The following is a 144,179-nucleotide window of genomic DNA, read 5'->3' on the forward strand; positions in this document are numbered from 1 at the left end:
TCAAAAAATATTTTGGAAAGGTCTGACAAATAACAAGATAAAATGTATTGAGAAGAAATGTAAAGGTTCAAAAACTAAACTGTACAAATACAAAAGAGAAGACTCTGGTTTAATAGTAGCTCATATATAAAATACCTAAACAAGACTTCCAAAGGTCCTGTCAATGATGGAAAACGAGCAAGATTACTAGCTTTTTTCCCCATTAATTTTCAAGAAACTATACAGGTAAACATAGACCCAAGTAACTAATTTTAAGAAATTCCTGAAAACCCCTTGTGAAGGTGTGACAAGAGGCTGAAGTCTGGTGCAAAGGTTAGCTGGAGGCAGCAATGAGGGGAACGGTTAGGAAAAGAAAAGGTTTATGTTCCGGTTTTGTCTCTAGTCTGCATCTCCTTGAAATACGCATGACATAGAGCTAGCCAAATAAAATGAGAGGTTTAAAAAAATCATTATAAAGAAATATTTATCCTATGAATACAAAGTTGAGTCAACATCAGAAAATCTGTTAATATAAATCTTTGTATAATAGACTATTGGATTAAATTACAATTGATGCAGAAATATATTTGGTAAGGTTCCACATCTATTTATGATTATTTTTAAAAGTCATGAAAGCTGGTTACTTGATAAATGTTCAAAAACTTATAGAAAATATTATACTTAATGGAATAACATTAGTTATATTTCCATTAAAACCAAAATGAGTACAAAGCTGCCAGCTATCACTGCAGTTTAACATATTATTGCAGGTTCTGGACAATGTTATAAAAAATACATAAAATATAAAGAAGTTTAAAGATTAGAAGGAAAACCTTAAAACTATTATTTGAAAATTATATGATCGTTTGCATAGAAGAATGTGTAGAATTAGCAAATCATTAAAACTATGAACAGTTAAGCAAGACTTCCAGATACAAAATCAATAGCATTTTCCCATGCCAGCAACAACCAATTAATAGAATTTAAAATATAATATTCACAATTGTATCAAAATTAAAAAATATCTTAGGCATTACATTAATCAGGAAGGCCTAATACCTTTATGGAGAAAATTATTAACTATAATATAGGAAATATAGGTGGTATTGGAGAAGACTTTTGAGAGTCACTTGGACTGAGAGAAGATCCAACCAGTCCATTTTAAAGATCAGTTTTGAGTGTTCATTGGAAGGACTGACGTTGAAGCTGAAACTCCAGTACTTTGGCCACCTGATGCGAGGAGCTGACTCATTTGAAAAGACCCTGATGCTGGGAAAGATTGAGGGCAGGAGAAGAAGGGGACAACACAGGATGAGATGGTTGGATGGCATCACCGATTTGATGGACATGGGTTTGGGTGGACTCCGGGAGTTGGTGATGGACAGGGAGGCCTGGCGTGCTGTGGTTCATGGGGTCACAAAGAGTCGGACACGACTGAGCGACTGAACTGAACTGAACTGAACATAGGAAACAGCTGAGCTGAATAGAGATATATTCCATGCTCTTGAATGGGAAGACTTATTATAAATATATCAATTGTCTCCACATTAATATTTAAATTCAATGTAATCTCAACCAAAATTTCAGCTGATTTTTAAAGAAAGTAAATAAATGTACACAGTGTAATAAAAGCCCACAAATTGTTATGCCAACCTTAAGATAGATGAAGAGCCATAATAACATTTTTACTTTTTAAAAAAGTGATCTTTTTGCAACAAATACTTATCCCATTTCTTAAAGCCTTACCTCTCCAAGATTACAATTTATCATCTCCAAATTGTCCTTTCTTCTCTCTTTTCTCTCTCCACCTCTCAAAAATGCTCTTTAAAAAATAGAAATGGCTTTCTTTTAACTATTACTTAACTCTATATTTTCATAAAATTGAAGACTTAATAACTACATAAGAATTTTACAGAAAATAATGAAAAACTTTTGACTGTGAGTTTATAGATTGGAGCCATGGGGCTTCCCTGGTGGTTCAGTGGCAAAAAAATTGCCTGGCAACATAGGAGACACAGGCTTGATCCTGGGTTGGAAAGATCCCCTGGAGAAGGAAATGGCAACACTCCTTCAATAATTTTGCGTGGACAATTCCATGGACAGAGGAACCTGGTGGGCTATAATAGTACATGGGGTTGCAAAGTGTCAGACATGACTTAGCAACTAAACAACTGATATAAATCTTACCAACTAATTTTCAAATAATATCAAAAGTACCTAGAAACAAGCACAGAAAATAGTGAAAATTTTCTTGCTACTTTATAATTTGTTTTAAAAAATACTTTTGATTAACATTTTCATAGGCCAAAATTACCAGAGCTTCTGAGTAATATTAATGATTTATCTGCAACAGAACCATAAACATAAAAGCATTATATTTAAGCTAATGTGAAATATTCTAAAACACAGAGAAAAGATTTCAGAGTTAACTGCTTTAGAAATAAACTGTTTTAAGCAAAAGAGACACAGATGTATAGAACAGGCTTTTGGACTCTGTGGGAGAGGGAGACGGTGGGATGATTTAGGAGAATGGCACTGAAACATGTATAATAGCATATATGAAAAAAACAATAAAAATAGTTGAAAATTTGAAAAAAATATATAAAACTTAATGAAATACATTGTTTTCTACATAGAATATTTTACAAATCTATGGGATATATCAATTTTCTCCATGAAAATATAGCATACAATCATTCAAAATAATTATTTTTTTAAAGAAATATGACTGTCAGAGCCAACTAGCAGAAATGAATAGTCAATGACAAATGTAGTACTGAGAGGTAAATTTCAAAAATTAAACTTGCAAAATATGAGCATGAAAAACAATTAAATTTTAATAGGTGGCAACCTCATTGACATCAGTTTTAGCAATGTTTTTGCAGATCTGACTCAAGGGAAACAAAAGCAAAAATAAACAAATGAGACTACATCAAACTAAAAAGCTTTCACACAACAAAGGAAATCATAATCAAAATAAAATGGCAATCTCCTGACTGGGGAAGATATTTGTAAATCACATATCTGATAAAGGGTTAATATTCAAAATAAATACAGAACACATACAACTCAACAGTAACAACAATAAAAAAAAACTGATTAAAAATGTGCAGAGGATCTAAATAGACATTTTTCCAAAGACATACAGATAACCAACAAGTACATGAAAAGATGTTCAACATCACTAATTATTAGGGAACTGCATATCAAAACCAAAATGAGATATCACCTGCCTGTAAGAATGGCTATTATTTAAAAGACAAAAAATAATAAGTGTTGGCAAGGATGTGGAGAAAAGGGAACCCTTGTACACTGTTGGTGGAGTAGTGAATTGATAGAGCCTCTATGGAAAACAGCAGAGAAATTCCTCAAAAAATTAAGACTAGAACTACCATATGACCCAGCTATTCCACTTCTGGGTATTTATCTAAAGAACACAAAACACTAATTTAAAAAAATATATGCACCCCTATGTTAACTGCAGCATTATTTACAATAATCAAGATATGGAAATAAACTAAGCATCCATTGATGGATGACTAAAACTATGGTTTATATACACAATAAAATTTACTCAGCCATAAAAAAGAATGAAATTCTGCCATTTACACAAGGATGGACCTTGAAGGTATTATGCCAAGTGAAATCTAAAAGAAAATAAAACAAAAACAAACTGATAGATTCCAAGATCAGATTAGCGGTTTATCAGAGGGTAAGGGGGTAGGGGAAAGGCAATATAGCTGAAGTGGGTAAACTGTATAGTGATGGATGGTAACCAGCTTTGTGGTGGTGACCACTTTGTAGTATATGTATACATGTTGAACTATAATGCTGTATACCTGAAACTTTTATAATGAAAAAGAATAATAGCCCTAGCGTATAATTTCAATTACTACTTTATAAATTATACAACATTGCTTTGTATTTCTCTGCATTAGAAGTGACTGAGGTATCTAAACAAAGTTACAGAAAATTCAACTTGCTAACTGAAAAATCTATTTTTTTTTCATGTATTTACACATGTACATAATACATTTCTTATTTATTTAGGTAGCTACTTGATGCATACTAATGGAGCACAGTAAAAATAAATTTATTTCTAACTTTGAATGACAGGAAGCACAGAGAGTCCTTTACAGGATTAAGATGACATCATTTTCTAAAGATATCCAAAGAAACCATTTTTTTAAAAGAAAACATTGCCTACTAAAAATATCATGATGTACAGAAAATCTGGACTAAACTTACTTTGAATATCCTCTCAAAGTCTATTTTTCCATACTAGGGAACATAGACACAAGTTATCAAATGCCTACAGAAAATGGATGCTGTGATGTTAAGAGAAGAGGTAGAAAGGGGAAAAAAAGAAATCTCAGCCTTTAATTTTTGTGTTCAACTTTATACACAGTTTGCATCGGTAATATACATTTAGTGTTCCATTTATTTTTAAATGCATCAGAAAATCAATCATGATAGATCTGTGACCAATACAAACATTTCTGAATTCAAAAAATTCAGTTAGAAAAGTCAATAAACTAGCACTTCTGTAAAGATAATTATTAAACAATGGTAATGTATATTTACTCCTTATTTCAGTTCTAACATATCCAACATCACTTCTTTCTTGTGCCATATAGGAATAAAATTTAGCAGGAAGTAAGCTATCTACTGTATGTTTTAGGGCCTAATAAAATATTTTAGTTTGCTTACTTAACGTTCTTCAAAACACAAATCCAATTCAAATAATGATAATCATTCCTTATTCAATAACTGGTGAAGTAAATATATAATAACCATAAAAACTATTTTGAATAAATTTTACACTTACTCAAAAACTACTAAAAGGAATACATCAGAGACTTGGTATAATGTTTGCTTGGGGACTATGCTGTGAAACTGCCAGAGAAGCATTCCTTTTGCACTCAGTAAATAAAACTGCCATGGTATGGACTTCAGATAGACCCATCTTAAATGGAACTTTGCTTTACAATAAAGAATGTTACAGAGGTTCTGGTGTATTTTTTCTTTAAAGTAATAATTAATTGACAAGTAAGTGAAATGCAATAAGGAAATGACCTATAATTTCACTAATATTTCAATGATACAAAACATGAAAATACTTGTAAAATAATTAACATCTAGATTAATTAACAAGAGGAATTCTACAGCATGATAACTATGAAAGCAGTATGAATGATTGCTGTAGCTTTTTAATGATCACTTTATTTGTAACACTGTCAAATTTTTACATTAAAAACTAATAACTAAGGTACATATTTGTAATTTCTTACTTTATTACCCAAGTTTTCACTAAAGAGAGATTTTTGTCAATGACTTTTTTTAGATCCAACTAAAAAATAACTAATTAGCTCAAATATTTAAAGTAATAAATTATCAATAATTTAATTTTTAAAACTTTTAGTCATAAAAAGCTTTAATTCTTTAAAAGCTCCGATTTGACCCTCAGGGAATGTGAAGAACACATCTGTATCCTAAAGCCAAAACTTAATTATATGGCTTCATGACAACAGATCAAAAAAAGTAGAGTTGCTCTTAAACCAATCCTTATTATATCATTTGGCACAATAGCTTTTACCTTTTTTATATATCATTGAAACACCCAGGCCAACATTTCTAGTAAGTTGCATCCATATTAAGAGGTAACAAGTGCAAATAATCACATACTTAAGATATGATACTTGCTTGACTACTACAAAAGTAATTATACTTAAGTTTTTCTATAGGAAACTGAGTTATTCATTACAGTAATGTTTTTGAAAAATTCCTGCACTACTAAAAATGTAAATTTATCCATCTTTAAATTAAACAAGGGCTTTATATAATAGTATGCTAATGAAAAGATTTATAGAGTGGTCTGTATTTATTTCATCATGTTAATTGAGGATCAGTTAAGATTTACAGGATCCACAAATGGACATATTTTCTAATAAAAACCTACTCCTCAGCTGCTGCGCTCTGAATCTGAATATAACCAAAGGCAGCATACTGATGTAGTAACGTTCCTGAAAGTCAAGACATAAACCCAAACTTTGGCAGTTTTATCAAAATTTCCTTGATAATTAAATACTCTGCTAGTTTTCAAAAACCTTACTGTTTTGTGTAACATTTTCAATACAGAAATAAAATACTCTTCAAATAATACATTTCAAAAGATGATTAAGTTTTGCAAAATTAAATAGTATAAATTAAGCATATTAACATCGTTTTTCTGACAACATGAAATAACCAGTTTAAGAAAACTGCAATGGACTAAATAAAAAACACAAATGTCACAATGTGAGGCACATTTATCCTCACATATTACTGAAGTTACAAAATCTACTAAAATATTTTCAAATTCCATTATTACATTTAAAAAACTGCAAAAATGCTTAAGACTATAGGAGAGTCATGAATTACACAGGCACTTCACATGTAAACAATCTACAGTACAACTGAAAATATTTTGGCACCAACCTATAATACTAAAAGAATTCAATATAAAGCCAGAGTTCTGTAATTTCTACTCACTTTTTTCTATAAAACTAAGACCAAAGACTGAAGAAATTATGTATAAACTAGAATCACAAGTATATTAAATAACTCAAATATAGAATTAGTTTTAAATTGGTAAAAAAATGATTACCTTATCCAGATGTTTACCAGTATGCTATGATAAAAAAATTAAACCTAATGTGATTATTATATTGAAATCACATTTTAAACTTAGTATTAATCTGATTATTGAAAAATAATCAAGATTATTAGCTAACTTAGTAAAAAGAGAATTTGAATTTATCAAAAACTCTTATTAAGTGGATCTAGTTTTCCCTCAAAAGAAGTTTGGGCAATTCAAAATTGAATTTTGATGTTTTAACATGATTTTTCTTAAATCTAAAGCTTGAATAATAAAATTATTTTTGACTAGACATCCTTATTCATAAATTTGAGATATCTGAAATCACTTCAAATAAATGAAACTAGACATTTAGGATTTTTTAATGTTATGTCAAGCCGTAGAAAGCTGAGATGCCTTGGTTGTAGGTAATTCAAGAAGAGCCTGAACTGTGACACCAACTTTCACAAGACCTCTTTCTTCCAAAATATGATGAGGCAAACAGAGTCTTTCCTGAAAAAACAACAAAAAAATGATATCTAAACATGTGCTTTTTAATAGTACAGCAAAACCTCAGTAAGTCAGAACTGAGTTTTTATAAAACTCCAGGTAAAAATTAAACCATTCTAATGAAATAAACTTTTAAGATGTCTGCTTCAGTAGATTTTTATGGTATGGAATTCTATTTTATGGGCTGTATTTTTATCTGAGGTTGATCTGATCTACACAATAAGAAAATATTTTTAAGTGAGACGGCGGTGTTAGCTGTTCCCTAAGCCCTTGTGCTAGAGCAGAAAGAGCACTATATTTCCAGCCAAGAGATCTAAGGGTCATATGGAGTACTAAAGGTACTAAAATTCCCTGAGATACTGTTTTTTCATCCTGAAAATGGAACTGTATGAGAAACAAATAGAAGAATCTATATATGGAAGCATTTTAAACATTTTGTAACCTGCTCAGTCCTATACAAAACTAGCCACTCTGGTTCCTTCTACCAGTTCTTAGGTTCCATGGTCTGTGATGTACATAGCACTTCAGTACTTTTTTTGTCATAAGATGACTTCCCTCCAGCTTCTAGTGATGTTGTGTTGCTTCTTAGTTCAAATAGTCTAGAATTTGATAAATAACAACTGTCTTCTCTTCTAAGTCATTATATATGTCATTTCTTCACAATTCTATGAGAAAGAAGGTTTAGAGACAACTTTGCATTAGGTTTCATTAGCCTTCAGTGATCCTCTTTTAACATTCTTAATGTTTCCAAGGGTTCTGTCTTCACCCTCTTCTCTTTCTATACTGTATTCTCTCCTTGGTATTCTCAAAGCCTCATCAAAATCACAAGGATTTTAATTGAAGATATGCATGAATGTGCACAGCATCAAATAAATTTGGTAGCATTTTTTGAAGAAATGATACAGTCTACTGCTTCAGTTGGAACACTCACTAATCTCAGGAAAATAAGCTAGTAGTGGATAGAGTAGACGGCAAACAGACCATTTATAGGTCCCATATGGTCCATGATTTGGTTTAGGTGACTAGCATAGTGTTTTACAACATTACTTTTTTTAATCCAGTGTTTCTTGAAACACTGGAAACTTTGGCAAGATAAGGCCCCTAATCCCAATGAGTAACAACTATATCTTCCATCCTGATAATTTTCAAATCTTTATTTCCTGCCAAGATCTCTCTACTGAGCTCCAGATATAAACGTCAACTTGATACAGCCAAATGGATGTCCAACAGACATATCAAAATCAGTATGTCCACAACAAAACTACTTCCTTACTAAATTAACTTTTCTGTCTGTGTTCTATACCTCAGTCAGTAATACACTATTCAGTCTCTCTCAACATAAACCTGGGAATCATAATCGTGTTTCTTCCTTATTCCCCTGACTCAGTCATCATATACTACTGATACTATCTCATTTATCAAAGTAGTTCTCAAAAACTATCTTCTCACTCCAATTTCACTGCAACATTTATTGCCCTCCTAATATTTCTCTTGTTTATTCAAATAATCACCAACATATATCAGAAACTAAAAAAGGTTTCAAATCAATGGCATCAGCTCCCACCTCAGAAACTAGAAAAAGAAGAGCAAATTAAACCAATGGTAAGCAGAAAGAAGGAAATAATCAAGGTGAGAGAGGAAACCAATAAAATTAAAAAACAAAATATTAGTGAAAAAAATCAATAAAACCAAATGTTAGTTAACTGAGAATTTTTTTTTTAATTCACAAAATCCCTAGCTAGATTAATCAGGAAAAAAATAGAACAATACACGAATTAACAATATCAGGAATAAAAGAAGTGATGCCACAGGAGAGTCTACAAATACTAAAATGATAAAAAGGGGGACATTATAAACAACATTATAGCAACACGTTTGACAAACTAGATGAAAAGGACAAATTCTTTGAAAGACACCATATATCAAAGCTCATACAAGAAGAAATAGAAAATTAGAATAGCCCTATATTCATTAAAGAAATTGAAACTGTAGTTAAAAAATTTCCTACAAAGAAAACCCCCTGCCTAGGTGGATTCAAAGTTCAATAATGACTGTGACTAAATATTTAATGAGTAAATAATATTAATTCTATCCATAATATTCCATAAAAGTGAAGAGTGGGGAATACTTCCTAACATGTTCCATGAGGTCAGCATTACCTTGACACCAAAACCAGACAAAAACTTTAAAAGAAAGAAAACTAACGAACAATAACCCTATTGATATAGATGCAAAAGGGCTAAACAAAATTTTAACAAATTGAATCCAACAACATAAAAAAAGCAACAACAACAAAATCCATCATGACCAAGTGGGGTTGATCCCAGGAGTCCAGGTTTGAGTTAATATCTGAAAACCCACCAATGTAATTAACAATGCTGTGAAAGAAAAAAATGTTAACTCAGTAGATGTAGAAAAAGCACTTGACAAAATTCAACATTCATTCCTGGTAAGAACTCTCAGCAAACTAGAATCATGTATCTCACAAGGAACTTGTATCTGGAATATATAAAGAAATAATAAAAGGTGACTAATTCAATTAACAAATGAGCACAGGATTTGAAAAGACATTTCTCCAAAGAATATATACAAATAGTTAACAGGCACACAAAAAGATGACCAACATCATTAGCCATTAAGGAAAAGCTAATCAACATTTAAATTGAAAAATAAATAAATAATTTAAAAAACCACACACAATGAGACCACTTCAGACCTCCTACTAGGATGACTAGAATCAAAAAGGTAGACAAGAATAATCGGTGAGGATGCAGAGAAATTAGAACCCACATACATTGCTTCTGTGAATGTAAACTGGAAAATAATTTAGTAGTTCCTCAAAAAGATAAACAGAGAGCAGATATAACAGATATAACCCAGCACAGAGCAACCATTTAACCTACCACATAACCTTGTTAACTAAGAGAATTAAAACAAGCATTCAAACAAAAACATGTTCATGAATGTTCACAGTAGCATTATTCATAATAAACAATGAGTGGAAACAGCCCAAATATCCATCAACTGACGAATGGTGAACAAAATGTGTTACATACATACAATGGACTATTACTCAACCCCAAAAAATGAAGTACAGTCATGCCTCAGAGATAGTGAGACTCCAGTTCTAGACCACCAAAATAAAGCAAATATTGCAATAAAGTAAGTCACATGAATTTTTGTTTCCCAATGTATATAAAAGTTATATTTACATTATACTCTAGTCTCTTAGTGTGCAATAACATTACATCTTTTTAAAAAAACTTAATTAAAAAATATTACTAAAAAATACTAATCATCATCTGACAGTGCAGGGTTGCCACAAACCTTGAATTCATAAAAAATGCTGCATTTATGGTGCACAATAAAGTGAAGTGCAATAAACCTGAGTATGTCTGTACTGCTTTATGCTACAACATGGATAAACCTTGACAGCATTATGCTAAATGAAAGAAGCCACACACAAGACTCCATATCATATGACATTATTAATATGTAATGTCAAGAATAGGCAAATTCATACAGATAAAAAAGAGGAGGGACTGCTAACAGCTAAGAGGTTTCTTTTGGGGTGATAAAAATATTCTACCCTTATTAATAGTTTGCTGTCCAACTCTGTGACTATACTAAAAACCATTGAATTATACACTTTAAATGGGTGAATTTTATGATATATTAAATATTTTTTAAAATAAAAAAACAATGTGTGTGCCCAGGCCTAAAAAAAAGATAACTTCAATCCATACCTTTCAACATATATAAAAATTAACTAAAATTTGATTATAGACCTAAATGTAAAAATTAAGACCATAAAAATTCTAGAAATAAATATAGGAGAAAATCTTTGTGACCTTAATTTATGCAAAGATTTCTTTGGTTTGACACCAAAAGTACAATCACTTTTTTAAAATGACAAATTACAAAAAATTTAAAATTTCTGCTCTTTGAAAGATACTATAATGAGAATGAAAAGACAAGGCAAAGACTGGGATACAGTATTTGTAAATCATATATTGTATCTGATAAAGGACTTGATCCACACATCCAATAAAGGACGTTATCTACAATTTATAAAGAATCTCAAACTCAGTAAGAAAACAACTCAAAAGATAGACAAAAGATTGGAACAAACACTTCATAAAAGTCATACAAATGGAAAATAAGACCTTGAAAAAATGATCAACATCATTAGTCTTCAGACAAATGGAAACTAAAACCACACTGACAAACTGTACATACGTATTAAAATGAATAAATTTAAAAAGACACTGACCATATTGAATATTACTGAGGATGTAGAGGAACTGGAACTCTCCTACGCTGCTGATGGGAATGTAAAATTATATAACCACTTTGGAAAAGTTTTATACCCAATGTTAAGCATATACCTCCTGTATGTTCTAGCCATTCCACTTTCATGTGCCTACCCAAAATTAAAGAATGTATATATCCAAAGACTGGTACATAAATATTCATAGCAGCCTTATTTATAGTAGTCCCTAAAACTGCAAACAATCCAAATGGCCATCAACAAACGGGTCAATGGACTGACAAATTGTGATATATTCATATAATAAAATACTACACAATAATAAAAAGGAATGACCTTTTTATACATGCAATATTATGAGTCTTAGAATAGCTACACTGAGCAAAAGAAGCCAGAAAAAAAATTGTACATATTTTATCATTCCAGTTATATATAACTCCAGATGGAAAATGCAAACTAAACTATAATAACAGAAAACAGCTTTTAGTGGTTGACTAGAGGATTGCAAAGTGATATAAGGAAACTTTTGAGGGTAATGGACATGTTCATTATCCTGACTATGGTAATGATTTCATGGTATATGCATATGTCAAAATTCATCAAACTGTATACTTATATGAACTTTATTGTACGTCAATTATACTTCAATAAAACTGTTAAAAATACAAAAATATCCTAAAAAGTTAAATTTAAAAACTGACTATATATGATCATTTTCAAGCCAGGGAAAAACAAATTGAAGCTAAAAATAAAATCTCTCCTTTTGTTACCAATACCTAGAGAGTTTTGAAAATGAAAGCTGATGAGCCACCTTTATGGTGAGGATGGGTGAGTCACTAACTCTGTCATAGAACAAATAGGAGAAAGAAGATGAGAGCATGCTAAGTAGAATGGTTTTCATAAGACCTTTCCTGTCATTCTCCTTGCCTAATGTATAAAGAAAGTGTCAGGAGTAAGTTAGATTGTCTTTCAATTCATGTAAAAGAACAGAAATAGAGAATATCCAAGTTAGAGGGTGGGTTCTGGAATTAGATCACTGGGGTTCATAGTTTGCTTCCACGTTTACTAAAGTTTTAGTAAAAGTAAAGTTTAGCAAACTTGGATAAGTTTTCTAAGCTCTCTGTGCCTCAGTTTCTTCATCTGTAAAATGTCATTCATTTAATAAATGTTGACTGAGAACCCCTCATCAAAAAACTCTTAAAAACTGACAAAACAGGAAAATATACACAACGCAATAACAAACTTGAAAAATAACCATTTTTCTTTCTCACTAAGAGATTAAGAGTGAGTATATAAAGAAAGAACTAACATAAAGATGCTTAGGAATTAAAATTTCAAAACATCATGTCAAGCATAGACAAGAAGTAACTAGCTTGCATATAGCTTCCAAATTAAACAGTAATTCAACTGATTCTCTCTATATAAATTATATTTATTCACTTGTAGGAAGAGGTCACAGTAGAATTTGTAAACCAGATTATTATGACACTATTGAAAAGAGAACTTAATAATCACAATATTTAAGTGTATCAGAACAACACATGGTACACCTTAAACTTACAAAATGTTATGTCAATGATATCTCAATAAAATATACTTTAAAAAATAAAAGGAAAAAAGTACAACTACATTGTGATCTGCTAACAATTCCAAGTCCTCTCAACAGTTCATCATGTTGTTAAGTTTATAATGTTATCAAAAAAGCAATTTTTTGATTTTTCATTTTCATTATATATTTATAATATTGCTTTGTTAATTTAATACTATTACAATTATTACATAAAACATAAGCTAATTTCTACAAATGTCAGAAAAAGTTTATCCAGTGAGGTATTATCATAATGTTACTAAGATTTCCAAATTGACATTTTAAATAAAGTTTTAAATGTTGTTCACACTGAATGCAAATCTTCCAATCAGAGTCTATTCTTAGATTAAAGGAATCCAAATATCCTCTATCAGGAAAAATAAGAGTAGCAACAGCATCACAATCAACCTGTCATATGACCAGTAAGTTATGTTTATTCGATGATGTGCATGGTTAGTAAATTTTTCTACATATGTAGCTATTTTACAATTACTTTAAAAGCAGCTTAAAAATCATTCAATAGGCAGCTTTTATGTTGTGGGGAGGAAGGTGGGAGGGGGGTTCATGTTTGGGAACGTATGTAAGAATTAAAGATTTTAAAATTTAAAAAATAAAAAACTAAAACAATTAAAAGAAAAAAAATAGGCAGCTTTTACATTTAAATATGGAATTCAGTAGAAGGTGAAAAGGAAGGTATTCATTTTCATGTTCAAAAAGCATTATTCATGCCTACTGTGAAGAAGCCAGTTTGTATGTAATAAATTCATATTTAAAAGATCATTTTGTTAGAAAAATAATTACCTGTGAGACACCCAACTTTTTACAAGCGTCAAGAAAATTTTCTACATTTCTTCGACATTTCGCCATGCTAAGTTTAGGCTGCAAAGTAAGAAAAATAGTATATTTTCAGGTATATTTGTACAAAACTTATAAAAGCTGAAAATTATATTTATTGAAGAATATTATTTAAAGATTGTTTCAAGCAGCTTTATCTTCCTTTAGAGAACTAACAAACTGTAGCCAAAACTTACCACTGCTGGTGATGGCACATGAATACTAGCTACAGAGCGTGGCCTTATATGATTGGCTAAATGGCAAAGAACAACCCCATCCATCAGTGCAGCTCCTATGTCATCAGGCAAAATTACTTTTAACCTGGATTCAAGATTCTGTAAAAGAAACGGGTATAAATCACAGACATTCTATTTAAATATATATGTATATAACTAATCATTACATAATCTAAAATTTTAAAGAGTACTGAAAATAATATATTCTTTTTTAATTTTCCAAGTTAAACCCATTTCTATAAAGCAGACCTGAAAGGTCAATGTGACTTACATTGCGAAGCTGTCGTATTTGTTCTCGCTCTTCCCGTAGATGTTCCATCTTTCTTCTCATTGTAAAACCTGGATCTGCTGCCCCATATTCCTGGCGAGATGAGCGGCTGAAAGCTATAAAAACAGAAATTTCCTAGCTTATTATAAAGCTAATCAGAAGGATCAACCATCGGCAGGGAAAGAGGCATGATACAAAGAACTAGAACAAAATGACATAAAGCACTTTCATTATTAATGAATTCTAATATTTTTTTACAGAATATAATTGAAATTTACTTATCTGCATAATTGAAAACAACAGGGAAGACAAGTGTAACAACTGCTACCACCTATAGATGTTCTTACTTAAACATATGTTATTAGAAACATGATCCAGGTTAAGAAATCAGCCTTTATTATCTTTAAAGAAATAGGAAATTATTCTTGAAGGTCAATACAGTTATTCAGGAATAAAAACTATAATTCAATACCTTGCCAAGTAACATGGATCCATTTTCTTTTGGGCTTGCCAAATGCGAAAAGATCCCTTTTTAAAACCACAATATAATGGAGTGCTATAATTTCAAACAGTGTTTGGTCTGCTGGCAGAGTGGTCATTCTAATAGCAGTCACAGTAGAGTAGAAATAAGACTGCAGTATATCTAAGGCAAAAAGCTGAGGTTTCAGGAGCTTGAAGGTAAAGAGGAAGAAAGAAATGGGGAATGGGAATTGGAAAGACAAATAAGGTTAAGAGAAAATTACTTTTAGGAGAGGGGAAAGAATGAATCTACGTGTACTTAAAACTAAGGAATCAATCCCATTTAAGCTGAGAAACTAGTTTTGTATATAACCAATAGATTGTATTTGCAGAATATATATTTACCTGATCTAGGCTTCAAGCCAAAGGGACCATGTGAAAAAACATCAGTTCTATCATACTCCTAAAAACAAAAAACAAATAAAATCTTTTTTCTTTCAAAATAAAGTAGTTATATTCATGCCAATTTTGAGAAGTATTTTTTTTCCATAATTAGTGGAGTAGAGAAAGGTAAACTGCAGTTTAATTCAAACAGATAATGTTTCATTTTTAAAAGGGCTACAAATATTTGCTAATTAACTTCTCTCTTAGTATAAGGGAAATGAAAGTTATTGAAGTGAATCAAATAAACATATACTCTTTTTTCTAATGAAGAACCAGATTAAAGTCTCCTGAAAAATGGAAAAAAGTTTTAATGAAAAGATAAGTGAAATTAGTGACATTTACTTACTATCTACTATGGACTTGACCCTTAGTGGATAATCTGAGGCAAATATACACATTCAAACTAACAGTGGCTGCAGAGTGATAGAGAATAAAGCATTATTTCTTCTATCTGAATTCACATTATTTCAAAGTGCTTTCAAACAGTAGTGTACTGTGAAAAGAAACGTGGTATATTTAAAAAATCTGAACTTAGAGTCAGAAAGTTTAGACTAAGTTTTAAGCAAAACATTTAATTTTTCTGTAACTATCCTTTCACCTTTAAATAGGCTGCTGTAAAAATTAACTGAGATAACTAAAAGAAAGCACTTTGTAAATTATAAAATGGAAAGATAATGCAATTTTAACAGCATCTTATTTAATCTGTACAACAACTATGAAGTTGTTAGAGTTTGGGCTTCAGTCACTCCTCTACCATTTATTGACTGAAGTCTTTAGGAAAACTTATCACTCTTGAGCTGCAAAAGGATGAGGATAATACCCAGCTAGTGGGACTGCTCTTAGGTTTAAATGTACAGGCAAGCACTTTGTTAATAGTAAAGCACTATACTAATTGTTTTTACCATTTTCCTTTCACTGATGAAACTGAAACAATCAGCATTCTGGTGACTGTCTTAATTTTCTGATTAACATGGGATAAGCAATTCAAGTTGAACATCAGCTGAGCTACCAAAACACATGCTCACCACCTATCTATCCACAAGCCTGTTTGTCTTGATTATTTCAGTTCAAGTACTATGAATTTCCAGACAAAAATTTAATTTATCCAAATGTAAGGAAAATGTGTTACAAAAGCAATATAATTTGAGAAAATTGGCACTGATCCTCTTCTCATTGAGCATAGATCATAAAATCACAAAAAATCTAAGAAAATAAGTTATCACCTACATTTGTTATAACTGAAAATAAAAGAAAGGATTTACAAAAGCATGTGACAGAGATGAATTTTAGCATATCCTAATTTAAACTGTTTTGAAAAAAAGAATGTAAACCAGTTTACCTGCCATATAAGTAATTTAGAAACATGTTTAGAAAACTAATGTCCAAGTCCATCTTAAAGTTTTATAATGCAACTGACCCAAAACAATACACAAACAATTCTGGCTTTAAAAAAATCTAATACCACCTATATAAAATGAAATACTGTCTAATTAACCAAAATTATATTGTGATTTTGGATTATCCAAATATTTAGACAAAGTCCTGAATTCACCAAATAAATAAAAAATCATCTATTTACTAATGCCAGTACAGTTTTAGAATACTAAGTAATCTGAAGTAAAAGAGCTATTGTTTAGAATTTTTAAAATTTATCTCATAACATATTAAAAGCAACAAGTTTAACTAAATTAGAAGAGTCAATCATTCAAACCAAAAGAATATTTGGTTGAGATCTCAGAAACTCTTAACTTTCATCTACCCCTTTTCCCCATGGCCCCTCCTTAGGTCTAAGATGCTAGGAAAAGTGTACCCTCTTGTCGATAGGAACAACCCACTACAGGGATGTTTCTCGTGGAAAAAGGAAGTTTTTCTTGCATTGCTTTCAGACCTAATTGGTTATGAGAAAAACCAAAGGCCATTGCACAATGCTGAAGTATTTTTTTCAAATTTAAAATCTGAAAGCTACTCTTGTCATTTATTTCAAAATATGGATGAATTATAAAACATAAAAAATTTATAAAGTGAATTATTTCATGTGATCTATAGGCATTTTTCAATAAGTAATTTAAGTGATATTCATTATGAATATTTGTACCAAAACATGGTGTTCTTAGAAGTTTTTGTAGGCTAGTTTTGTACAAATTAACCTACTATGGATTTTTAAATATGGGCGAATAAACTACATTTACAAAAGAAAGATGAGGTTAGAGAGAAGTGACAAAGAAAACCTATGTAAACACATTTAAAAAACAGAACTTGTACCTCAGATGATACTGGCGATTGTGGTGACATATTAGCATTATCACTGTCTTGCTAAAATATAAAAATAAAAACATGAAACATGAAATTAAAATATGAATGATGATTCAGACATGTAAAAGGAAAACCGAAACTACTAAAGAAGGATCTGGAAAATACCATCCACCACCTTGCCAAAATGTGGTCTGTAGACCAGTAGCATCAGCATCTTCTGGAAGCTTGTTAGAAATGCAGAATCTCAGGCCCCACCCAAGACCTACTGAATCAGAATCTGTATTTCAGTAAAATCCCCAGGTGATTCATAAGCAATTTAGAGTTTATAAGTAGTGTCTACTTACATCAAATATTTTCTTACAAGTTTATTTCCTTTAAATATTACTAATGAAAAACCTTTCTATATTTCTTAGAAAATAGCCACAATTTAAGATTAATTCCTGATAAGAAATGGCAGCAATATATTCTAGTGTGAGACAGACACATGGACGCATGCAAAAATTCCATCACCCCAAATAATAACATTTACCTGGAAAATTACGTTTATCTAATATAAGCTTAGAAATAATGACAAAGAACTGAACTGCATAAAATACTACTAAATGGTTCATGTTTTTTCTCAATGACTACTACTAAACAAATACAAAAATCTTAACATTTAACCTTGAATATACATACAAGATAAAGTATACATTCATCATCAACAAATGATTACTGACTGTCTACTATATGTCAGACACTGGTGCTAGACCCTGGGAATATTGAAACTTAGTAAAATATCATTCACTCAAGGATCTCTCAGTCTAGGGGGGAAAATAGATTCATTTACAGAAGTAATACAAACTTCTCAGAACAATAATAGAGCTATGCATGACATATTATTAGGCACAGATAAGGGATACTTGGGGAAATGGTGGGGCTGATAAGTAAAGGCAAGTTTCCTGAGAAACTAAAAACTGAGTAGATGTTTAACAATATTCCAAGATGAGAGGACAACAAGGACAAAGGCACAGAAACAATAAATGCAAGGATGAGTGCAGAAAACCTTGTGCTGTGCTCTGTTTAGTAGAAAACCTTGTAGTTCTGTATTTTTGAAGAGTATGGTGAAAGGAAGGTAAATCGTGAATTGAGGCTGATGTGGGAAGCCGAAGCTTGATCAAGAAGAACCCTAAATTTACCTTTTAAGTGATGAGGAGACAGAGAAGGTTTCTAAGCAAGGGAATGGCCTGATCATATTTGCGTTCTTTGAAACAATCATTGGCAGCAGAGAGGAAAATGGATTGGAGAAAGGGAGATTAAGTATGCTACTGCAGTAGTACAGGCCAGAAATGATAAGGGCTTGTGCCAGAGCAGAAATGCAGGTGGGGAATGTATTCAAAATATTTCTGTATCCAGAAAAAAAGAGAGTAGGTTTTGGTAACTGATTAGATATTGAAGCATGCAGGACCAAAGTGGATTAAACATAAAAAGGAACAAAGAAATCATCCAAGCTGAACCTCAAACCTACAGTACAACACACACTTTTTGGGTGATTCCATATCTTAAAATTAAAAGAGTTTTCAGAAGTCCTCTCAAGTATTCAACATCAAATTAATTACCAATCTGTCCAAACTAAAGTACATAGAGTTACTTAAGTATTTATAGTGATGAGACTGTATCATTTCAAAAATGCCAGGCTGATGTACAAGTTAAAATGATGAGGTAGAAAAATTTATAGTAATGCTCAAACTGTAGAAATCTAATTTTAAATGTTAAAATAGTATACAGAGTTGTGAAAAGAGATTAGTAAGTTTCAAAGGAAAAATCTCAATTGACCACCATGCTGATTTAAGAAGATAAAATATGCAAGAATTTTAGTTAGTTTTAATATGAATGTTAATAAAATTCTAAGACCAAACTACTAAGAACATGTGGAAATTATATAATCAAATTAATACCAGTCTAATCATGCTAATTTTTGTATTATTGGAGAAAATCCACACATTAAATCAATAACAAGATGGATTATATTTTACCCTGATTGAGCCAATTACATATGAAAATAAATGTTTTAAATAATTGTTAATATTACCCTCTTTTCTCACCTCATTGTTTTCATTGCCACTTGAACTCTTCCTTGATGATTTATACTGAAAAATATTTAAAACACATATTTTATTTTTCCTTAGATGCGAATTTTCTAACTAGTAAATTATATATAAGGTTTATTCACATTTTGATACTTTTAAATTATCTAAATTACATGTAAATTTAAATTGTATGTAAATATCTTTAAACTGTTTAATTTCATAACCATTTTAAACAGTCCTACTACTATAATAGCTAACACAAGTAATACTTTCTACATGCAAGGCATTGTTCTAAGTACGTACATCAAGTAACATTTATTTCCTAAACCAATCTATTTCCCATTCATTCAGGTTTGCTTAGTCTTGTCTTAAATCCTCCTTTTTCTTAATCCACTATATACAAAACATCAGGTCAGTTCTTTCTGAAAAGTCTCTCAGACTTCTGAATTCTCTCAACTATTAAACTATTAGTCTATTCTAGGCCTTATTACCTCATGCTTAGTCTGCAATCTTACCATTCAAAAATGTCATTCACTTTTAAGAAACCTATTGATTTTAGGTTAAGAAATACTACATTACATGTATATATTGACTATACAATAATAGTAACAGTGATAATAGCTAACACTTATACTAGTGCTTACTATTAACATATACTTTGCACTGACTGAAGTGTCTTGTATGTATGGACCCACTTAATCTTAACAACTCTGAGGTAAATACTGTTATCTCCATTTTATACAAGGAACAGAGGTAATATGCTTAATATCACAAATGCTGGAATGTAAAAAGTGCTTTTACTAGGATCAATAATCAAGGAAATACAGTTTTGACACAAGGAATCTGGTCTCATCACTTCATGGGAAATAGATGGGGAAACAGTGGAAACAGTGTCAGACTTTATTTTGGGGGGCTCCAAAATCACTGCAGATGGTGATTGCAGCCATGAAATTAACAGACGCTTACTCCTTGGAAGAAAAGTTAAAAAAAGAGAGCATACTGAAAAGCAGAGATATTACTTTGCCAACAAAGGTCCATCTAGTCAAGGCTATGGTTTTTCCAGTGGTCATGTATGGATGTGAAAGTTGGACTGTGAAGAAAGCTGAGCACCAAAGAATTGATGCTTTTGAACTGTGGTGTTGGAGAAGACTCTTGAGAGTCCCGTGGACTGCAAGGAGATCCAACCAGTCCATTCTAAAGGAAATTAGTCCTGGGTGTTCATTGGAAGGACTGATGCTGAAGCTGAAACTCTAATACTTTGACCACTTCATGCAAAGAGCTGACTCATTGGAAAAGACTCTGATGCTGGGAGGGATTGAGGGCAGGAGGAGAAGGGGACAACAGAGAATGAGATGGCTGGATGGCATCACTGACCCGATGGACGTGAGTTTGAGTGAACTCCGGGAGATGGTGATGGACAGGGAGGCCTCGTGTGCTGCAATTCAGGGGGTCGCAAAGAGTTGGACACGACTGAGTGACTGAACTGAACTGAACTGAACTGAAAGTTCTTCTGATTCTGCCATCACAAAAATTTTCCTGCAAATCAGTGGTAGATTGACCTTTTTCAAAACACTAACTTTTCTACTGAAAAAAAAACTAACTTTCCAATTATGTCCAGATTTCTCTGCTGGCATTCAAGGTTCTATTTAATGCCCCCTTTACTTATGCAGAATTATCTTCCAAAACTGTTCGAAAAACAGCTAACCTACCTGGTAACTCATCCACAAACTGGAGGATGAACAGTATCAGGGATTATAAACATAAGACCTAAATTCCTCTACTGTCTCTCCTGTGGCTTACAAAAACTATCAGTAATCTACCAAGGTGTTCTTGGCAGCCAATCCCAGACAAAGCCTCAATACACTTTCAACCCAGTGTTCCAGATAGCCATCAAACAGAGCTGGCATGTGTGAATAAACCTATTTTCCACCCTTAAGCATGTCACTGATGGCACTTGTTCTATTTCAATAACAGAGTGACACCTGGAGAGTGAACACCAGGACCCCAAGAAAGCATCAGTCATAATACTGAAGGAGAAGAAACTCATGGATGTCAAAACAGGGGCACTGCCCAAGCTTGTTACTGCTGCAAGATTTCACCTCTAAAGGCACTGTTGAAGAGTTTCAAAAAGGTTTTCAAAAAGGTATTACAAAAAGGTTTTCAAAAAGGTTTTACAAGCATGTCACTGGAGTTTCTATGCTTACATGCTTTTCAACTACTGCCTTTCTTAAAAGGAACTCAAACATGAGCAGTTATACAAGTACCCACTGAAGAGGACACAGTCTGCATTCCTGACCATGACTACCTTTGCCCAAAAGCCCTGATCTTTACTGAATCCTTTCATATTTTAATTGAGAATTAACACCTGATAAAAGATGACTAGTAGAAAAACAAACCAAACACAAAAGAATGACATTTTAGTAAATAATAAGCTAATTAAGTCTGGAGAAATACATACAGAAATTTGTATGCAGGTCAAGAAGCAACAGTTAGAACTGGACATGGAACAACAGACTGGTTCCAAATCAGGAAAAGAGTACGTCAAGGCTGTATATTGTCACCCTGTTTATTTAACTTATATGCAGAGTACATCATGTGAAATGTCAGGCTGCATGAAGCACAAGCTGGAATCAAGATTGCCAGGAGAAATATCAATAACCTCAAATATGGAGATGACACCACCCTTATGGCAGAAAGAGAAGAACTAAAGAGTCTCTTGATGAAAGTGTAAGAGAAGAGTGAAAAAGTTGGCTTAAAGCTCAACATTCAGAAAACTAAGATCATGGCATCTGGTCCCATCACTTCATGGCAAATAGATGGGGAAACAATGGAAACAGTGACAGACTTTATTTTCTTGGGCTCCAAAATCACTACAGATGGTGACTGCTGCCATGAAATTAAAAGATGCTTGTTCCTTGGAAGAAAAGCTATGACCAACCTAGACAGCATATTAAAAACCAGAGACATTACTTTGCCAACAAAGGTCCGTCTAGTTAAAGCTATGGTTTTTCCAGTAGTCATGTATGGATGTGAGAGATGGATCATAAAGCTGAGCACTGAAGAATTGATGTTTTTGAACTGGGGTATTGGAGAAGACTCTTGAGAGTCCCTTGGACCGCAAGGAGATCCAACCAGTCAATCCTAAAGGAAATCAGTCCTGAATATTCATTGGAAGGACTGATGCTGAAGCTGAAACTCTGATACTTGGGCCATCTCATGCGAAGAAGTGACTCATTGGAAAAGACCCTGATGCTGAGAAAGATTGAAGGCAGGAGAAGGGGACGCCAGAGGATGAGATGGTTGGATGACATCACTGACTCGATGGAAATGAGTTTGAGTAAGCTCCAGGAGTTTGGTGATGGACAGGGAAGCCTGGCAAGCTGCAGTCCATGGGGTCGCAAAGAGTTGGACCCAACTGAGCGACTGGACTGAACTGAACTGAAGTCTGGAGAAGGGTATGGCAATCCACTCCAGTTCTTGTCTGGAGAATCCCATGGACAGAGGAGTCTGGTGGGCTATAGTCCATGGGGTCGCAAAGAGTTGGACACGACTGAGTGAATAACACACACACACACACACACACAAATTAATTCAGTAGCTACAATAATCCTGTGAAGGAAGATACCAAAAGAGTCATTTGAAGAAAAAATAAAAATAATAAGCTCAGAAAGATTAGGTAATTTACCAAATTTACCAAATCATTCAATTAGATATCTAAGTGAGAACTGGAACCAGAGTGGTTTGATTTCTGAGGACAAGGCTCTTAACCACTGTGCTATACTCTCATCCCTAAATCCTAAATGATTAGTAGGGATTTTTCAGGAATAAGAAAATGAGCATGCTCAGAAGGAGAGCACAAAGGACAAAAAGTTCAGCCTAGGAAAAAGTCAAAGAGTTACTAATGAGACTGTGTCAGGTAACAGAACTTAGGTAAAGATGGACATGATGCTTTCAAAAAGTCCATATTTTGTTATTGCTAATGAGGAGCCAATAAAGAATTTTAAGCCAGGGATTTCTCTACAACCTGCGAAACTAGAGAAAGTGGAACCATGAAGAAGTTATTATTAACACAACTGCCAATAAAAGAAAGAATATGGGTTCCAACACAAGCAAGGGCAGTAGATATGGAGAAGAGGTAATGAACTGGAGAAAGATGTATAGTTAGCATTCTGGTGAATAAGTAGGTGAGGAGAAAGAAAGAGAGCAAGATCAAGGAAGACTGAGGTACAGAGCTTAGAAAACTGGGTGGGTAATACTGCTATTAACTAAAATAAAGAACAGAGAGGAGGAGCAAGTTCCATGGTGGTGGGATGGGACAGGGAGACACGATGAATATGAAAAACATGGTATCCAGACAATTAGAAACACAGGTACAGAGACAAGTGAAAAAAAGTTATGAGATGTAAATTTAGACCCAGGAGAATATGAGACATCTGAAATCATAAAAGCTTCAGAGAGAGTAAGGAAAGAGGATGAGACCCTAAAAGCAAGTAGGAGAAAAATCAGAAGAAAAGTTAGCCAGGAGTATCAAAAAGAAAAAAGAAGAATCGGGGAAGGAAAATGAGGAAGAAACCAAGCAAGGGGTTTTGAGAAGAAAGAGGTCTCATCACTGTCAAACGCTAAACTGAATTTTGCCATTAGTAGGTATGTTACGCTCCAGTGAGGCTATTTCGGAGAAGGCAATGGCACCCCACTCCAGTACTCTTGCCTGGAAAATCCCATGGACGGAGGAGCCTGGTAGGCTGCAGTCCATGGAGTTGCTGAGAGTTGGATAGGACACGACTGAGCAACTTCACTTTCACTTTTCACTTTCATGCATTGGAGAAGGAAATGGCAACCCACTCCAGTGTTCTTGCCTGGAGAATCCCAGGGACAGGGGAGCTTGGTGGGCCGCTGTCTATCGGGTCGCACAGAGTCAGACATGACTGAAGCAACTTAGCAGCAGCAGCAGTAGTGAGACTATTTTAATGGAGAAATGGAAGTAAAAGCTGCACTGCAGTGAGTTAAGTGAAGTGAAAGTCGCTCAGTTGTGTCCGACTCTTTGAAACCCCATGGACTGTAGCCTGCCAGGGTCCTCTGTCCATGGAATTCTCCAGGCAAGAATACTGAAGTGGGTTGCCATTCCCTTCTCTAGGGGATCTTCCCAACCTAGGGATTGAACCCAGGTCTCCTGAATGGCAGGCAGATTCTTTATCGTCTGAGCCACCAGGGAAGTCCAAGAATAATGGAGTAGGTAGCCCATCCCTTCTCCAGGAGATCTTCGCAACCCAGGGATCAAACCAGGGTCTTCTGCATTGCAGGTGGATTCTTTACCAGCTGAGCTACCAGGAAAGCCCACAGTGAGTTAAGGAGTGATTAAAAACTGCAGATCTAGCAAAGGTAAGTTTGGTCTGCAGATCCAGCAAAGGTAAGTTTGGTCCCAGAAGAAAGCAAAGAAACAAGGCAACAGCTGTTCGGGAATCAGGGATAACGGTAGAGGTCTGAGCACATTTATAAGATGGAAGGTAAAGAGACAGGACATAGAAGAGTGAGCAGATAATTGATAAAGGAAAGAAACAGAGGATGATGCAGTCAAAAACTTGATGAGACTTGTATTATTGTTACTCGAGTACTATTCTAATTTAAAATATCCATTATACACAGAAACTTAGAAAGATACTTGTTTTGCATTACTGTACATATTTAAATATCCTAAAACTCAAATCTGAATATATACATAGATTTAAAATATTCTGTAAGTCCAAATTGTTACTAATTCACCTCAGCTGTCCTCAATTAATATTAGTTTGAAAAACTGAAGTTTCATTAATTCTAAATTCAAATACTATACAATAAAGGCCTATTTAGGAGACAAAGATTAGTTCGTTCATCTCTGAAGCTCATATTAACTTAACAGGAAAGACAGTACTTGTGCACAAACTGACTCAGAACAAATCAATTCACTTCACAAGCCCAGTTGGCTTCCCTATTCTGGTATACAGTTAAACATGGTCAGAGAAAATACACCGAAAATATTTTCCTTCATGTTAAGCCTAATTAAAATATCATACTATGTTTACAAATTAAATAGGTATTCTAAGAGTCATAATGCTTTATCACAAAAGTAACGAGATACATTTGAAGACAAATATATTTGGCATTTAAATAAATCAAATAATCCTTCATGTTGATGTATGGCAAAACCAATACAATATTGTAAAGTAATTAGCCTCTAATTAAAATAAATTTATATTAAAATAAATAAATAAAATTATGTTAAAAAACTAATTTAGCATAGTTATCTAGTGTTTTTAACTTTATTTAGAAAAGAATCATCAAATGCATTTAGAAATTTGTATTGTCATTCCTACAAGAAATGAAAGCTACTAATTTACATTGAACATTATCAAAAAAAGGTTAAATTTTCATACTTTGTTTATATACTAATACATTTCTCTAAGATTTTCTTTTTTAAGGTAATGTGTTTTCTGGAATATCCTTACTTTGAGAAATGCAGTGATTTTATTTCAGTAACAATGACGTTAAATTTTATTTACTAGAATTGTAATCTGAACAAGGGTGGCCAAGAGTCTAAAAGAGTTAACATAACTCTCCAACAATGATCTACTTACTCATATAGTTTGACCTAAATTATCTTCTTAATCACATCATCTGGCCCATTATGTTGAAACATTTTTTAATTTCATTTCAGGGGCTTACCTGAAAAACATACCTCCCCAAACCAGTCCCAGCAACTAAGAAACCAGAGAGCTAGAGTTTACACACACACATTTTCAATGAATCTCCTAAATAACAGCATCATGAATAATTTATCATGGGACACAAACAAAGAAATCCTGTGGTTCAGTCATTTATATGTGCTGGGGTAAAGGTGCACAAAAGCTCTATGTTTCACAACAAAGCAAAGTTAAAGGAGCCATCACTGAGTGAGTTTAGTGAAAATTTGATATGTATCTCTACAGTCAAGGTGAAGTCGCTCAGTCGTGTCCGACTCTTTGCAACCCTGTGGACTGTAGCCTACCAGGCTCCTCTGTCCATGGGATTCTCCAGGCAAGAATACTGGAGTGGGTTGCCATTTCCTTCTCCAGGGGATCTTTCCGACCCAGGGATCGAACCCAGGTCTCTCGCATTGGAGGCAGACGCTTTAACCTCTGAGCCACCAGGGAAGCCATCTCTATAGTAGAATACATTAAAGGCTTACTCATAAGATATAATATTGAACTTAATTTAGATATATAGTTAATCTCTATAGTAGTATACATTAACTATATATCTAAATTAAGTTCAATATTATATCTTATGAGTAAGCCTTTTGATTCCTGAGGGATAAGTGATTAAAAGAAATTTTCTTTTTGAAAGAAAGAAACTTCACAGAAATCGATGATATTTTAATCATGAAAACATTGGCTAATCTGAATAACACTTTTGACTTCACTTAGTAGTATCTCAATTTTACAGTTTTTTTAACATCTTAGGAAAAAATTGTTGACATTCAATTTTTTACACTGTCCTAACACTGACATCTTCTGACTATTGAGGAGAACTACATAATTGCTTAAAACATTTCCCAGTAATTGAAGCTTATCTTTGCACCTACTTTATTAACTATAGTAGAAATTCACATTTGTTGAATGATGATTATGGACTCTTCAAATATTATCTTATTTGATCCCTTAGCAACTTATAAAATGGTAATATTGTGGAAGGTATACTTAAGCCATAGAAAACAAAATATTAAACAAAAATTATTCTAATTAAATCAAACAACTATTTTTTAAGGTTCACTGAGGCTTCCATTAAGACTTTTATTGAGAGTTTTACTTGAGTTACAATAAATTAAAAACACAAAAGTGTTCATCCACAGTAGATCAACAGGCAGCACAGCATAGGCTGTGGGTTCAATGAACTCAGACGTTTGTTATCCTAAGTGACCTGGAGGATATTACTTAGCCTCTCTGTGCCTTAATTTGCCCATCTATAAAGTAAACATGGTAATAAACGTACTTACTCATAGGGTTGTTATAAAGATTAAATGAGTTGATATTTGTAAAGTAAGTACTTAGAACAGTGCCTGGCACTTACTAACTGCCATATATAAGTATTTTGACAAACAGAATCTGTATGCTTTTACTATACTAATGATCAAATAAATATCAAATCTCTTTTATTAGTTAAAAATATTAAAATTTATACCACATCATCAGTTATTCATCAAGTTTTATCTGTTAACAAATTTCCTTTAGTGCCTTTATTCAAGTTCCATAAACAAAAAGAGGGGACTTTAAATTAATAAATGCCAAAATGTAAATATAACTACAGATTTGTAAAGGGTATTGACCAGGGTTCTATCTAGAATGTCTTTCCCTTTTTCCTTGTGTCTTTTATTTCTTCATTATCTCTCATATTGACCAGGTAACATGAGGCTCATTAAAAGGATCCAGCAGTTATTTGTTGACAGCATAAACTTACACAGACTAAGACATATAACATTTTTGTTTTGGGCATATGATACTACTTCCAAATATATGTTACACATCCATAAAAAGAAAACTGATCAATGTGCATAGAGATTCACTTTTATCAAACTGATAACAGCATGAAATAAGAACTACGTACTTATATATGTATTTATTATTAGACAAAATTAGGTTTGGGGAAACAGAAAAAGTTCACAAAGACAACAAAATTTGCTGAATAGAGCAGGAACTTCTTTTCACTGTTCATTTGAATCAGAAATCCCAAAAACAAATTCAAGAGTACTCCAATTCTAATGACTGGTCACTACAATACAGCAGACCTGAATCTCAAATAGACAAAAAATATTACAATGTTTACGAAGGTGTATGCAATGAAATTTCATTAAAATTCTGCTAACTAGAAATTTGAGATAATTCAGATGGCCCGAGCCTTTAATTGAGCCAAGACGAAACATCATCCTAAGAAATATATTAAGGTAATAAGAAAATGGGGGAGAGGCTTTTTAGGATAATATAAATAGCATTTATTTACATTGAAACAGTTAAACGCTAATTGTGAAAATGTGTCAACTCTTCATTGAAACAAACTGAATGAAAGACCTTTTTTAGGCAATTCTTTTAAAACATTATTAGATATTGCTACAACAATCAGTGTAGTAAACATTCATATTTCTTGTAAAGTATCTGGCAAATCACAATTCACTCTGATCTACTCTTAATTATTTTGAATTGCTGAAATTTTATGGAAATAACTGGATCATATAATTATACCACATGCATGTAGGAAATCAAGATAACACATTTACTATATGTAACTGGAGAGTTATATTCTGTCATATTAATGTAAAACAAAATGGATAAAATCAAAGCTAATAATTACAAAGTACATTTTATAACTGAATAAAGTACCTTAAAATATTCTTTTCTAATCTGTTTGCTCCGCCTCCTTTCTTCACTCTGCCAGATTATCGGGTGGGATTCTGGCCATTGCTGCTCGTCTGTTTGATCCTTTTGATTTTCTAAGGGCTGTAAAAAGATAATTTCTTTTAATGAGATAAATGATAAAAAAATATTAGATATAACAGCAATTTAATTTCTTACCTGCCATATGAGGGGTGATAATGGTGAATTAACTTCATCTGCTGAGACACTGAAAAATTAAAAATGCCTTAATATTTAAAATATTTAGAATGTATACCTTAAGTATACATTATTAACATTATAAACTTATCAGTTTTTTCTTTTTACCAGAAATCTAAAGAATTTACCCATGCCTATGCTTTGAACTAATAACATAAAACTTTCACAAAATGTATTCAATTCCGAATAACTTATGCTCCTTTAAAAACCATCAAAATGCATTTATTATTTAATCACACCCTATGCATAGAGCATTTCAGCTCTTTTGGGCTCAAAAGTAATGCCGTATCTAGAGACATATAGTCAAAATATATTATAGGATATTTATAATATTAATTCATTAAAGTGAAAGTGAAGTCGCTCAGTCATGTCCGACTCTTTCCGACCACATGGACTGTAGCCTATCAGGCTATTCCGTCCATGGGATTTTCCAGGAAAAAGTGCTGGAATGGATTGCCATTTCCTTCTCCAGGGGATCTTCCCGACCCAGGAATCGAACCCATGTCTCCCACACTGCAGGCAGATGCTTTACCATCTGAGCCACCAGGGAAGCTCCCAAATCTCTCCTATTAATTCATTACCAAAAACTAAAAAAAATAATAATAATACAATTTCTTTAGATGATCTGCATGAAACTTCAAGTGACCTAATATAATTGGAGTTCAAAAGAACTCCAGTTGAGCCCAAAAGAAATGTAGTATCTAGAGACATATAGTCAAAAAATATTATAGGATATTTATTATATTAATTCATTACCAAAAACTAAAAAAAAAAATGCAATTTCTTTAGATGATCTGCATGAAACTTCAAGTGACCTAATATAACTGGAGTTCCAAAATAATATATGCTATGTGATAGGAAAGATGAAGATAAATAAAGACTTCAAATTTTCAAATTTCATGAAAACAATGAACACACAAATTTGAGAAGCACTATGAACTCCAAGCAAAAAAAAAAGAAAATGAAGAATACTACAATAAGATACATCACAATTAAATTAAAAGCAAATGATAAAGATAAAATCTAAAAAACAGCCAGAGAAAAAAATACACATTAGGTTCAGTGAACTGACAAGAGAGTTCTCACAGGAAACAGCGCAATCCAGAAGATAGGAGAAAAACCTCTTTAACGTACCAAAAGAAAATGAAATTAACAAATGAGAATTTTATACTAGCAAAGATATTTCAAAAATGAAAGTGAAATACTTTTTTTTTGGCCACACCACGTGGCTTATGGGATCTTAATTCCCTGACCAGGGGTTGAACCCAGCACCGCAGCAGTGAAAGCACCAAGTTCTAACCACTGGACCACCAGGGAATTTCCAAGACTTTTTAAAACATTACAGAAACTGAAGGATTCAACATCAGCAGACCAGCAGGAAAAGTAATGTGATAATAGTTCTTTCAGATAGAAGGAAAATGATATACATGGAAATACGGAGCTACACAAAGGAACAAAGGCTACTGGAGATGGTAACTAAAGGGGTAAAGATAGAAGACATTATTCTGATTAAATCTCTTTAAAGAAACAATTGACTATTTAAAGCAAGAATAATAACCACGTAATATCCCACATCTGAGGTCAGGGGTGGCGGCCGAGAGGAGATACCCTGTGTCCAAGGTCAGGGGCGATGGCCATGCGTGCCAGGCTGCGACGGCACAGGAGTGGCCAAGAAGAGCTACGCGTGTCTGAGGTCAGGGGCAGCGGCCGGGAAGAGCTACCTCCTGCCCGAGGCCAGGGGCAGCAGCCAAGAAGAGCTACACCATGCCAAAAGTCAGGGGCGGTGGCCAAGAGGAGCAACCCTACGTCCAAGGAGCAGTGGCTGCGCAGGCGTAGGAGGGCCGAGGAGCTACTCCACGTTCAAGGTCAGGAGGGGCAGCGGTGAGGAGATACCCCTCGCCCAAGGTAAGGAGCAGTGGCTGCACTTTGCTGGAGCAGCAGTGAAGAGATACCCCACGTCCAAGGTAAGAGAAACCCAAGTAAGTCGGTAGGTGTTGCAAGAGGGCATCAGAGGGCAGACACACTGAAACCATACTCACAGAAAACTAGTCAATCTGATCACACTAGGACCACAGCCTTGTCTAACTCAATGAAACTAAGCCATGCCCTGGGGGGCCACTCAAGATGGGCGGGTCATGGTGGAGAGGTCTGACAGAATGTGGTCCACTGGAGAAGGGAATGGCAAACCACTTCAGTATTCTTGCCTTGAGAACCCCATGAACGGAATGAAAAGGCAAAATGATAGGATACTGAAAGAGGAATTCCCCAGGTCAGTAGGTGTCCAATATGCTACTGGAGATCAGTGGAGAAATAACTCCAGAAAGAATGAAGGGATGGAGCCAAAACAAAAACAATACCCAGTTGTGGATGTGACTGGTGAGAGAAGCAAGGTCTGATGCTGTAAAGAGCAATATTGCATAGGAATCTGGAATGACAGGTCCATGAATCAAGGCAAATTGGAAGCGGTCAAACAGGAGATGGCAAGAGAAAACATCGACATTCTAGGAATCAGTGAACTAAAATGGACGGGAAAGGTGAATTTAACTCAGATGACCATTATATCTACTACTCTGGGCAGGAATCCCTCAGAAGAAATGGAGTAGCCATCATGGTCAACAAAAGAGTCCGAAATGCAGTACTTGGATGCAATCTCAAAAACAACAGAATGATCTCTGTTCATTTCCAAGGCAAACCATTCAATATCATGGTAATCCAAGTCTATGCCCCAATCAGTAATGCTGAAGAAACTGAAGTTGAACGGTTCTATGAAGACCTACAAGACCTTTTAGAACTAACACCCAAAAAAGATGTCCTTTTCATTATAGGGGACTGGAATGCAAAGTAGGAAGTCAAGAAACACCTGGAGTAACAGGCAAATTTGGTCCTGGAATATGGAATGAAGCAGGGCAAGGCTAATAGAGTTTTCCCAAGAGAACGCACTGGTCATAGCAAACACCCTCTTCCAACAACACAAGACAAGACTCTGCACATGGACATCACCAGATGGTCAACACCAAAATAAGACTGATTATATTCTTTGCAGCCAAAGATGGAGAGGCTCTATACAGTCAGCAAAAACAAGACCAGGAGCTGACTGTGGCTCAGATCATGAACTCCTTATTGCCAAATTCAGACTTAAATTGAAGCACGTAGGGAAAACCACTAGACCATTCAGGTATGACCTAAATCAAATTCCTTATGATTATACAGTGGAAGTGAGAAATAGATTTAAGGGCCTAGATCTGATAGAGTGCCTGATGAAGTATGGAATGAGGTTCGTGACATTGTACAGAGACAGGGATCAAGACCATCCCCATGGAAAAGAAATGCAAAAAAGCAAAATGGCTGTCTGGGGAAGCCTTACAAATAGCTGTGAAAAGAAGAGACGTGAAAAGCAAAGGAGAAAAGGAAAGATATAAGCATCTGAATGCAGAGTTCCAAAGAATACCAAGAAGAGATAAGAAAGCCTTCTTCAGCAATCAATGCAAAGAAATAGAGGAAAACAACAGAATTGGAAAGACTAGAGATCTCTTCAAGAAAATTAGAGATACCAAGGGAACATGTCATGCAAAGATGCACTCGATAAAGAACAGAAATGGTATGCACCTAACACAAGCAGAAGATATTAAGAAGAGGTGGCAAGAATTCACAGAAGAACTGTGATATTTTCATGACCTGGATAATCATGATGGTGTTGTCACTCACCTAGAGCCAAACATCCTGGAATGAGAAGTCAAGGTGTGACTTAGAAAGCATCACTACGAACAAAGCTAGTGGAGGTGATGGAATTCCAGCTGAGCTATTTCAAATCCTGAAAGATGATGCTGTGAAAGTGCTGCAGTCAATGTGCCAGCAAATTTGGAAAACTGAGCAGTGGCCACACGTCTGGAAAAGGTCAGTTTTCATTCCAATCCCAAAGAAAGGCAATACCAAAGAATGCTCAAACTATCATACAATTACACTCATCTCACACGCTAGAGAAGTAATGCTCAAAATTCTCCAAGCCAGGCTTCAGCAATATGTGAACCGTGAACTTCCAGATGTTCAAGCTGGTTTTAGAAAAGGCAGAGGAACCAGAGATCAAATTGCCAACATCCACTGGATCATGGAAAAAGCAAGAGAGTTCCAGAAAAACATCTATTTCTGCTTTATTGACTATGCCAAAGGCTTTGACTGTGTGGATCACAATAAACTGTGGAAAATTCTGAGAGAGATGGGAATACCAGACCACCTGATCTGCCTCTTGAGAAACTTAGATGCAGGTCAGGAAGCAACAGTTAGAACTGGACATGGAACAACCAACTGGTTCCAAATAGGAAAAGGAGTATGTCAAGGCTGTATATTGTCACCCTGCTTATTTAAGTTCTATGCAGAGTACATCATGAGAAACGCTGGGCTGGAAGAAGCACAAGCTGGAATCAAGATTGCCGGGAGAAATATCAATAACCTCAGATATGCAGATGACACCACCCTTATGGCAGAAAGTGAAGAGGAACTAAAAAGCCTCTTGATGAAAGTGAAAGAGGAGAGTAAAAAAGTTGGCTTAAAGCTCAACATTCAGAAAACAAAGATCACTGCATCTGGTCCCATCACTTCATGGGAAATAGATGGGGAAACAGTGGAAACAGTGACAGACTCTATTTTTTGGGGCTCCAGGGTCACTGCGGATAGTGATTGCAGCCATGAAATTAAAAGACACTTACTCCTTGGAAGGAAAGTTATGACCAACCTAGATAGCTTATTGAAAAGCAGAGACATTACTTTGGCAACAAAGGTCCGTCTAGTCAAGGCTATGGTTTTTCCAGTAGTTATGTATGAATGTGAGAGTTGGACTGTGAAGAAAGCTGAGCACCAACGAATTGATGCTTTTGAACTGTGGTGTTGGAGAAGAAGACTCTTGAGAGTCCCATGGGCTGCAAGGAGATCCAACCAGTCTGTTCTAAAGGAGATCAGTCCTAGGTGGTTTTGGAAGGAATGATGCTGAAGCTGAAACTCCAGTACTTTGGCCACCTCATGTGAAGAGTTGACTCATTGGAAAAGACTCTGATGCTGGGAGGGTTTGGGGGCAGGAGGAAAAGGGGACAACAGAGGATGAGATGGCTGGATGGCATCACCAACTCGATGGATGTGAGTTTGAGTGAAGTCCGGGAGTTGATGATGAACAGGGAGGCCTGGCATGCTGCGATTCTTGGGTTCACAAAGAGTGGGACACAACTGAGTAACTGAACTGAACTGAACTGATGTTAACACAAATGTAAAACATATGGCAACAATATTGCAAAGGCCAGGAGGGAAGAAATAGAAGTATACTCTTGTTCTTATCCAATATATATATGCATAATAGCACTTAAAGGTAGACTGTCATAAATTACATATACTTTAAACCCTAAAACAATCACTAACATAACAACTAGTTATGTCTAATAAGCCCACAACAGAGATAAATAGGAATTTCAAAATATAATTCAAAAGACAGGAGAAAAAGATGGAAGATATCTAAAAATAATGCATAAGACAAAAATTAAACACCTAATAATACAGTAGACTTAAATCCATTAATACAAGTAGTTTCAATTAAATATTAAAAATCCTAAGAGTGCAATTAAAAATCAGATTGTCAGATTTGATAGAAAAGATACTACCATATGCTAACAATAAGAAACTGCCTTTCTCCATAAAGACACAAATAGGTTAAATGTAAAAGGAAGAAGAAAGATATATCATATAAACACTAAGAAAGAAATTAAACTAGAAGAAAGCTGAGGTGACTATATAATATCAGGGAAGTATACTTCAGAGCAAAGAAATCAACCAGGGGACTTCCCTGGTGGTCCAATGGTTAAGAGTCTGTGCATCCTTTGAAGCGTGCATGGGTTTAATCCCTGATTGAGGAACTAAGACCCTGTACACCACACACAAAAACGCCACCCTAACCAGGAATATTTAAAAAGTCATTTTATAATGACAAAGATGTAAATTCACCAAAAGGACATTATAATCCTAAACATTTATGTATTTAATAACAGCTTTAGAATATATGAAGAAAAATGAAAGAACTTTAAAGAGCAAGACAAATCCTCAGTGTTGGAAATTTCAAATAGTCTCCTCTTAGTAACTGATAAAAACAACACTGTAATGCACCCAGGTGGTGGTGGGGTGGTGAAGACAAACAATGAACAAATAAAGAAGTCTGAGATGTAAATAATAAAGTACTGAGAATGTCAGATGGTAAAAAGGTATATATTTACAATGTCAGACAGTACTAAGTTCTGTGGAGAAAAGTAAAGCAGGGTATGCAAAAAGGGAAGAAGGAATGGGGAAGGGATGCTCTTTTATCTAAGTTGTCCAGGGAATCTCTTGCTGAAGCAATGAAAGTTGAGCAGAAACGTAAAGACAAGGGAATAAGCCATATGATTTTCTGAGAGGAAATCATTTCAATAGAGGCAAAAGCTTTGAGAGGGTGGGAAACCTGGTGTATTGCGAGTCAACAAGGAGGCCAGCACAACTAGAGAAGGACTAACAAGCAGGAAGAACAAGGCAAGAGGAACACAGTAGGGAGCCAAATAATGCAGAGGTTCACAAGTCCTTAAAGGACCCTGGTTTTTATTCTGAATGAAATGAGAGATCATTAGAAAATTCTGAAGAATGACATGATGTAACTTACATTTTAAAAATATCAAACTGATTCTTCTTTTTTTTTTAATTGAAAACAGACTAGAGAAAAGCAAAGATGGAAAGGAGACTTGATAGAAGGCTGTTAGAACTGAAATAAGAGATTTCTAGGGCTGGGGTGATACGTGTGGGAGTGGTAAGACATGATCAGATTCTGGGCATATTTTGAAGGTTGAGTCAACAGGAGGTGCTAAAGGATTAGTTATGGAATGTGAGAGAAAGTGACAAGTTACAGATAACTCTGAGGTCTTTGAGCTGAGCAACTATTAATAGAAGGATGGAGCTGACATTTTCTGAAATGGGGAAAAATGCAAGAAGAGTTAAGATTTGAGGGACAAAATGAATGATTAAAAGTGCTATTTGGGAAGGTTAAGTCTCAAATGCATCATACATCCTAGTGGAGCTGTTGAGTAGGTAACAGGCAATGCAACTCTGCTGTGTGTGTGTATGTATATACATACATATGTACACAGAAATACACATGCACATGCAAATGTTCATGCATATATATAGAAAACTGGTTTAAGGGGAAAATACCAAAATATTAAGACTTGTCATCTCTGGGGAGTAGGATAACAGATGATTCTTTTTTTCCTTTATGACAAAATTTTCCTATTTTTAAACAATAAAGCTACATTATTCTTATAAACAGGAAAAAACTAAAATTTTGTTTTGTTTTTAAAGAAGAAATTAGGTGACTGTTCTGAAAATGAGAAAAGTGACAGTAAGAGTTCCGTAAAGAAAAGGTCAAGATTGAAAATCACCATTTTGAAGTTTGGGTAATTGGGGCTTTTTCAAGAGAATGTTAGGAACCTGGTGAAAAAGCTTAAGATAGAAATGCAGGAAACTGACAATGTATGGAAAAAAGTACTACAATACTGTAAAGTAATTAGCCTCCAATTAAACTAAATTAAAAAAAAGAAAGAAACTGAGAAGGAAGGTAATAACAGAAACTTCAAGGACAAAAACATGTAAGATAAAGAATCAGTATTCAAAAAGGGAGAGAGTGGGTTAAATTCAGTTTAATGCAGAAGATATAGGAGATGAGGGCTCAATCCCTGGGTCAGGAAGATCTCCTGGAGGAAGAAATGGCAATCCATTCCAGCATTCTTGCCAGAAGAACCCCATGGACAGAGGAGCCTGGACATGACTGAGTGACTGAGCACACACATGCACACAAGTGAAATTTGAGACAGCTGAATGTTTCTCGATTTGGGTATAAAAAGTTATCTTATGCCTGAACTGAATTCTAAAAGCCTAAGTGAAAAATGGAAGAAGAAGGGGAAATTCCAGCAGAAACAGCAGGACACAGAACACAGAGATGTGAAATCATGTTGGAATAAAGGAAGGAGCACTACGGTTCCTAGCTGTAAAAGGTGCCAGTGCCAGAGTACACAGGCTGAGGCTTTCAAGCTAGGCAGAAACTCACTTCAATCTTATGGGTTAAGCCAAACCTTTTAAGCGTTATCCTAAAAGTTAGAAAAAGAAGATTAATAACTTGGAAACACATAGTCAGGCCTGTACTTTAGAACCATCACTCTTACACCATTAGCACAGAAAACAAATTTAAAGGTAGGCCAAACTTGAGAAACAAGGTTTGGCTGCGAACTGTTGCAGTAGTCCAGGCAGAAAAGACAGGGCCTGAGCCAACATAACTGCAACAGGAATGGAGAGGTTGAGACAGATGCAAATAATGTTAAGAAGCTAAGATGCAAATAATGTTAAGAAGCTAAAGTTTTCTGTGACTGACTGGATTGGGAAGAATGTGTAAGAGAAAGCAATTTCCAATGATTCCAAAGTTGACTATATAAACAGTGGCACATTCACTCAAGGTGCACTATATAGGAGAAGAAATAGATTTGGGAAAAGTAAGTCTAGTTTGGATTGTAAGGTAGTTTGGAAAAGACATCAATGAAATGTATGCATCTGGAGAAAGCAAGCTGTTCTTGTTTCCAAACATTAAAAGTTGAGGTTCTGAGGCCAGACATCCTGGGTTTAAATTCTCACTATACCATTTACTAGCTGTGTGACCCTGAAAAGCTATGGCAATTTCTGAGCCTCAGTTTCTCACCTATAAAATGGGGATGACAATAGCAACAACTTCGTAAGTTATTATGAGGATTAAATGAGATCATACAGCTAAAGCACTAAGAAGAGTATACATACAACAACCATTTAACAAATGTTAATTCTCTCTCTGTGTTATTCTGTACCCATACCCTAGCCTTCAACTTTTATATTCCCACAGGAATAACTCAGAAGTTGAGGTTGGTGCAAATTTTCAAACCAACAAAAAGAATAAATAGAAACTTTCAAGGTTTTCTAGTTCTCCGGAATTCATATACCTGGATTTAGACTATGTATTCATACAGAAGAAGTAAATAAAACCTAATTAAAAATAAGTTAAAAAGTGAACTATAACATAGAGAACAAATACAATCAATGATAATACATTGTTCCTGACCATAACAGTAATACAATAAATGTCTGCTAAATGGATAAATATTGAGAACAAGAGGAGAAGGAGGTGAGAGAATGAGATGGTTGGATAGTGTCATCAACACAATGGACACAAGTCTGAGCAAACTCAGGAAGATCGTGAAGGACAGGAAAGCCTGGTGTAGTGCAGTTCATAGCATTTCAAAGAGTAGGACATAGCGATTGAACAACAACAATAAATGGATAAATGATTCTGTCATCAAAACAAAATGCAGGTATGAGCACAAAAAGTTTAAGTTGGCATTCTTGCATTTGTTTACATCAAAAGTCAATTTAACTTGTGTTGTAAGTACATTAAAAAAACATTTTAAAAGCCATTTCTTCAACTTATCTCATTATATTAAATTGATATCAATTATTCTATTAAAGCCTACATATAGGAACATTACTGTCAAATGATCAACTCTCATTATATAATATTAACCATAAGAACTAAGATATTTTTATACCTCTTTTCGCATTCCATAGTTTGTTTTGGCTTGTTTCTTATGACATAAGTTGAATGATTAAGAATCCTAGAAATAAATCAGCACATTAATTTCATAATATATTAAAGAGAAGAGTATATATACATGATATAAAAATGTTGATAATAAACTGCATCTGGTCCATGAAGATCTTTGCTAGAAAACAATATTTAAATATTATTTAGATCAGATGCCCATAAGTTCACTGGCTATTATGAAGGAATGAAGCTCACCAATTCTTCCATGCATTTTCTTTTATAAAACCTTTTTCGAGGCTTGGATATTTTCCAGCCATGTTATTTTCCTGTGCATATCTAACTTTTAGCTGAGATAGAAAATAAAGAGATGCAGATTGTTTAAGTATCATCATAACTGATTTCATTTTTCCCAGCATAGCAAATGATACAGCCATGTAGATGTAATAAACAATCATTTTGCCAAACAATAAACCTTAATTCCAAATGCAAAGCCAGTGCTAAAGTTCAATTCTTTAAAAAAATCCACAAGTCTATAAAACTTTTAATAATTGAATGAAACAATATATTTGAAGAAAATCAAAAAAAGAAAGAAAAATAGTGATAAACCATTACATGAGAGAACCATTTGTTCATAATTTTATATAATTCTAAGTATTGATCTCAAAGTCAAAAGCAATGAACAATAATCTATCTTTAATATAAGTAACTAATATATTTGAATTAATATTTATTTACTATAGATATGTTAATTTTCAATTTTAAAGTTTAGTTTTATAAGAAGTAGAATATCTGCCTTTTATTCAAAATAATATAATCAGATGTCAACTATCAAAAGAATACAGAGAAGAAGAGAATTTCAAATTAAAGATGCATATTGACTATTAAAATATATAATGAAATAAATATGTTCGTAATTCCAGAAAGATGGTTTCATAAAGAAACCAATTTCCATTACCCCAGTTTTTTCTCACTAGCTAAGATCTAGTAGAGCCTCAACAGGAGGAAGCTACAGTGAGAGGCAAATGACCAGTATCACACACAAAGCAGTGTAGCTTTGCACCTAGTAATTTCTAGATTACTGACACCTTTATCCTTCTTTGTGTGGACAGGCACTAAAATTGTATCGAATCCCCAAATGCAGAGGAATTTAGATAATAAAATATCTAAGAACATCAGGAAAAAATACATCATTAAAGAGTAATTTTTTAAAAAGGAAGTGAATCCTAAGAATTCTCTTCACATGGAAAAATATTTTTTCTGTTTCTTTAGTTCTGTGTATGAAATGATGGATGTTCACTAAACTGCTTATGATAATGATTTCATGATTTATGGAAGTCAAATCATTATACCAAACACCTTATACAAGGCTGCATGTTAATTACATCTCGATAAAACTGAAAGAGTAAAAAATTGATTTAAAAAGGAAATGTATCCTTTTTAGCACTGCAAAGTATCCTTGGAGAGGGTGAGGGTCAGAATTATTCCCTTGGAAGGGGGCGTCAAACTACAATGCCCTCCACTGCAGTAAATTCGGAATTCTCCCCACACCACACACACTAGTGTTGTGACTACTGATGTGCATGAGTCACATCAGAGGAGAAAGAAAAATGTTGAGCTCTACTTACTGATAAAATATATTTTATATTGAAAATTCTCTGAAAAATTTTACTCTGTACATTGATATTTAATGTTTTACTGTGTGATACTCAAGAGTCAAAATAAATGTTTGTTTTATCTAAATATCTATTCTAGATTATTAAAACACTTCCATAATCCAGGTACCAATACTGAATTTTAGGTAGAAGAGTATATATATAATTCAGCTGCATCAACCTGGCCACTTAATACTTAAGGTGTCCACAAACTCTAGATACCTTGATGCACGTCCTGCTGCTCTGGTCCTCTGGAAGAATTTTTCACTGAATGATGCTCTATAACATAAAGGCCTCCGTCTGTATTCATATTTCACGTACATCAACCAAACCAAAAGATGGAAGAAGTAAGATGTTTTGGGAGAGGATAGGGAAGTCATTAGTAAAGCAAGCAGAAAAGAAAGAATGGATAGATTTTAAGGGTTGAGAGAACTACCTAATTAGTTATAACAAGCTAGAAGTTAACATGATGCTCCTCAAATTAAGAGTTCATATGATCAGAAAAAGAAAAAAAAATCACATGAAAAAGTAATGTACATAATTTCTATAATTCAAAACTAAAATACTAAACTGCTCAAAATCTGATTTTGCTTTACATGATCCGTAATTAATTATACTTCAATATAACTTTTCATAATTACTTTTTAAAATTGAACTGTATTACATAGTACTCAGAAGTACATCTTTCCACAGTAAGTAAAAACTCTCAGGACACACATAAAAGCAAATCAAATACTTATTAAAAGTAAATATGTATTAGAAAATACTACAGAATAAGCTAACAGGAATGAACATGCTATGCGGAACCAATCAACTGAAGCTATTCATTGCAAAAGTCTTCATATAATCGTTTCTTTAGCATGAAAATTAAATTTTAAGAAGCCAGCTAAACATTTACTTAATAAGCCACACAGTAAGAAAATCAGTATAAGAAAGAGCAGCAGCCACTTCTCTAATACTAAGATACCCACTTCTCTAATACTAAGATACATAAGTAGAGTTGGTGGAAATTTGAAGAATTGGCTAAATAATTTACAGAGCAATATTATTTTAAGATAATAGTTTTTTATTTAACTTCCAAAATTATAGTAAAAATAAAATTTTTATTTGTGGAACAACTATTTTAATATAGACAAGGTCACTGACTCAAGGGGACTTCAATACACTCAAATACAAGTAAAAATAATCCAATCTTTTAAGAAAGAGGATAAAGATTAGCTTTTAAAAATTTAACAATAAACTGTCAATATAAAGTAGTTTAATATATGCATCTCAATTAGACAAAGAAGGGCAGTCTTCTAAATAACTAGGCTTCAGACTTTGAACACTTAGGATTTATCTACTTGATGGTTTATTTGGTGATCTCTTTTCCCACCCTTTTTGATTACTAATTCTGTGCAACATTCTCTTGTTATTTTCCTAGGATAGTTCCATCTACCAAGTACTAGTATAAACCTTATTAAAGAAATTACATATATCTCTTAAAAAAAACAGTGTAAACTAAAGTGGCAAAGCTGCTCTAAGAAAGTCATCACTGAACTCAACATAAGCTGTTTTTAAATTCCCTCTAATTTTGAAACAATGGCTGGCTTCTTTTAGATTTAGCTGAGAGTTAACACTGCATTTACTTTCCATTAATAGCTAGCTAAGAACAGCTAAATAGCAAGCATACAGTCAAAGTAGAAATCCTAAGTGGTACTTCTTGCTATACAAGAATAATCTTACCCCAGATAAATTATTTTAAATCAATACTACCAATAAATAAACAAAAATATTGTAATGATTATATTAAAACTTAAAAAGAAATATTAAAACTTCTGGTTGATTTGCAATTTTAAATAGCATTTCAGATTCTTCATCTAATAAAGCTAGAATCTAAAATGATACTTTGTGAAAGGGGAAATCTACAACCAGAGAAGGTATAAAAACTCAAATCCTCTAAGGAATATATTCTTTTAAAAGATTACTTTTGTCTTTTAGACTAACTCAAATTTATGTGTTGTAACAGTAAACAACAATTTAATTATCTAAATCTAAGAGATATAAGCAATAGCAGGATATTTTAGAAGGAAGGATGATATGATTTAATGGAGAAAATAATAGATTCAGCATAAGATAATTCTGAGCCCAGTTTAAGTTTAGCCATGAACAGAATTGGTTAGGGATGTAAATTGTCTATAGATTACACATTTTAAAAGTAAAATATACTCCTTACTTTATGTCCAGATATCATAAAATTTTAATGCCTTCAAAAATTAGACATAATTATAATATTAATGTCACTGATTATTAATCCAAAAAGCTCTTATATTTATATGCACTAACATCTGAAAAGGAATAGAGAAACAGTTCAGAGAAAGAAATTAATTTTGCATAAATTTCAAAAATAACAAAAATTATGTACAGAGAACATATTAACTAAGTTAATGGTTCATACTAGCTTTAAATTTGATCTCATTTTCAAGTAATTAACCAGTAACAGTATTAACAAATACCTACTATGTACAAGGCAGAGCTAGGTACTGCTTTGTACTTATTACAAACTATCAAAAACCAAGACCTATGAAACATCATTTGATATGTTTAGGTTGAAAGAGTAATTTAAGCGAGAGGGATAGATGTAAAACTATATAATAGGAGAAAACTGAAAATATAGAAATGATATATATGGCTATATTAAAATCTAAAATTATACACTCAAATGCAATTCTGGACATGAGGGAAATACATATTGTTGTGGGTTCTTATAAAATCAATATTCTCTGTTCATAATGATAAATGTAATTTTTTCACCTGCCAAGTAGGGGAGGTAGAAAACTTAACTACTTTATAAGCTACATAGAGCAGGTGGTGGCTTGCTTCATCATACCTCTTAAACCAACGGGGCCATCAATACTTTAATTTTACTGAAGGGGGGAAAATACATACAACCTCATAAGTAGTCAATTTTTGAAAAGGCCCATTAGAAATGAAACACAGGAAAGATTAAAAGATAAGCTTCAAAAAGGATGACAGAAAAGCATGACAGAAAGTTATGACAGAAGAAAAATGTCAATTGGGAATGAGGATCCATTAGATATAGAAGGGATAAAGATATTTTCTAGTATGGTTTTTAATTCTATAAATGTAGTAGCAGTGCAAAAAGAGATACATAGTGGTCATTTTAAAAACTATTATAGTGGCCCCTAATACCACATATCAGTCACTGAATAAGTTTTAATAGTAATTATTTTTCAAAACATCTTTAAGCAAATGCCAACATACTTTTTTAAACATCCTAAAACATGGTCCTGTGATCCATAAACATTTATTGCTATGAATATGTAAAAAACATAACAGTTATCCAAGTTAAATGCACCAAAATTATTCTTTTAATTTTCTTAAAACAAACAAACAAAATCTCAATTCTGCTTTATGATTTCAAAATTATTAACATAAATGTAGCACTCTCAGTACATGAAGATGGCAATAACAGCCAACCCTCAGCAGCACGCAGAACCTTCTCTGCATAAAAAATAGACTTGCACTGATTTTATACGCATTAACACAAGGTCCTGCTCATTGCCAATAACATGCCTAGCCAGAGGGAGAAATGCTCCTTGACCAAGACACAGACTAAAGTGAACCTGTGATTCTCAAACTGTCACACTGATTTAATCAGTGATTATATAATTCAATTTTAAGGAGTTTACACATATCCTGAGTAACTCAAAATCAGATAAAAAGCACACTATATACTTGTGACATGTACTTAGAAAAAATGCTTATAACATATAATGCTATTATTAGCTAACATGAATATCAATTATTATTATTTAGTACAAAGGAATAAAAAAGATACTTAAGCAATAAACAGAATGACTATATGAGTATAAATTATTCTGTTAATTATATATGTAATTTTATATTTCTTTCCTAAGTATTTCCTATTGTCTTTTAGTAGATGGTCTTCTTGTTTACTGTTTATTTGACAATCTTTAAATATAAAATTTAATGATTATAAAATTTTCCCATATAAATCTCATTACTGAAAAAAATACCTGTTCTTCTGCTCTTGCTGCAATAACTGAACGGCTATTTTCCTCAAATCAGTTACTTCCTTCAAACCATCATCCTCTTCCTCAGCAAGTAGTTGTTCTTTCCCAAGTCTGAAAGGTAACATAAACGTGATTATCCAAAGAGTAAGGCAGATGATATTTTATGCCAGCTTTCAGATGGAGAAACCATTTTTTGTTTTTACTAGCACGTGAAATGTTCTTTTATTTAAAATGTTAAAATAAGAAATAAAGAATATTGAAGGAATATAAAAACATATTAATATCTATCCTCTCTACTCAATAGGAAATGTCACATTCTGGTTATATTAATATAATTAATGGCTAACAAAGTAAACTGCATTACCATTTTGTAATTTCTGAAATGTGAAATGGCCACAGTAAAACAATGCATATTCCCCATCTTGAGTATAATAAGGACCACAGAGCTCTATTTGGCCTATCTTTAGAAAAAAATAGAAACCGTTATGAAAATTTTTTATTTTATCAAACCACTCTGCTTTTATCAGTTCATTTATTTTGATTTTTAAAATCTCTGTATAAAATGTTTAAGTTGTAGAAACGCAAAATAGATTCAGATAAGATTGGAAAATTTGCCCAAAAACTTCATTAAAATATATGTATCTTTTTTGTCATTTAAAAAGAACAAAGAAATTTTAAAACTGTTCTCTAAACTCTAGTAATTTTATCCCAAAGGCATTTCATTTATAAAATGCTGTCAGTGACTTCCCTGGCAGTCCAGTGGTTAAAACTCTACACTTTCACTGAAGAGGACACAGATTCAATCCTTGGTGGGGAAACTAAGATCATGCATGCTGCATGGTAAGGTAAGTAAGTAAGTAAATAAACAAATAATGGTATCAAACCTAAGACTCTGTATCTTTACCATATCGTGCATGCTACTGGAGTCTCTCAAGGTAAGACAACTGTCTTCATGCAATAACATGAGAAAGTAAGAGAAAGATGAAACACAAAGAGTAAAGCAAAGCACTGTATCTCCTTACGGGGCACCAGAGATGATTGATTAATGACTATTAAAAAGTTACCAATGAGGTCATTTGAGGGAAGCACAATACAGAGAAAAGAGAAAAACGTGGGGATCAGAGAGCTAGACACACACCCAAGGTTCTAGTGGACACTAGCTAAGTGGTTTTAGAGAAGAAACACCTTCCTTATCTGTAAAAATGTGGACAATATCTACCCTGTAGGATTTAGTGACAGAGAAGGCAATGGCAACCCATATCAGTACTCTTGCCTGGAAAATCCCATGGACGGAGGAGCCTGGTGGGCTGCCATCTATGGGGTCACACAGAGCGGACACGACTGACGCGACTCAGCAGCAGCAGCAGGATTTAGTGAAGATTAAGTAAGAAACTCCAAAAGAGGAACTCCCCAGGTCATTAGGTGCCCAATATGCTACTGGAGATCAGTGTAGAAATAACTCCAGAAAGAATGAAGGGATGGAGCCAAAGCAAAAACAATACCCAGTTGTGGATGTGACTGGTGATAGAAGCAAGTCCGATGCTGTAAAGAGCAATATTGCATAGGAATCTGGAATGTCAGGTTCATGAATCAAGGCAAATTGGAAGTGATCAAACAAGAGATGGCAAGGGTGAACGTCGACATTCTAGGAATCAGTGAACTAAAATGGACTGGAATGGGTGAATTTAACTCAGATGACCATTATATCTACTACTGCAGGCAGGAATCCCTCAGAAGAAATGGAATAGCCATCATGGTCAACAAGGGAGTCCGAAATCCAGTACTTGGATGCAATCTCAAAAACAAAAGAATGATCTCTGTTCATCTCCAAGGCAAATTATTCAACATCACAGTTATCCAAGTCTATGCCCCAACCAGTAATGCTGAAGAAGCTGAAGTTGAACGGTTCTATGAAGACCTACAAGACCTTTTAGAACTAACACCCAAAAAAGATGTCTTTTTCATTATAGGGGACTGGAATGCAAAAGTAGGAAGTCAAGAAACACCTGGAGTAACAGGCAAATTTGGCCTTGGAATGTGGAATGAAGCAGGGCAAAGACTAATAGAGTTTTGCCAAGAAAATGCACTGGTCATAGCAAACACCCTCTTCCAACAACACAAGACAAGACTCTACACATGAACATCACCAGATGGTCAACACCAAAATCAGATTGATTATATTCTTTGCAGCCAAAGATGGAGAAGCTCTATACAGTCAACAAAAACAAGACCAGGAGCTGACTGTGCCTCAGATCATGAACTCCTTATTACCAAATTCAGACTCAAATTGAAGAAAGTAGGGAAAACTGCTAGACCGTTCAGGTATGACCTAAATCAAATCCCTTATGATTACACAGTGGAAGTGAGAAATAGATTTAAGGCACTAGATCTGATAGATAGAGTGCCTGATGAACTATGGAATGAGGTTCGTGACATTGTACAGGAGACAGGGATCAAGACCATCCCCATGGAGAAGAAATGCAAAAAAGCAAAATGGCTGTCTGGGGAGGCCTTACAAATAGCTGTGAAAAGAAGAGAAGCAAAAAGCAAAGGAGAAAAGGAAAGATATACCCATTTGAATGCAGAGTTCCAGAGAATAGCAAGAAGAGATAAGAAAGCCTTCTTCAGCACTCAATGCAAAGAAATAGAGGAAAAGAACAGAATGGGAAAGACTAGAGATCTCTTCAAGAAAATTAGAGATATCAAGGGAACATTTAATGCAAAGATGGGCTTGATAAAGGACAGAAATGGTATGGACCTAACACAAGCAGAAGATATTAAGAAGAGGTGGCAAGAATACACGGAAGAACTGTACAAAAAAGATATTCACGACCCAGATAATCATGATGATGCGATCACTAATCTAGAGCCAGACATCTTGGAATGTGAAGTCAAGTGGGCCTCAGAAAGCATCACTATGAACAAAGCTAGTGGAGGTGATGGAATTCCAGTTGAGCTGTTTCAAATCCTGAAAGATGATGCTATGAAAGTGCTGCACTCAATATGCCAGCAAATTTGGAAAACTCAGCAGTGGCCACACGTCTGGAAAAGGTCAGTTTTCATTCCAATTCCTAAGAAAGGTAATGTCAAAGAATGCTCAAACTACCGCACAATTGCACTCATCTCACATGCTAGTAAAGTAATGCTCAAAATTCTCCAAGCCAGGCTTCAGCAATACGTGAACCGTGAACTCCCTGATGTTCAAGCTGGTTTGAGAAAAGGCAGAGGAACCAGAGATCAAATTGCCAACATCTGCTGGATCATGGAAAAAGCAAAAGAGTACCAGAAAAACATCTACTTCTGCTTTATTGACTATGCCAAAGCCTTTGACTGTGTGGATCACAATAAATTGTGGAAAATTCTGAAGGAGATGGGAATACCAGACCACCTGACCTGCCTCTTGAGAAATCTGTATGCAGGTCAGGAAGCAACAGTTAGAACTGGACATGCAACAACAGACTGGATCCAAATAGGAAAAGGAGTACGTCAAGGCTGTATATTGTCACCCTGCTTATTTAACTTATATGCAGAGTACATCATGAGAAACGCTGGACTGGAAGAAACACAAGCTGGAATCAAGATTGCCGGGAGAAATATCAATAACCTCAGATAGGCAGATGACACCACCCTTATGGCAGAAAGTGAAAAGGAGCTAAAAAGCCTCTTGATGAAAGTGAAAGAGGAGAGCGAAAAAGTTGGCTTAAAGCTCAACATTCAGAAAACGAAGATCATCGCATCTGGTTCCATCACTTCATGGGAAATAGATGGGGAAACTGTGGAAACAGTGTCAGACTTTATTTTGGGGGGCTCCAAAATCACTGCAGATGGTGACTGCAGCCATGAAATTAAAAGACGCTTGCTCCTTGGAAGAAAAGTTATGACCAACCTAGATAGCATATTCAAAAGCAGAGACATTACTTTGCCGACTGGGGTCCGTCTAGTCAAGGCTTGGTTTTTCCTGTGGTCATGTATGGATGTGAGAGTTGGACTGTGAAGAAGGCTGAGCGCCAAAGAATTGATGCTTTTGAACTGTGGTGTTGGAGAAGACTCTTGAGAGTCCCTTGGACTGCAAGGAGATCCAACCAGTCCATTCTGAAGGAGATCAGCCCTGGGATTTCTTTGGAAGGAATGATGCTAAAGCTGAAACTCCAGTACTTTTGCCACCTCATGAGAAGAGTTGACTCACTGGAAAAGACTCTGATGCTGGGAGGGATTGGGGGCAGGAGGAGAAGGGGACGACCGAGGATGAGATGGCTGGATGGCATCACTGACTTGATGGACGTGAGTCTGAGCGAACTCCGGGAGATGGTGATGGACAGGGAGGCCTGGCGTGCTGTGATTCATGGGGTCGCAAAGAGTCGGACACGACTGAGCGACTGAACTGAACTTAAGTAAGAAACAGGAAAGCATGTAGCACAGATCCTGGTAGATGGTAGGTATTCAACAAATACTCTTTCTTTTCTGATAAAATATGGTAGGTCAATTTCTATCATTTCATAAGATAAAGGATACAGAGAAGATCCAAAGTAAATCATGTTAATAAAATAGAGAAGTAAATACCGTTAAAATTACCATAACCAGTCTCATGTAATGTAAAGTTTATTAAGCCAAGAGTCAGAACACCTCAGTTTGAGACATTTGAAACTCCAGGTCTCAGTTTCCTAATCGGTCAAATTATACCAATACTATCTGTTTTAAAGAACAGCTAAATAGCTTAAATGAGGCAATGTATGGGAAAGTATAATTTTCTTCAATAATAGTAATAGGGGACATTATAATTACACTTATGGAGAAAAACAGTGTATATACTACATTCAGCTTATATGTTTACTATAATTTTCAGCTTCATTGAGGAAAGCAGACAGATGAAATATTCACAAATTAACTATCTGAAATTAACAGGTAAATGAACAAAAAATTATTCATTCAAGCAGAAATATCTAATGATATTTCAAGGATTAATAAGCAATACTTCAATTTGCAAATTCAGGTGTGCTTACCTTTTTTCATCTCCCAATTCTTCATTTTTCTGAGATTTTTCAGGACCTTTCTCTTTTCCCTTACATAAAAGAAAGTTATCATTTTAAATTGTATGGTTCACTTTTGTGAGATTAAGGAGAATGTGTTATTGATATTTGTATAAAGTTTTCTTTACCTTAAGGAAAGCAACAAATGTTCCAATATGTGCATCTCCTTGTTCAGGAACTACTACATCATCTGTGTTGGCATCAGTAAAATCATACACCTCCTGGTCTAAGTATAGATTAATACTTATTAGAAAACACAAATAGTAAATAGTGTGCTCTGACACTGCAGTGCTTAGAAAAAAGTATCTTTTTCTCAATAAATGAGTTTATCAAAGATACTATAAATTGGCGGCTTCCCAGGTGGCGCTAGTGATAAAAAACCCATCTGCCCATGCAGGAGATGCAAGAGATGTTGGTTCAATCCCTTGGTTAGGAAGGTCCCCTGGAGGAGCGCACAGCAACCCACTTCAGTACTCTTGTCTGGAGAATCTCACAGAGAGAGGAGCTTTACAGCCTATGGTCCATAGGTTGCATAGAGTTGGACATGATTGAAGCAACTTAGCAAACATGTACATACTATTATTTTTAAAGCCCACTTTAAAAAATATATTCATTTTTAAAAAGGGATATATACATGACAGAAAAACAGCAGACACCTTATGAATTACCTTTCTGAGAATCAGGTTTACTTCCTATTGAGTGACTGTCATTTCTTGATGTCTGCTCTCTATTTGATTCTGAGACTTGAGAATGAAGGCTGATTGTGTCATCATCTGATGGCTGAATGCAATAAGTAAAAAGTAAAAATTAAGCATTTTAAACATATGATAAGGATTAGTTACTTTAATTACATACATGAAGTACAGAATACCTGATTCAAATCTCCAGTTTTAAAACCAAAAATTAATATGAGGTTTACTGTTTTGCTTTTAAAACTGCACATGTCTTTTGTTTAACTTGAGGTCATAAAATGCAATGCTGATCACATTTTTAAGCAAAATAAATGAAATGTGTGCAAGTGCCTATCTACTTCAAAGCTCTAGTAAATTTTTTTGTTTTTCTATTAAAATCTTAAAATAGTTCAGTAATAGAAAAGACTCACTTCTGTTGTAGACAATCGTTTCTCTCCATTATCACTTCCAATTCCAGAGTCAGGACCATGATTTTTATTTGGATAAAAATCTTCCATACTATGGAAATACAAATTCTAAGGGCAGTTAAGGTTTTCTTCTTAAATAGATAATACATAATTGACCTAAAATTTCACTAGATAATATAAAATATATACTTTTGATATGTAAGATCCTTAAAAACATGAGGAAAAAAATATTGGATCATATAAAACACTTTATTCATGTTCCTCATGTAACAGTTTCACGTGCTCTGTTGTAAAATAGGTTACAATAGCCTTAACAATAGCCTATTATTTCTTCTAAGAGATTCAGAAAAGCAGAGAGTCCTGCTAGAAAATCATCTTGATAAAGACCTATTTTTCTTATGAGTTTGTCAAATTTCACCATACAATGCTGAAATGTCTTTTAATCTTAATACAATCATTTCTTCTTCATTATCTAAAAATATATTTAGCTTCATAAATAAGGACCATTAAGTAATTAAGAGAAAAAAGGCCAAAAAAACGCCTGTAAAACATTGAATAAGCAACTGTTTTGGTGTGAGGAAAGAGCTGTCCTTGTAAATTTCTGAATTACAGTATGCCGCCCAAGTTGCAAAATAGTTCTCACATTAATTTGCAAATTTACCATATACTGTACATTGACCACTGATTATATGCCAAGAACTGGGCTGTTTTTTTTTAAGTATTTTAAAGATAATACTTCACATTCCTTGTGAAAATTCTAGCAGGTTATTGGTGCTTTCTCATTTTACAGAAAAGGAAACTGAGGCCAGAAGGGGCTGAAAAAATGACCCAATGACATACAACTTGCAAATGGCAGTCTAAGTTTTATCCCAAGATTATCTAACACTGAAGTCCCTGATCTGCTATATTTCTTCCCCAAATACTGATTTTATACTTTTCAGGAGTATATCAACAAACTTAGGGAAGCAATTACCAAGGGTTAAGGCACTATGCTGAACACCTGAGATGAGATGAATTTTAATGTTTGCTTTCAAAGCTTTCTCAGCCCAGAGGGGGAATATGTTTATCTGTTCTGAAAGATATGACAAAGGTAAATGGGGCTTCCCAGATGGTTCAGTGGTAAAGAATCCACCTGCCAAGCAGGAGACGAGGGTTTGATCCCTGGGTTGGGAAGATCCCCAGAGAAGGAAATGGTAACCCACTCCCGTATTCTTGCCTGAGAAATCATAGTCAGAGGAGCCTGGCAGGCTATAGTCCATGGGGTCGCAAAAGAGTTAGACACAACTTACCAAATAAACAATAAGAACAAAGGTAAATATAAATTTCTCCTTGGGAAGGTGAGGAAAGGCTTCACCCAAGAAAAAAGCATTTGAGATTAATCTTGAAGGATGAAAAACAACAATTGCTAGCATTTGCTGAGTGTCTACATTGTGTTAGATACTATGCCAGGTGCACCTCATATTTTATTTATAATGAAATTGTACGATTTATGCATTATTATTTCTTCTTACAAATGAAGAAATAAAGCTAATAAAAGTTAACTTCCCAAAGGGAAATATTATGACATTTACTGAGTATCATTTACTGAACTAGTTGCTAGGCACACATTTAATTCTCACAACAAGCTTTTGAAATATGTATTGTTAACATTTTAAATAAAGAAACAGGCTCAGAGAGATTAAATAACTTACATAGGCCAAGGAGGAATTAAGAGGTTAAACCATGATTAGAACTGAAATCCATCTAACTCCACCGCCCAATAATACATCCATATACTATACTATACTAACATACAATGGCGTGTTTGAAACAGATGACAATGATAATAATAAGCTATTTGTTGAGGAATTAATAAGACTGTGATAAATACTCTATATGCATTATTTCATTCAATCCTGACAACATCCATATGATTATTTTCCTTTTCACATACAAAAAAGCTAAAAACCAGAGATCATATGATACAAGGACATACAGTTATAAAGAGTTGGAGAAGAGCTTCACCAAGATATTATGTCTGACTCCAAAAGCTGAAGATAAGTATAACTACTACAATGCCTATATAGAATAAAGAGTTTACAAAATATCAAGGAAAGGTATTCTAAGTAGTAAGAACCATATAGCCAAGACCATGAGTGAGAAACTAGAAAGTACATACAAGAATTGAGTAATTCAATACCAGCTCTGTGTGAGAGATAAGTGCACCCAAGAGCCACAAATAAACTCTACTGATCTGTCCTGTCCAATACAGTAGCCACTAGTCATGCTTGGCAACAGAGCATTTGAAATGTAACTAGTCCAAATTGAGACATGCTACAAATGTAAAATACACGCTAAATTTCAAAGATTTAAAAGAAAGTGAAATAACTCACTAGTGTTTTCTTTTTGTGATTATACATTGAAATTTCAATTATGAAGGAGCTTTATACAGTCAGCAAAAACAAGACCGGGAGCTGACTGTGGTTCAGATCATGAACTGCTTATTGCCAAATTCAGATTTAAATTGAAGAAAGTAAGGAAAACCACTAGACCATCAGGTACGACCTAAATCAAATCCCTTTCGATTATGCAGTGGAAGTGACAAATAGATCCAAGGGATTAGATCTGATACAGTGCCAGAAGAACTATGGATGGAGGTTCAAGACACTGTACAAGAGGCAGTATTCAAGACCATCCCCAAGGAAAAGAAATGCAAAAAGGCAAAATGGTTGTCTGAGGAAGCCTTACAAATAGCCGAGAAAAGTAAAAAAGCTAAAGGCAAAGGAGAAAAGGAAAGATATACACATCTGAATGCAAAGTTCCAAGGAATAGCAAGGAGAGGTAAGAAACCTTTCCTCAGTGATCAATGCAAAGAAATAGAGGAAGACAACAGAATGGGAAAGACTAGAGATCTCTTCAAGAAAATGAGAGATATCAAGGGAACATTTCATGCAAAGATGGGCACAGTAAAGGACAGAAATGTTAAAGACCTAACAGAAGCAGAAGATATTAAGAAAAGATGGCAAGAATACACAAAAGAACTATACATAAAAGATCTTAGTGACCCAGATAACCACAATGGTGTGATCACTCACCTACAGCCAGACATCCTGCAGTGCAAAGTCAAGTGGGCCTTGGGAAGCATCACTACAAACAAAGCTAGTGAAGGTGATGGGATTCCAGCTAAGCCATTTCAAATCCTAAAAGATGACACTGTGAAAGTGCTGCACTCAATATGCCAGCAAATTTGGAAAACTCAGCAGTAGCCACAGGACTGCAAAAAGTCAGTTTCAATTCCAATCCCAAAGAAAGGCAATGACAAAGAATGTTCAAACTATGGCACAACTGCAAGCATCTCACACTCTAGCAACTGCTACTGCTGCTAAGTCACTTCAGTCGTGTCCAACTCTGTGCGACCCCATAGACGGCAGCCCACCAGGCTCCCCCGTCCCTGGGATTCTCCAGGCAAGAACACTGAAGTGGGTTGCCATTCCCTTCTCCAATGCATGAAAGTGAAAAGTGAAAGTGAAGTCACTCAGTCGTGTCTGACCCTCAGCGACCCCATGGACTGCAGCCTTCCAGGCTCCTCCATCCATGGGATTTTCCAGGCAAGAGTACTAGAGTGGGGTGCCATTGCCTTCTCCGCATGCTAGCAAAATAATGCTCAAAATTCTCCAAGCCAGGCTTCAACAGTGTATGAACCATGAACTTCCAGATGTTCAAACCTGGATTTAGAAAAGGCAGAGGAACCAAAGATCAAATTGCCAACATCCATTGTATAATAGAAAAAGCAAGAGAGTTCCAGAAAAACATCTACTTCTGCTTTACTGACTATGCCAAAGCCTTTAACTATGTAGATCACAACAAACTGTGGAGAATTCTGAAAGAGATGGGAATACCAGACCACCTGACCTGCCTCCTGACAAACTTCTATGCAGGCCAAGAAGCAACATTTAGAACTGGACATGGAACAACGGACTGGTTCCAAATTGAGAAAGGAGTACATCAAGGCTGTATATTGATACCCTGCATATTTCACTTACATATAGAGTACATCACACAAAATTCCAGGCTGGATGAAGCACAAGCTGGAATCAAGATTGCCAGGAGAAATATCAATAGCCTCAGATATGCAGATGATACCACCGTTATGGCAAAAAGTGAAAAGAAATTGAAGAGCCTCTTAATGAAAGTGAAAGAGGAGAGTGAAAAAGTTGGCTTAAAACTTAACATTCAAAAAACTAAAATCGTGGCATCTGGTCCCATCACTTCATGGCAAATAGATGGAGAAACAATAGAAACAGTGTCAGACTTTATTTTCTTGGGCTCCAAAATCCTTGCAGATGGTGACTGCAGCCACAAAATTAAAAGATGCTTGCTCTTTGGAAGAAAAGCTATGAGAAACCTAGACAGCATATTAAAAAGGTATATAAAAATAGACATTACTTTGCTGACAAAGGTCCATCTAGTCAAAGCTATGGTTTTTCCAGTAGTCGTGTATGGATGCGTTAGACCATAAAGAAAGCCGAGTGCCAAAAAATTGATGCTTCTGCAACTGTGGTGTTCGAGAAGATTCTTGAGAGTCCCTTGGACTGCAAGGAGATCAAACTAGTCAATCCTAAAGGAAATCAGTTCTGAATATTCATTGGAAGGACTGATGCTGAAGCTGAAGCTCCAATACTTTGGCCACCTGATGAGAAGAACTGACTCATTTGAAAAGACCCTGATGCTGGGAAAGATTGAAGGCAGGAGGAGAAGGGGACGACAGAGGATGAGATGGCTGCATGGTATCACCAACTCGATGATCATGAGTTTGAGCAAGCTCCAAGTGTTGGTGCTGGACAGGGAAACCTGGCGTGCTGCAGGCCATGGGGTCACAAAGAGTTGGACACAACTGAGCAACTGAACTGAACTGACATACTGAAATGACATTTTTAATATATTGGGTAATGTAATATGCATTATTAAAATTAATTTATTATTTTTTAAATGGGTTACAAGAAAATTTAAAAATTACCAATGTGGCTCATATTGCCTTTCAACTGAACAGCATTGCTAGATACCATCTTCAAAATCTATCTCAATTCTGTCCACTCCTTTTCGTCTCTACCGCAATAACCCTATTCTAGACCCCTTGATCTTTTGGTAGTACCACAACACCCTAACTAGTCCCCGTGTTTTTACTTGTTTGCTTCCAATGTATTTTCTCTATAAGAGCCACAATAGTTTCTTTAAAAATAATTTAATCATGTTATCCTCCTGTTTATAATTGTCCAATGACTACCTACTGCACTTTAAATAAAATTCAAACTTCTTACCACAGCCTCCAAAGCCCCCATATAACTTCAGCCCTGACTAACTTTCCAAAGTCAACTTGTACCACAATGCTGGCCTCCTCTCAGGTTGTTTTAGCATACCAAGTTTCTTCCTAACTTAAGACCTTTGCACATGCCATTATTTCTGCCTGAAATGCTCATTCCCTCACTCACTCCACAGCTAGCTTTTCTCCTTTCAGGTCTTGACTTAAAATCTCACCTTCCCAAAGAGACACTCCTCAACCACACTCCTGAAACATGTTCCTTCCCTTCAAAGCACTCACCAAAATTTGAAATTATGTGTGTGCGTCTATGTTCTTGTTTTATTTAACAACCAACTCATCCACTAGAATGTGAGCTCCATGAGGGCCGCGGCCAATATGTAATTCAACAAACCCTGAATCTAGTGGTAGGCACTCAACTTAAATAAATAAATGACTAATATAATGTATGTCATTACTAAAGTAATTTTGAAATAAATATACAAACATATTAAAGAGATTAGTATATGAATTAATTTTAATTTTTGTAGAATTGTTTGGTCTACTGTCATTGGAAAAGACTCTGATGCTGGGAGGGATTGGGGGCAGGAGGAGAAGGGGACGACAGAGGATCAGGTGGCTGGATGGCATCACTGACTCGATGGACGTGAGTCTGAGTGAACTCCGGGAGTTGGTGATGGACAGGGAGGCCTGGCGTGCTGCGATTCATGGGGTTGCAAAGAGTCGGACACGACTGAGCGACTGAACTGAACTGAACTGAACTATCATTTATAATATTAAGCAAACTAATCCTTTGGCAACTAAATTTAATGCTCAGATTCTTAATCATTCTAAGGCAACAAAAATATTTGAGAAAAATCCTATTTTGGATTCAAAAACTTGCACTGTTAACAATAATACTTACTACGCTGGCATTCCACGTAGTCTAAACTATGCCATAAATACAATAACAAATCTTTAAATATTTTAGTCAGGGACAGTCTCCCTTTGTATAGTCTCATCCTACTCCAAATTATTTTCCATACTATTGGATGGAATTATGTTTTCATAAAATCTTTCAGACCAATCTATGTCTCAAAAGGATGAATTAAAAAAATACATCAAATCTAACATTTCAAAATCTTTTAAGGAAAAAAAAAACAATATCAAACAGAATATCAATTATAAATCATCCCTGATCCATACAGAAATGAATCAAAAAATATCCATATAGAAATGCATCAAGAAAACGGAGGTGAAAGGTAACCAACCACACATCTTACTCTTCCACTAACCTCAGTTCAAAGTCAAATTCTACTTATTCCAAATGTACAGCACAGTGATTACAGTAGAACATTAATAGTTGTCAAGTGCTGAGAAATTAGTTCTTCTGTACTAGCAATGTCAGAAATATATTTTACTTTACATTTTACTACTAAAAGCTTTAATAATAAATTTTTTGAGAAAACTCCAAGTTTATTCTACCATCAGAGGTTCACTCTATGATGGTGATATTTCACTTCAGCTAATTACTGATTTTAACACTAGACCAATCATCCTAAGTATATTCAGTTCACTCAAAATAAACAAATATCATCTATATATAGAGAGAAGACACCATCGTCATGAAATCAGAATATTACAGAATATTACATTACCTGTCTGTGAGAGGTTGGGAGGGCATTCTTTTACTCAATGATGGAAGATCCAGAGAATCTGGTTTCTTATCCATTCTGCAACACGCTTGGATATTTAAGTATTTAAATATGTGTACTTTACCTTTTAAACATATCTGTCAATAAATAATAGAGTAAGATTATAGTTCCAAATATAAAGTCATTTACCAATTTATTAATAAATTTTAATAACTTCAAATTACTCTGAGATATAACAATCATGATATCATGATAGATACTTTACATATTTAAATACTTTGTACTTCTGACACTAGGTGAAAAAATCTGACAGCACTGACAATAACTAAAACTATTCTGGTGTGCTGCGAGTCATGGGGTCGCAAAGAGTCGGACACGACTGAGCAACTGAACTGAACTGAACTGGATTGTGGTCTCTGTTCTCGTTAGAAAAAACTAAGTTAATTTTTCTGTATTTCCCTGAACTATTTCGTTAAAAGCACAAAGTACAAACCACTAAGCAATATAAAAATTATAATTCATAAAAGTTGCCTTCACTAGAAAAAATGCTGCTGCTGCTGCTAAGTCACGTCAGTCATGTCCAACTCTGTGCAACCCCATAGACGGCAGCCCACCAGGCTCTTCCATCCCTGGGATTCTCCAGGCAAGAACACTGGAGTGGGTTGCCATTTCCTTCTCCAATGCATGAAAGTGATAAATGAAAGTGAAGTCACTCAGTTATGTCCGACTCCTCGCAACCCTATGGACTGTAGCCCACTAGGCTTCTCCATCCATGGGATTTCCCAGGCAAGAGTACTGGACTGGGTTGCCACTGCCTTCTCCAGAAAAAAATGAAAAGAAATATATTCATTGTAGTGGTAAGAACAGAAGAAAAAAAAATAACCCACGTAATTCTTTAAAGTAACCTCATCAGAACCACTAAGTTTAAACACTGGAAGAAAGTTAACCAAAAGAATGCAAATACAGGATAAATTTGTTGAAAGGTGTTATCGTAAGCCACTTAAAATAAAACAAAACAAATTTTTAAGTGGTCAATTCAACTAATATAATATCCAGGAAAATTATTTTCATTGGCAATAAAGAAAAAGAATAATGAGGGGGAAAATACTGTGTGAAAGAAAGTATTTTATATAAAAAAGATGGACAATGAGCATTAGGGAAACAATAATTTTGCTTTACAAAGGATGACTGCAGTCACCATAAATGTTATCAAATAAGTATTTCTCAAAATTTAGAAGAGAAAACGTTGTTTTATGGAAGCACATAGCAACACACAAAAACAATCAATAAAGAAGACAATAGAAATAGCACATTAAAACATAATTATCATTTCAGGTAGAAAGGAAAAATGGTTCTTAGGTAAATCTAATGGTTACCAGATCTGACCTAACCACAGAAAAATTTCGTTTAAAAGGAAAATGTAAACCATTTGTGCTTTAGAACATAAATATATTACCAATTAAAATATATCCTATTATCTATCCAAATTTGTAAAAATTATCTATTTCCAAGTTAAATGCTGAAAAATTACTTTGGTAAATTTAATTTATATCATCATAATTCACATATAGTTTTAAAATCAAAGAGAATTATCAAACAGGTAACAAAAAATTAATCCCCTGTTCCACCTCTTTGGGCTTCCCTGGTGGCTCAGAGGTTAAAGCGTCTGCCTGGAATGAAGGAGAACGGGGTTTGATCCCTGGGTCGGGAAGATCCACTGGAGAAGGAAATGGCAACCCACTCCAGTACTCTTGCCTGGAGAAACCCATGGAGGGAGGAGCCTGGTGGCCTACAGTCCATGGGGTCACAAAGAGTCAGACACGACTGAGACCCAGTCCCCACATTTAACTCTTTCAGTTGGTTTATGCTTTTTATCTTCATATTTGTAAATAACATGGTTCTAGTGGTATTTTTTATTTTTCAATTATAGATTTTATTTATCAAGATCTTACTAAGGAGGATGAGGACTTAGATTTCTTGTGTTATCAACACCACTGACGTACCAGATAGATGGGCCCCAGGCTGAGCAGCTGAAATCTATCCCCTGTGGACAGATACTTCAAGATAAAGATAATGGCAGGAAAAAGGAGGAGCCGAGTCCTGCTTGAACTTGGACAGAAGATAAAGAGACCACATATTTCTCATTCTTAAGGTCAAAGAGGCCTCTCTAACTACACATGTGCAGAAAGGCTCCTCAGTAGGTCAGAGAAGGAAGGGGGCACCAGACCATAATATGCTCTTCTTCCCAGAAGCCCTTGCCTTGGAATCCATCTTGGCTAAGAGATGCACACACACACAGGGGAGGACCCTGAGTTAAACCAAATAGGGATTCAGAGCCAGGTAAAAGCCAGATGACTGGCCAAACGAGACTTGGAAAAAGTGCCCTTTATGAATGATTTAGGGCTGGTGTGCTCCTCCTCACTGGCTGGGGAGGGGGGTACAGGGGGGTGGTGCTCAGGGTCGACCACTTTCTCTCCAGGTATGTATCTCTGCCTTGCTTCTCTCTTAAACAAACTGTTTCTCTGTGTGCTCTCCGACTTGTGTTAGTCGCTAAGTTGCGTCCAGCTCTTTGCAACTCCATGGATTGTACCCCACTGGGCTCATCTGTCTATGGACTTGTCCAGGCAAGAATACTGGAGTGGGTTGCCATACCCTTCTCCAGGGGATCTTCCTGACCCAGGAATCGATCCTGGGTCTCCTGCATTTTAGGCAGATTCTTTATCGTCTGAGCTACCAGGGAAGTGCTGTGTCTCTAATAATATACTATGTACCTGTTTTTCCAGTTTTTGCCTCCTTGAAACATTCTTACTTTCAAACAGGGGCAAGAGTTAGCTAAATTTTGCTTCTAGCCTCTAGGCAGAGGTTCAGTTTCTAGACAGGGAACTAAGATCTTGCTTCAAGCCACTGCTCACTGCCATCTGCATGAGATCACCGCCACTATCACATATCATAAAACCACCATTCTCCCATCACCAATCCCTATCAACTCATATAAACATACTTGCTCCCTCTTCAGAAGCATAACATAGTGGTTGGAACATGAACTCTGGAGTTAAGATTGCCTTGGTTTGAAACCAGGCTCCACCACATGCTAGTCATGTGACCTTGGAAAAGACAGGAAACAGCTACAGCTCTGTTTTCTCTTTTATAAAATGAAGTATAATGACAGTACTTATTTTATAGGGTTGCTATAAGAAATGAGTGAATGTATGTAAAGCATGTTCAATACAGTGCTTGGAGCATGGTAAATGCCATATAAATCTTTGTTATTATTACATCTATGTCACAATTTTTCATTAAATCAAAATCTAGTATTTACAACAATATGACCAAGAAAGTAGTCACAGAGGTTAGTTAGATTCATTTCCTTTCTCTTGTAAGTTTTTGTTTTTCCTAAAGTGACTACTTGCCCCATTTTCCTCCTTTGTTTAATTTTCTGATGCAAAGAACTGACTCATTGGAGAAGACCCTGATGCTGGGAAAGATTGAAGGCAGGAGGAGAAGGGGACGACAGAGGATGAGATGGTTGAATAGCATCACCAACTCAATGGACATGACTTTGAGTAAGCTCCAGGAGTCGGTGATGGACAGGGAAGCCTGGTGTGCTGCAGCCCATGGGGTCACAAAGAGTCGGACATGACTGAGCAACTGAACTGAACTAATAATTTTCTGCGTGCCTACTACTAATTCATTCCTGACTCTGACAGAACTGTAAAACGTCTCTCCATACTGACAAGTACATCAAGTCAACTGTTAACTTCTTTATTATTTTTCTATTTTCTTTTGGGAGACAACCCTCCCCCCACCAAACTGATTGGTTGCTAGACTCTAGGTCCATGCATACCAGTCTATCTTAGACATAAAGAATTCTTCTTATTCCTTCATCTTGATATAGTACAGCCTCTACTGGCTTTCTAGTAAAGTGTGCAGGACAGCTAAAATTTCTGAGATCTTGCATGTCTGAAACTGTCTTTTTTTTTTTTTCTATCTTACAATTGACTGATAGTTTGACTTTACAAATTTTGGAATATTCCTTCAGTCACTGAAGGCATCATTCTAACATCTTCTAGTTCCCCATGGTGCTGCTGAGAAGTCATTCTGACTACCATTGCTATGAATATGACCCATTTTGTCTTCATGGAAGCCTTTCAGTCTCTTTCATGTTAGAAATTATTTCTACAATGTCTAGTGATCCATGGCTGTCTATTCATTTTCAAAAGAAAAATGATAAGTCAAATGGAAGCTCTATGTAAGAGGGAGAAGTTTATCAATGGTCAGCCCATGTCTAGAGAACAGATCGTGACTTGTGCTTCAGGGGACTGCCAATGATCAGTATACCTACAGGTCTTTTCTCCTAGTTCCATCAGTCTACCAAGAGAGAAATCATCCATCCTAAGTCACATAAGAGAGGCTGCCAGCATTCTGGGAGCCAAGCAAGAGAGGTCTACTGACACTCCCAATATTCAGTACATATGCATTCACTGTTGTCAGTATGGGATCTCATTTGTGCCTATAGCTGTACCTGCAGCCCCTAACTCTGGTTGAGTCTCTCTACAGCTATGCTATCCAATACAGTAGTCACTAGCCACATGTGGCTATTTAATCTAAATAAAACTAAAACTGCAATTCTTCAATCACACTATATACTTTCAAGTGCTCAATAGCCACTTGTGGCTACAATACAGGACAGTACAAATATAGAACATTTCCATCATTACAGAAAGTTCTAATAGACAGCACTGCTCTAAAGAGTAAACTCCAGGCTTATGCTGAGGGAAGGAATGATACTCATTTGGCTGATGAGCTGAGGAAGAGAATCTGAGAGAATCCACCTACTCCTCAGAGTAAACCCTAGGTTTCTGCTAAGGCAAGAAGTGGAAGTCATGTAGCTGTGGAACTAAGGGCAAAATCAGTGCAAATTTAGATCTGTATTGTTGAATATATTAACAACTAGTCATGTAAAACTATTGAAATTTCAATTAATCAAAATGAAATTAAATGGAAAATGTTATTCCTTAGTCACACTAGTCATATATCAAGTACTCAATAGCAATAGAGGAAAACAATAGAATGGGAAAGACTAGAGAGCTCCTCAAGAAAATGAGAGATACCAGGGAACATTTCATGCAATGATGGGCACAAAAAGGACAGAAATGTTAAGGACCTAACAGAAGCAGAAGATATTAAGAAAAGATGGCAAGAATACACAAAAGAACTATACATAAAAGATCTTAGTGACCCAGATAACCGCAATGGTGTGATCACTCACCTACAGCCAGACATCCTGCAGTGCAAAGTCAAGTGAGCCTTAGGATGCATCACTACAAACAAAGCTAGTGAAGGTGATGGGATTCCAGCTAAGCCATTTCAAATCCTAAAAGATGACACTGTGAAAGTGCTGCACTCAATATGCCAGCAAATTTGGAAAACTCAGCAGTGGCCACAGGATTGGAAAAGGTCGGTTTTCATTCCAATCCCAAAGAAAAGCAATGCCAAAGAATGCTCAAACTATGGCACAACTGCAAGCATCTCACATGCTAGCAAAGTAATTCTCACAACTCTCCAAGCCAGGCTGCAACAGTACATGAACCATGAACTTCCAGATGTTCAAAGCTGGAATTAGAAAAGGCAGAGGAACCAGAGATCAAATTGCCAACATCTGTTGGATCATAGACAAAGCAAGAGAATTCCAGAAAAACATCTACTTCTGCTTCATTGACTATGCTAAAGCCTTTGACTGTGTGGATCACAACAAACTGTGGAACATTGAAGAGATAGGAATATCAGACCACCTGACCTGCCTCCTGACAAACTTGCAGGTCAAGAAGCAAGTTAGAAACGGAAATGAAAGAGTGAACTGGTTCCAAATTGAGAAAGGAATACATCAAGGCTGTATACTGTCACCCTGCATATTTCACTTATATATAGAGTACATCATGCAAAATGCTGGGCTGGATGAAGCACAAGCTGAAATCAAGATTGCCGGGAGAAATCTCAATAGCCTCAGACATGCAGAAGACACCACCGTTATGGCAGAAAGCAGAAAGGAACTGAAGAGCCTCTTGATGAAAGTGAAAGAGGAGAGTGAAATAGCTGGCTTCAAACTCAACATTCAAAAAACTAAAATCATGGCATCCAGTCCCATCACTTCATGGCAAATAGATGGGGAAACAATGGAAACAGTGACAGACTTTATTTTCATGGGCTCCAAAATCTGTGCAGATGATGACTGCAGCCATGAAATTAAGACACTTGCTCCTTGGAAGAAAAGCTATGACAAACCTAGACATATTGCAGAGAAGGCACCCCACTCCAGTAGTCTTGCCTGGAAAATCCCATGGATGGAGGAGCCTGGTGGGCTGCAGTCCATGGGGTCACTACGAGTTGGATACGACTGAGTGACTTCACTTTCATGCACTGGAGAAGGACATGGCAACCCACTCCAGCGTCCTTGCCTGGAGAATCCCAGGGATGAGGGAGCCTGGTGGGCTGCCGTCTGGGGTCACAGAGTCGGACACGACTGAAGTGACTTAGCAGCAGCAGCAGCAGACAGCATATTGAAAAGGAAAGACATTATTTTAGTGACAAAGGTCCATCTAGTCAAACCTATGGTTTTTCTAGTAATCATGTGTAAATCTGAGAGTTGGACCATAAAGAAGTTCAGTTCAGTTCAGTCAGTTGTGTCCAACTCTTTGCGACCCCATGGACTGCAGCATGCCAGGCTTCCCTGTCCATCACTGACTCCCAGAGTTTGCTCAAACTCATGCCCATTGAGTCGGAGATGCCATCCAACCATCTCATCGTCTGTTGTCCCCTTCTCCTGCCTTCCATCTTTCCCAGCATCACGGTCTTTTCAAATGAGTCAGCTCTTCGCATCAGGTGGAAAAAGTATTGGAGTTTCAGCTTCAACATCAGTCCTTCCAATGTATATTCAGCAATGATTTCCTTTAGGATTGACTGGTTGGATCTCCTTGAAGGGACTCTCAAGAGTCTTCTCCAACACTACAGTGCAAAAGCATCAATTCTTCGACGCTCAGCTTTCTTCACAGTCCAACTCTCACATTCACACATGACTACTGGAAAAACCATAACCTTGACTAGACAGACCTTTGTGGGCAAAGTAATGTCACTGCTTTTTAATATGCTGTCTAGGTTGGTCATAACTTTCCTTCCAAAGAGCAAGCATCTTTTAATTTCATGGCTGCTATCACCAACTGCAGGGATTCTAGAGCCCCCAAAAATAAAGTCAGCCACTGTTTCCACTCTTTCCCCATCTATTTGCCATGAAGTGATGGGGTCAGATGCCATGATCTTAGTTTTCTGAATGTTGAGCTTTAAACCAACTTTTTCGCTCTTCTCTTTCACCTTCATCAAGAGGCTCCTTAGTTCTTCACTTTCTGCCATATGGGTGGTGTCATCTGCATATATGAGGTTATTGATATTTCTCCCAGAAATCTTGATTCTGGCTTGTGCTTCATCCAGACCAGCATTCCTCATTATGTACTCTGCATATAAGTTAAATAAGCAGAGTCACAATATACAGCCTTGACGTACTCGTTTCCCGATTTGGAACCAGTCTGTTGTTCCATGTCCAGTTCTAACTGTTGCTTCCTGACCTGCATGCAGATTTCTCAAGAGACAGGTCAGGTGGTCTGGTATTGCCATCTCTTTCAGAATTTTCCACAACTTGTTGTGATCCACACAGTCAAAGGCTTTGGCAGAGTCAATAAAGCAGAAGTAGACATTTTTCTGGAACTCTCTTGCTTATTCGATGATCCAACGGATGCTGGCAATTTGATCTCTGGTTTCTCTACTTTTTCTAAATCCAGCTTGAACATCTGTAAGTTCATGGCATAAAGAAGGCTGAGTGCCAAAGAATTGATGCTTTTGAACTGTGGTGTTGGAGAAGACTCTTGAGAGTCCCTTGGACAGCAAAAAGACCAAACCAGTCAATCCTAAATTAAATCAATCCTGAATATTCATTGGAAGGACTGATGCTGAAGCTGAAGCTCCTATACATGGCTACCTGATGTGAAGAGTGAACTCATTGGAAAAGACCCTGATGTTTGGAAAGACTAAAGGCAAGAGGAAAAGTGGACAACAGAGGATGAGATGTTTGGATGGCATCACCGATTCAATGGACATGAGTTTGAGCAAGCTCTGGGAGATGGTGAAAGACAGTGAAGTCTGGCATGCTACAGTCCATGGGGTCACAAAGAGTCTGACATGACTGAGCAAATGAACAATAATATTGGACATCACAGATTATACAACATTTCCATTATTTACAGAGTCCTATTAAATAGCAGACCCTTAGATACTCTACAGACCTCCATGTTTTCAGTCTTTCATCCCTCTATTTAGTTACATGTTTCATTCAATAATCACCAAAGAAACACCCAAGCCATTCCCAGATTTAACACAGTAAAATCAACTCACTTCTTGTTGCCTTCTCCCATAGCAGACACAGGTTTTGGGTTTCCACATCCTGCTATGGTAGCTACTACCAGGCCAGGACTGCAGTCAGCTTTTAGTATTTGAATTTAGAAAAAAGGCACTCGTTTGCAATGAGTGGAATGCACCTTAGTAGGAAAAGAGGGAAAAAAGGCAACTCTTCTGGATGTATAAAAACCCAGTGCCAGGGCACATAGCTTGGAAATAGAGTACAGGCTGGCACTTCACTACCATGTGCCTCCTCAATCAGATACTCTTGCGCAATGTAAGTGGAGATCCTAGTTACCACTATTTCACCTATTTTCCATTTTCCAAAATTCTGTTGCCATCTCTCCCCTGCTGTCCTCTTCTCTCTCAATCTTTGTCTTCATGGGTTTAAAGTTTAGTGTACTCCTTTACTATCATTTTAGTGGATTCCACATGAATTTAATTTTCAAACTTAAAGTCAAACCAGTCAGTCTCAAAGGAAATCAACCCTGAATATTCATTGGAAGGACTGATACTGAAGCTGAAGCTCCAAAACTCTGGCCACCTGATGCGAAGAGCCAACTCATTGGAAAAGACCCTGATGCTGGGAAAGATTGAAGGCAGGAGGAGAAGAGGGCAACAGAGGATAAGATGATTGGATGGCATCACTGATTCAATGGACACGAGTGAGCAAACTCTGGGAGACAATAAGGGACAGGGAAGCCTGGCATGCTTCAGACCATGGGGTTGCAAAGAGTCAGACATGACTGAGTGACTGAACAAAACAGTAGGAATTAATATTTTTAACTTGAATCTTTCTGTTATGATTCCACCTATTGGTGCTAAAAATATATTTCAATCAATCACACAACAAATCTTAAGTAAATATATACCTGAGTACGACAGAGGTAGACAGAATCCTTAGTCGATCCTTTTAAAATAACACAAACGACCAGAATTATCAGTTCACAAGCAGAAAGTTGGTATCTGGGTTATCCAAATCCTATTGTCTAGAAACAAAGCTAAACCTCCTACCAAAGTGAAAAAGCCACTTCCCAGAAAAAAAACACTTTTGAGAGTAATACCTCAAAAGCAAACTGATTCCTAATTCTGATGCTTTTGTATTTACCAGAAACATGTAATTTTGAATAAAAATGAAAGAAGCAAGTATCATTGTTTTAAATTACAAACCTGTGCTGGTGGTACTTGCAAAGGATTGTTATCCAAAATTATTACTTGTAAATGATGCAGCTTCCTGTAACAAACTGGAATTTCAGTCACTTTATTACAAGAGAAATCCAGCTTGACTAAGGGAAGATCTCCTAATTCTGTTCAGAAACAAAAATAATTTAATTAAATTCTATATAGTTATTCTCTTATTCATGTGAGTAAGAACAGTGAGCATCTTACCATCTGGTAATGCCTGAAGATTATTCCTTCTTATATTTAGCTCTCTAAGTGACTGTAATTTTCCCATTTGTTGGGGAAGAACCTGAATCTCATTGCAGCTAATATCCTAAGGAAAAAAGAAAATAAAATTATAACAAACTAATGGAGAAATAGAGATATATTTCTAATTTTAATTAAAGCACATGGCTAATAGCTAGCAAGTCACCTTCAATGTCATTTCTCTAAATATGGATTATCAGGCAGATTTATATTTATATTACATCATGAAATCAATCCAGCACAATTAGCATTAATTTTTTTGTGTGTAAAAGTGTGAGGTTATAACTTAGTAATACACAAGTCAGCATTTTGAAAATCTCAACTAAAGACCACTCTTATCAACTAAAACCAGAAGATGCTCTTCATTCATAGGTAAAATGAAAGAGAACTATCAATCACTGGGATAATTTGTCAATTATAGTAGTTGTTTGGGCTTCCCTGGTGACTCAGATGATAAAGAATCTGCCTGCAATGCAGGCGATCTGGGTTTGATCCCTAGGTTGGGAAGACCCCCTGGAGGAGCACATGGCAACCCACTCCAGTATTCTCGCCTGGAAAATCCCCATGGACAGAGAAGCCTGGTGGGCTACAGTCCATGAGGTCTCAAAGAGTCAGACGTGACTGAGTGACTAAGCACAAAAAGTAGTTGTTTTGAGATACCTGGTTGGGCAGGAGGTGAGAAAGTCAAGGATTTACAGATGTGAGCTGGAGAATCAAAGCCCATGGTCAGAATCAATTTAACAAAACCTGTTTCTATGAGGGATTACAGGCTCAAAATTTGGTGGCTCACATCATAACCCAAGGACATTCGAAGGGATCTGGTCAGAACTGCCTCATGGTTACGTTAAAATGCAAACCTCAATTTAAAGGTAAACAGTACCACATTTCCATAATAACAGAAGAAAGGAACAGCTTAAGTTATTAAACGGTGCAGTCCTCTCCCCCTTTCTTATCACATCAACAGAAAGGGAAGAAGAATCTGCAAGATCTCAGGCAGTAGTCATTCTAGACAAACTGCAAATGAAATTCATACTCTACTGCAACTGTCCCCAATTTCCAACTTTGACTGGAAACGACATTTAGCTTGGAACAAAAGGTGTGGCACATACATGTATTGTTTTATCAAAAGTAAAAAAGGCAGGAGGGTAAATTCAAAAGAAGAATATTGTTGTTTAGTCACTGAGTCGTGTCCAACATTTTTGCAACTCCATGGACTGTAGCCTGCCAGGTTCTCCTGTCCATGGGATTTCCCAGGCAAGAATACTGGAATGGGTAGCCATCCCCTTCTTCAGGGGATCTTTCCAACCCAGAGATCAAACCCTCATCTCCTGCACTGGCAAGTGGATTTACCACTGAGTCATCGGGGAAGCCCCTAAAGAACATTAAATAATATCTAATCATGTATAGATTTTAAAATGTATCTACATGACATCTTCATTTAACAACTATTTATCAAGTACAAACTATTTGCTGGGCACTGTTCTAGGTGCTGGGGACGTATCAATGAATAAAACAAACAAAAAGTCCTGCCCTCGTAGCTCCTTATGGATACTGCATTATAGCAAAGGGAGCAGATTACACAATATACTAGAAGTGCTATGGAGGCAAAAAACAGAGCAGGGTAAAGGAAAATGGTAGTGTTAGTAATATTGGGGAAGGATAGGAATTTAGATTGTTTCATAAAGTAGTTAATATTTGAGCACTATTATCAGAAGTGAGAGTATGAGCCATGCCAATACATAAGAAAGGAATATTCCAGACAGAAGGCCCAATAAATGTAAAGGCTCTTAAGCAAAGCATATGTAACATGTACTAAGAACAGCAATGAATCCAGTGTAGCTAGAGAAAAGTGGGCAAGGGGAAGACTAGGATGGAGGGAAAAGTTTTGGCTTTTACTCAGAAATGTGGCCAGGTACCAGAAACTTTTAAACAGAGGTATGACACAATCTAACTTATGTTTTGACAAACATCATCTTAGCTATTGTGTTGAGGACAGTCCAAATGATGGAGAAGAAAACTTCGGAAAAAACATCCATTAAAGTAGATACTATGGCTCCCTCCCAAAGGTGCCTAATACTGAAGATGTCCATACAAAAAATTAATAAAAATTTGACAGGAAGCTGCCACTTCATAGAAGAAACAAACCCGGCACAGGATACTGAACTACTCACCAATGGGTACTCTACAAAATACTCAGCTGGGATTTGAAGACCTGAGAGTATTTCCTAGATCTAATGACAGACTTCACTATAGCTGGCTATGACATTCCTAGGATATAATGTCCCGGGAAAACATTCCAATGACAGGTAATATCCACAAATTAATTCTGTGATGTAAATTGTCAATTAAAAAAATAAAAAATAAAATTATCAATTAGCCACCCTAATGCAACCTATCCAGTTACTGATTTTGAAAGCTGAAAGTGCAATAATTTTACAGTGCTAGTAAAATAATGATTAATATGTTTTAATATTCTGTTTAAATAAAAATACTACACTAAATCTCAAAATTCTAAATATTTTTGAAATTTCATTTATCCAAAAACTATCTCATGTAATATAATTTAAAACATAGGTCAAAAACTGAATGAAAAAGAAAGAAAAAAGAAATTACAGAGCCACGGAATCTTTTTAAAAAAATATTTATTTGGCTGCATCCAATCTTATTTGCAGACACAAGATCTTTGTTGCATCATGCAGGATCTTCCCTTGCAGCACTCTGGCTCTCTAGTGGCAAGTGGGCTTAGTTGCTTGATGGTATGCGGGATCCTAGTCTCCTGATCAAGGATGGAACCTCCATCCCTTGCATTGCAAGGTGAATTCTTAACCACTAGACCATCAGGGAAGTCCCAGACTCATAGAATCTTAAAGGAGAATATGCATAAAATCTTTAAAAACATTAACAGTGTGCATGTCAAAGAAAGCAATGAGCCCCTTGTGTTATGAATTTGTTAGATCACATCTGGCATCTTCTGTTCATTTCTGAGTGTTACGTTAAAAGACTATAATAAAAGGGAGCATTTTCAGGATAGAAATAGCTAAAAATAAAAGGCAATAAAGAATAGAAATATAGAAACTAAAAAAAGGAATAAAGGTAATAAAAATATTTAAGCCACAGAAAAACAGGTCTTAGAGTTTGGTAAAATGGAGAGTACACACACAACAATTTATAAATATCTGAAGGGAAGAAAAGTTATCATTATCTATACTTCTTCACATGACAGTCTCTAGACCAATGCATAAAAGTGATGGGGCATGTATCTTAGTTTAAAATAAGAAAGTTAACAAAATTTTACAAAAGAGAATTAGGGCTGCCTCAGATACACAAACACAAAGATTTGTCCACCATTGAAAATATACAACTAGATGTGTCAGGGATTTCTGCATTAGGCAGTGGTTTTATCTGACTACTTACAAGATTTCTTACAATAATAAAATTATGTGGTTCTACAACATAACAAGACTAAGCTCAAGGAAGTTTCCTTGCATTACAACTACATATGCTTATGAATTTTAAAAAAGGTATTTCTGAAATTTCTGTTCATTACATTCTATTTGTACATTAATTTCCCATTATAAACTAGTACATAAGTTCCTCAAGAAAACTTTTCACCCTCCACACATAAAAAATCATATTTATGAACACTTGAAAAAAATCTATGATTGGAAAAGCATTACTCAAGATAAAATAGAAAATAAAAAAATAAACAGCATAGTATATTGTGTAAGGTAGAAGTAACAGAAAGATGTGAAAATAGCTCACTGTTTTGAAGATTTGATTATGTTTCTCTAAGTTCATTGTCCTATAATACCTAAAATGATATGTTCAAAGTAATGACTGTAAATTATTCTTCTATTTCTACAATCAATTATATATAAAGGCCTCTTTCCATTTATCTTCATTTCAAAAGTGTTATAAAATTACATGGGGATATAGAAGAAGGTCATTTTATTAATTCTACTGCACATAGGCATTGTACTCTCTTTCTTATCTCCTCTCTCTGAAGCCTTCATTGAAGTCCTGTAAAACCTTAAAAAAAAAAAAAAAAACCTTACCTTTTCCTGATCTAAGAACTTTACTGTCCACGAAAAGGACAATTGGTTATTTGTCCGAAAGTATTTTTTAAGATTTGTAAGCAAGTCTTCTGGTCTCACTAAGAGTAAGGAACAACCAAGGTTTTTATTGTAGTTGTGAGCTAAAATCAGACATAAGCAAGGGTATCTCGAAATATCACTAAAGAGAACTTAGGCAAATACCAAGATTTTTTTTTTTTAATTAGAGTGAAACTCCATTAAGGAATTAATCTCCCAAAATATAAAGATATGTGTTATACACATTACACACAATCGATACAACTATTTTACTCACCAATTCCATTAAATCTTTTAACTTTCCGATTTCTTCTGGAATGGATACCAGTTTATTATTACTGAGGACCAAAACTTTAAGGGGAAGATCGAATAGGTATTTTGGCAATGTTGATAAAAGATTTCGACTGAAAAGAATAAGAAAGTCTCATTATGAGAAATAAGTCTGAAATAAAGTATGTTGAAAAAGAACAAATCACTTCAAAATTAAGAATTTTTCACTAAATAACAACTATTATTTAATTAATGCTTACTTTGTAACAGGCTAGTATTTTTACATGCACTGTCTCATTAAATCCTCATATTAACCTAACAAGGCAGGTGGTATTACTTGCATTATACAAATAAAATTAAAGGTTAAATTTGGTTAAGTCACTTGCCCAGGCACAAGCCTGCACTGTGATCTGTAATATTGTCCTACACATCACCAGCTCTCAAAACTCAGAATTTCTCTGAGCTAGAGAAAATTCTAACTCAGAATTCTCAAAATTCTTCCAAGCTAAAGAATTGCCAGAACCTTGCTCTTTGGTATAATTTCACTATATTCAATACCTCTACACCTCTCACTAGGGGAAGGCTCCAAGGATAAATTTGCATGCAGTGTGTTCAAATTTATGAAAAAATGAATAGAATTATACCTTTAAAATGTAGTAACCTTAACCCATTCTCTCTTTTTTAAAAATTTATTTATTATTATTATTTTTTTTAACTTTACAATATTGTATTTAACCCATTCTCTTTTGTTGCAGGTTTATGGTGGAACAGTCTACTAGCACCTTCTTTTCAGCTCACAGTTGATACATCATTCCTGTCTCTGCAGATATATTAAAATATAAGGACACCTAACATTTGTTACTATGGAGCAGGCCATGTTCCGGAGAAGGCAATGGCACCCCACTCCAGCACTCTTGCCTGGAAAGTCCCATGGACAGAGGAGCCTGGTGGGCCACAGTCCACGGGGTCGCTAAGAGTCAGACACGACTGAGCGACTTCACTTTCACTTTTCACTTTCATGCATTGGAGAAGGAAATGGCAACCCACTCCAGTGTTCTTGCCTGGAGAATCCCAGGGACTGGGGAGCCTGGTGGGCTGCCATCTCTGGGGTCGCACAGAGTCGGACACGACTGAAGCGGCTTAGCAGCAGCAGCAGCAGGCCATGTTCACAGCACCTCACATGAATTAACTTGACTAATCCCCACAACAACCTACTTTAGGAAGATAGATACTATCATAATGCCCATTTTACATTCGAAGAAAAAGTCTAAAAGAGATTAAGTAAACTGCTCAAAGTCACAGAGCTGGTAAGTGAGAGAACCAGGATTCAAATCCAGGCGATTTGGCTTTGGGTCCCTTACCCTCAAACTAATTTTGGCCAAATTTGCATGCCATTGTAGACTGACCCAAACTATCCCTGCTGTAGACTAAATGTTTGTGTTCTCTCCACTCAAAACTATAATGCTGAAGCCTAATCCCCAGTGTGATGGTACATGGAGGTGGGGCTTTTGGGAGGTGATTAATGGCCTTAAAAAGAGACCTCAGAGTGCTCCTTTGCTCTTTACTCCATGTAAGGACTCAGCTAGAAGAGAGTCATCTATCTATATAAATCAGGAAACTGGTCTTCACCAGACACTGAATCAGCTTGCACTTTGATCTTCAAATTTCCAGCCCTCAAAACTATGAAAAATAAATTTCTATTGTTTATAACCACCCAGTCTATGGTATTGTTATAGTGCCATGAATGGGCTAAGACAATGCTACTACCAAAATATATATAAAGTGTACCACTACATTTAGATACTATCAAGCATTCATTAGCAATTTGCTGTTATTTTCCCTGCTTTTCAAAGTGATATTTATAGTCTTGTACATAGCATTTTACATAACATACACAGTAATAAAACTCCAGTGTTACCCCAAGAGAAGGACTTCAAGCCCTTCTGCCCCATTTTATGCCTGCAGAGGATGTTCAGAAACACTAGACTGGTTTAATCACACGGCACAGACTTTAATAAAAAAGGCTAATGCCCCAAGACCAAAAATCCTAGCCAGACTGTTGGAATGTCCAATATGCTAGGTGTTTGTCACAACTCTTGCACTTTAAGGATCAAGTACAATCCTTGAGAAAGTGGTCTGTCTGGAGCACAAAGGGTCTTCCTGAGGATTCTACTGAAAAGAAGCATAGTATACAGGAAGAAAGAATAAGCTAAAAATTATCTTACAAGTTTCTCAAAATCTTTTCATCAAAATAAAAAATAAATAAATAGGAAAAAGAATGGCACATACAAACTCAATCTAATCTCCCTCATACCAGGAAAGTTTAAAAATTGGTTTCTCCCCTTAAGAAGCAAGTTTATTGAGTTAGCAGTCAGCTCTCTATTTCTTTATACATAGATAATAATCATAAATCTTCACTTTTTCCACATGCTTTAGAGATAGCCTAAGGAAGCCAGTCATTAGAACAAGTGTTATGTTAATATTGTGTCTGTAAACAAAAATTACAAGTCAACTTTTAGAGATCAAAATGGGAAAGAATGACACATAGTTTTAGTAAAACTATTCTAAGATGTACCATAAAGGTTAATACATAAATGCAACAATTTTTGACAAATTGTTTTTCCATAAAAGAACAAAATAAAATGATAATAAAGACAAAAAACTTAAAAATACCTCACTTCCCTCAAACCTTTCCCAAGCCAGGCCAAGGAGATTATGTACCCAGTTAAAGAAAGGAACAACCCAAATGACCAATATCTATGGAAGGAAATTAATTTACTCTCACATTTTAGGTTAAAATGGTTTCAGTTAAAGTGATTTGTACTGCCAGGTGATTCCACTGAGCAAGATATACATAATAAATATCACAGAAAGGAACGCTATTATTTACGTATATTAATTATATTTACTACTTCCATATTTGAGAATTTAGGCAAGTAATTTCGTTAAGGAAGAAGTTTTCCCTTATAATTCAAAACATAAAACAAAAATAAGAATAAGCTTCTAAAATTAAGTCACAATATACCAGTTTCCATTTACTGTCACTCATTCGGTAGGGCAATTATTTTCTTATACTTATTCAATGTTCAGTCTATTACAAAAACAGCATAAAGCTAAGAATGAGAATTCTACAGCCATACTGCTGCTTTGATTCGAATCTTGTCTCTACCAGTTGCAGTATGTGTAATTTTGAGAAAATAGTTAACCTATGTGCTTCAATTTCCTCATCTGCAACGCAGGGATAATAACTATATATCTGAAAATGTTGTGAAGATGAGATGAGGTAATATGGGTAAAGTATTTCTAACACTGCTTGGCACACAGTAAGAACTTATTATTAACATCAACTATTATCCACTTCCTAACCTTCCAATAATCCCATCCCAATCTATCCATCCTTGAAGTAGCAACAAGAAGTCACAAGAGTAAAAATAAAACTCAAGAACTATTTCTTCATAATGTTCCACTTTAATTGGGGGTGTTAATAAATAAACCTGTGTTGTGGTACTATGATTTCAACAAAATATTTCTGGTCTAAAGCCTTGGTACTCAAACTGACCTAAGGACCAGCAGGCATGGGCATTACCAGAAAGTTGTTAGAAATGCTGGCCTATGAAATCAGAATCTGCATCTAGTTCCTTTGGGCATTGAAGTTTGAGAAGCACTGCTCTCAAGAACAAGACCAAAAACCTATAAAGTAATGTGGACATATAGAAAATACAAATAAGATGCTGTTGAGACATAGGTTACGTAGCCAAACCAATTACATTCCTTTGCAACTAAAGAATTAGAACTGTATTAAAAAACAAGATTTATTCCCCCCAAAATTGTTTCCTTACCTAATGTTAAGGTATGTTAACATCTGCAGGTTTTTAATGGCTTCAGGAATGATTTTGATGCAATTATGATATAAATTTAATGTTTCAAGAGGTGCAAATAACCAGACCTCAGAAGGAATTTCTGTAAAACGATTTCTTGAAAGATCTGAAAAATAAAAGTAACATCTGCATGTCAAACATATACCTACATTTGTGGTAATTAACAGAACTATTTACATACTTGCTGAATCACTGAGAATCCAACCAACTATTCAAAATACTGACCTTGACCTTTTGCCTTCACCAGGCAAAAAATATATAGAAATATACTCATGGAAAGTCTGTTCATTAACAAACTGCACTTCAATATCTTTAAATATTATTTTTTTTAATACCAATGAAGAATTCTCTCTGATATTTAAAAATATGAATAAAACCTTCCCTGATCCCACATCCCCCTCCATCCACCTCTTCCTCCTTTACAGTAAAACTTAAATAAATCTACAACATAACTATATTTCATACTTACCATGGACTTTTCAACCCATTATAATTTGCCTTCTATTCATTTTTATGTCTACCAAGGTCACTAAGCCTCCATATCAACCGCCACTCATCCATTTGGAAATGTTTCTCTTCCCTGGGCCTGGAAAACTACACTTCTGGATCATTTCCTGTTATCTCCCTGGCTGCTACTAAGTCTCTTGCTAGATTCTCCTCTACCCATACTGTAAATGTTTTTGTTCCTAAGGACTCTGATATAAGGTACTCTTTCCTTAAGACATACTCTATTAGATGATTTAGTCCAAAACTAGGGTTACTATTCATATACTGACAATTTCAAATTTAATATATGTTTGAACACTTATGTGCTAATCTTTAGGACTTCCTCTTTGTAACTCTCAAGTACCTCAAATTCTGCAAGTGCAAAATCTTAACTGAAGATCTCCTTCCACGTATCTGTTTCTTTCACATTATATAATGTCACCAATACTCCTCATGAGCTGCTCAAGCCAGAAACTTAGCATTTACACTTGATTTCTCCCTCTCCTAAACTATTCCAAGTACAAACAAATAATTCTATTCACTTTTCACATGCACACGCACAGACACACACACATACATACACAAAAACAGATTATAACTATTATACATCTATTGATACTTTGTTAAATGAAATTTTGAAAAATACTTACGATATCATGTGGCAGGAAAAAAATACCCTAAAAGAGTTTCTCAACCAAAGTATTATTGACTTTTGGCACTGCATAGCTATTTGTTGTATAGTGCTATCATAGGCACTGTAGGATATTTAGCAGCATCCCTAACATCTATCTACTAGATGCCAGTTAACACCCTCTGGTAATAGTAGTCAAAAAACATCCCATGGAATATAAACCCTCCTACCCCTGCTGAGAACTTCTGCCTGAACAATTATCAAATTAGCTATCTTACCATCAGAATATACTTTGCTAAGGGAGAAGGCAATGGCAACCCACTCCAGTACTCTTGCCGGGAAGGTCCCATGGATGGAGAAGCCTGGTAGGCTGCAGTCCACGGGATCGCTAGGAGTCGGACACGACTTCACTTTCACTTTTCACTTTCATGCATAGGAGAAGGAAATGGCAACCCACTCCAGTATTCTTGCCTGGAGAATCCCAGGGATGGGAGAGCCGGGTGGGCTGCTGTCTATGGGGTCGCACAGAGTCGGAGACAACTGAAGCGACTTAGCAGCAGCAGCAAGGGCTCCCCAGGTGGTGCTAGTGGTAAAGAACCCACCTGGCAATGTAGGAGACTTAAGAAATGCAAGTTTGATCCCTGGGTGGGAATGATTTCCGGGAGAAGGAAATGGCAACCCACTGCTGTGCTCTTGCCTGGAGAATCCCATGGACAGAAGAGCCTGGAGGGCTACAGTCCACAGGGTCACAAAGAGTCAGACCTGACTGAATCAACTTAGCATGCACGCACACACACATACTTTGCTAACACTACTTCATTATACTTATTTGGTTAAAAACATAAGACTATCATTTACCTTTATCAAGAAAAACATTTATGCAGTTAAGGAGTTTGGAACCAACATGTACACACTGATGCTGCTGCTGCTAAGTCACTTCAGTTGTGTCCGACCCTGTGTGACCCCACAGACAGCAGCCCACCAGCCTCCTCTGTCCCTGGGATTCTCCAGGCAAGAATACTGGAGTGGGTTGTCATTTCCTTCTCCAATGCATGAAAGTGAAAAGTAAAGTGAAGTCTCTCAGTCGTGTCCGACTCTTCTCGATCCCATAGACTGTAGCCTACCAGGCTCCTCCATTCATGGGATTTTCCAGGCAAGAGTACTGGAGTAGGTTGCCATTTCCTTCTCCATTGCTATATTTAAAATGGTTAACCACCAAGAACCTACTGTATAGCACAGAGAACTTTGCTCAGTGTTATGTAGCAGCCTGGATAGCAAAGGAGTTTGGGGAAGAATGGATACATGTATATGTACAGCTGAGTCCCTTTACTGTCCACCTGAAACTATCATAACATTGTTAACTGGCTATACTCCAATATAAAATAAAAAGTTAAAAGAAGAACATCTATGGTGTATCTTAGGCCACTGTACCTCATCTGGTCTGCCCACACAAGAACAGCTTCCTACCAACATTAAAATTTCTCACTCTGAGGGATGACACCTATTTATTTAGCAGCATAATAATTTGCTAATCAGAATATTAATATCCATGTATGTTTTTACATATGTGTGTACACATGCACACATTCATTCACCTAATGCAAAATTTTGTAACTGGCTGAAGAATATATTAGTTATGACTATATAGTATAAAAGTTAATTTGGATTCTTTTTCTTCTCACCAGAAGACTCTGAATAGCTAAATAAAAGGATAGATGGAATTATTAGAAATCAAAATCTGAACCTGAAATAGAAGTTTTCAATTTACTGGCTCACCTCCTCTAGATACCCAGGCATCATGCAGTTCTATTGAGGGAGAAAAATGAAGACTTCTTTTTTTTAGTTTAGAATATTTCTTTTACATTTGACTTTTATCTCTTATCCTTATAACGTCAGAACTCTAGGAGTTGAAAATTACTGCTTACAGTTAATTTGAAATCCTAAAAACAAATTCTGCCCAGTTTGTTATTCTGTATAATATTTAGTAAGTACTCACATATAATACATAAATTCTAGTGGCCCTAGAATTAGATGATGGTAGCTTGCATGGAGATGGCAAGAATAAAGATAAAAAATAGAATTTGAAATATATTTTGATATTAGTACTTACAGGAATTGGGTATGTAATTGTCTATGTGGGATAAATAAGAGACAGTAATCAAGAATGGAATCCAGAGAAGACTAGAAGGGGAACAAGATGGCGGAAAGTAGGATAGAAGTGCTTGCAGAATACCAGCTGAGAGCTGACAGGAGTACCTGACCACCAGAAAAGAATACATAGAACCAAGCAAAACTCAGTAGGATGAAGGAACTAGGGGGGAAAACAGGAGTTTTAGTAGGACTGGACCTGCCCTTGGTGGGTGGGGGAACTGGAACAGGGGTCCAATTCCCACATCAAGGCAATTGTCTGGGTCACAAGAGTAACATTTAAGGCTGAAAGTGAAGCAGCTGATCCGTGGTAGCCTAAATGGAATGAGAATCAGACAGCCCTTGCCACAGCCATATGTACCCCGGAAAGGGATGCAGGTCCCCTAGAAGGCGCAGCAGCTGGGAGCTGGAGCGTAGGGATTGTAGAGCAATCCCAGGATGAGGGATGCTGTTGACTGCAGAGAGATGGACCAAGGGGACCTGAGGGAGGAGACTGTGGTGGGAAATGCCTGTGGAGGAAAGCCATGGAAGCAAGGCGAGTCATGCATAGGGGGTGGAGCCATCACCACAATCTTTCTCCCCACAGGCCAGCACCGGCAACTGAACAATAGAGAGGCTGGCCCATCAAGCACCTGATGCACCCAACAACAGAGAAGGACCCCAGACAACGGAGCCTTCTAAGTGCCTGAACAGGTGGGGCTATGGAGAAAGACTAGCCAAAGAGGCGTTCTGATCACCAGCTACCAGAGGCTTGAAAAAAAAAAACTCTGATAGGGCCATAAATCCTGTGGCAGAGGCAGTCTGGGTCCCTGCACACTTGGCACAGCCAGGGTCCCTGCAACCCAAGCAGCTGTGCCACCTTCATGCTTAACCCTCACTGGGGCAGACACAAGTCTTCCAGGGCAGCCTCAGGAGCAAACCCCAGTGGACGACCCACGTACACAGGTAGAAATAAAACCACAATTGAAACCCAGAGGCAGTGTGGCTAAGGAAGAAGACCCAAAACCTTCCCACCAGCTGTACAAGCTGCAGATTAAATCCACATGATCAACTAGGCAGCCTATGTCTATGGAATATATAAAAGGACATTGAGAATTCCCACAAGAGAAAACGTACTAGTTCTGATAGCTGTGGACATTGGAGGCAAGAACACAAAGGAGTAGGACCAGATTAGAGTCTGAGCTGCCCTCAGTGCAGATCTGGAGACCAGAACAGTGCTGGAGGGCATCCTAGGTAGGCGAGCTAGACTGTGACTCCCAGAAAGGGAAAGAACCCTGACAGCAGTGACTCAAGAAAAACATTTATTTTTCTTATATTTTGACTTATCCTGTAGTTTCTTTGTTTTTTTTTCTTTCCTTTTTCCCCTCTGTTGTAGTTGTTGATTTTATAAGCACTATGAAATATAATAAAGCTTCTGAGTTTTTTTTTAATCACACTTTTTATTCCTGTTATAAACCTCTACCTCTACATTGGCCTTTTGCAGTTCTGTGGTGCTTTTTTTTTCCCCCTCTTTTTTTTAATTTTAATTTTTAAATTTCTTAAACCTATTATTTTTTCTACATTTATTCCTTTGTTTGCTTTTTCTACTGTTCCTTTCCCCTTGCAGTTAATTTTTAATATATATAAATTTTCTTTATCTACCTCTATTTAACTTTGCATATCTACTCCTTCTTTCTTTTCTTTCTTTTTTCTCATCATATTTGTTAGTTTTGTTTTCATTGCTTTATTCCCCAGTTGGCACCTTGCTTTAGTTTTGTTTTTCAGCTTGTGTTTCAGTTAGTTTTGTTCTTCACTGGTGGATATCATTTTTGGTTTCCAGTGTTTGTGGGGTCAATCTATTGTACTTTATTTTTGTTGGACTATTTTGATTTTGTTTATGTGTATATGTGTATATTCCATTATTTTAATTATTATTTGCATGATTTTGTAACTGCCATCTGTCTGGGGAATCATCTTGGGTTTCTCATTTTTGGGTATTTGTCTTAATCTCACTTAATGCCATAACAAACCACTTGGGGAATCTCTGTTCCTGGCCAGAGATCAAGCCCTGAGCCTTCAGAGTAGAAGAACTGATTCCAAGACCCTAGACTACCAGAGAACTCCTAACCCAAGGGAATATCAAATAGTGAGAACTCCCACAAAGGAAACCACTTGAATACAAGACCCAATATCACCGAACTACCAGTAGCACCCTGTGCTACTACTCATCCAGATAACAAACAAGACAAAAATACAAACCCTATCATCAGCAGACAGGATTATCACCTCATTCAGCCCTGCCCATCAAAAAAAAAAAATAAACTCAGCACAAATCTCATGCTACACAAAGCCTACACAAACCACTGGACAAACCTTAGACAGGCAGAAACCAAAAAGAAGAAAGAATTCAACCCTGAAGGCTGGGAAAAGGAGACCTCAAACACAGTAAGTTTTAAAAGGCAGAGAAATACTGCACAAATGAAGGATCAAACTAGAAACAAAAAAGTCCAAATAAATGAAGAGGAAATAGGCAAATTATCTGAAAAAGAATTCAGAATAATGATAGTAAAGATGATCAAAAACCTAGAAAACAGAATGAAGAAAATGCAAGAATCAATTAACAAAGACCTAGAAGAATTAAAGAGAAAACGTACTGAGACAAAGAACACAATAACTGAAATTAAAAATACTCTAGCAGGAATCAATAGCAGAATATCTGAAGCAGAAGAAAAGATCAGAGACCTAGAAGATAAAATGGTGGAAATAACTGCTAAAGAGGAGAATAAAGTAAAAAAAAAAAAGAAAAGAACTGAAGATAGACTCAGAGACTGCTGGGACAATATTAAACACACCAAAATTTGAATTACAGGAGTCCCATTAAAAAAAAAGAGAAAAAGAAAGGGTATGACAAAATTTTTGAACAGGTTATACTGATCTTTCTACTGAAACTCTGCACCCCAGAAGGGAATGGCAGGATATAGTTTAAGTACTGAAAGGGAAAAATCTAGAACCAAGATTACTCTACCAAGCAAGGATCTCATGCAAGACTGATGGAGAAATTAAAAGCTTTTCAGATAAGCAAAAGTTAAGAGAATTCAGTACCACCAAATCAACTTTACAACAAATGATAGAGAGACTTATGTAGTCAGGAAATCAAAGATCTACAAAAACAAACCCCAAACAATTAAGAAACTGGAAATAGGAACAAATATATCATTGAAAGTAAATGGATTAAATGCTCTAACCAAAAGACACAGATTGGTTGAATGGATACTAAAACAAGACCCATATACATGCTGTCTACAAGAAACTGACTTCAGACCTAAAGACACATATAGACTGAAAGTGAGAGGATGAAAAAATATATTCCATGCAAATGGAAAGCAAAAGAAAGCTGTAATAAAGGAGTAATAAACCTCATTTCAGAAAAAGTAGACGTCAAAATAAAGAATACTACAAAAGATAAGGAAGGACACTACATCATGATCAAGGGATCAATCGAAAAGGAAGACATAACAATTGTGAATATCTCTGCACCCAACATAGGAGTACCTAAATACACGAGACACACACTAACAGACATAAAAGGAGAAATGGGCAGTAACACAATAATAGTAGGAGACTTTAACACCCAACTTACCAACGGACAGTTCACCAAAACAGAAAATTAATAAAGAAACATGTCTTAAATGATACATTAGATGAGATAGATTTCACTGATATCTTCAGGATATTGCATCCAAATGCAGAAGAATACACCTTCTTCTCAAGTGCACATGGAACATTCTCCAGGATAGACTACATCTTGAGTCACAAATCAAACCTCAGTAAATTTAAGAAAACTGAAATCGTATCAAGCATCTTTTCCAACCAAAATGCTATGAGACTAGATACCAATTACAAGAAAAAAAAAACTGTAAAACACAAATGCAGGGAAATTAAAAAATACATTTCTAAATAACAAACAGATTACTGAGGAAATAAAAAAGGGAAATCAAAAATATCCTGGAAACAAATGACAATGAAAACATGACAGTTCAAAACCTATGGTATGCAGCAAAAGCAGTTAAGAGGGAAGTTTGTAGACATACAACCCTACCTCAAGAAACAAGAAGAACATCGAATAGACAACCTAACTTTATACCTAAAACAACTGGAAAAAGAACAAAAAAAAAAAAAACAAGATTAGCAGAAGGAAAGAAATCATAAATATCTGAGCAAAAATAAATGAAAGAGAAAAAAGAAATAAAGGAAAAATAAGTAAAGATTATTAATTATATAATTAATAATCTAATAAATTAGTAAAGGTTTACTAACAATTAGTGAAGATTAATAAAACTAAAAGCTGGTTCTTTGAGAAGATAAAATTGACAAACCTTTAGCCAGACTCATCAAGAAAAAAAGAGAGCAGAATCAAATCAGCAAAATTAGAAATGAAAAAGGAGAGGTTACAACAGACAATGCAGAAATACAAAGGATTATAAGAGACTATCATGAACAACTATATGGCAACAAAATGGATAACCTGGAAGAAACAGATTCTTCAGTTCAGTTCAGTCGCTCAGTCGTGTCCAACTGTTTGCAACCCCATGAAACGCAGCACACCAGGCCTCCCTGTCCATCACCAACTCCCAGAGTCCACCCAAACCCATGTCGCTCGAGTTGGTGATGCCATCCAACCATCTCATCCTCTGTTGTCCCCTCCTCCTCCTGCCCTCAATCTTTCCCAGCATCAGGGTCTTTTCAAATGAGTCAGCTCTTCGCATCAGGTGGCCAAAGTATTGGAGTTTCAGCTTCAACATCAGTCCTTCCAATGAACACCTAGGACTGATCTCCTTTAGGATGGACTGGCTGGATCTCTACCACAGTTCAAAAGCATCAATTCTTCGGTGCTCAGCTTTCTTTACAGTCCAACTCTCACATCCATACATGACCTCTTCCTAGACTGAACCAGCAAGAAATAGAAATTATGAACAACCCAATTACAAGCACTGAAATCAAAATTTTGATCAAAAATCTCCCAAAAGAACAAAAGCCCAGGACCAAATGGCTTCATAGGTGAATTCTATCAAACATTTAGAGAAAAGCTAATGCCTATCCTTCTAAAACTCTTTCAAAAATTGTAGAAGAAGGAACACTTTTAAACTCATTCAACAAAGCCACCATCACCCTGATTCCAAAACCAGACAAATACAACACAGAAAAAGAAATCTACAGGCCAATATCACTGATGAACACAGATGCAAAAATCCTCAACAAAATTCTAGCAAACAGAATTCAACAACACATTAAAAAGCTCACCATTAAAAAGCTACATCATGATCAAGTTGGGTTTATCCCAGGGTTGCAAGGATTCTTTGATATATGCAAATCAATCAATGTGATACACCAAATTAACAAACTGAAAGATAAAAACCATATGATAATCTCAATAGATGCAGAAAAAGCTTTTGACAAAATCCAGCACCCACTTATGATTAAAACTCTTAAAAGAATGGGCACAGAAGGAACCTACCTCAACATAGTGAAGGCCATATATAAGCCAAAAGCAAAAATTATTCTCAATGGTGCAAAACAGAAAGCATTCCCCCTAAGATCAGGAACAAGACAAAGGTGTCCACTCTCACCACTATTATTCAACATAATTTTGGATGTCCTAGCTACAGCAATCAAGAAGAAAAAGAAATAAAAGGAATCCAGATCAGAAAAAAGAAGTAAAGTTCTCACTGTTCACAGATGACATGATACTATACATAGAAAACCCTAAAGAAACTATCAGAAAATTACTAGAGCTGATCAGTGAATTTAGCAAAGTCACAGGATACAAAATCAATACACAGAAATCACTTGCATTTCTATATACTAACAATGAAAAATCAGAAAAAGAAATTAAGGAATCAATCCCATTCACCACTGCAACAAAACTAATAAAATATCTAGGAATAAACTTACCTAAGGAGACAAAAGAACTCCATACAAAAAATTATAAAACACTAATGAAAGAAATCAAAGATGACATAAACAGATGGAGAGATATTCCATGTTCCTGGGTAGGAAGAATTAACATTGTGAAAATGACTATAACTACCAAATGCAATCTATAGATTCAATGCAATCCCTATCAAATTGCCAAGAACTATAACAAAAAATTTCACAATTCATATGGAAACACAAAAGAACTTGAATAGCCAAAGCAGTCTTGCAAAAGTAGAATGGAGTTGGAGGAATCAACCTTCTTGACTTCAGACTATACTACAAAGCTACAGTCATCAAGACAATATGGTACTAGCACAAAAAGAGAAATATAGACCAATGGAATAAGTTAAAAAGCCCAGAAATAAACCTATACACCTATGGGTACCTTATTTTTGACAGAGGAGGCAAGAATATACAATGGGGCAAAGATAGCCTCTTCTTTAAGTGGTTCTGGGAAAACTGGACAGCTACATGCAAAAGAATGAAATTAGAACACTAACTACTAACATCATACACAAAGATAAACTCAAAATGGATTAAAGACCTAAATGCAAGACCAGAAACTATAAAATTCTTAAAGGAAAACAGAGGCAGAACACTTGATGACATAAATCAAAACAAGACCCTCTATGACCCACCTCCTAAAGAATGTAAATAAAAACAAAAGTAAACAAGTAGGATCTGATTAAACTTAAAAGCTTTTGCACAGCAAAGGAAACTATAAGCCAGATGAAAAGACAACCCTCAGAATGGGAAAAAGTAACAGCAAATCAAACAACTGACAAAGAATTAATTTCCAAAATATACAAGCAGCTCATACAACTCAATAACAGAAAAACAAACAAGCCAGTCAAAAAGTGGGAAAAAGACCTAAACAGACATTTCTCCAAAGAAGACATACAGATGGCTAACAAACACATGAAAAGATGCTCAATATTGCTCATCATTAGAGAAATGCAAATCAAAACTACAATGAAGTATCACCTCACACCAGTCGCCCATCATCAAAAAGTTTATAAACAATAAATGCTGGAGAGGGTGTGGATAAAAGGAAACCCTCTTGCACTGCTGGTGGGAATGCAAATTGATAGAGCCACTGTGGAAGATGGTATGAAGATTCCTTAAAAAACTAAGAAGAAAACCACCATATGACCCAGCAATCTCACTCCTTGCCATAAACCCTGAGAAAATCAAAACTGAAAAAGACACATGTACCCCCATGTTCACTGCAGCACTATTTACAACATTTACAATAGCTAGAACATGGAAGCAACCTAGATGTCCATCAACAGATGAATGGATGAAGAAGTTGTGGTACATATACACAATGGAATATTACTCAGCCATAAAAAGGAACACATTTGAGTCAGTTCTAATGAGGTAGATGAACCTATCTATCTTAAAAGGATAGATCTCATGTTAAAAGGATAGATCTCATGATATGCACTCACCACAACATAAAGGAGTATTTTTCAAAATAAGTAGATCTGTTATACAGAGTGAAGTAAGTCAGAAAGAGAAAGATAAATATCATATACTAATGCATATATACGGAATCTAGAAAGATGATACTGAAGAATTTATTTGCAGGGCAGCAATAGAGAAACAGATATACAGAAAGGACTTAAGGAAACGGGGAGAGGGGAGGAGATGAGATGTATAGAGAGAGTACTTACATTACCATATGTAAAATAGATAGCCAATGGGAATATGCTGTATGTCTCAGGAAACTCAAACAGGGGCTCTGTATTAACCTAGAAGGGTACAAAGGGGAGGGGACATATGTTTACCTATGGCTGACTCATGTTGATGTTTGACAGAACACAAAATTCTGTAATTATTCTTCAATTAAAAAATAATTTTTTTTTTAAAAAAGAATGGAATCCAGAATTCTGGCTTAGGCAACTAAATGATGCTACTTAACAGAAAAGTGAGAGGTGGAACAGGATTTTTATTCTTATTTTTGCTATACAGTTTTCTTTTGCTTTTTGAAGAAGAGGATAGAATCAAGGGTTCAATTTTACATTTGTACAAACTGAGATATCTGAAAGATAAGGGATTGTGAAATGGCCATTTAATCAGATCATTCTGGATTTCATACGTGAGGTCTGGGATGGATACATAAAATTGAAAGTTGTGGGAATATGGTTAGCACTATAAAATCATAGAAATGGAAGACATCACCTAAAATCAGAGTACTAAGTCAAAAAGAAATTCAAGACTGGGCGATCCAGAAGACCAATGTTTAAAAGTTAAGCATAGAAAAAAAAAAGCAAGCAGAGGAGACTAAAACTAATAGTCAAGAGAAAATCCAAGAACCATAAAAGAGAGAACATTCAAAGAAGCAACTGGAGAAAAAGCAAAAGTATCAGCATTAATAACCAATGGTTTCAATAATTTAAATAAAATCAAAATATTATTTTAATAATTTATAGATTTATTATTGTGTGATGCTTTATCTTCCTTCCCCTCCAAAAACAAGACTCAGTTAAATTACAAAGTAATATTATGAGTTGCCTTAGGGAATTTAAATGAATTTTCATTCATAAACTATTTTCTGAATGAGCTAATATATTTATTTAGTAAACAACACTTTAAATTACAATTATTTTTCAGGTATAATTGAGTAAAGCAAATAAAGCATAATAAAGTCAAAATTAAAACTCAAGCCATTATAAAGCCTCTAAGAAAATCTTGTTCTAGGCTTTTTCAGATATTTTTTTTCTTTTTCGTTTTTTATTTTAGGGGGCTCACTGCATTATTTCTTTACTTGTTTGGCTTTTCCAATATTTTAAATCTGTATAAACATCTTTTCTAAGAATGGGGTAAACAGAACAACAGTGCCAAAAGAAAAATACAACCATAGAGACAAAGGTGGCCAATAACACATAACAATCTGTATTTTAATTTCTTGATCTATCTCACACTAACAGCATCTCGTATTTTCCTTCAAAAAAGTAAAAATTAACTTTTACATAGATATAATGGATAAAATTTAAACTCTGTTTTAATATTTTTACCTTGTGACATACAATTAAATAAGATTTTATAACATTAAAAATCATTTAATGAACACATGCAGTAAGGCAACTAGAATAATATTAAAAAAGAACACATTATACTCAAGAAATACATGCAAAATTGGTATTTTATTTAATATGGTTCCATCTAACGATGGAAAACAAACTTTTAATTTCTTCCTGATGGTGAGATTCATTTCACAACAGCTTTAAAGTCTACCTTCTTAGGGGACAAGTAAGACTTGGGAAATGACAATTGTAAAAATGTTTCACCTTTCCCACATATACACAAGAAAAGAAATTAAATTCTGCTCTTTATCTTCCTGTAGTGAGCTGAATGGTAGCCCTCAAAGATATCAGGTCCTAATAATTCCTGGAACCTGTCAATGTTAGCTTATATGGTAAAATTTTTTGGCAGATATAATTAAGTGTCTTGCAATGGAGAATATTCTGCACCATCCAGGTGGGTGCTAAGTGCCATCGCACATATCTTTACAGGAAGACAACAGATGGAAACAAGATGCACATTGAGGAAAAGGCCATGTGAAAGATGGAGGAAGACACTGGAGTGATGAGGTCACAGAATGCCAGCAGTTACCAGATGCTGGAAGAGGTGAGGAGTGGATTCTCTCAAGTCTCCAGAGGGTTTATATCCCTGCTGAAACCTTGATTTTAGCTTCAAAAGACTTATTTTGGACTTCTGGTCTCAAGAACTATAAGAGAGTAAATTTCTGTTGTTTCAAACCACCAAGTTTATGGGTCATTTGTTACAGCAGCCACAGGAAACAAACACATTTCTCAAAAATAGTTTATCAAAATTAATGAGAAAATGCCTGCAAAAATATTTTAATAGTTGTACATTTTTTTCTTTAGTAGTAAGGTGATAACTCAATTAATTAGTATCCTTGAGGATAAAAACCTGTATCACCAGTGAACTAGGTTTCATCTTAGTTTTTATTATAAATCATATCAAGTAGTATTGGCAATAACTCAACAGTAGACAGACTGCGTACTGTTTCTTGCCTTCCTTCAAACTGCTCCTTGTAAAACTGCTGGGAGCCTGTTAAAGACGTTAATAGATCATTTTAAATAATCTGATCTAAATTATGTTCTGTATCACTCAAGTTTCAGAGGTCAAAAAAGCTAGAGAAGGGAGAAAAGGAGTCAGATGGAATGGAAATCTGTTTGCTGCCTCCCAAGCTGCAGCCACAAGAGCCACAGATGGGTCCATCTGTCACCGAGTACAATTCTTGGCCCACTGGCTATCATTTCTGCCAAGGTATAGCAAACTATTTTCAGAACGTATAATACTATACTATACTAATTTCAGTTTTGTTTTATTCACTGTACAAAAGGCTGTATGACTTTTGTCACGAATTGTTAAAATGAACTGATACATGAGTCTTCTCTGGGTGGTATTTAATAGTACAGGCTGCTATAGTTCCTCTTATTTAAAAAAAATCCTAGATCAACTGAAAAACTGTCACATTTTCACCTATGGAAAAATGTCTAACAAATGATGGGTGTTGTTAGAACACAGGCTCATCATTAACAGAGATAGAGAATTTTCTGCTTGAAGAAATATGACAGTTAAGTAGAGAAATAATTTGAAATCAGAATTGTAAAATCACATCAACAATAAGCTAAGTGGAACTAAAGCAAATACCTTATACACACACTTGCGCGTGAACATAAACACGCACCTTCCATATATGCTAGATCTGAAGGCTATAGGCTTTGTACAATTTCTAATCTTCAAAACAATCTTATGAAGTAGCCACTACCCCTCATTATACACATGAATCAAAGACATATTGAATGGCATGTCTAATGTTAAAAAACAACTAGTAGTAATTGACAGCACAGAGGTTCCCAACTCAGATGTGACTTCAAAGTCCATGTTTTATGTGTGCTCGTCCATTCCTCCAACATATTATGCATTGTGACTTCCTGTCCCAGACTTCAAATATTCTGTTCCACTGGAACCCCAAAGTAGAGTCAAAGAAATGCTAAATCTCCTAACTACATTCATATCCTAGATTTCTTCTTGCAATAGGAAGCGGAACAAAAATCTTACTTCAAGCCCCAATTTTTAGTTAAGAAAATAATGAACATTAAAAAACTTTCAGCTGTTCCCAATTTAGCATTTCAGAACTGCTTAGTCTGAGCCAACACACAGCTTTCTTGGCTCCTTAAAAGAGAGGACCCTTATTAATTTTTCAATATTTTAACCAACTCAATTAACAAGGATTAAAGAAAATTAAACAAGTTTCTTCAAAAGGTTTGTAACATCTTATAGGCAAAACCATTCTGTTGAGTACTTGTCAAGAACTCTAAAGGATCTAAGACTTCAACCTACTTGTCAGCCAACAAGCTAGCCTAACAGTTTAACGGGTGCTGGCAGAAGGCATGAAACCCCTGTGTGAGTCAAAGGACTTAATTACTCACAGCACAGCAAGTGGCATGACCAGCGTATCTGTAGCAGTTCGTCTTTCTCCCAATATCTCACAGGGGCAACATATATGGGTATAGATGGATACATGCACATACAATACACCACATTACAGAAGAGGAGCTTCGAATTAAGGGAACTCAAATCTTTTATAATAGACAGTACATATGCCTGCACTGTGTTCAAACGGAAACATTGTTTTTCTTGATAATAAGCATAATTGTCCTTTGCTCTCGAGACAGAAATTATCTCATTCTTCCCAAAGATGGTCCTGAACAAAGGGCTGTTAGTGCTTCACTGGCAAGATGTATAAAAACATGAGACCCATGGAATATTATCTCCCAGCTCTACCATGCACATTCCTTATTGACCAGAGATTGGAAGTTGCAGCCTCACCACAGAAAATATACAAGGTAAAATAAATATCATAAGCACCAAATTCTCTGTAGTTCTGCACTCAGAGTCTGAGACAGAGGCAGGAAAATCCTCATTCTCACCTTCCAAGTCTCATTCTTATTTCCCAGGCAGCATCCTAAATTGAATCATAACCTGTGTCATTCATTCAAAATTCCGTAAGGACCAAATCAGGTACTACATGTTAGGGTAGGTTAAAAGCAAATCAGATATCACCTCTAAGAAATTCTAATTAGTGTTCCCTAACACTTCGGTGAAAGGAACTATGCAAAAAAAAAAATTACCCCCACTTAGTTTGACTAAAATTGTGATTTGTACAAACATGTTGTGACGGGACCAATACTTCATCATCCTTGGGGTTTATCTCACAGTTTACAGAAGTCCTGTAGACTGAAAAATGCGGTATAACTGTTATTTAGTAGATGAGCACTAGACTGTATCTGAACTATATTCTAATTCTACTCATGATTACCTATAAAAGATTGTCCAAATCACTTAATTACTGCTCCTCACTACCTCAGAGCTACTGGAAATGAGTAAACATTCTTAAATCCCTAGAGGAAATAAACAAAAGAAATGAAAGGAAAATTATCAATTTGCAGCCAATGATGTATAATGTTCATAAAAGTACAAAATAAAATGCTGAAAACTGACTATTATATTCAGTTCTATTTACATTAAAAATATATGCTAGAATTATATGTCTTCAGGAAAGTGCATAAAATCAACTAACTTAAATACTTATTTCCCAACATGAAAATGAAAAAAATAAATTTTCTGTGCTTTTCAGTAATTGGTGTACATAAAATCTGAGTAATATGTTCTAAAATATTAATGCTTCATTATCTATTTTCTCATCTAAAAGAAATGTTAGGAGTAGAAACAAAAGCAACAAGAAAACATGAGGCACCACAGCTGTCTGTCAATAAAAGAATGGAGAGTATTTTTGAAGTATTAAGACTCTGATGTTGGAACTTGATGGGAAATGACAACCCCATGGCTTTGGCATCTGCTTTCAACAGATGCCCTCAGCAAAGACAGGTGATTTCTTGATTCAGTATTCCCTAAAAAGGTATTGTGCTGTCATTCAGAACAAGATAATGAAAAATCAGTCTATAGCTGCTGCTGCTGCTAAGTCACTTCAGTTGTGCCCGACTCTGTGTGACCCCATAGACGGCAGCCCACCAGGCTCCCCCGTCCCTGGGATTATCCAGGCAAGAACACTGGAGTGGGTTGCCATTTCCTTCTCCAATGCACGAAAGTGAAAAGTGAAAGTGAAGTCGCTCAAGTCGTCTCCGACTCTTAGTGACCCCATGGACTGCAGCTTACCAGGCTCCTCCATCCATGGGATTTTCCAGGCAAGAGTACTGGAGTGCGGTGCCACTGCCTTCTCCGCTATAGCACTGAAGCCTCATTGAATAAGATGCACAGCTCAAGAATTTCTAAGCTACTTCATGATGAGTTAAAGTATTAACCATAAGTACAGTGGAGAGAAAAAAGTGATGTAGATATTCAAAAAAGTGAATAAAAATGCTTTAAAGCCAACAGTTATGAGAAACAATAATAAGCAGACCTCAGTGACCTGCAGCAACCAACAATGGAAGACTCCTTTTGAGCACAGGCGCTTTGAGAAACAAGGGTGCAAACAAAAACAGATGCTACAAGGAGAAAGCACAGCTGCTAACCAAAGGACAGATTACATGCATGCTCAGTGAGAAAAGGACTTTGAGTCATACAATTACTAAGCCACGTGGAAAGACAAGACTTTATTTTGTAAGGGGGGAAGGGGAAGCTCTATGCACAGCTGTATGTAGAAAATTCTACATATTGTTTCAATTTCACAAAAAAATAATGCAGTATAATGACATTCAAACATCAAAGTGATGTTTGAGAATGGCACTCTACTTCAACCCCTATAAAATCTATTATACTATAAATTTAGCATTTTGAACTCATGTTGTATTATTAAGTGGTTCTCAAAAACTTTTTATTTTCAAAAGACAAATGTTATAGCCTCATCACATAACTTTTACTAAAATAAGTTTCAGATGGAAGAAAAAGATAAACATAATAATGAATCATAGAAAACTAGAAAAACATTTTAGTGAACAGTCACTCAATTCTAGAATTGGGGATGGACTTTCAAAGCATCAAATGAAGAAATAATTCACAAATGAAAAGATTTCTAGATTTAGCTACAGAAGTTTTACATAAAGAAAACTACAGTCTATCAAAGAGCAAAATGAGGGACTTCTCTGGTGGTCCAGTGGCTAAGACTCTGTGTTCCAGTGCAGGGGCCTGTGTTCAATACTCAGTCAGGGAACTAGATCCCACATGCACCAACTGGGAGTTCACAAGCCACAACAAAAATCTTGCATGCTGAAACTAACAGTTCACATGCTGCAATTAAAGATCCCCATGCCACCAACAAAAATTGAAGATTCAGAGTGCTGCAAGTAAGACCCAGTGCAGTGAAATAAATTTAAAAAAAAAAAAATTAAGCAAAATGATACTAACAGTTCATATACAAAGCCTGGGCCAAGGACATAAATAGATTCAAATATAAAAATTATTAATTACCTAGATATGTGTGAAAATACATTCAACCTCACTATTAATCAAAAGAAGAGTAAAGAATAAGACACTATGATTTGCCCATCATTTTAAAGGTTCTCAAAGATATTACAGGGGCTTCCCTAGTAGCTCAGCTGCTAAAGAATCTGCCTGAAATGCAGGAAAACCCAGTTCAATTCCTGGGTCGGGAACATCCCCTGGAGAAAGGATAGGCTACCCACTCCAAACCCCAGCTGGGTTGGTATAGCTGTCACAGCCAGAATCCCAAGTGACGGCCACCAAGATCTACAGGATGAGGAGGAACCAGTCTGGCTTAAGTAACTGATGACAAGTGTGTGACCCGTGCTTAGGGAATGTGTCTAAAAGCTGCTGGTCCCCCTAGTGTCTAGAATCTGCTGGCCCCCTGACAACCTTCAGATGTGTAAATGAGCACAGGAATCAAAGAGAAGGATGTGCGCTCATCTTCTGTGAAAACTCCAAAACTGCAACTTGATGCTGAACAACCATTGACAGGAGAATGTTGGATCCCACCAAAAAGATACCTCATGTCCAAAGGCAAAGGGGAAGCCCCAAAAAGACAGTAAGAGGGGAAAAATCACGTTTAGAATCAAACCCTAGACCCACCAGAGACGCTTGGAGGGCTCAAACAAAACCTTATGTACACCAGGACCACAGAGACAGCCAGACCTGCCTTTGAGTGTTTGAGTGTCTCCTGAAGAGGCACTGGTCAGTAGTGGCCTGCCATGGGGATAGGGGCTCTGACTGCAGCAGAACTGGGTCACGCAGCATGTGGCATAAGCCCTCTTAGAGGAGGTCACCGTTAGCTGCACCATACAGCCGCCAGGCAGATGACCCACAAACTGCAGAACAATTAGATCAAAGAAATTCCTGCACTGTTAAGAAAGTTCTAGGACTGACAACAGATTTACCAACCTGGGGATCCAGCAAAGGGACTGAGAACCCTCAGGGAATTTGACTTTGGAGGCCAGTAGGATTTGATCACAGGACTGGGGAAACAGATTCTTGGAAGACACAAATCAAACCTGTGTGCACTAGGAGCCAGGAGAATGAAGCAGTGTCCCCACAAGAGACTGAATCAGACTTGCCTGTGAGTGTCCAGGAGTGGAGGCATGGCTCAACAGTTTGTCCTCAGGCCAAACAACTGGGAGGGAACACAGCCCCAACCATCAACAGAAAATTAGATTAAAGATTTACTGAGCATGGCCCTGCCCATCAGAACAAGATCCAGCTTCCCCAACAGTCAGTCTCTCCCATCAAGAAGCTTCCATAAGCCTCTTATCCTTATTCATCAGAGGGCTGACAGTATGAAAACCACAATCACAGAAACTAATCAAACTGATCACATGGACCACAGCCTTGTCTAACTCAATGAAACTATGAGCCATGCCATGTAGGGCCACCCAAAATAAACAGGTCATGGTGGAGAGTTCTGACAAAACATGGGATGCTGGAGAATGGAATGGCAAATCACTTCAGTATTCATGCCAAGAACAGTATGAAAAGGCAAAAAGATATGACACTGAAGGATGAACTCCGCAGGTCAGTAGGTGCCCAATATGTCACTGGAGAAGAGTGGAGAAATAACTCCAGAAAGAATGAAGAAATGGAGTCAAAGCAAAAACAACACCCACCCAGTTGTGGATGTGACTAGTGATGGAAGTAAAGTCCGACTTACTTCCAGAACAACACTGGAAAGAACAATACTGCATAGGAACCTAGAATGTTAGGTCCATGAATCAAGGTAAATTGGAAGTGGTCAAACAGGAGGTGGCAAGAGTGAACATGGACATTTTAGCAATCAGTGAACTAAAATGCACTGGAATGGGCGAATTTAACTCAGATGACCATTATATCTACTACTGTGTCAAAGAATACCTTAGAAGAAATGGCGTAGCCCTCATAGTCAACAAGAGTCCGAAATGCAGTACTTGGGTGTAGTCTCAAAAACAACAGAATGATCTCTGTTCGTTTCCAAGACTAACCATTCAATATCACAGTAATCCAAGTCTATGCCCTGACCACTAATGCCAAAGAAGCTGAAGCTGAATGGTTCTCTGAAGACCTACAAGACCTTCTAGAACTAACACCAAAAAAAGATGCCCTTTTCATCATAGGGGACTGGAATGCAAAAGCAGGAAGTCAAGAGACACCTGGAATAACAGGCAAGTTTGGTCTTGGAGTACCAAATGAAGCAGGGCAAAGGCTAACAGAGTTTTGCCAAGAGAACACACTGGTCATAGCAAAAACCCTTTTTCAACAATACAAGAGCCAACTCTACACAGGGACATCACCAGACGGTCAGTACCAAAATCGACCAATTATATTCTTTGCAGCGAAGATGGAGAAGACATATACAGTGAGCCAAAACAAGACCTGGAGCTGACTGTCACTCAGATCATCAGCTTCTTATTGTAAAATTCAGGCTCAGATTGAAGAATATAGGGAAAACCATTAAGCCATTCATTATGACCTAAATCAAAGTGGAGGTGACAAATAGATTCAAGGGACTAGATCTGGTACACAGAGTGCCTGAAGGACCATGGATGGAGGTTCATAACATTTCACAGGAGGTGATGACCAAAACCATCCCCAAGAAAAAGAAATGAAAGAAGGCAAAGTGGTTGTCTGAGGAGGCCTTACAAATAGCTGAGAAAGGAAGAGAAGTGAAAGGCAAAGGAGAAAGGGAAAGGTATATTCAACTAAATGCAGAGTTCCAGAGAATGGGAAAAACTAGAGATCTCTTTAAGAAAACTGGAGTTACCAAGGGAACATTTCATACAAAGATAGGCACAATAAAGGAATAAAACAGCAATGATGGAACAGAAGCAGAAGAAATTAAGAAAAGGTGGCAAGAATACACAGAACTATACAAAACAGCTCTTAATCACCCAGTTAACCACGATGATGTGATGAATCACCTACAGCCAGATGTCCTGGAATGTGAAGTCAAGTGGGTCTTGAGAAGCATTACAACAAAAGTGGTGTAATTCAATTCATTACAAAGGACTGATGCTGAAGCTGAAGTTTCAATACTTTGGCTATCTGATGTGAAGAGCTGACTCACTGGAAAAGACCCTAATACTAGGAAAGACTGAAGGTAGGAGGAGAAGAGGACAACAGAGGATGAGATGGTCAGATGCCATCACTGACTCAATGGACATGAGTTTGAGAAAACTCTGGGAATTGGTGATGGACAGGGAAGCCTGGCATGCTGCAGTCCATGGGGTCCCAAAGAGTCGGACACGACTGAGCAACTGAACTGAACTGAAAAACAAACAAAGCTAGAGAAGGTGATGGAATTCCAGCTGAGCTATATCAAATCTTAAAAGATGATGCTGGTAGATTGCTGTATTCATTATGCCAGCAAATTTGGAAAACTCAGCAGTGGCCACAGGACTGCAAAAAATCAGTTTTCATTCCAATACCAAAGAAGGGCAATGCCAAAGAATGTAAAAATTACTGTACAATTGCACTCATTTCACATGCCAGCAAGATTATGCTCAAAACCCTTCAAGCTAGGTTTCAGCAGTACATAAACGGAGAATGTCCAGATGTACAAGCTGGATTTAGAAAAGGCAGAGGAACCAGAGGTCAAACTGCCATACGCTGATCATAGAAAAAGTAAGCGAATTCCTTAAAAACAAACGGGACCTAATTAAACATAAAAGACTTTGCACAATAAAGGAAACTATAAGCAAGGTGAAAAGACAGCCTTCAGAATGGGAGAAAATAATAGCAAATGAAGCAACTGACAAAGAACTAATCTCAAAAATATACAAGCAACTCCTGCAGCTCAATTCCAGAAAAATAAACAACCCAATCAAAAAATGGGCCAAAGAACTAAACAGACATTTCTCCAAAGAAGACATACAAATGCCTAATAAACACATGAAAAAATGCTCAGCATACTCATTATCAGAGAAATGCAAATCAAAACCACAGTGAGGTACCATCTCATGCCGGTCAGAACGGCTGCTATCAAAAAGTCTACAAAAAATATATGCTGGAGAGGGTGCAGAGAAAAAGGAACCCTCTTATACTGTTGGTGGGAATGCAAACTAGTACAGCCACTAAGGAGAATACTGTGGAGATTCCTTAAAAAACTGGAAATAGAACTGCCATACAACCCAGCAATCCCACTGCTGGGCATACACAGTGAGGAAACCAGAATTGAAAAAGACACGTGTACCCCAATGTTCATCGCAGCACCGTTTACAATAGCCAGGACATGGAAGCAACCTAGATGTCCATCAGAAGATGAATGGATAAGAAAACTGTGGTACATATACACAATGGAGTATTACTCAGCCATTAAAAAGAATACATTTGAACCAGTTCTAATGAGGTGGATGAAACTGGAGCCTATTATACAGAGCAAAGTAAGTCAGAAAGAAAACCCCCAATACAGTATATTAGCATATATACACGGAAGTTAGAAAGATGGTAATGATGACCCTATATGTCAGATAGCAAAAGAGACACAGATGTAAAGAACAGACTGTTGGACTCTGTGGGAGAAGGTAAGGGTGGGATGATTTGAGAGAATAGCATTGAAACATGTATATTATCATATGTGAAATAGATCGCCAGTCCAGGTTCAATGCATGAGACAGGGTGCTCAGGGCTGGTGAACTGGGATGACCCTGAGGGATGGGATGGGGAGGGTGGAGGGGGAGAGTCAGGATGGGGAACATATGTACACCCAAGGCTGATTCATGTGAATGTATGGCAAAAACCACAATATTGTAATTAGTGTCCAATTAAAATTTTAAAAAAAAATCTACTTTTGCTTCATTCACTATGCTAAACCCCTTGACTATGTGGATCACAACAAATTGTGGAATATTCTTAAAGAGAAAGGAATACCAAAGCACCTTACCTGCCTTCTGAGGTAGGTATGCAGGTCAAGAAGCAACAGTTAGAACTGTACATGGAAAAAAATTGGGAAAGCAGTATGTCAAGGCTATATATTGTCACCCTGCTTATTTAACTTATATGCAGCGTATATCATGCAAAATGCTGGGCTGGATGAAGCACAAGCTGATATCAAGATTGCTGGGAGAAATATCAATAACCTTAGATATGCATATGACACCACTTTAATGGCAGAAAGTGAAGAGGAACTTAAGAGCCTTTTGACGAAGGTGAAAGAAGAGAGGAAAAAAGCTGGATTAAAATTCAACATTTAAAAAACTAAGATCATGGCATCCGGTCCCATCACTTCATAGCAAATAGATGGGGAAAATGTGGAAACAGTGTCAGATTTCATTTTCTTGGGCTACAAAATCAATGCAGAAGTTGACTGCGAAATTAAAAGACGCTTGCTCCTTGGAAGAACAGCTATGTCAAACCTAGCCAGTGTTTTTAAGAAGCAGAGATATCACTTTGCCAAAATAGGTCTGTATAGTAATAGCTGTGGTTTTTCCAGTAGTCAGGTACGGATGTGAGAGCTAGACCATAAAGAAGGCTGAGTGGTGAAGAACTGACGCTTTTGAACTGTGGTGCTGGGGAAGACTCTTGAGAGTTCCTTCAACTGCAAGATGAAACCAGTCAATCCTAAAGGAAATCAACCCTGAATATTCATTGGAAGGACTGATGCTGAAGCTGAAGCTCGAATACTTTGGCCACCTGATGCGATAGCTGACTCATTGGAAAAGACCCTGATGCTGGGCAAGACTGAAGCCAGGAGGAGAAGGGGACAACAGAGGATGAGATGGTTCAGTTCAATTCAGTCGCTCAGTCGTGTCCGACTCTTTGTGACCCCATGAATCACAGCATGCCAGGCCTCCCTGTACATCACTAACTCCCAGAGTTCACTCAGACTCACATCCATCGAGTCAGTGATGACATCCAGCCATCTCATCCTCTGTCGTCCCCTTCTCCTCCTGCCCTCAATCCCTCCCAGCATCAGAGTTTTTTCCAATGAGTCAACTCTTCGCATGAGCAGGCCAAAGTATTGGAGTTTCAGCTTCAGCATCATTCCTTCCAAAGAAATCCTAGGGCTGATCTCCTTCAGAATGGACTGGTTGGATCTCCTTGCAGTCCAAGGGACTCTCAAGAGTCTTCTCCAACACCACACTTCAAAAGCATCAATTCTTCGGCGCTCAGCCTTCTTCACAGTCCAACTCTCACATCCATATATGACCACAGGAAAAACCATAGCCTTGACTAGACGGACCTTTGTTGACAAAGTAATGTCTCTGCTTTTGAATATGCTATATAGGTTGGTCATAACTTTCCTTCCAAGGAGTAAGCGTCTTTTAACTTCATGGCTGCAGTCACCATCTGCAGTGATTTTGGAGCCCAAAAAAATAAAGTCTGACACTGTTTCCCCATCTATTTCCCATGAAGTGATGGGACCGGATGCCATGATCTTCATTTTCTTAATGTTGAGCTTTAAGCCAACTTTTTCGCTCTCCTCTTTTACTTTCATCAAGAGGCTTTTTAGCTCCTCTTCACTTTCTGCCATAAGGGTGGTGTCATCTGCATATCTGAGGTTATTGATATTTCTCCTGGCCATCTTGATTCCAGCTTGTGTTTCTTCCAGTCCAGCATTTCTCATGATGTACTCTGCATAGAAGTTAAATAAGCAGGGTGACAATATACAGCCTTGACGTACTCCTTTTCCTGTTTGGAACCAGTCTGTTGTTCCATGTCCAGTTCTAACTGTTGCTTCCTGACCTGCATACAGATTTCTCAAGAGGCAGGTCAGGTGGTCTGGTATTCCCATCTCTTTCAGAATTTTCCACAGTTTATTGTGATCCACACACTCAAAGGCTCTGGCATAGTCAATAAAGCAGAAATAGATGTGTTTTCTGGAACTCTCTTGCCTTTTCCATGATCCAGCATGGTTGGATGACATCAACAACTCAATGGACATGAGTTTGAGCAAACTCCAGGAAATGGTGAAAGACAGGGAGCCTGGCATGCTGCAGTGCATGGGGTCAAAAGTCAGACACAACTTGGCAAATGAACAACAACAAATATTATTATATAACCCAGCTATTTCATTCACAAGTATACACACAAGAAATTATTGTACATCTACAACAGGACACGTGAATAATGCTGCTTATAGTAGTACTGTTCACAAGAGTAAAAATATGTTAACAATATTATGGCCACCAGTGAGAAAGTGGATAAAGTATGCTATAGTTGCACAATGAAAGATAATTCAGCCATCAAAAAGAATGAACTATAGTTTCATACAACAATTTGTATCTTTGCAACTTAGCGGTAAGTAATATAATATTAAAACTACCAGTTATATAAAGCAGAGTTATGTATTACATTTTTTAAAAGTTCAAAACAAGAACTAAGCAATGTATTATTAAGGAGCAAGCTTACTGGCTGGAAGCTGTCTTAGTAGCAACAAGTGATAAGCAGATTTGCATATGAGAAAGAGTCCTCAGGCTACAGTATGAAGAAGGAATTGGACTTGAAACAAACTGAACGTGAAGCAGAGAAATCATTTGGGAAAAACCGCTGATAGGGTCAGTTAAAGGTGAGGAGAGAAGGACATAAACAACAACAACTGACACTGAGATTAGACAGGAATGGAACAGAATTGAAAGCTATTCAAAGAGTTATGATCAAGAGCCCTTAAGTTCCAACCATATATAGATGGTGAGGGAAGGTGAAGAGTCAAGAATAATTCCCAAGTTTCCGGTCTGCAAGACCAGAGGTCCTAGGGTCAATACAAAAGTTGATTTTTTTTTTTTTTGGACATTTTGAGTTTCAAGAGATTCTGGGATGTCAATATTCATGCAGTATCCTCTTTTTTTTTTTTTTAATGGGCTTCCCAGGTGTCACAGCGGTAAAGAACCCACCTGCCACTGCAGGAGATGCTGGAGACATGGGTTCGATCCCTGGGTTGGGAATATCCCCTGGAGGAGGAAATGGCAACCCACTCCAGTATTCTTGCCTGGAAAATTCCATGGACAGAGGAGACTGGTGAGCTATAGTCCATGGGGTCACAGAGAATTGGATCCTCTTTTTATGATTAAGTATAAAATCTGATCCTTTCCCCTTCAAAGCCTATCCTATAATCGATGTCACCACTCCCTCTTCAAATCTGCACACTGCTTTGTTTTCACTTATGACATTCATCTTACTTTAGCCAAGCAGTGCTCAGTCTTGGCACCATTGACATTTTGGACCTGGAAAGTCTTTGCTGTGTGTGCAGTCCTGTTCATTTTAAGATGCTTAGCAGCATCCCTGGCTTCTACCCACTAGATGTGAGTATCATCCCCAAGTTATGACAATCAAAACTGTTTCCAAAAACCAATGAAGTTGCTCAGTCGTGTCCGACTCTTTGTGATCCCATGGACTGTAACCTACCAGGCTCCTCCATCCATGGAATTTGCCAGGCAAGAGTACTGGAGTGGGCTGCCATTTCCTTCTCCAGGGGATCATCCCATTTCCTTCTCCAGGGGATCATCCCAACCCAGGGATTGAACCCAGATCTCCTGCATTGCAGGCAGACGCTTTACCATCTGAGCTACCAGGGAAGCTCCAACATTACCAAATATCTCTTGGGGGCAAGTTCCCCATTCCTTAAAACCATGATCTAGCCTATATAATAGATACATGAATACTTAATTTATACCACCACTTAAAATCATAAATTCCCTAAAAGCAGCAACTTTACCATCTTGCCCACTTATATAAAACAGATATGACAAATGTATTCTTACATACTCATCAAGGTAGATTAAGGGGATAGTTATCTATGTTTGATTTACTATTTTTAAATTTATAAATATCTTTAAAAGTAATTGATTTCCCATTGACACAGGCATCTCTAACCAATTAGCTAAAGTACTAAGGATTTATATACTGGAATTATTTTTTTAAGAGGGGAAAATTTCTATGCTGCATAGTCTGGAGTCTCTTAGGGACATAGCATTTGACGAAGTCATTTTTGAATCAAATCCAAATTTATGTTCTAGAATTGGTTAGTCTCCATACAGTTCAAATAAAAATTTATACACAATCATTTTATTTCTGTCTCTTGTCCCCTTAAATCCCTAATATTATGCATAAAATTTCACCGAAAGAAGCATAATTAATTTAAACACCAATCCATGCCTCAAATTATAAGAGTACACAGATAAACAATGTCCACAAATAGGTAAGACTTTATTTTCCTATTTGGAAAAAAAAAACTTAAATTTTTTATCAAAACATATATTAGACAATATCTATTGTTTAACTATCCATTACAGTCTACTGACTGGCAGTCTATAAGTGGAATGCTATCAATTTATAATTTATTTGAAACAGTAGAAATGTAAAGACTAAAAGTTAGACCTTTAGCAGACTGAATACACTAGTTTAAAATGAAACTAAACACAAACTTAAATTATTGTTATAAAACTCACTTGTACAGTTTTCTTTTATTACATTAAATGGTTCCCTGGAGTATAAAGTATTTTTTTTTCTATAAAAGGGAAATGGGGGAAAAAAAGGGAAGCAGAGAAAACTTTCTGAAATTTTTCAGAGAACTGATTGTATTACAATGCTTCAAGAACTACCTAAATATACACAAAGTATAGAGAAAAGTAAAAGGTTTCCCCTTCTAAATTGTTCATGATGATGAACAGTCTCTGTACCATGGGGGTGGGCATCACACAGTTTAAGTATCCCTTAGAGTGTACTGTTGGGATGGGCTAGGAGAATGATATACCCTTTTGCAAAGTGTGACTGTATGCCTTGGAACTTAAATACCACCTCCCAGGAAATCAACATGCTCTAAGTCTTCAATTACTTTTATTTGTGAAAAGTGTCCTGAACATCACTTCTCATGCTGTCAATGAGGTTCTGGTTCTTGTATATCTTTATGCTTTTGATGATAAATAAATACTTCAGAGTTTATGTTACAAACAATCTAAATCAAAATATTAAATTTTAAACTTTAAGCCAGTGCCTCTAATCCCAATTCCAAAATATTCCAATCAACCACTTCTGTTCTTTTACCTGTCATGAAGTATATATGGTAATTTTTTCCAGAAAACATGGTAAGATCATATTTTTCAAATGCAATTAATCTAGCTGCTTATCACACAGTCCTAATTCTAAACTGTGGCTTATTCTCCATAATGATTCCTTAAAGCATTTTGCTCTATTGAGTACCTATTCCTATGCTTATAAACTTGTTTTCCCATGACACTGCATTGATTAACACTAAAATTTAAGACATCATTATCCCCACGGATCTACATTCCCGCCACCTTAGCAAAAGTCAGAGAACTAGGTAACCCCTCTCTTCCATTGCTAACGACCATGTCCACTGCTAACGACCATGTCCATTGCTAACGACCAGTCCATGAAGATCCTCCCTCCCCATCTTGTATTTTAACACTGAACTCTCCACCAATTCCATCCTCTCAGCCTCCAAGTATGTTTGAGAAAATACAGAGTGAACTTTCAGTTAACATCTGCCCTTAATATGCAATGCCATTCTCAACGCCATATGGGTGTAATTTCTCCCCTGAAAGCCTGCAATTGTCCCTTTCTGCTTAATCCTAACCAACCCGGCATGCATGGGGTCGCAAACAGTCGGACACAATTTAGCAACTGAACTGAACTGAAGCTGATCCCATAGTGATCATTTAACTCAAGATTCAGCAAGAGTTAACTTTATAGGAAATTTTCTCAAACTAACTTAACTCCCAATAAAATTAAGCCTTATGCCACAGTTCCATATAACTTATTTGTATCATTTATTAAAATATATATTTTTAATATTGCTACATCTCTTTTCTAATAATTACATATATTACTGTACACATGCACCTATTTTATAAACCTTTATAGGATCATGTTTCCATAGTTAGAGTTTAATAAAAGCTTGCTTAATGTACCTATTGTAAAACCAATACCATGAAGACAAGCTATGCAAATATCATGTGCAAAACAAAACACACTGCACCATAAACAGAAAGTATATGATCTATGAAGCTAAATAAGCATTCATCTTTCAGATTAAATCACCTATTTATTAGCACAGTGTTTATTAATAGCTTTGTTATAAGAAGAAAAAGTGTTGCAACAGGAATAACACTGGAATAGTGTTAGATTTAGAAAATCTAGCTTCTGACCCACACTCTGCCATATACTAGCCATTTAACTTTGGGCAAATCACTTAACCTCTCTCAACAACAAAGGGTAATTACTATGCACTCTACAAAGCCCACAGGGTTATTATTAGGATACAAAAGGGCAATATATATGAAAGTGCTTAGAATTTACAAGGAGCTGTATAAATGGTATGAGTTTAATGACAACCATACACTCTGATTTAAGATAACATTTTTTTTTATTTTGTTTCTTATTTACCATGGGTTTTGAGTTGGTTCTTTTTTTTTTTAACATTTTAAAATGTGAACTTGCAAAAGAAAGAAGTTAAAGGGCAAGTATTTATGCTCTAGAAGAATTCATCACTGAATAAAACACTGTAAGGTTTAGCAACTCAAATTCAATCTGAACCAATTAAAATATGAGTCAACTAACAAAAATGTCCATAATATTCGACTTTTCAGCAAGATATTTATTACATAAAGCAAGGCAGATATTTGATTCTGGCCACAAAATCACAAGCTTATTCCACCAAATGCACTTAGATGGCCTTCACCTATGTAACAAAATCAGAGGCTGCAAAGTTTAACCGGCTCCATTTTATAAGCAGATACAATACACCATGCTCCACAGTTGAAGAGGTGAACCAGCACATGTAGGAAATACTAGAGTTGACTCCAGGTTTACAGGAAAACATGTGATTCACCAGGACACAACACAATCTGATGTATGTAAAGAATTCCTAAATCTGTTTCACAGACCTATTGTTTATGGACATAAAGAACTATGAAGAAGCAGAGGGGTCAGCTGCAAATAGACTGAGACTTATCTGTAGTACTGGTGACAGTCAAATATGAAAAGTTTCCAAATTTGTTTGCATAGCCATTACCCATTATCATTTTTAAGCTCTCTTAAAGTCAACAAGTATCACAGTATCCAGATAGACTAAAACTTTCTAGGCAGTTTCCCTTTGTCTTGCCAAGTCTACCCACAGACCAGCAAAGATAAGACATTACAACCAGAGTTAGCTATTTTCTTGAAACTTGCTGATCCCTGATTTCCTGTTTTTATATGCATGAGGATTTTAATTAAGAAGTATCTGGAAGGCATATCAATTCAAAAAAGGTCATGAGCACAAACCACCAAATGGAGAATCAAGTAAACTGGCAAACTCTCCCTTTTAAATGTTAATCGCCTAGAAAGGCTGCCATAATTAGTTATTAGCAGTTGAGCTCCATCCCAGCAAAGAAAAGGGAGTGAGGCTGAAGAGGGAAAAAGAAATGAGGAGGGCAGCAGGAGGAAGGGGACAGGTGAAGAAGAACAGACACCAGAAATGCAAAGAAAAATAAAAAAAGATATCAAAGATAAACTTTGCCATCAGCTACATACAATCCACACTCCCTCACAGGAAGACTATTAATAGAGAAATTAAGATTTTGCTGCTACATATTTTACAGTCATTATTTTAACACAAGTTTATCCAACAATGTTAAATGTAAAACAGTTATTCAAGGGAACTGGAGAAACTACAGTTTCCTGTAAGTTCCTAGTCACTAAAGACATAATATGATGAAAAAAATGAGTCTGCTTCACACAAGTCTATCAGAAAGAGTACTGAACTAGAACGTGAACATTTAGTTCTGATCTCTATACTAGAACTTGAACATTTAGTTCCTTCCTAGCTTTGGTTTTGACCTTCTTGACAATTAGCTTTAGGTTAGTCACCAAACTTTTATCAATGTTCTCATTCACTCAAACAATAAATATTTCTTAAATGTCTAAAAAATTCTAGAGTTTCCCAACCCTGACTGCACAGAAGAATCACCTGGGAATACTTACACACACACACACACACACACACCCACACCCACACACACCTCTTTGCCCCGAGACTGATTTAATTGGTCTGGGGTGGAGCCCGGGCATAGATTAAAAAACAAACAAACAAACAAACAAACAAAAAACTCCCTTGCTATCTTTTTTTTTTAATTTTTTTAACTTTATTTTACTTTACAATATTGTATTGGTTTTGCCATACATTGACATGAATCCGCCACGTCCCACCGCCCACCCCATATCATCTCTCTGGATCATCCCCGTGCACCAGCCCCAAGCATCCCGTATCCTGTATTGAACATAGACTGGCAGGCAAGGTGGAAAGCCACAGGTCTATTTCATCTCTTATGTACATGGTAAGGAACAGCAAACAATGTGAAGAGCCATCTCCCTTCCTTTAAATGTATCAATTTCCCCTTCTAATCCAATTTTGTTTTAACCTAGATTCTCACCACCTCACACCTAGACTCTCACCACCTCACACCTAGATTAACAAATAGTTTCCTACCTATTTTCCCTTCTTCCAGTCTCTTCCCAACTCAATAAACCATTTCTGTCTAACTAATCAATTTGGTACTGAAACATTATTCCACTGAGAGTCATTTTAAATATAACAATAACAACAGAACTGTTTTCATTGAGCAGAGACTATATTGCATATACATATTTATATGTTTGTATATATACAAGTATGTATGTATAATCTCAAACATGCTCTATTTTTCTTCAATTCCATTTATATATAATAGATACTAGTCTCTTTACATACAAGATTATTGCCCCTAACTAGTTGTGGTTGAATTTGGTCAAAAATGAATGGCAAATGAATCACCCACAGATCTCTAATTTAAATTCTCACGTGTTCCCACAAGGAACACCAATTCAATTTTTTTTTAAGTAAAATGAGGTGGAATTATTTCAAAAAGTTCTCTGTTACTGTAGACACTGATAAAGTTTATGATGAATGAATATTACCAAGAATAAATATGGTTCTGGTTTGTGTTAAAACTTGCCTCAGAAAACAAACCAAAGCCTTAAAAGCCAATGGTTATAATCACATAAGATGATACTCATATTTATGAAAAATATTAGGTACAATATAAGATGTATATAATGAGAAAACTAAGGAAGTGCATTACTTATTCCCTGACCGTAAGCAGTTTTCCATCTTCCCAGGGAAAGCAAAACATAAAAAAGAAAATAAAGCCAGCACTAGCACGTAAGTGGTAAAGACATTAAGTACCATGGGAATTCAAAGAAACAGAAGACTGCCCTGGACTAAGGGAGTTGGAGACAGCATCTTGGAAAAGCTGGGGCTTGAACAAAATTAAATAGGTAGAGAAAAGGAAATCTCATGAATATGGATCTTCTACAAAGATAAGGCAGAAATTCATAAACTATGTTTGAGGAACTGGAAGCTGACCTACTTGGAACAGAGGGTTCTATGTAGGAGCATTTGAGGACTTAAGGTTGAAACAATAAACTGGAGCCAGACAGTGAAAGGCCAGAATGCCAACCTAGGATACTTCAACTCTGCGCTATAGATAGATAAATCTTTTATAGCTAACAACAAGCAAAACAACATATCCCTATAATGATGCAGTCTGAAACCATTTTTCTTGAAGCCTTTGAAGAACATACCTAGTAGTACAATGTCTTGCCAATATATCTTGAATATGTGAACATATTGTTTAGGAAATCTGTTCAGAGTGAAAGAGTAAACACTCAAATATGCTTTCCAACATACAAAATCATTGATGGTTCTTAGGATAACTCCTAAGAGAATAACTGGATAGGAGGCTTCAATTTTAGGTTCTCTTCCTCTCCCCACCCTCATCCAAACACACATCTTGATTTAATACTTAGAAACACAATACAATGAAATAGTGTTATTCTGAAAATAAGAGATCTTTTATTACCTCCCATTATGAGTGAATTTACTTACTACATTGCCTCAAAATCACTGAATTTATTAAGATCATTTTGTCCATGATTTCTTTCAGCAAAGCAGATGAAAACAGATACATAAATAACAAATTTGAAGATTATGAAAAGTGAAAAGTCCCTCATCAAATCAAAACACACCTAAAATAATCAGCCTTGGCTTATAAGGCAGAAGGGAGACTGTTCATAACAAAAAAATGCCATCCACAACAAAGAGTACCAGAGAGTATATGAAGAACATTACAATAGCCAATTTCTCATCCAAAATGATAAACTGTTAACCCACAACTCCGAAAAGAATGGAGTTAATTTTGATTCTCAAAAATGCCCTTACAATTTTTGGTTACATCTGTAATGAAAATTAAGACTCCAACACAACTCAAAACAAGGATTCTTTCCCTTAGTAAAGCAGACACATAAGTGATTGATGATTTAATTTGCCGTTGCAGCAAATACTAATTTAAGCACCACTACCTCAACACCAGGAAAATAACAAATCTCAGTATTTAAAGCCATACGTGACAAGAAGGCAAGACTATTCTAGGATGATTAAAACGCACACAAAATAAGAACACAGAAAAAAACCGTGGCAATATTGCTGCTGCACTAGGAAAAGGGATATACCATTCTTACAGGCACGCATGGCTTTAAAGAATATGTATAGATTATGGTCTTATGTATTGTCTTTTTTTCCTCCAGGAAAGACCGGAACATTCACGGGAGTTGGAAGAAGTGCATTCAGGAAGGTGTCAATGCCTCCCTCCCCACCCCTTTAGGGGGAAACTCGCTTTAACAATAATGCTCTTTCACTCCTCACATCCCACCCGGTTTCCACAGACCCTTCAGTCAGCATTCCTGCCCACCCCCCACACCCCCCACCCCCCCGCCGCCACTTCCCCGCTCTGCCCCTCACATTCAGAGCTGGCGGCTCCGACTGTCTCGCCGCCCCCGCGCACCCGCCCCGACCAGCGGAGTCTAACAACGCAGCCACGCAGCCACCCAGAAACCCACTGCCCCCACCTCCTCCTCGCCCCGCTTCCCCTCCCCCTCCCCGCCCTGTCACCTGCTTGGGTGGTGTCCGTCAGGTCGTAGCCGCTGCCCGGGAAGTCTCGGAGCTTCCTACCGCTGAGGCTCAGGATGCCGGAGTTGCCCGCCTCCTCCAGGGCCCGGTCCAGGCTCCTCACGGTGTGTTGAGGCTGCAGGCTCCCCGGGTTCCACTGCGGCCCGTTGGGGAACGGCTGACCGAAAAGAGTCGGTACCGGGATGGGCACCACCAGGGTCCCGCCGCCGCCGCCGCCTCCCACTCCGGTTCCGCCACCTCCCCCTCCGGCCCCACCACCGCCACCGCTACTTCCACCTCCACCACAACTGCCGCCCCCACTGTTACCACCACCTCCCTGACTCGCCGCCATGTTCCTGGGAGAGAGAATAGCCCCCGACAATACTCTGAGCCTGTGCCGCGAGTGTAGGGGGTTCTTAGGACGCATGCGCAGGCTGGGGGCGGGAGGTGGGGGGTGCGAGGTAGAGGGTGGGAAGGAACCAGGGGGCGGGCTGGGAGGAGGTGTTGGGTATGGAAGAGACGCTGTTCAAACGTGCAGAATGCTTGCTTTAAGAAATGTGCTGTCAGAGGAAGGATGCTAAACCCCGGTTCCGCTGCTTTGGGTACCAAAATCTTGGGAGGCGACACCAGCTTAACTCTAGGTCGTCAGGGATGTGACCCCAGATCTCTAAGTTGCTTCACCTTTTGAGATCTGCAAAACAAAAGTAAATATATTAGAGATGAAAGAGAGTCGTTTCAGAATATTTTGAAGCGGCATTTAGAAGGACTATCAGCTACCTGATTGAAACGCTTACTGCGAATGCCTCAGGAATCCTTTAGCAGTGTTAACACGGAGAGAAACTTTGGGGAGGAATATGGGTGCAGAATTGTTTTTTAAGCCTGCATGAATTTTCCCATAATTTAGAATTCCAAAATAAGAAAAGCCTTTTAAAATGTTTTCAAGGAAGCCTCTCGTTTCAGTGAGTGTGTGTGTGTCTCAGCCAAACTGCTGCCTTCCAAAACTTGGAAAAGTTCTCTGCATTCTGTTCTATAACTCTTTGAAGTCCTGCCAAGGTCTTCAAAATATCTCGAGTTTCTTATCATGTTAGTATGGCTGATGGAAAACTCTGATCATCAAACAACCTTAAAGTTTATTTTTGATATACAGCCTTTCTGAAGATTTAATGCTGTGGATAGGAAGCTAATCAATCTTGGATTTTCGGAGTTCATTCTTGGAACCTGAAGCCAACCATTTAGGTAGGTCACTGCCTTCCCTCCACTCCCACTCAGAGTTATTCAAATCTTTTTCACTGGTAGAAAAGTTACACAATAAAACTATCAGAATACTTGATCATATTCAGTTATCATTAATTAGAATATCTTGTGCATCTCTTTTACATCCACTTCAGTTTAAACAATCTATCAACAGTCTCATTTTCTTGGAGAAAGCTCCACAAAAATCACTACTTTGGGGAAAAAAATACAGGAAAGAATTACAACTTGTCTAAATTGCTTTCTGGCCATATAGGTTAACTAAGATAACTATGGTGCAAGAAATCACATTTGCCACATGCATGACCCACAGAAGGACCAGGACTGAAAATCAGACCTCCACAATGAATTAGGAAGTGAAATCAAATTATTTAAACTCACTGGTGTCAAAAAAGAACATTCTACCTTATATCTCATCTTTCTTACATCACAAATCAAATTAGGTATTAATTGAGAATTCCCAGAATCAAAAAGGATGGAAAGGGAAACTAAATGCATTAGATAGAGATAAGATTAGGAAAGGAACATTTAATAACTAGGCAATAAAAAAATTAGTGATTATTTAAAACAATGTATTGGACTCCAGGAAAAGTATGTCCTCAGAATACCTGTCAAGAGATGAAGGCCTTATACAACCAATTTAAGAAGAAAAGTAATCTTTCAAAGAATTTAAAAGATACTCTAAGTAGAAAAAACAGGAAGCCTACAAGGTAGGCTAGATATACATGAAAATCAGGCAAAATAACACATTCTGAAGCTCTTTGACAAAGAATTTTGAACAAAATATGCAGTCTTTATTGAATAAAGCACTGGAAAACTACAAATGTGATTTGTATTCAAGAGAACCAAGCAAATTGGTAGTTACCCAACATTTATAAATAATATAGAGAAGAAGAGGCAGAGTCCAAAGCTCCAAATTCTTCTATTAGAGATCAAGATTATTGGGATAGACTACAGGATGTTCTTATCAGCATATAAATAAATTAAAAGTGAGATGTTTTATCTTGGAATCTAGAAGAAGGCAATGAACTTGGGGATGAACTAGACAGAACTATAATATTAATTTAGGTTAAAATTCTGATCAGGATGCAGGAAAAAGCCAAGGGAGTCTCTGCAGTTTGTTTCCTGAAAATATTAATATTTAACATTGGTTAAATACTAAACACTGCAGATGGTGACTGCAGCCATGAAATTAAAAGACGTTTACTCCTTGGAAGAAAAGTTATGACCAACCTAGATAGCATATTCAAAAGCAGAGACATTACTTTGCCGACTAAGGTCCGCCTAGTCAAGGCTATGGTTTTTCCAGTAGTCATGTATGGATGTGAGAGTTGGACTGTGAAGAAGGGTGAGTGCCGAAGAATTGATGCTTTTGAACTGTGGTGTTGGAGAAGACTCTTGAGAGTCCCTTGGACTGCAAGGAGATCCAACGAGTCCATTCTGAAGGAGATCAGCCCTGGGATTTCTTTGGAAGGAATGATGCTGAAGCTGAAACTCCAGTACTTTGGCCACCTCATGTGAAGAGTTGACTCATTGGGAAAGACTCTGATGCTGGGAGGGATTGGGGGCAGGAGGAGAAGGGGACGACCTAGGATGAGATGGCTGGATGGCATCACCGACTCGATGGATATGAGTTTGAGTGAACTCCGGGAGTTGGTGATGGGCAGGGAGGCCTGGCATGCTGCGATTCATGGGGTTGCAATGAGTCAGACAGGACTGAGAGACTGAACTGAACTGAACTGAATTGAAATACTAAACTCAGGAGAGAAGAAACAGTGAAATGTTGAGTATCATCAAGACATATCAGGGGTGCTTCCCTGGTGTCTCAGCAGTAAAGAATCTCCCTGCAATGCAGGAGACGTGGTTTCTATCCCTGGGTCGGAAAGATCGCCTGGAGGAGGGCATGGCAACCTACTCCACTTAAGATTTTTAAAAAATTTTTAAAAAGACATATATTAGAAACCCTGAAAATATTATTTATATCATACTGAACTATTCCACAGCTGCTGCTGGAATGTGATATGAAGTTCTGCTCACTCCTCTCTCAGCATAAGTCCTGAATTAGACAAAGCCCTAAGAAGCACACCTAAAATAATCAGAGCAATGAGAGAAGGAGAAATTTACTTGGCCTTCATCTCTGTGGTAACCTGATCTTCAGTCCCTTCCAAAATCCCTCTTCTAGCATGTAACCATCGGAGGAGTGAGTATAGTTTAGTTTAGTTTAGTTCAGTCGCTGAACTGAACTAAACACAGCTTTCTGGATGGGATCTTCCCCCATCAGGGATCAAACCCAGGTTCCCTGGCAGTGAAAGCACTGAGTCCAAACTACTGGACCACCAGGTAATTCCCCCTTTGCACTGCTTTAACCAATCCTAACAAATCCATTAATCCCAAAGTTAATATTTCTTAACTCAAAAGGGATTTGGAGAAATATAGAATGATTACTATTACTAAAAAGAGACTATTATATAACTAATCTTTAATGGTGATGTCAGTAAGCACTATTATGTTCTGTCTTGGTTAGAATCCCTGCTATGATGCTTACAAGATGCAAGATAAACAAGTCATTTCAGCTCTCAAAGTCTCAGATTTCTTGTCTATAAAACAAGGATCATAACATTATTAGCTATCTCAGAAGACTTTAGTGAGGATTACATGAGCTATTTACACAAAGCACATATATTATAATGATTGTTACCTTTTTTTATGTTTACTTTGCCTGTAGAACACTGAGCAAAGTGAGTGATGAATTATCAGCACAGCAGTTCTTAAATTCCTCTGTACTACTGTGCTACCAGTATTAATAGACCTTTTCCTCTGTGTTGCTCTTGAAGTTACATCCTTACTGATTCACCCCAGGTTTCTGCCTTTCCTAATGTTTGTGTTTTCACTATGTGATTCAGTAACTTGATTCCAATTCTTGCTTACTGTCTCTAATGCAATCCCAGGTTTTTGACCTCTGTGCTCCTAGTATGAGACCCGGGTTCAATTTCTGGGTCGGGAAGATCTCCTGGAGAAGGAAATAGCAACCCACTCCAGTATTCCTGCCCCCCCCCAAAAAAAGGGGCTCCTGATATCATGAAATCAATTTAAATATCTGTTCCAAATCCTCCTTTAAAATATATCTTAAATGTTTTTGCTTTATGTAAACAACACAGAGGTTCTCAAGGCAAGAATACTGAAGTGGCTTGCCATTCCCTTCTCCAGTGGACCACGTTTTGTCAGAACTCTCCACCATGACCTGTCCGTCTTGGGTGGCCATACATGCATCATAGCAGGGATTCTCACCAAGACAGAACATAATAGTGCTTACTGACATCACCATTAAAGATTAGTTATATAATAGTCTCTTTTAAGTAATAGTAATCGTTCTATATTTCTCCAAATCCCTTTTGAGCTAAGAAATATTAACTTTGAGATTAATGGATTTGTTATGAGCCATACAACTATGGCATGGCTCATAGTTTCATTGAGTTAGACAAGGCTGTGGTCCATGTAATCAGTTTGATTAGTTTTCTGATACTGTGGGTTTTCATTCTGTCTGCCCTCTGATGAATAAGGATAAAGGCTTATGGAAGCTTCCTGATTGGAGAGACTGACTGTGGGGGGAACTGGGTCTTGTTTTGATGGGCAGGGCTCCATAAATCTTTAATCTAATTTTCTGTTGATGGGTGGGGCTATGTTCCCTCCCTGTTCCCAAACTATGGTGGAGGTAATGAAGAACTGACTCATTAGAAAACACCCTGATGCAGGGAAAGATTGAAGATAGGAGGAGAATGGGACAACAGAGAATCAGATGGTTGGATGGCATCACCGACTTGATGGAAATGATTTTGAGTAAGCTCTGGGAGTTAGTGATGGACAGGGAAGCCTGGCATGCCACAGTCCATGGGGTCACAGAGTCGGACATGACTGAGTGAATGAACTGAACTGAAGCAACAAAGGTCTATTAAAAAATCCTGAAGAGTTTCTTATTAGTGTGTAAAATACAGATTGCTGAATTTTTGCTTAGTTTAGCTTGGCCAAAAGAAAGTAAATAAAATATCACATTAAATTATTCAGACTACTCTTATGTCCAATTAGAAAATATAAGGCTGAGAAAGATTTTTTCATTTTCTTTGGTATTACATTGGAAAGTCTCCTTTTTATAGGTAAACATGGAAACAAGCCATATGCCTTTTGGGCAATCTTGTATAATTATCTTCCTCTGCTGGCAGTATGTGAGAGAAAATGATGAAATTGGGCCTTTTCAAGTAAAATCTAAATTCCTAAAAGGAAGACCTAGGCAACTGTCATGTTACCTCTAAGCAGGCTATACATGTGTAAGGGAAAAAAAATAAAAGATGTTAATGACATTTCAGTAAAACCTGTTAAAGAAATTGGGCTTCCCAGGTGGCTCAAATGGTAAAGAATCCACCTGCCAATGCAGAAGACTTAGGTTTGACCCCTAGTTCGGGAAGATACCCTGGAGAAGGAAATGGCAACTCATTCCAATATTCTTGCCTGAAGAACCCCAGAAACAGAGGAGGTTGCAAAGAGTTGTACACAACTTAGCTTATGAACAACAACATTAAAAGAATTACAATATCAAGATAGATTAAAACCCCAGGAGAAAAGATAAATCCCAAAAAGGTTTAGATTCTGTATTTCCTTAAACAGAATGAAATAGAAATACTGGACCAAAATCTGTGTATAAAATGAAGGTTGGAATGAAATGATGAAGAATCAAGTTGGGCATCTACCAAAGTCTAATTATATTTGTTTACCTTAAATTTTGCTTCAAATCTTCATCACTATATATGGCAAAGTGTGTCTTTTAGAGGTTTATGGGGGTTTGTTTCTTTCTCTAAATCAAATAAACATATGAAATAAATCTCTGTGGGACTGTGACTGAAGTGACTTCAGGCCTGGTGGCAGTGTGCCTAAATTATGTTTTTTTTTTTTTTAATTTATGACGCAATTTCTTTAAAAGGCTGAATCTGTTAACCTGAAGCTCTCAAGTGATAACTGGGTCACACGTGACCTTAAAATCCAGTGCTTCTCTCTATGTAGCAACAAGACTATTTCTTCTGAACCATGGTCATGATCATGACCCCAGTTAGCCTATTGGTGGGTTGTCAGAAGAAGGGTCAAAGCTCTGTTCCCTCAATAAGAGAGTGTGTTATGAAATATTGCAGAATATTTTAGATGTGTTTTTTTTTTGGTGTGGCAGTCAGAAATTTCAGCCTTCACTTATAAGTATAGGTTGGCAATGCTGACCTTTAAGAAGACATTTACTTCTGCTTAAGTGCTTTGTCTACAATTATGGTATGATTCTACAAAGTAGGAGAAAATATATTGGTTCTGATGACCTCATGTTTCACACTTCCAGGCTTTAATAGGTGTATTGATATAGGAAACTAACATACTTTGCCACTGTTTTGTGGTTTTAAAAATCTCTTTCTTAAAACAGCTAGCCATAGTCATTAAATAATGGAGTAAATAATTCTAAGGTAGTCAAGTAGTAGTCAAAGTCACCCAGTCGTGTCCGACTCTTGCGACCCCATGGACTGCAGCCCGCAAGGTTCCTCTGTCCATAGGATTCTCCAGGCAAGAATACTGGAGTGGGTTGCCATTTCCTTCTCCAATTCTAAGGTACTAATTAGTAAAGTGTTAGGTTATCCTTGATGATTTCATCCCCGTCTTCCATTTTGTATTTCTTAAACTCTCCTTAATAAAATCTTCATCTTAAATACCTCTACTTAGAATAAATTCTTTTTTTCCAAGATACATACATAAGTTTCAGAGGACTTTAAAATTTCCTGAGCTGGTTGAGATTTCTCCTCCTGGTCATAGACAATAAACTTCTGAGAAGCTGACAAAACCAAAGATATAAATACACCATACTGTTTGACTGCTAGCATTATCTCCACTGCCACAACCTTAACTCAAGTCACTATTTTCTCTGGACTACTACAGTTGTCTCCTAATTGACTTTTCTACTTCTACCCTTCTACCACTTAATAATTATGTGGCCTTGGGCAAGAACCTTAGTTTCTTCATGACTCATTTTCATCTGAAAAATAGGAATGATAATACTACCTACCTTATAGGGATATTATGAGGATTAAAATTAATACGAGTCTAGCATATGGTAAGAACTTTAGCTAGTATCATTGTCATTATTGTTATCATTAAAATTTTCTACTAGCTAATAATATCTAGCAGTGAAAGGTAAATTATCTCTCTTAATTGCACAAGAGTCTTATGCAGTGGACAGTATCATCCCCATTTTACATGTGAGGATACTACACTCCAGAGAAATTAAGTAACTAGTTCAAGGTCTCAGTTGAGAAGTGGCACAGCAAAAATTTGAATAGAAATATACCTGACTGCTAAACTGAGGCTCTTAACCACTGTAACTTCTGGCAGTAATCTATTGATATTTGCCTTGTATCTTTTCTCAGTCCAAAATTTCTTAGCTGTTTAACTCCTTCCAAACTATCTCCATAAAACAGTTGCTAAGTGCTGCCTGGTTAACTTATATAAAATCATTAAGTTTATTCATTAACAACTTTTATCAAGTTTCACATCAACCCTTTTTTTAATTGAAATATAATTTATGTTTCAAGTATAAAACAAAGTGACTGACTTTTATATATATGTGTGTATATACACCATATAAATATATACACAATATATGCATATATATATATACACACACACACACATGCTAAGTCTCTTCAGTTGTGTCCAATTCTTTGCAACCATATGGACTATAGCCCATTAGGCTCCTCTGTCAGATTCTTTTCCACTATGGGTTATTACAGAATACTGAATATAGTTCCTTGTGCTATACAGTAGGTCCATATTGTTTAACTATTATATATATATATATATATGTATATATATATATATATTAGTGTGTATTTGTTAATTCCAAACTCCTAACTTATCCCTCCCCCCACTTCTCCCCTTTGGTAACCATAAAGTGTTTTTTCTGTGAGTCTATTTCTGTTTTTAAAATAAGTTCATTTGCATCATTTTTTTAGCTTCCATATACAAGTGATATCATATGATATTTGTCTTTCTCTAACTTACTTCACTTAGTATGATAATCTCTAGGTCCATCCATGTTGCTGCACATGTCATTATTTCATACTTTTAAAAGACTAATATTCCATTATACACACACATGCATATATATATATATATATATATATATATATATATATACACATACACATACATACACACAAACACACACACCACATCTTCTTTACTCATTCATCTGTCAATGGATATTTACATTGCTTCCATGTCTTGGCTATAGTAAATAGTGCTGCTACGAACATTGGGGTACATGTATCTTTTTGAATTATAGTTTTGCCCAAGAGTGGGATTACTAGATCATATGGTAACTAACTCTATTTTAGTTTTTTAGGGAACCTCCATACTGTTTTTTATAGTGGCTATACCAATTTACATTCCCACCTAACAGTGTAGAAAGTTTCCCTTTTCTCGACACCTTCTCCAGCATTTACTATTTGTAGACTTTTTGATGATGGCCAATTATATAACCACATACCACTTGATATGTACATCTGCTATGGGCTAGCTGGGTTCTTACCAATATTCCTTTATTATATATAAGCTTTCTATTAACATTCTGATTAATAAAGAATTTTTCTTATTATTCCTTTATGTTAGATCCTAAGAAATTCAGTTATTCAATCATAGAGTAGAAGTACTTTAATCCTCTTAATAAACATTGCCAAGTTATTTCCAAAAGTCTTGTACCAGTTTACATTGTCAATAGCAATATAAGCAAGAAAAAAATTTTTTGGCTGTACCACATGGCTTGTGGGTTCCCAGACTGAGGACTGAACTCATGCCCTCATTAGTAAAAGTACAGAGTCCTAACCACTAGACCACCAGGGAATTTTCTAAGTAAAAATACCTTTGCCAGTACTGGGAATGTTCAGTTTTTAAATACCTTTACTATATTATATATGACACAGAAAAAAAAATGTTAGTTCTTCTGCTTTAAAGACAAAACTTAGTCTCTCACCTGAGACCATCAAAAATTTGGACAATGTATATAGAATGATGACTTTCAAAATACTGAGTATCAGCTAACAAAAACAGTAATACTGGTATGAGACACAAAAGAAGTAAGGCCTGCAACTGCCCAATCTTATTGTTTTGAGTGAGTTTCCAGAAACTTCTTCAGCTGGAAAAAAGGGGATCTATGAAAAACCTACAGCTAAAAATAAACCTAATGGTGGAAATGTGCATGAGTGTATGCTCAGTTGTGTCAGACTCTTTGCAACCCCCTGGACTGTAGCCCATCGTGCTTTGCAATCCATGAGATTCTCCAGGCAAGAATACTGGAGTGGGATGCCATTCCTTTCTCCGAGGGATCTTCCCAACCCAGGGATCAACCTGCCTCTCTTATGTCTCCAGCATTTGCAGGCAGATTCTTGACCACTGAGCTGTGATTGCGAAAGACTGAATCCTTTCTCTCTAAGATCAGGAACAAAACAAGGGTGTTCAAGAGTGTCCAATTCATGAATATTGTACTAAAGTTTCCAGACGGAGTAAGAAAGCAAGACAGAAAGAAGGGAAGAAGGTAGAGAAAAGAGGGAATAAGGGTAAGAGGATAGAAGGGAAATGGGAAAGGAAAAAAGGAAGGGAAGGAGGCAGGCATCCAGATTGGAAAGGAGTCTTTATTCACAGATAATATGATCATCTATTTAGAAAATAAATGGAATCTATAATAAAGCTATAAGAACAAATAAGTGAGTTTGGCAAAGGTAAAGGACAGAAACTCTGACAAAGATGTGAAAGACCTGTACACTGAATACTACAGACCATGGCTAAAGGAAATTAAATAAAACATAAATAAATAAATAGATATATCATCTTCATGGATTAGAAGACAATATTGCTATGGTGCCAGTTCTCTCCAAAGTCTCAGCAGGCCTTTTTATAGGAGAAGCTGACAAGCTAATTTTAAAATTCATATGAAAATGCAAATACTCTAGAATAGTGGATACAATTTGGAAAAAGAAAACAAAGTTGGAAGACTAAGACTATCAAAATGCAAGACTTACTACAAAGCTTCACTAAGATAGTGTTGTACTGGTATAAATATAGATACATAAATCAATTGCACAGAATAGAAAGCCCAAAAATAATCTCTTGTTTATGGGCAAATGACTTTTGACAAAGGTGTAAAGACAAGTCAGTAGGAAAAAGACAGTTTTAGCAAATAGTGCTAGCACAATTGAATATCCATATGCAAAAAAAAGACAAAGTTGGATCCATACTTCACATTACATCTAAAAATTTACCGGTAATCCATCATAGACTTACGTAAAATTGAAAAGTTAAAACAAAGGAGAAAATATTTCTGACCTTGATTTAGACAAAGACTTCTCAAATATAACACAAATAGCACAATCCATAAAAGAAACGATTGATAAATTGGACTTCATCAACACTATAAACCTCTGCTCTTTGAAAGACATTGTTCAAAGAATAAAAAAACACACAGAATGAGAGAAAATACTTTCAAACCATACATAAGATAAAGACTCGTAAGTACACTATGTACATAACTCTCCAGAGTAATGAGAATCATAAGTAATATTAAGAAAACAAACAACCCAATAAAAAAATGAGTCAAAGATTTGAACATTTCACCAAAGAAAATATCTGGATGGCAAACAAGCTCATGAAAAAGTGCTCAACATCATTACTCATTACTGAATGAAAAATAAAACTATGAGATACTACCATACCTCTATTAGAATTACTAATATTAAAAACATTGACCATACCAAATGTTAACAAGGATGTGGAGAAACTGGAACCCTCATACTCTGCTGTTGGAAATGTAGAAGGGTAAAACCACTTTGGAAACAGTATGGCAATTTCTTAAAATGTTTAACAAACATCCACTGTACGGTTTAGTTGGTCCACTCCTAGATATTTACTCAAGAGAAATGAAAGCTCACAGACATACAAAGATTTGCATATGAATGTTAACAGAGTATTTGTCTGGAATAGTCAAAAACTGTTAGTCAAATAGTCAAAAACTGAAGACAGCTTAAATGTATATCAATAGAAGAATGGACAAAAAAATTGGATTATTTCCATACAGTGGAGTACCTTTCAGTAATAGACAGGAATGAACTATTGATACAATATAACAAAGTGAATGGGTTTCGAAATAAATATGCTGAATAAAAAAGACAGAAAAAAAAGTACATAATGTATGATTCCCTTTACATAAAACTCAAAAAATGCCAACTAATCTCTACGGACAGAAAGCAGACTAGTGGTTTTCTGAAGGCATATAGAGCTTGGGATCATGGGCAGAGAAATCACAAAGGAGCATTAAAAAATTCTTGGGGGTAATAAGAATATTCACATCTTAATCATGATAATGGTTTCATGGGTATGTATATATGCCAAAAATTATCAAATTTATACTTTCCATATGTACAATTTATTTGATGTCAATTATACCTCTAGAAAAATGTTAAAATTGACAAATTATTCATTGCAAAATGAACAAGGAAAAGATTTTTTAAGAATAAAATTTCAATAAAATTTAATAAATAATTAAATAATTAATTTAATAATTAATAATAATAGATAATAATAAATAAATAAATAAATAATGAATTTAATAAAAGTTAATACAAAAAATAGTTAAATGTTTTAATAGCATTTAATATAAATTGACCAAAGAATTAAATTGAGTGAGTTGAGTTTATTCTTTTTTTAATTTTTATTTTTAATTGGAAGATAATTGCTTTACAGTACTGTGTTGGTTTATGCCATACAACAATGTGAATTTACTCTCAGTATGCTTTCTTGACAAAAATAATGAAATATAATTCTGAATTAAATGTTTGTATATAATTAGGAAATAAATATGTCCTTAGAGTCCAACTATCTACTGTATCAAAATGGCCTAAAATATTTGAATAAAAATGGTTTCGCTCCAATTGAGATTATTGAAGCAATCATCGATTATATCCCTTTGATGAGTTTACAATGTAGTTGTAGAAGCAAGACTTGCGTGTAATAATTGATTCCATTTATAATGGTACTGGGAAATCAGAGAATAGAGTTAAGGAAATATTTATGGAGGAACTTGATCTGAATCTTGAAGAGTGATGGCCTAGACAGAGCAGAAGGGATACGACACCTCAGGAAAAGGCAAACACAGAAATAAGCATGTTGTGTTTTAGGAACAGTATTCAACATGGCCTGACCAGAGCAAAGGGGACATATTGGGGAGAATGGAAAATAAGCTTACATAAGTAAGATAGAACTGGATTATGGTTGGTCTTGAAGTCAGAAAGAGGTGATTAGGTTGGATTCATTAGATAAATTTCTCAGAGGATCTGGCATGATTATGCTCAATGAGTTTAGGCAGAAGGAAACTGGAGTGGGGGAAATTAATTGCGATGTTAGACTAAGGTAGTGGTGTTAGAGAAATGTTTAGGAGACAAATTTAAGAGAGGTTTTACAGGAAGACTTAACAGGATTTGGAGATGGATTAAACATTTATTCCCTAGTTCTATTCCTTGTTTCCTTGACATTAATAGATATTTAGTGTTAATTTCACATTTACATCTCCTTTCACATCTATATTCAATAATAATTGCATAGTCACATTTATGTAATCTAAGCCTGGGATTTTTTCTCTTCTTTTCCAAGCATAATATATCATCTAATTTTTCCTGATTAATTTATTCAGTATTAAGAATTCTGAGTTCATTTTCATTGATGTGCTTTGTATAATTACGTTCTACTATAACCTTATCTCATAATCTGATACACTGTTTATTCTGACTTTTTTCTTACACAAGATTCATTTTCCAATGTATAATCAATCTGTATCTCAAAAAAGTTAATATTTTAAACTTAATTCTCTGTGACTCAGTGTAAATCACTAACAATTTACCTTTTATTCTAGTTACTTCTTACTGTTCTTATACAATCTGAAGTGATACATTATCAATTGCATTCCATATGGTCTTCTAGACTCTTCCTTTGCAAAATAAACATTTCTGGCACAGAAAGCTCCTTTTTGTGTGTGTATGAGATTGCTTACAGGATATTTGTGCCTTGCGAGAAAGGGAAAGGAGACAGCTAGCAGAGCCTGGCTCCCTCATACTAACCCTAACTTTCTTTATTCCCACTGTATAATTTAGCCTCAGTTCAGTTAGTTCAGTTGCTCAGTCGTGTCCGACTCTTTGCAACCCCATGAATCGCAGCACGCCAGGCCTCCCTGTCCATCACCAACTCCTGGAGTTCACTCAGACTCACGTCCATCGAGTCCGTGATGCCATCCAGCCATCTCATCCTCGGTCATCCCCTTCTCCTCCTGCCCCCAATCCCTCCCAGCATCAGAGTTTTTTCCAATGAGTCAACTCTTCACATGAGGTGTCCAAAGTACTGGAGCTTCAGCTTTAGCATCATTCCTTCCAAAGAAATCCCAGGGTTGATCTCCTTCAGAATGGACTGGTTGGATCTCCTTGCAGTCCAAAGGACTCTCAAGAGTCTTCTCCAACACCACAGTTCAAAAGCATCAATTCTTCGGCACTCAGCCTTCTTCATAGTCCAACTCTCACATCCATACATGATCACAGGAAAAACCATAGCCTTGACTAGACAGACCTTAGTCGGCAAACTAATGTCTCTGCTTTTGAATATGCTATCTAGGTTGGTCATAACTTTTCTTCCAAGGAGTATGCGTCTTTTAATTTCATGGCTGCAGTCACCATCTGCAGTGATTTTGGAGCCCCCAAAAATAAAGTCTGACACTGTTTCCCCATCTATTTCCCATGAAGTGATGGGACCAGATGCCATAGAGCAGGCTAAAACATGTGAGTTATTAACCCTCAACAGTCTAAGCAACAATCTCCAGTAAATGGTTACCTCGAAAGCTGAGCAGAATATTTTTTGAAAATAACACTTTCAGAAGAAATTTTCAACAAATATCTTCTCTGAAATAATCTTTTTTGACGCTGCATCACGCCATGCCATTACTCTTTTCCTATTGCCACCACATTAACCCTTTTGACCTCAAGATCAAATTCAGTCTTGGATCAAAACAAAAGAGCAACAACAACAAAACTCTTACTAAATAGTCTCAAACTCAAATCCGTCCCCTTTCTGCCATCCGCAATAGACCCTAGTCGTCTCTCCCTTGAATTATTACACCAGCTTCCTAACTAGTGTCCCTGCTTCTGGTCTTGCCTCTCAGTTCAGTTCAGTCGCTCAGTCGTGTCTGACTGCAACCAATGGACTGCAGCACGCCAGGCCTCCCTGTCCATCAGCAGCTCCACAGTTCACCCAAACTCATCTCCATTGAGTCGGTGATGCCATCCAACCATCTCATCCTCTGTTGTCCCCTTCTTCTCCTGCCTTCAAGCTTTCCCAGCATCAGGGTCTTTTCAAATGAGTCAGCTCTTCCCATTAGGTGGCCAAAGTATGGAAGTTTCAGCTTCAACATCAGTACTTCCAATGAACACCCAGGACTGATCTCCTTTAGGATGGACTGGTTGGATCTCCTTGCAGTCCAAGAGATTCTCAAGAGTCTTCTCCAACACCACACTTCAAAAGCATCAATTCTTTGGCACTCAGCTTTCTTCATAGTCCAACTCTCACATCCATACGTGACTGCTGGAAAAACCATAGCTTTAACTAGACGAACCTTTGTTGACTAAGTAATGTCTCTGCTTTTGAATATGCTATCTAGGTTGATCATAACTTTCTTTCCAAGGAGCAAGCGTCTTTTAATTTCATGGCTGCAGTCACCATCTGCAGTGATTTTGGAGCCCCAAAAAATAGTCAGCCACTGTTTCCACTGTTTCCCCATCTATTTCCCATGAAGTGATGGGACTGGATGCCATGATCTTCATTTTCTGAATGTTGAGCTTTAAGCCAACTTTTTCACTCTCCTCTTTCACTTTCATCAAGAGGCTCTTTCGTTCTTCTTCGCTTTCTGCCATAAGGGTGGTGTCATCTGCATATCTGAGGTTATTGATATTTCTCCTGGCAATCTTGATTCCAGCTTGTGCTTCATCCAGCCCAGTGTTTCTCATGATGTACTCTGCATATAAGTTAAATAAGCAGGGTGACAATATAAAGCCTTGACATACTCCTATTCCTGTTTGGAACCAGTCTGTTGTTCCATGTCCAGTTCTAACTGTTGCTTCCTGACCTGCATACAGATTTCTCAAGAGGCAGGTCAGGTGATCTGGTATTCCCATCTCTTTCAGAATTTTCCACAGTTTGTCATGATCCACACAGTCAAAGGCTTTGGCATAGTCAGTAAAGCAGAAATAGATATTTTTCCTCTGGTTGGTCCTACCTATTTCCACATTGCTGCCAGAGTGACTTATCAAAAATGGTCACTTGCCACCTTCCTTATTTCCTACAAAAGAAGGTCCAATTCCTTTAGTATTGTATATAGGGCCTTTTATGATTTGGTTCCTGCCTATTTCTCCAGTCTCACCTCACCATTCAGATGCTTTTTGCTTTATGCTCTAGTCTAGCCATACTAAATCACTTATATTTCTTGCCACACACCATGCTCTTCCTCTTGATATAAATGACCTCCTCAAACTATTTCCACTGAGTAACACCTACTCATCCTTCAAGATTCAGTTTGGCATCACTTTTCCAAAATGCCTTTCTTCAACTTCTCATCAGTTGATTTCCCTCCGGTTCACTGCATTCTCGAAACACTCTGCATGTATCTGTATCACATTAGTTATTACACATATCACTTTTGGTCTTGTTTCCCTTCTCTCAGATGTGAACTCCTAAAAGGCAGGGACTGTGTCAAATTTGTATTTGTGTTCTAGAACATAGTATAACTCAAAAATATTTGTTCCAGAATAGAAAAATGCAAAATAAGTCTTAGGATAAACACCTTATATTTTGCTCCCAACGCCTTTTGAGGCACACATATATTTGTATGAGAATTAAAGTCATTTAATCCTAACATCCACAATAGAATGATATTTTTTTCTCAAAATCATGTTCAAAGCTTGCCTCTCTTCACATCATAGTTGTAATCCACTCTCTATTCTTGTATTTAGCACAAAGATGCCATTTTCCAAAGTTTTGTTATTTGCAAGCCTGGCTCCCTTGTTAGACTTATAAGGCACTAAAACCCAATTTTCCTCAATATGACTGCCCCCTGTCCCTGGCAATTTCTGGAAGCCTCAGACTCCAGCCTTGTGAGCAACTAAATTCCACTGCTTACTGCCTTAAGGTCATATCTAAGAAAGGTTTTCTGGCTCATAAATTTTTCCTGCTGTTTGGAGTAGAGGGCACAGAGCCTGGGTGTCATAAAAGAAAGTGCTAATCTGTACATGAGGTGTATTGAAGCATGTAAAGCCAATTTGCAACAGTCTATGGCATTTTTATGAGGTTAAAAGCATCTTGCCAGACCTATTCAAATTGTATACATGTGGGAGAATTGTGCTCATAGCTATTTTTAGAGTTTTAGATCATCTTCCACAAATATGCGAAGGTATCCTCAGTAGTCTACTAGAGATCAAAAATATTTCCAAAGATGTGTGCCAAGGTCCAACTTCTGATATGGCAGGACTGATTACAGGATGCTGATTCTTACTGTAGGTTAAGTAGGTCTGCTGCTGCTGCTGCTGCTAAGTTGCTTCAGTCATGTCCGACTCTGTGCGACCCCATAGATGGCAGCCCACCAGGCTCCCCTGTCCCTGGGATTCTCCAGGCAAGGACACTGGAGTAGGTTGCCATTTCCTTCTCCAATGCATGAAAGTGAAAAGTGAAAGTGAAGTTGCTCAGTCGTGTCCGACTCTTTGTGACCCCATGGACTGCAGCCTACCAGGCTCCTCCGTCCATGGGATTTTTCAGGCAAGAGTACTGGAGTGGGGTGCCATTGCCTTCTCCTAGCTTTCTAACAAGGAGCTAAACAGATTGCTTATCTGCTGACTTCAGAGAGAGAATCAGTAGATAATAGTGAGCACCAGCTCACTAGCAGTAGGAAATCTAATGGGCAGTGGGAGAAGGAAACTTCAGTCTTTGAGGAGTCTATGTGCCCCCTTTGGCAGAAATACTGTACATTGCTACCCCTCTTCAGGATATACTTCTGTCTACTGTCATCTCATCCCATTCCCTCTTTCCTCTTTTCTGTGACTTTGGGTAATCCATTCCCTGTAATTCATTCCAGCTCTTTCAGGTTTTAGTTAATAACAGAATCACAGTCAATAATGTGACACCTCTACTGAAAATTGGTGACACAATTGTGTGCAATTTCAATAGAAGTACATGAATCAGGTTAAAGGAGATACTATCTTCCCTTTACTTTTTGTTCATCAAAATACAACTGGATATTTGGTTCCAGCATGAGAGCTACAGTTAAAGAAAATAAACAAAAATATCTAGGGATTTTGAAGATCAAGTGTTACAAATATCATTTACTGTGAAAAATTTTAAATTTATTTTCCTCAGCAGTGTTTCTTGATGAGTAGTTTATCTGCGTCAAAATTATCTGGGATGCTTGTTAAATTTTTAGATTCTTAAGATCCATCCCAGACCTGCCCAATTGGTATCTCTGGGAAATGGACTAGGTGATCTAGATTTCTTAACATGCCCTCTAGAAAATTATTTTGCATATTAAAGCTTGACAACTAATGATTTGCAAAGTATATCATAATGGCTTTCAACTGTTTATAAGGGTTCTTATATGGAAAAAGGAAAAGATTAAATCTGAATTGCTCAAGAAAGGATAGTTTTGTGTTGTTTAAGAAGGTAGAACTTAAACTACGGATGAAGGCTATAGCAGGAAAGTTCAAATATGAGGAAGATATTTTTAAAGCAATTAGGCATAGCCATCAAAAGAAGTAGCAACTGTCTTGCAAAGTATTGAACTTTTACCCCGGAAGTGTTCATATATAGAGGATAGAGAGTTCTCTTTCAGGGACGATGTAGTAGAAATTCTTACATTGAGTAGGAAGTTTAATAAACTGACTTCTTGCATCTCTTCTAGCTTACATGTTTGATAAATTTATACAAAATGCTTTGAATCATTAAAATTATGTCAGGGCCTCCAAAGCTGATATTCCTGGTCTCTTTGATCTTTCCTTCATTTAGCATTCATTTATAAGCAACTACTATGTGCTGAACATTGTGTTACATTGTAGAGATACAATGGTCAACAGGCAGCAGCATTCCTGTCTTTGTGGAATTTATACTGTCCTGAGTAAAGGGCAAAAGTACCCTTCAAAGTTATAGAGTGACTCAGTGGTAAAGAACCTGCCTGCCAATGCCAGAGATGCAGGAGACATGGGTTTGATTCCTGGGTAGGGAAGATCCCCTGGAGGAGAAAATGGCAATATGTTCCAGTATTCTTGCCTGGAAAATTCTATGGACAGATAAACTTGGTGGGTTACAGTCCATGGGTTCATAAAGAGTCAGACATGACTGAAACAACTGAGCACACACTCACAGTTATAGAATAAGTGGTGTGGTGGAGGAAATGTAAGGTACTAAGGTGACATAGAGAAAGGGCACCTAACTGAACTTGGGAGTCAGGGAAAACTTTCTGGAGGAAATACTACCTAAGCTGAGAATTCAGCCATTAGCAGTACTTAGCAAAGCAAGGGAGGGAAGACCTTGTGCAAAGGGCAGGAGGTAAGAGACAGCATGCTCAATCAAGAAAATGAAGGTAATTCAGAATGGCTAGAGTAGGGCTTCCCTTGTGGCTCAGTTGGTAAAGAATCCACCTGCCATGCAAGAGACCTGGGTTTGATCCCTGGGTTGGGAAGATCCCCCGGAGAAGGGAAAAGCTACTCACTCCAGTAGTCTGGCCTAGAGAATTCCATGGACTATATAGTCCATAGGATCACAAAGAGTCAGACACGACTGAGTGACTTGCACTTCAGAGCAGAAGTGCCGCAAGATACAAAATGACTGAAATGGTACATACAGTGTTCACACTCTCTGGGCCACACAGATTATCATAAGTTTGGCTTTTACCCCAAAGGCAATGTGGAACCATTGAAGGTTTCTAATACAAGAAATAATATGAACAAATATTCAGTATACAAAAAACCCATTCCTTAGTACACAGAATAGCCTCTTGCTCTGTCTCTAAGTACCAGTGTTCTGGAAACTTACCCACTTATCTAGAGTCCAACTAGCTTTGATCTCTTGCATACAGTTTCCTGTGACTACTGCCTGCTTTCTGAGTGCTACTTCACAGCCATCATAATATAAAGTAGAAAGTAAATATGTGGTTGTGGATCCACACTAACTGATCTTAAGCTAGGTAATACAACCTTTCTAAGACTCGGTAAGTGGTTCATCACTACAAGATCACAAGCTCCATGAGGACAAAAGTCTGGTTCACTATGCTATCCTTAGAACCTGGGACATCTTTATTACTTAGTTAGTATTTGTTTACTGAACAATGAATCCACAAAATGGGGACTCTGGTGCATACTTACCCCACTGTTGTGGTTAGTATTAAAAGTTATAGCTACATAATGAGTGTAATGCTTAGAACGTAGTGCTGCTGCTGCTGCTGCTAAGTCACTTCAGTCGTGTCTGACTCTGTGCGACCCCAGAGACGGCAGCCCACCAAGCTCCCCTGTCCCTGGGATTCTCCAGGCAAGAACACTGGAGTGGGTTGCCATTTCCTTCTCCGATGTATGAAAGTGAAAAGTGTGAAAGTGAAGTCACTGAGTCTTGTCCAACTGTTAGCGACCCCATGGACTGCAGCCTACCAGGCTCCTCCGTCCATGGGATTTTCCAGGCAAGAGTACTGGAGTGGGGTGCCATTGACGGTCCACAAATAGAGCTGTCATTATTATGATGATGCCTTGTTGCTCTTGGCTCTAGAGCACCACTTTATCTCCCTTTTCTATTATAATTTACAGCTGTGGCTGGATTCCAGTGACCCTGACTCTTCACCTCCTTTACATGAGATTGCCAGTTGCCTCAATACTTGGTAATAATTTCTACATTCTATTTCTGTAATTGTGATTCTGATTTCACCCAAACCAGAAAGATTAATAAAAGTGTCATTTAATGTATGAGTCCCTTTAGTGTTCACCTGAAACTATCACAGCATTGTTTGTTAATCGGCTATGCCCCAATACAAAATAAAAAGTTTAAATAAAGAAGAAAAGATACCTGCATCCATTAGTAGTCACTCCCTTTTTTCCCCAATCTCTAATCTACTTTCTATTGCTATCGGTTTGTCTAGTCTAGACATTTTATGTAAAGGGAACCATAAAAAAAGTCATTTAAAAATTATAATGCATTGAAATTAATGCTGAAAATGTATAATTCAGAGTATTAAAAATATATCATTTACAACCTTCATAATAATAATCTCTGAAATTAGAGCTGTATAATATAATTAAAAATAAAAGGAAAATGAGTTAAAAAAAAGGGAGCATAGTACATACTTTCATAAAAGAAAACCCTATCAACTAATATGAAAACTGATGCACAACAACTTTGTTTTCAGCTGCTTTTATATATTTTATATATTAGACACCCTCAAATTCTTAGAGGGCAAAAGCAGTTGATTTGGAAATAGCGATGATGTGAAATGAACTAGGAAAAGATAAATTTGGTAAATTGTTCTGTCAGCCCTGAGGCAGGGAATGAGTCTGTTTACCAGCTGTCTGCCTGTCTTCCTAATGTATCTGCTGGTACATTAATGCCATAGAAATGAAAATAAACAGTAGTCTTGCCAATATAGGTGAAATTCTGAACAAGTGACCTAAATAAAGGTAACTAATATAGTAAAAGAAAGAATAATGCTACATAACACTTTGCTGAATTTTATGTTTTAAAGGCCTTAATCTTTAAAACTAGAGTGATTCATAGAGATTAGATTTAAATTTTTGTAGGTCTAATAATCGGGCTTCCCAGGTGGCTCAGTGGATAAAGAATCTGCCTGCAATACAGGAGACGCAGGAGATTTGGATGGGATCCCTGGGTCGGGAAGATCCCCTGGAGGAGGGCATGGCAACCCACTTCAGTATTCTTGCCTGGAGAATCCCATGGACAAAGGAGCCTGGCAGGCTACAGTCCATGGGATCACAAAGAGTCACGACTGAGCAACTAACACTCAGTCACAGAGTGTCACAGGGTCACAGAGTCCAAAAGGACTGAAGCACCTGAGCACGCACGCACTCAGGTCTGATAGTAATAAAAATTTTAGTTCATCCAAAGATAAAAATAATTAAATGACTAGAATGAGGAAAAGACGTAAATTTGTGTTAGTACCTTGGTTAGCTCAACATCACTGATCAGCTTTAGAACACTATTATAGAAACAAAACTGTAATACATAATATAAATTTACTTAAATGCTTCAAAAATAGTTGATAATATATGAAAATGTTCAGTTATTGTATAGTAAGTAAAGAGCCAATCCTATTTTGTTCTAACTTATTCCATTACATTTAAAGAAATTTTTAGAAAGCGAAATACTTGCTATGCTAAAAATAATAGCATAAAGATATTCTATCCTCAATATGTCAAACCTCTTCAGAGATTAGGCTTCATAAGTCTATCTAGTGGATTATATTATGAATCCCTATCAAAGAAGATCCTGTGAAGAACATAAATAGATTTTAAATTCATGATTTTAGAGTATACATAGCAACAGTCACAAAATTACAACAAGTAGAATGCATGCAGGTTTACACTTACCAAATGAAAGGGTATAGGCAGAGATAAGTCTTTCTCTCCAAGATTTAATAGGTCTCCCTGTGGAGGAGCAGATCTCTCCTTTCTTTATCTGCCAGTCCAATGTTGAATACAGGCCTTATTGTCTCAGTTAACTAACATTTAGGAAATCATGTGTCTTCACTGTAAGGCCTTTCACAAAGTTAACATATGAACCGAGACAGAATGCAGAGGAGAATGAAACAAAAATGTGTAGCTGAAATGCTGTCAGGAAATCTCCAAAAAATTAAGGCTAAGTCCCATTTATTTGTGAGAGAACCAGTTCTGGAAGGCTGAAGATACCTGAAATATATTAAAAGAGCCGTTTTTCTATCCATCTGATTTGGCAGTGGAGTGCCTCTTAGTGTCCATGGTAACTCCCACAGAGTGGTTTGGAAATTCATCATCAAAAGGCTTACACATTAAAATATAATGGATCAGCCATAGTACTTAGATAATGCTCAGTTTCTGAACTTCAAAACAAGTTTAAACCATTCTATACCTTTAGGAACATATTATCAATGCAATTGATATATTAAAAAATTACCTACTTTTTAAAATCCACATCAATATAATTTTTCAAGTACTACAAAGTATAGCTAGTGATTATAGTACAGCAAAGATAAAAACATGACAGGCTTTGGAAATCTAAAATACTCTCACAAAATATAAATAGCATATATAAATTATAATCATAGAAATATTAATTAAGGAATATAAGAAAGTACTTCTATTGATGTCCTTAAATGGCCATTTTGTTTTGCATTCTTTGTTTTAGAGGAATATAAAATAGTTGTATTTTTAACTTTGAAACTTCTAACATTTTTTTGGTTATCCTTTCAGCATTAAAAAGCTAACTAAACTGAGGCAAGACAGGATTTAATATAGTGAATTGAAACTAAAGAAATCTGTCTTGGTTCCTACTTAAAGTCCTTCCTCGGCAGGTTTCATAGTACAAATTGAGAAATTGGTTAAATGCATGGAAATACTTCATTGGCCTGCTTGAAAGCAACTGACCTTTACTCAGCCTGTTAATCAGTAAGTGAAGTCAGTGAGACATGACTAATCCCAGAGGAAGAGCTTTTGAATATACCTTAATGTGGGTAACACCTGGCGGAAACTCAGGGTGTATTTAGCTAAAATTAAGAACTTGAAAGTCTTAACCCTTCAGTGGTTTGAAATGCATTATATACATTAAAAAAAACTCTCCAAGTGAACTGTACTCAATTAAAAGAACTATAGGCTCCAAATACAATATACCCCCAATATTTTTGGATAAGGTCAGGAATGTTGTGGTCTGATGGGGAAATTAAAATAAAACTAAGTGATAAGATTAATCACCTGAGAAAACAGTCTCAGGAAAATAGCCCACGTATGAAATGACTCATAAGCATTTTGACATTGGACTAGAAGTTTCCTAAGTCAGAAACACCCCCTTTAAAAGAAGGTGTCAACTTTAAATGTAACAATCAACTATAATTAAGGCTTTTTAAACATTTCTTTCATGATGAAATTTGAATAGAAGAGACATCTTGATGATTGATAAAGAGATATATTAAAGTGGGCTTCCCAGGAGGCTCAGTGGAAAGAATCTGCTTGCCAATGCAGGAGCAGCAGGAGACATGGTCTCCTGTCAGGAAGATCCTGGAGTAGGGCATGACAACACACCCCAGTATTCTTTCCTGAAGAATCCCATGGACAGAGGAGCCTGGTTGGTTACAGTCCCTGGAGTCTCAAAAAGTCTGACGTGACAGCATGCACACCCTTTAAAGTAAGGTACGTGAAGTATAACAATTTGTCCATTTCCTCAGTACCATGCAATTGCGAGGACTAAAGAAAGATTCTGTTCTTTTTGACAGCTTCATCCCTACAGAAAGAGTGGATGTATCTAATTATCATAATCGGATTACAGTAACCTATTAAGATAATTTGGTCCCTCATATTCTTTTATACCAAAGGAGACTTTTATCTAGCATGTTTTTCATTGTGAACATTCCCACTCAAGTCCCTGATAAGTAGACTCTGTGTGCACTATGACTCTCTACCCCACTATCATGTATAGAATCCTGAAAGATACAGCCTTAGCAGCCAGCAAGCTAGTGGAGGTGATGGAATTCCAGTGGAGCTATTTCAAATCCTGAAAGATGATGCTGTGAAAGTGCTGCACTCAATATGCCAGCACATTTGGAAAACTCAGCAGTGGCCACAGGACTGGAAAAGGTCAGTTTTCATTCCAATCCCAAAGAAAGGCAATGCCAAAGAATGCTCAAACTACCGCACAATTGCACTCATCTCACACACTAGCAAAGTAATGCTCAAAATTCTCCAAGCCAGGCTTCAGCAATACGTGAACCGTGAACTCCCTGATGTTCAAGCTGGTTTTAGAAAAGGCAGAGGAACCAGAGATCAAATTGCCAACATCCACTAGATCATGGGAAAAGCAAGAGAGTTCCAGAAAAACATCTATTTCTGCTTTATTGACGATGCCAAAGCCTTTCACTGTGTGGATCACAATACACTGTGGAAAATTCTGAAAGAGATGGGAATACCAGACCACCTAACCTGCCTCTTGAGAAATCTGTATGCAGGCCAGGAAGAAACAGTTAGAACTGGACATGGAACGACAGACTGGTTCCAGATAGGAAAAGGAGTATGTCAAGGCTGTATATTGTCACCCTGCTTATTTAACTTCTATGCAGAGTACATCATGAAAAATGCTGGACTGGAAGAAACCCAAGCTGGAATCAAGATTGCCGGGAGAAATATCAATAACCTCAGATATGCAGATGACACCACCCTTATGGCAGAAAGTGAAGAGGAGCTAAAAAGCCTCTTCATGAAAGTAAAAGAGGAGAGCGAAAAAGTTGGCTTAAAGCTCAACATTCAGAAAATGAAGATCATGGCATCCGGTCCCATCACTTCATGGGAAATAGATGGGGAAACAGTGGAAACAGTGTCAGACTTTGTTTTTTTGGGCTCCAAAATCACAGCAGATGGTGACTGCAGCCATGAAATTAAAAGACGCTTACTCCTTGGAAGAAAAGTTATGACCAACCTAGATAGCATATTCAAAAGCAGAGACATTACTTTGCCGACTAAGCTCTGTCTAGTCAAGGCTATGGTTTTTCCAGTAGTCATGTATGGATGTGAGAGTTGGACTGTAAAGAAGGCTGAGCACCGAACAATTGATGCTTTTGAACTGTGGTGTTGAAGAAGACTCTTGAGAGTCCTTTGGACTGCAAGGAGATCCAACGAGTCCATTCTGAAGGAGATCAGCCCTGGGATTTCTTTGGAAGGAATGATGCTAAAGCTGAAACTCCTGTACTTTTGCCACCTCATGAGAAGAGTTGACTTATTGGAAAAGACTCTGATGCTGGGAGGGATTGAGGGCAGGAGGAGAAGGGGACAACAGAGGATGAGATGGCTGGCTGGCATCACGGACACAATGGACGTGAGTCTGAGTGAACTCTGGGAGATGGTGATGGGCAGGGAGGCCTGGCATGCTGCGATTCATGGGGTTGCAAAGAGTCGGACACGACTGAACGACTGAACTGAACTGAGACTCTTTCTATGCCATCTTATGTAGAACATGGGCTTCCCCGATGGCTCAGATGGTAAAGAATTCACCTGCCAATGGAGGAAAGCCGGGTTCGACCTCTGGGTTAGGAAGATTCCCTGGAGAAGGAAATGGCAACCCACTCCAGTATTCTTGCCTGGAAAGTTCCATGGACAGAGACTACAGTCCAAGAGGCTGTAAAGAGTTGGACAGGACTGAGCAACTCACACACACACACATACATATGTATATAAACATATATGTTATACAAACCCAATGGAATATTATTCAGCCATAAAAATGAAAGAAATTCTAACACAACAACATGGATGGGCCTGGAGGACATTATGCTAAGTGGATAAGTCGGACACAGAAAGACAAATACTGTATGATGTCACTTATATGTGGAATGTGAAAAAGTTGAACTCAGAGAATCAGTGAGTAGAACAGTGGTTACCAGTGGCTAGAGTGTCGGAATTATGAAGAGTGTGGGAGTTGTATGTAGATGTTAGTCAAAGAGTACAAACTTCCAGTTATAAGATGAATAATTTCTGGAGATTTAATGCAGAGTATGGTGATTATAGTTAATAATACTCTACTGCATACCAAAAATTTGCTAAGACAGTAGATCTTAAGTGAAGTGATGGATGTGTTAATGTCATTTTAGTAATCATTTCATGATGTATATGTATAATAAATCATTATGTTGCACATATTTTAAAAAATCACATGTATAACCTAAATATATACCATTTTATTTGTCAATCATACTTTAATAAGGTTATAAAAATTAAATAAATGGATCTTATATTTTGCTTACATTTTACATTTACTTACATTTTATATACTGCTTTTACAAAAATCAATAATATATATAAACAATGGCACCAAAATCAGAAATTAAAGAATCAATAAATTATTTTTAAAATATTTTCTTATAAATTCATAGTTTATTTATTGTTGATAATAAATTACTCTGATAGCTTTCAAATGTGAATCAGTTATCAACACAACTTTTTAGAAATATTTCTAATATTTAAAATGAGGGATAACTTAAAAATATGTAGAACATTTGACAATCTCATTATCTTCATTTCTCTCACACTCCACATCCAATTTTGCTCCTTCAAATTATACTCCAAATCCAACCACTTTACACTCTAATATACCAAATGGCCATCAACTATCACCTGCATAATGGGTCTCCCTATTTACCGCTTCCACTCTTGCCCTCTACAGTCTTTTCTCAAAACAGCAACTGGAATGATTCATATTTAAAATGTAAGTCAAATCACCACTTCACTCTTCTGTTCAAAACTTTGCAAACGGCTTCCCACCTTAGTCACATAAAGAGCCAAAAATGTTATCATAGCTCCTTCCTAGTCATGCACAGCTTTCCCTCCTTCCCTTCCCCAACATTTAATACTCTGACCTCCTGTTCAAGAATGGGGAAGAAGATGGTCTTTTCTCCCTCCACACTTTTCCTTTGATTATAAAACTGTAGTCCACTAAGTTATCAGCATGGCACCCTCTCCCCTGCCTGCTTGTAAGCCTCACAAGCTTCCTATTCTAATAAATCACTTCTTGTCTATTACTTTGTCTCTCACTGAATCTTTCCTGTGCTGAGACATAAAGGACTGGAGCTTTTTGGAGTCCCCCAAAACGCCACCTAAAGGTTTCAAAATGTCTTCTCATCAAGGCATTTCATGACCATTCTATTTAATATTACAACTTCCTGTAACACACAACTTCTTAACTCCATATTTTTTTCTCCATAGCACTTATCACTTACACTATTCATTTTACTTACTTATTTTGTATATGATCCATCTTCCCTCACTAGAATGTAAGTTCCATGAAGACAGGGATTTTTTTGTGTTCTTTATTCACTGTTGTATCCATACAATGTAGAACAGTATCTGGTTCAATATATATTTATTGAATAAGTGAATGAATGAATGAAGCATATGAGATGATGCTTCTTTCTAGGAGCATTCCTTTCCATATATATTAATATGGAAATAACATTCTCTGGACACTTCTTTTCCTCTACATATTCCTGAAAATATCCAAAAGTCTTCAGGAACACCAGACATAGCAACTTGATTGCTTTTAGCCATTGACCATGTGGAACATCTAAAAACTGAACTGTAATGAACTCAGTTCACATACTTGCTTGTGATGACAATCCAAAAATGCTGACTTCTGCCTTTTTGGAACTAAGTGGTCCTGTATTTTGCCTTCCTATATTAATAATAACAAATTAGATAAATGTGCAATTGTAGCTTTACAACTCTGTCATCCAAGGGAATCTGTGCCAATGATTCCCTTATCCCTAAGTGTATACACCCAGAGAACTTGCTCTCTATTATTTTTCAATACAGAGCAATAGAGAGGTACTAAGACCTGAATTTCTGTTCATGAGGTGCAGTTCTATCCCTGATTAATTTTTTTCTTATATCACTAAAAACCCTGGTATACCTACTGTGGTTGTGTATGTGTATACAGGCTTTTCATTTTGTCACATATTTTAAAATGAGTATTCAGTTCAGAAACTAGTCAAATTCTACATGTTGAGTTAAATAGACTCCAAATCCTCCCACATGAACTAAACTAAGGTAGTGAGATGTAGCAGAACATGCCACTCCAAAATATGCCTCTTTAGCATATGGATTATTTTGAGAGGCAGCAGACACAGAAGAAACTCTGAAAACAGAGAAGTTACTCTTTCATAAGGGAAATTTACATTTATAGAGTAAATGTCCACTTGTATGTGGTTCCCTTTCTGTACCAGGAAGAGAAGAAAAACTCTAAATCAGAAGAGAACCTTATCAATGGACAAGATGCTTACTTAAATCTGCATAACAAACCTTACCCTTGTCTACTGTGCTTTTCCTGGCCACCTCCCAGGACTGGTTCCCAACTTCCAATATCTTTATTCTGTTTTTAACTAAAGATGGAATTTACTTAAGATGATGGCTTGGGCCATCTTGGGGAGTTAGTTTTCCTGGGTATCTCCCATGTATACATGAAGTATACATGTTAATAAAGTTCTGTCCGTTTTTCTTTTGTTAATCTGCCTTTTGTTACGTGTGTGGGGGGAAGTAGTTTAGTCGCAAAGTCATATCCAACTCTTTATGACCCCATGAAGGCTCCCCTGTCCTTGGACAGGCTCCTCTGTCCATGGGATTTCCCAGGCAAGAATACTGGAGTGGGTTGCCATTCCCTACTCCAGGGAATCTTCCTGACCCAGGGATGGAACCTGAGTCTCCTGCATTGGAGGTGGTTTCCTGCATTGAAGGCCAATTCTTTATAGACTGGGCCACCTAGGGTTCTCATCCAAAAACTAGGAAAGGTAGAGGGAACATTATTTTTCCCTCCCCTATAGTATACAGGAGATGGCAACCCACTCCAATATTCTTGTTTGGAAAATCCCATGGACATAAGAGCCTGGTGGACTACAGTCCATGAGGTCACAAAAGAGTCAGACACCGCTTAGCCAGTAAACAATAACACAACAGTAGCTGTAAACAATCCACCAGTTTTTAGGGGGAAGAGAAGCCTGTAGGAAACCTTTGCAGGTAAGGGAAGTTAGTAGTAGCTTGATGTGTCCTAGTGACAGTATCCTCATTTATTAGTTAGGTAGCACTATCACCAAAATATGTGCACAAAGAGCATTACACGTGCTACTGCAGAATTATGAGTCATGAAAGTAAAGCAATAGCGACATTTGGAAAGCAAGCATTGACTCTTATCAAAAGCAAAACATAAGCCCAAGCGTCCTTACAGCTAAATTGAAAAGCTAAAGGTGAATGTATTGATTTGATATCCTTTGAAGATACTGCAGTTCCTTTATTTCTTGCTTGTTTCTGTGTTTTGAAAAATGAAAACTGGAAGTTGCTGAATCTATTTTAAGATATCAGTTTGGTATACAAGGCAGCAATTATGACAACATTTGTATTAAAAATCAGAAAAAAAATGGTGAATGCTATTTAGAGCACTTGAATGTGAATGTATTTTCAGTGTAATGTTTAAAGAAGAAATAATTGAAAGGAAGAAGATAAATGATAATTGTGATTATTATATGATATTTTCTACAATAGTAGAGAAACCAAAAAATGTTCCCTCCTTTTCATTTGCGGAAGGTTCTTAACAAGAAACCCATATATTCCTAAGAATATTTCAGAGTTGCCAAATATGCAAAAGTATACAACAAATAATGCTTCACTGAGCTTGTGAAAGTAGATAATTTATCTGAATATCTGAATGCAGGAGAGTAATAGACAGGATTCAGCCCAGAAAATAAAGCAGTAACATTAATGAGAAGTGTAGATCTCTCACTGAATGCATTCTTTTCCCTCTCAAAATATAAGCTATTTAATATTACAGTTGAAACTATGGCAGAACTGAAAAATAGAGTTTTTCTACTAAAAAAACATGTTTCTTTGAATTTTATGGGAATGAAACTTTTAAAATATCATGTCTAAAAGATGGCTTCAGAAATAGATACTAAATTATGAAACCTGAACCAAACGATCAGGGAATAAGGATGTCTGATCAAACTGATTTTCTTATGATAAATTCATTTTCATTCAATTTTTTGTTGAATAAGAATATTCTAAAGAATATTAATAAAACAAAATTCAATTGAATTAGATTAATGAAAACCGAAACAAACTTTTTTTAATGCTTGAACATGTGGTGCATTTTTAGATTATCATTTGAAGAAATAATCACTCTCCAGTAGTCTAGATACAGAACGTGCATTTGAGTGTTTGTTTACTTGTGTTGTCAACAAATAGAGAAAAAAAATCCTCAGACAGGAAATATATTGTGATGTTTCTTTTTTGTGAAAATGCAAAATAACTTAATCAATTGGAAAGTATAGTTAAATAGATAATGGAAATGTAAGACTTTGCATATATATAGAAAGCAGTTTGATAGAAATTTGAATATTTGCTACTTAGATATTTTTATCCTTTCTCTCACTTTCCAAATTCAGCTTTGTGTGTTTTCTGCATGCAGCTATGACAGAAGCTATATGCCCTGGCCCCAGCTCTAGGTGTTGGTGCAGATCAGGCTACAAGCCCAGTGCTAAACAATTCACCAGCTGTGTATCAGAGTGTGAGCACAGGGGGATCTGCCACAAAATACTCCTATTCAGTCCATGGGAAAGATGAGAGAACGCCCCCCAAAAAAAAGAAAGAAAAGAAACATTTTTCTGAGCTCTACTTTTTTAGGAAGGACCTCAATTACATCTTTTCTCTATGTCTGAGCTTAAATAATGGAACTCATGAACCTGCAATCTTGATGAGAAAAAAAAGGCTAGGAGTTGGGGAGGAGAGGCACTGTGTTCAATGTAGTGGAAAGAGAAAAGAAGCAAAGACAATAGCTTTAACAGATGAGAACATGTGAAGCATGTTGCTTATGAAAAACCTTACCACTACTTTGTGAAGATTTGTCAATTAATCTAGCAAATATAATTATGAAATGGATGAATATTTTTAATGCCACAGAATAAAATACAAGATATAAGAAAAGGAACAAGCTTAACTGATTATTAGCCCAATTTCATTTTTTGGATGCATTTACTTTCACCTCCCATTTATTTAAGGGTAGATATTTCAAAATGGTAGCAAGATGATGCTGTGAAAGTGCTGCACTCAATATGCCAGCACATTTGGAAAACTCAGCAGTGGCCACAGGACTGGAAAAGGTCAGTTTTCATTCCAATCCCAAAGAAAGGCAATGCCAAAGAATGCTCAAACTACTGCACAATTGCTTTCATCTCGCACACTAATAAAGTGATACTCAAAATTCTCCAAGCCAGGCTTCAACAGTACGTGAACCATGAACTTCCAGATGTTCAAGCTGAATTTAGAAAAGGCAGAGGAACCAGAGATCCAATTGCCAACATCCATTGGATCATTGGAAAATCAAGAGAGTTCCAGACAAGCATATACTTCTGTTTTATTGACTATGCCAAAGCCTTTGACTGTGTAGATCACAACAAACTATGGAAAATCCTGAAAGAGATGAGAATACCAGACCACCTGACTTGCCTCTTGAGAAATCTGTATGCAGGTCAAGAAGCAACAGTTAGAACTGGGCATGGAACAACTGACTGGTTCCAAATAGGGAAAGGAGTAGGTCAAGGCTATATATTGTCACCCTGCTTATTTAACATATGCAGAGTACATCATGAGAAACGCTGGACTGAAAGAAGCACAAGCTGGAATCAAGATTGCCAGGAGAAATATCAATAACCTCAGATAGGCAGATGACACTACCCTTATGGCAGAAAATGAAGAAGAACTAAAGAGTTGCTTGATGAAAGTGAAAGAGGAGAGTGAAAAAGTTGGCTTAAAACTCAACATTCAGAAACTAAGATGAAGGCATCCAGTCCCATCACTTCATGGGAAATAGATGGGGAAACAGTGGAAACAGTGTCAGACTTTATTTTTTTTGGGCTCCAAAATCACTGCAGATGGTGACTGCAGCCATGAAATTAAAAGACGCTTGCTCCTTGGAAGAAAAGTTATGACCTATCTAGATAGCATATTGAAAAACAGAGACATTACTTTGCCAACTATGGATGGGAGAGTTGGACTATAAAGAAAGCTAAGTGCCAAAGAACTGATGCTTCTGAAGTGTGGTGTTGGAGAATACTCTTGAGAGTCCCTTGGACTGCAAGGAGATCCAACCGGTCCATGCTAAAGGAAATCAGTCCTGAATACTCATTGGAAGGACTGATGTTGAAGCTGAAACTTCAATACTTTGGCCACCTGATACGAAGAACTGACTCATTTGAAAAGACCCTGATGCTGGGACAGATTGAAGGCAGGAGGAGAAGGGGACGACAGAGGATGAGATGGTTGGATGAATCACCAACTCAATGGACATGAGTTTGAGTAAACTCTGGGAGTTGGTGGTGGACAGGGAGGCCTGGCATGCTGCAGTCCATGGGATCACAAAGAGTCAGATATGACTAAGCAACTGAACTGAACTGAAGCAAGATTATCACACTAAATTGAAACTTCTTGGCTAGCTTTTCAAAGTGTTCAATGATATAGGTATGTTTTTAAAACTAAAAAATAAAAGTAAAATATCCCACCACCTTATTCTCACAAGGTTACCTTGACAGGCAGTGTAGTGTGACTCTGGAAACTAGTTCTCTAGCCTTATTCTGTCAATTCCCTCTTAGCTGTGTGCTGTGAGACAAAGCGCTAACCTCTCTGAAGCCAGATTTTTTTGTCTTTAAAATGACAGAGTTACGTTGGACTGTCTTCAGGACTCCATTTCTTTTTTGCTGTTGTTGTTGCTGTTGGCTGTACCATGCAGCTTGTGGGATCTTAGTTCCTCACCCAGGGATTGAACTCAGGCCCTCAGCAGTGAACATACTGCCTAACCTAATTCTAACCACTGGGACAGCTAGGGAATTCCCTCTTTTCCGTTTTAATAATCCTGTACCTTTATAAGATTATTATTCCTATTCCTAAGCTGGGCCTATTTGGTATAGAACAAAAGAGAGGCTTGGAAGAAAAGGAAGTAGAAAATGAAAATCAATTCAGGCAAGGAAAAAAAAAAACTGTAGGCTTGAATTATCCAAGTGCACATAAGAGATAAATAATTTCTTGAACTTCTGTTTATAGCATATAATTGTATTATTATGTAATGCAATTAATAATATTCAGAATGCCTCCATTTTGAGGAAGACTAATTTTAAACCTTTCACTAAAAGGTCACTTCTTTTACAAGTACAAAACATTGTTAAAAAAAACATTTAAATAGCAAATGTGATATTTATCAGTAGCACCATTTGAGGCATAATTGTGTTCCTAGCAAAAAGGCGTTTTCAAAGTCATACCTGTGATGATACATCCATACTCTTCAGTTGTGATATTTAGTTATCACCATGGGATACATTTTTCTGGTATTTTGGTATAAAAGACATCATAACATCTAAAGACAAGTTGATGTTTTACTTGACTTGAATTCCAGGGTATAAAAATATGTTTTTTTGCTATCGTGAAAATGGGTAATGCCAAAAAGGATAAATTAAATAAATTATTTTCTTCTGAAGATTCAGACTGAAGATCATAAAAGTAAAACACCTGATTGAAACAATAGTAACCATATTAAATTGTCTTTGAGAGTTTAATAAATTTCTATTTTTAAGAAGAGAGAAAAATAACTTATAAATATCTTCCTGGGAAATGTTATTTTCTACAAATTAAATTTTAAAATCTATAGTTTTTCAATACAATTCAGATTAAACAAAATGAAATATTGCATAACCTCACACAACATAAATAAACTCTATTTCAAGTTAAAAATAGCATATCCTCTGAAATCTTATTTTTGCTATTCTGCACCTGAAATATGCCATTATGTCAATTAGAAAAATAATCCTCAGTTCAGTTCAGTCGCTCAGTCATGTCCAACTCTTTGTGACCACATGAACTGCAGCACGCCAGGCCTCCCTGTCCTTCACCAACTCCTGGAGTCCACCCAAAGCCATGTCCATTGAGTCGGTGATTCATCCAACTATCTTATCCTCTGTCATCCCCTTCTTCTCCTGCCCTCAAGCTTTCCTAGCATCAGGGTCTTTTCAAATGAGTCAGCTCTTTGGATCAGGTAGCCAAAGTATTGGAGTTTCAGCTTCAACATCAGTCCTTCCAATGAACACCCAGGACTGATCTCCTTTAGGATGGACTAGTTGGATCTCCTTGCAGTCCAAGGGACTCTCAAGAGTCTTCTCCAACACCACAGTTCAAAAGCATCAATTCTTCAGCACTCAGCTTTTTTTATAATCCAACTCTCACATCCATACATGACCACTGGGAAAACCATAGCCTTGACTAGATGGACCTTTGTTGACAAAGTAATGTCTCTGCTTTTTAATATGCTGTCTAGGTTGGTCATAACTTTCCTCCCAAGGAGTAAGTGTCTTTTAATTTCATGGCTGCAATCATCATCTACAGTGATTAGTGGGGCATGTTGACCAAGACAATTATATTTCAGAAATAGTACTGATTGTAAACGTGCTACACCTCAATGTTAGAACTAACTTACAAAAAGACCATTTTTAAAGTTTGTATTTGTAACCAGTGGGATTCAGGACACACTACCCTAAAATATGGCACCTTGGCATATTGAGTATTTTAAACTGAAGGAGAAAACAGCAAAATCAGGAAGGTCGCTGAATTCTCCCCCACTCCTCCCTGTTATGACCCCTCCCCTGAAACAAGTCATAAAACCCTCACACAAGATGTGTCATCCCTATATCCAGAGGAAAAGACCCATTCTTTTCTCCAAAGACAAAGGGATGCCAACAAGAATCTTAACAAGAAGACCTTGCTAAGCTTCCCCTGCTGCTGCTGCTGCTAAGTCCC

General features: G+C 36.4%; 1 protein-coding gene across 1 annotated transcript; it reads right to left on the bottom strand.

The window, feature by feature from the left end:
• Window positions 1-4,368: 4,368 nt before the first annotated feature.
• On the bottom strand, window positions 4,369-109,610 carry LRCH2 (leucine rich repeats and calponin homology domain containing 2). Its single transcript, XM_018044281.1, has 21 exons — window positions 109,237-109,610; window positions 75,575-75,719; window positions 71,743-71,869; window positions 67,336-67,441; window positions 67,117-67,253; window positions 57,508-57,641; window positions 50,578-50,665; window positions 50,144-50,255; window positions 49,604-49,701; window positions 49,449-49,507; window positions 44,452-44,559; window positions 38,764-38,829; window positions 29,105-29,153; window positions 28,913-29,029; window positions 19,542-19,586; window positions 17,467-17,517; window positions 15,166-15,223; window positions 14,305-14,417; window positions 13,995-14,132; window positions 13,765-13,842; window positions 4,369-7,108 (listed from the first exon to the last, which is right to left on the bottom strand). The coding sequence occupies exons 1-21, from the start codon at window positions 109,583-109,585 to the stop codon at window positions 6,989-6,991; spliced, it is 2,298 nt and encodes a 765-aa protein (XP_017899770.1). The 5' UTR covers window positions 109,586-109,610; the 3' UTR covers window positions 4,369-6,988.
• Window positions 109,611-144,179: the final 34,569 nt, after the last annotated feature.

The sequence above is a fragment of the Capra hircus genome (genome assembly GCF_001704415.2).
Source record: "Capra hircus breed San Clemente chromosome X unlocalized genomic scaffold, ASM170441v1, whole genome shotgun sequence".
NCBI lineage: Eukaryota > Metazoa > Chordata > Mammalia > Artiodactyla > Bovidae > Capra > Capra hircus.

Bases quoted from the DNA above. Each gene is read 5' to 3' on its own strand.
- LRCH2 (XM_018044281.1), bottom strand. From the start codon at position 109,585: ATGGCGGCGAGTCAGGGAGGTGGTGGTAACAGTGGGGGCGGCAGTTGT. The intron at 50,666-57,507 runs GTAATGTAATAT...GTATTTCCATAG, and splicing joins TCCCAACCTCTCACAGACAG to TATGGAAGATTTTTATCCAA. The intron at 14,133-14,304 runs GTAAGTCACATT...TTTCTTTTACAG, and splicing joins AAATACGACAGCTTCGCAAT to AATCTTGAATCCAGGTTAAA.